Consider the following 140,366-nt stretch of genomic DNA (forward strand, 5'->3'; position numbering starts at 1 on the left):
AGAGTGCTTGCCTTGCAAGCACAAGGCCCTGGGTTAGATCCCCAGCACCGCAAAAAAAAAAAAAAAAAGAAAGAAAGAAAAGGAAAAAAAAAATAGGAAGGCGGAGGATGTGGCTCGGGGCAGAGGGCCCCTGGGACCAATCCCCTGGATGGAAAAAACGAAAAATGTCGTGGAACTGGACAGGGGTGACTTCCGCACAGCGATGTGGTCCCCCTGACCCAGCCCACGGTGCACTTGAGGGCGGTTCATACGGATTTTGCTGTAGGCCTAAAACTGCTCTAGAAAATGAAGTCAAATAAATGGTTAAAATGTGAACACACTACAACTCATAAGAGACTCCCTCTCAAAGGAAAAGTGGACATGTCCTTGGGACCCAGCGAGTCCTCTTTTCCATGTGTGTCTAGAGAGAGTTCCGCCTGTCCTCACCGGGAGACAGGATGGGGAGCTGTCTGTACTAAGGAACAACTTGAAACGTCCATTGGGGAACAGCTACCAAATGAGGGGTGTTCCTTGGATGGAGTGCTAGACAGCCCAGAAAACGCCATAGAGCTCTGTTACCCCTATGGAAAGGTCTGCTAGGAATGTGGTAAGCAACAAAACAAAACAAAATCAAATAAAATGGGTGGCAGACTTGTACCTACAGTGTGGATCGACTCACGCAAAAAAGACGCCGCGTGCCTTCGGTGCGTGTGTCCCTATGTCTGGGCTCGCGGGTGGCACGTCCGCGCATGCGCTGTCAGTTCTGCTACGGCGCTTGTTTTGAAAACATGAATTTCGTGCCACTGGGATTGATCCCTGAGGGACCCACTTGAGCATGATTGAGTTCCGTGTTTGCTTCTGCCGCTGCTGCCCAGGAGCAGGAAGCTGCACCCCGCTGAGTAGCAGCACCAGGTACGCAAAGCAAACACCTGGGCATCTCCCAGCTGCCGCCGCTGGCCACGCCTCCCGGGAGCCACCCTCCTCCACACCTGGTGCGACAGACCACCGTTTGAATGCAGGTGACCACTGTCTGCAAGAACTCACAGGCAGCTCCTCTGGCATCACCTCCGTGAGCCAACCCAGGACTTCCTAAAACAAAGTGCCCTTTGGGTTCTTGTTTGTTTTTGTATTTGTTTTTAGCACCGGGGACTGAAACCAGAGTTGCTTTGCCGCTGAGCCACATCCCCTGCCCTTTTAATTTTATTTTTTTATTTTGAGACAGGATCTTGCTAAGTTGCTTAGGGCCTAAGTTCCTGAGGCTGGCCTCAAACTTTCGATCCTCCTGTCCCAGCCTCCCCAGTGGATCAAACGCATGCCCCATGCTTACTAAAGTATTTGCATAGGTCTTAACCATTTATGGGGTATAAAATTCTATCATTTCCATTACCTTCCGATGTTTTGTGTGTCACCGATGAAGGTTTTAAGTGTGGCTCCTGCCTTATGCTTTCCTTGAGTCCTGGGGCTTTCAAAGCCCCGCCCCACTCATTTTAGTTATTACATCGGGAAGGACTGTCCGCACATTTTCTCTAGGTTCATTCTATGCTCTCATGCACAGCACGCCCAGGAATAGCCCGGTAGCCCAAATTCTAGAGCCAAGCTGTACCCCCAGGAGAACGTGATACCCGCAGACTGACATGCTTCGTGCGCCCTTTGGGTTGGGTGGCTGATTGATTGGCGAGGGCACGTTGCCCCACCCAGAGGCCTAATAGGAGCCCAGAGTCAGGAGGGCGCCATAAATAACACGTTAACGACATGCCTGTTCCCCGGCCCAGGAATGCGGCGGCTCGGCCCTGCTCTGCGCCTTTGAATGCGCCATGAAACCAGATCCCGCCTGTCCTCCACCCAGGAGGTGCCCGGAAAATCCACAAGCAGCCGCAGTGGGAGAACCATGGAGACCGAGGGCTGCAGGACGGCCCCATCCGTTGGCCACCCGCAGATGCCCCCGGTGCCCCTGCCAGCTGCTCCTGGAGAGAGGCCCGGGGATGAAATAGCACCGCTGCGTGCGCGCCGCGGGGCCCCAGGACGGTTCTGGCAGGCCTGTGTGGGAAGCTTGCACAACACCTGCCTCTGGGGTGCGCGGGGGCTGACCCTCCGCAAGGGCCTCGCTTCCCCGGGGCCCTACGTGATCCGCAGACGTGCCCTGGGCCCCGGCCACCGTTTTCAGCAGCAATCAGAGTAATGGCCCGCATCTGCTCTCTGATGAGGGGGTGGGTCCGGGGACCGTGCTTCCAGGGCCTGTGCAAAGCCAGAGGAAGGAAAGGCGGCTCTAGCTGGCTCGTCCCTGCCAAGGGGACTGGGGAGCGCTGTGTCCTCGCCCAGGAACATCCTTCCCTCCCCGGCCCACCGCCTACAGCAGCCTCCGAGATCCAGCCAGCCGGGTAGCTTTCACCCGGAGCCTCGCCTGACCCCGGCTCTCCCACCTCCACCCGGCCCAGCTCACTTCTTGGCCGAAGCCTGGTAGACCAGGCCTTCTCCACGTGGGGCAGCTGAGCCGGGGAAACCGAGGACCCTCAACCCAGGAGAGACCTCAGAGGGCATTTCTTCAGCCCTTCTTGAGCGTCTGATGAAAATCTGGGGACACCTTAACTGCACCCGCATCCCGGCACACACAGGCCTCAAGGAGTTCGACGCACAGTGAGCATGGGGTCTAGTGATTCCAGCCTGGGGACCCACCCAGAGAAATAGGAACACATCCAGGGGCTGGGGAGCTAGCTCAGGGGTGGGGTGCTTGCCTGGCATACCTGGGGAGGCCCTGGGTTCAGTCCCAGCACCCCCCCCACACACACACACATGCCAGGTAACGTGGCCACAAATGTCCATCACAGCACCATGTGCGGTACCCGCAAAGCGGAAACAGCTCAGATGTTCATCAGAAGCCCAAGGAATGAACACAGCGTGCTATGTCCACACAACACTGCGAGTGTCTAAGTGCCACTGAGCCACGTGCTCTAAAAGGCCGAGTTTTATGTTGAATGATTCTCACTGGCAGGAAAGAAAACATTCCACTATTTCAAATCCATCTCTCGATCTTCCTAGACCCCTAAGTGAAGACCTCAAAGTAACAGCTTTCTTTTCTTTCATGGTCAGAAAAATGAAGAGCTGTTTCCTGGACAGGAAACAGAAGTGACCTCCATTTATAGATCTGGAGCTAGAGCTGGGGTCTCCGGGTTCCCTGGACTTCCTGTCCAGGAGTGATCGTTTGTTTGTTTGTTTGTTTGTTTGCAGTGCTGGGGATTAAACTCAGGGCCTCACACGTGCCAGGCAAATGCTCTACCACAGAGCTGAACTGCAGCCCTTTTTACTTTATTTCGAGACAGGTTCTGACTAAGTTGACCAGACAGGCCTCAGACTTGAGATCCTCCTGCCTCAGCCTCCTGAGTAGCTGGAATTACGGGTGTGTATCACTATTTCCAGCTCCTTTGTTCTTTTGACCCCTCTCCATGACACTTCTCAGGTCCTATTCTACTTCCGACCAGATGTGTCCCCTGCACACCTCCCTCCTTCTGAACTCATGTCCCCCCGTAGACAAAATCAGAGGCCTCAGCAAGACTTGATCCCTATTCTGACTTATGATAGTACCTGGGTGAACACTCATTTCTATTCTAGTAGTTATTCTATTTTAAAACGCACTAGAAAAAAATGCAATGAGCAGATCCAGATTTCAGTAATAAAGACCCGAGGGTATGAACATAACTGTCATCCTTTTAAAGTTTTTTCTTTCATTCTTGTTTCTTCCCCCCAAATAATTCTTGCACTGGTCACTCAAAAGCCAAAGGGATCCGTGCTTATCTTTCCTTGGTGAGGGAAAACTCACGCATGCACCCCTTAAAATAGACGTTTATTTAGTCTTACGTGAGTCCATTTACAGGAAAATCCTAAGCGAATGGGCCTCCAGGTGGTGTGATCATGGAAAAAGGAGTTGAGGAACGTGACCAGCTGAAGTTCAGGGCTGGCTGACTGACAGCTGTGACATTCTGTGACCCCAGGACACGCTCTGGGCTTCCCCGGCTCCTGGCATGGCTATTTAGCGCTCTGGCCTAAAACACACCACAGGCAACTGGCCACCAGGCAGGTGGGACTAGCCAAGGCCCTTCCCTGGGAAATTCGGAGGACCTACTCCACACGGCTGTGGATCAGCACCCTTGGGCCCGGTCACCTCGGGCCCGCCCCTGTCCCCGGGAGCCCCCTCCACCCGCCGGGTTCCCCCCTACCTCCCGGGACACCTGTGCTGTGACAACCACCCTCCAGGGCCCAGCCAGGGCCCCGCTGGGCTTTGGGAAGGATGTAGATGTCACCTCAAAGTGTCTACATTTAAACGGGGCCCCCCAAAAGTCCTTCATTGAAACCCAGGGGCATACCTCTCCGATGGTGGAATCTGAGGCCCTGTGACAGGTGGCAGGGGGAGACATTTTTGGGCGGCGGGGACTTGCCAACATCTTGTGAGCGAGCACACCCCCAAGACAGCTGCCGAGTCCCACATTTGGAGAGGCACGTGGTTCCTTTTCTGGGTAGATTCATGACGGGGGTGGACAAGTTCAGCCAGCAGCGCCTGCGACCAGTTCCTGGAGGCGACCAGTTCCTGGAGGCTGCCGAGTTATCCTGACACATCCTCCCCTGAGTTCCCCCAGGAGCCCAGGGTTAGCCGAATAAAGGCGGGTTTTGGAGCCAGACAGAGCTAGGTTGAGGCCAGACTGTTGCTTACCAGCTGTGTGACCATGGGTGAGCTTCATCACCTCTCTGGGCCCCAGGCTACGTCCCTTCAAGCTGGAATGAATAACTCCAACCATACCAACTACCCAGCACGGTTCTGGTTGGGAATGCCCTCAATACATACTAGTGGGTACTAGCAGCGACATTTTTTCTTTTTTTTTTTGTACTGGGATTGACCCCAGGGGCACTTTACCACTGAGCTACCCCTGCCAACCTTTTTATTTTATTTTTAACTTTGAGACAGAGTCTCACTAAATTGCTTATGACCTTGTAAGATAGCGGAGGCTGGCCTCAAACTTGCAATCCTCCTCCCTCAGCCTCCTAAGTTGCTGGGATGATAGGCACGTACCACCATGCCCAGCCAGGGATTTCTTTGAAGGAAAATGTGAATACTCTTTGAAACATAACCCATCAAACTAGAGCTTGGAAACTAAAAGAAATCGCCCAACAAAATATAATTGTGTGTGTGTGTGTGTGTGTGTGTGTGTGGTGGGGCAAGGGATAGAAAAGTGAATGGACTAGAAAAGGGAAGAAAGTTTTCCAAACACATTTGCATCCTTTTGATACTGAACCAGGTAACATTATTGCTTACTCTAAAATTACCTTTAAACCAGGTGCAGCAGCATACACCTATAATCCCAGAGACTCCGGAGGCCGAGGCAGGAGGATCACAAGTTTGAGGCCAGCCTCAGTCATTTAGCAAGACCCTTTCTCAAGATTTAAAAAATAAATAAATAAAAATAGGGCTGGGGATGGAGCTCAGGGGTAAAGTGCCTCTGGGTTCAATCCCCAAAACCAAAAATTAAATAAAAGTTACATTTGGACTATATGTCATGGAGGAGAGTCAACTAATGCTGACCTCGGTTCTCTCCCTGACCACACACATTTTCTTGTACCTTCTTTAATGACTGTTGGTCAAGGACCCAAGTGGAGGGGCAGAAAGGAGGGCAAATTTAGAACAGCCTGTCAGTCTTAGCAACTGTTTCCCAGTCGCTAATTAAGTTAATCCGGGTGGGTTTTTTTTTTCTTTTCCTTCCTGATTTCTTCCTACAGAACCAGCGGGGACACCAAAGGCCACGGAGAAGGCCCCAGAGGAGGGGAACCCCATCCCCCCGCCACCGCACAAGTAACAAAAAGCCTCTTGCCTTCTGCGGACCCCACCGGACCCCACCGGGCTGCACAGGGCAATGGATCTGCTTCCTGTGGTTTCGGGGCCCCTCCCTTCCCCACCCTCTCCACCCCCTCCAGGTTTGGGGACTTGGATATGTCATAACATTGTGTCTGTTTATCTGAACGATTTCCACCCAAAACGCTTGTTTGTTCAACCAGACTGACATGTTGATATAGCTCCTGACAGCTGACTGACTCCGACTGAAATAAAATATAAAGTAAACACATTTGCATACAGTGTATACACCGCCGGCCGAAGAGGCGGGGACATAAGGAGATTGGAATCGGAATTTCTTATCTTCCATCACCCCCACCCCCGAAGTCCCTCCCATTTTTTAATTTTATTTTATTATCATTATTTTTTTTTTACCCAGCTCTCTGCTCCTGGAAGGCCTCAGGCTTTAAAGGATCGGCCCACACTGGGGTTCTAGAAACTTCCTTTCTAGTTTCTACCGATCTTCTCCCCTCCTGGACTGCCACATTTCATAGCCTGAGGAACTTTCTCGGATGAGATCTGAGCTGCAGCCGAGGGAAGCCAAACAGAAGTTATGTACTTGGGCGGATCCCAGCCCTCCGGGAGCCTGTTTCAGAGACAAGAGGGAGTTACCCTAACGCTGCTCTCCTGAGGCTTCTCAAACTCTGGTCTCCCTGAGCTCAGATACACTGAGCCTTCCTTACCTAGTCCCCTCTGTCCTTAGGAACCGGAAGGCCGATTCCTCGTGGCTTCTGTGTGCATAAAGGAACCAGAAAGCAGCACCAGAAAGTCCTAGAGAGCAAATGCCCCCGAGCTCCCCGTGGCAGGCATGGCTAATGGAGGGCAGCTCTGCTTCTCACCCAGGCCCACCCAGCCTCAGGGTCCTACCCAACCCCCACTTCCCCATGGATTAGCCTTGGCTCTCCAGAAGGCTCCATCCATTTCCAAATGCTCCTTGAGTCCGGTGCTTCTCCAAGTGAGGTCCCTGGAAGTGACCTTAGGGAGATCTAGGGGGATCCAAGACTCTGCATTCCCCCGGAGCTCCCTGGGGGTCAATGCCGCTGGTCTGAGGACCACACTTTGAGTATCCAGGTTGTCGAGGACGCAGCCAACCTCTGGGATGCCCGCGTGCAGCCTCGCTTTTGTTCTTGGACAGAAAGACCCGAGACTCCAACAAACGGGGCCCGACTCATCTGCCTACCCCTGGGTCCATTTAAAACACGCATTTCCATAACCCGTAAAGAATCTGAGTACAGATGCACAGCATTTGCCTAGAGAAACCTGAACCATGGAAGGGGCCGCAGATGAACTCAGGCAAATACATTTGCATACAGTTGACAGGCCCTCCCCAGGTCCAACCGGCCTCCAGGTGAGGAGGGCCATGAGCTCCTGCAGCCTCCCTCACCAGCCGGGCTGTGTCCCACTGAGCCATTCCACGCATCACAGGTGGCCAAGAGCCGCTCTCAGTCACCGCCTGGCTGGAAACCTCTCCTCTAGGGCAGGGGTGACCGGGCAGCCCTGGACTCTCTGAGCCCCGCAGGAGAAGGAGGCAGAGAAGGGAGGATAACGGAGGGGTGAGGCTACCTTCAATCACGGGCCAGAAGATGCATCAAAGTGCGCAGCGCCTTGCACAGCCCGGGCCTTCTCCCTTGCTCCTGAGCCCTAAACGCCTTTCCCGCTCTTTGAAACCCTGACACAAAATCAGCATCTCCTCCTCATCGTGTCTCCCAAAGCTGGGTCCTCGTCCTCGGCGCCAATCCAATGACGCAGACAAGGTCTTGAGGAAAAGGTAAATGTTCTACTGTTTTGCTAGCAAAGAGCAACCCAGGGGACTCTGGTCCCAGAGCCTGTGATTCTGCTCATCACGGGAAACAGGGGGCTTTTCAAAAGGTGATTTAGAGAAAATGAGATTAGGGAGGAGAGATCAGGAAGAACAGGGAGGAGAAGGTGAGGGGCAAGATGAGAGCAGATCAGGGGAAAGGTTAGGGGAAAGAAGATCAGGAGAAGAGGCTGGGAAAAGGAAAAACCTGTGAGTTTCAAAGCCACAGGGGATAATGTCACAGCACCGCGGGAACCCCCGCTACAGTCACACGCAGCTCGGATCCGGCGCCTTACACAGGCTGACTCGCCACAGAGCCTTGGCTTCAATAGCCAGCCCTTCCTAACAGATCAGGAAGTGGAGATTCCGCTCATCATGGGGAACAGGGGGCTTTTAAAAAGGCGATTCAGAGAAAATGAGATCAGGCGGACAAAGGTGGCCCGCCCAAGGTCACGCAGCTCCTAAGTGGTAGAGGGAGGATGTGAGCCCAGGTGACTTGGGCGTATGCACAGCCCTTGAAGGCACAATACGAGCACTTTCTCCTCCACAGGTTCTCTATGGTTACCAACCCTCAGATACACAGGGGTCCTATGTTCCCAGAGCGCCCTGAGTGTTACCCTTGCTGCCACACTTTCCTACCCTATCTTACTTTGTGCCTCAGGGCCTTGGCACTTACCATTGCTCCCGCCTGAAATGTTCTTCCCCAATAAGTCTCAGGTTCTCCTCTGCATTCAGGTCTGTATTAGTTTCCAACAGCCGCTATAACAAATTAGCACCAACGCAGTGGCCTAAAACCACACAAATGCATTATCTTACAATGCGGGAAGGCTAAAAGGTCCTCAATGGGTTGGCCAAGCCATTGTTTCTTCTGGAGACTCCTGGGGCCAATTTGGTTTGCAGCCTCTTCCACTATCTGGAGGCTGCCACATTCCTTAGCCATGGCCCCACATCCCTCATTCCTTACTCGAATCTCTCTTGTTAATCCTGAGCTTCCTGCCTGGACTCACGGGGACCCCCATGAAGAGGCCAGGTCCACCTGGATAATCGAAGATCATCTCCCCACCTCAAGATCCTTAACTGAGTCACATCCGAAGGGTCCCTTCTACCATCTAAAGTCACACACGGGTTCTGGGATTAGGAAACCGACGTTGCTGGGGAGCATCCGACACCCTGGAGGCTTCTGAGCAGAAAACTATAAACGGGCAGGGGAATCAGGGGCGTGGGTGACCAGGCTATGGGATCCTCGCCTCTGTTCCTTCTCAACCCAGTGACCCAGCAAGAAAGCTGGTCCCGCAGAGCTTATGCCCAGGTGTGTCGGGGCCGCGTGCCTCCTGGGTGGCCTTTGCCAGCGTGCCAGGGAAATGAAGGTCCCCGAGAGGAGTAACAGGGTTCTTATCTGCCCCCAAATTCCCACCATACTGATTCCACCGTCCCCCACTTCAGAGCTGTGCTTGGAAATGCTACAGAAGAAATGAGGTTGGGGGGCTGGGGTGTGGCTCAGGGGTGGAGCACCTGCCTGGCCCGTGCCAGTCTCTGGGTTCCATGCCTCACACTGCGTACAAATAAATAAACCAAGCAGATAAAGGTATTGTGTCCATCTTCAACTAAAAATGAGGATGAGAAGAAGATACTGGGGTGGAAATTTGCCTCCCGAGCCTCTGGGACAGCAGGTGAGTGCCACCACGCCCGGCTCACCACGTCCTGCCTTGACTTCCCCAATTTTCTCAACTTGAGCAACACTGAGCATCGGGGCTGGAACCTTCTTGCACGGTAGGGTGCTAAGGGCACCCCCAGCCTCTTCCTATTCAATGCCTGCAGTACTTCCGGTGGTGACCGTCAAAAATGTCTCTGCGTATTGCCAAATGTTATCCAGGGGACAATCACTCCCCAGGGCAGAATTCCTGCTCGGTCCCAACACGGCCTCACTGCCGACCTGTTGAGACAGACACAGGAAGGGATCCCGGACACCCAGCTCCTGGCCGTCGGCCGAGCCCCTGTGAGAAGTTCCAGCCCATGAACTTGAGAAGGGATGTGTCAGTTCCGGCTGGAGGGAGGCTAGAACCCTGGCAGATTCTCCCACCTGTCTCTCCTGCAGCCCTGGTGGCCGAGGAGGCCCAGAGCTGCCTTCAGCAAGTGGATCAAACGCAGGCTTCCGTCAGGCTGAGTCCCTGAGTAACCACGTGGAGCAGAGTCCCCGCCAACCTATGACAGAGAAATAAGGGGCTGGGGGCGTAGCTCAGTGGTAAGGGCTTGCTCACATGCATGGAGCCCTGGGTCCATCTCCAGGATGGAAAAAAAAAAAAAATCTTAAAAGCGTACATTTTCTGTTATGTGGATTTTCCCACTTTAAAAAAATACACCTGCGCCCCCCCTGAGTTTCCAATTCCAAATACCCTCACCCAAGTCCCACAGGTCTCCCCACATGCAGAATGGAGGTGCTTAGTCTGTTTGGGAAGTCTCGGGGTTTATGAACAGCAGGAGTCTCTTTCTCCCGGTTCTGCGGCCTGGGATGTCCAAAGTCAGGTTGCTGCAGGGGCCACCTCTCCTACGGGCTCTCCTCCCACGCGCAGGCTTCTCTGTGTCCCCTCGGGGTGACAGGCAAAGAGTCTCCTCTTTTAAAAGGGCACTAATCCCTTTCACGAGGGCTGCACCCTAGTCGTCCGCCATCACCCCACCTGGAAGGACCTTCACGCTGAGGTGGAATTCAACATATGAAGGTCGGGGTGGGGGACACCAATATGTAAACCAGGGCAGAAGAGGCAGGAGCAGAGCGGGCCCCTCCTGGGCTGGCCCAGGACCCGGTCTCCTCCAAGGGCACTCTGGGTTCAGCCAAGACCCAAACACAGTCCCCTGCAGCGCTTCACTCCACCGTAATGCAATTCCACGTGTGTGCTGGCAGGGGCGCGGGCGGGTATGGTTTTGATTTCTTTACACTCCGCTTCTGGGGTGCAGCGGGAAGCTGCGTTTGATGTCGAAGCTATTTTGCAAAGAGGCTGCCTGATCTCGGTTCACTCCGGGAACGAGAAACCAAGGTTGGCTCGGACTCATGGTCTTGGAAACCTCTGCGGAGAAGGAGCTCCCAACCCGGAACTCACCCCAGGAACGCGTTCCCTCCTCCAAGGAGGCGCGGAATTAGGGTCTGGTTCCTGGGATCCGGGGCTTCAGATATGCACTTATTTAAAAAAACAAAAAAATCTCAGTGGCATTGTGGCAGGGAGGAAATGAGGAAGAGCGAATGGAGAGAAAAGACTTCATCAAAGACCTGTGATACTTTAGAGATGTCCCGTCAATCAAGCCCTGTTTTCCCATTGATGAGGAAACTAGGCTGAGGAGCAGGCAGAACCCAGATGTTCAGCGGAGAAGCTGGACTGGAAGGCGGTTAGATTGTTGTTGTTGTTCTGTTTTGTTTTGTGTTTTGAGACAGGACCTCACGAAATTCCCTGGGCTGGCCTCAAACATGCAAACCTTCTGCCTCAGGTCCCAAGGAGCTGGGGTGACAGGCACGTGCCACCATGCTCAGCAAGTCCAATGAGACCTGGTTCCAGCACACACGGGCTTTCAGTTGAAGCACTGCTGCGTAACAAATCGCCCCAAAACTGGTGAGGCAGAACAACTATTTTATTTTTAATTTGCTTGTTATTTTGTCTATTTATTTATTTTGGTGCTAGGAATTGAACCCAGGGTCTTGCACCCACTAAGTATGTGCTCTGTCACCAAGCTACGCCCTGCACCCCACGACCACCATTTATATTCACCAATTCTAAGAGTCGGGAATTTATTTCTTTTTTTTTCTTTCTTTCTTTATTTAGAACCAGGGATTGAACCACCAGGCCACATCCTCAGCCCTAGTCTGTATTTATTTAGAAACAGGGTCTCGCTGAGTTGCTTAGTGCCTTACTTTTGCCAAGGCTGGATTTTTTTTTTAATTTTTTTTTAAGTCATCAGACGATCTTTTTATTTTATTTACTTATTTATTTATTTATTTACTGTCACATGGTGCTACAGATGGAACCCAGGGCCTCACACATGCCAGGCAAGCACTCTACCACTGAGCCACGACCCAGCCATCCCTCCCAGGCTGGCTTTGAACCTGAGACCCTCCTGCCTCAGCCTCCCAAGTCACTGGGATCACCGGCGTGCGCCACAGTGCCTAGCCCCAGCCCTTTTAATTTTTTTTATTTTGAGACAGGGTCTCACTAAATTGCTCAGGGCCTTGCTAAATTGCTAAGGCTGGCTTTGAATTTGCAATCCTCCTGCCTCAGCCTCCCAAACTGCTGGGATTACAGGTACGCACCACCGTGCCTGGCTTGAGTCAGGAATTTAGAAAGAGGCATGGTAGATGTTACATGTTGAATTGTGTTCACTAAATCACAAATATAAATTTAAAAAATACGTATACACACACACACACACACACACACACACACACACACATTTCAGAGATGGATACTCTTGCCCTGTGCAAGAATTCTGGGCCGTGTGTGTGTGTGTGTGTGTGTGTGTGTGTATTATATATTTATTTATTTAAATAATGCCCTAACCCCTATTATCTCAGGATGTGACTCATATGGAAACAGTGTCCTTAAGGTTAAAATGAGGCCTTCAGGGTGGGCCCCCATTCTGTAAGACCAGTGTCCTTAAGAAAAGAGGTCAGGAAGGCCAGAGTTGTAGTCCCAGTCCCCCGAGAGCCCGAAGCAGGAAGATCACAAATTGGAGGCAACTGAGGGAGACCCTGTCTCAAAATAACATCAGAAAGGCTGGGGCCTAGCTCGGTGGCACAGCGCCCTGGATTCAATTCCCAGCACTGAAGGATAAAATAGAAATAAAAAGGAAGAGGAGAAAAGAAACCTAGATACGGAAACAGACGTGCACCATGGGGAGGCGACGTGGGGGATGGGGAGAGACACGGGGGACCCAGGACCCAGGTGAAGGTGGAGGACGCGGGCGCTGCCCCCGCCAGCCCCGAGCTGCCGCAGAGGGACCACCGGGCACTGGCAGGGGCAGAGGAGGACCCTCCTCCCTCCAGGTGTCAGAGAGATCGGTCCGGCGCCTGGTTTCCGCACCCGCTGGGCCCCCCACGGCCCCCCGTTTCACCCCTAGGTTTCCACGTGTGGCTTCCCTTGAGAAGGAACTTCCCTAGTAAGAAAAGCACCTTCATTTTACAAGCTGGGGGACGGAAAGGAAGGTCCAAAGAGAAGTAGGATGTGCCCGAAGCACTCAGTAGCCGTGTAAAGGCAGGAAGGCATGTAATTTTTTTTTTCTTCTATTTTTGGTACTGGGGATTGAACCCACTGAGCCACCGTTCCCGGCCCTTTTTATTTTAAAAATATTATTTTATTATTTTATTTTAAAAGACCCAGACAGGGTCCCGCTGAGTTGCTGAGAATCTTGCTAAATGACTGAGGCTGGCCTCAAACTTGTGATCCTCCTGCCTCAACCTCCCGAAGTAGCTGGGATTACAGGCTGATGCTCCTCCACACTCAACTTCCAGGGTTTTGGGGACTAACCTGGGCAGGCGTGTGTGAGCCCACTGTGTCTAGGACCGTGAGAACCCGGGAGAGGGGCGAGGAGACAGCAGCGAGGCCGGGGTGTCAGAAGGGCGGTGCTCAGCCCTCCTGTGTGGACCTGGGACGGGGACAGGGAAGCTGAGACCCATGGGAAAGGCCTCGGGGAAGAGAAGCACCTTCCTGTGTGAGTGTCATGGCGATGGAAATGGAAAAGCACGCACGGAAGAGCAGGGAAAGCCCACAGAGGCAGGTGGGCCTGCGCGGAGCCGGAGCCAGGAGCTGCGAGCTGACCCGCCCGCGGCGGCTCCCGCCTGCCCTTCCAGAAATAGCTTCCGGGAACCGCGGTGCTTTCCCGCCCCGGCTCCCGGGCCAGCGCCGAGATAAAGCTGCCCGCTCCGCTTGTCTTGGCGGCTTCTCAGCTGACACCGCTGACAGGCGCCTTTGATCTCGGGCTATCAGGACCTGACCCTGCGCCCTGGGGCCTGCTCTGCAGCCCCCGCCCACTGCTCACCTCTGCAGAAAGGGCATTCCAGAAGGTCGCTGCTGGGAGGGGCCCCGCCGGGCCTGGCCTTGGAGCCTGAGCTGAAGCAACAGGGCACCGCTCTTCTCCTCTGGGCGGAGGGGAACCAGGGTCCAGCAGGGGAAATAAGCATTTGAAGCGGAGCCACAAAATGCCACCAAGGAACATCCTTGGATTGCCATGTGTTCCTGTCCTCCTGAGGCCTGGGCCTTCGCCCCAGAGGGTGGGTGGTGAAAGCAAAGGAAACAGAGTCGGCAGGCAGAACACTTGCTTTCCTGGCTCTGGAGGCTGAGGCAGGAGGATCTCGAGTTCAAAGCCAGCCTCAGCACCTTAGGGAGGCTCTGAGCCACTCAGGGAGACCCTGTCTCTAAATAAAATACAAAAAAGGGCTTGGGAGGTGGCTCAGGGGTTAAGCACCCCTGGGTTCAATCCCAGGTACCACAAAAAGAAAAGGACGAAAGGACCCAGAGACAGCTGCCAACTTAAACAATAAAATCTCCTGTAGTCAGGATGAAGTCCGTCAGCTGACCACTGCTCCACTCCGGCTGCCCGCTTTCTCAGCTGGCTCGTCTCAGCTGACCGGTTTCAGACATTCCAGAAACTTCCCTACACCAAAATTTCAAATTTCCCTCTCTACATTTGAATTCACACGTGATCTCTTCACAGGAAGAGAGAGACTCGACACGGAGTATCCAGGGACCCCGAGGATACCGATCGGTGGGCGCTCAGGCCCCTCATATCAAATGGCGTGCTCTGTGTGTGTCCTCCTGCCCAGGACAATGCTATGTAAATAGCTGTAACATTGTATTCTTTGGGGAATAATGGCAAGGAAAACCGGCTGTGTGTGCTCAGTACAGAGACAATAGTTTTTTCCAAATATTTTCCATCTACAGCTGGTGGAAGCTGCAGATGCAGAGCGCACAGATAGGAAGGCCAGCCGACGCCTGCCGCTCTCGGCTCCCGCACCTGTAGGCTCAGGAATGTGGGCCAAGCACCTGGACTAGCCGGGGTGGTCGGTGGGGCAGCAAGGGGAGCCCTGCTTCCACCCAGTGCCTTTATTGTGCCCCTGCTGTATGCTGTGTGTATCCCCCCAAGTGTGTGGTAAGATGTCCTCTGGAGGCGGGTGGGTCATGCATAGTGCCTGGTGCATACTTAACACTCGGGACATGGCAAATACATTTTTTCTTCTTTTCTCCAGTCCTGGAGCACTCTGCAACGGAAATCCACGTTTTGTTAATGAGAAAGATGAAGTTCGGAGAGGTTCACACACCTAAGCGCAGCCCCTACATGACAGAACGTTTCTGCGGCCACCTCTCCTGTCAGTCAGGAAGCTGGTAGCAGTGGGGGAAGCTCGTGTTGCATCCTGTGGCTTCTTCACAGCTAACGCAAGATCCGAGATTCATAAATCGGTGGGTTTCTTTCCCAAACTTCTTTCAGCCGGTGAAATCAACCGGGCGCCATGGCCCGCGCCTGTCATCCCAGCCGCTCAGGAGGCTGAGGCAGGAGGATCGGGAGTTCAAAGCCAGCCTCAGCCACTGAGCGAGGCCCCAAGCAACTCAGTGAGACCCTGTGACTAAATACAATATTAAAAAGCGCTGGGGGTGTGGCTCAGTGGTAAAGCGCCCCTGGGTTTAATCCCCAGTACCATAAAAAAAATATATTAAAAAAAAAACTAACGTGGTTTAATCAAAATTTCTGAGCATGAGAAAGCAAGGGCTGAGAGAGAGATCCACATGGTCCCCCACTCAGGTTACAGATTAAAAGCCAGGTGCAGCATGGGGAAGGGCAGAGGGCTCCGTGGTTTTCGCCTACTCAGCCCCGTTTCCTCCGTGGGCTCACGGCGTCTCAGGGCGCCCTTGGACAAGCGTATTGCTCTCCCTGCTTCTCCAGGTCCTGCTGGTTTGGGAGGGCGCAGCTCGGAGCCCGGCTGGCTGCCTGGGTCTGAGCCCGCCTCCACCACATTCCCGATCTTGGACAATGGGCGTCTCACGAGGCTTGCCTGCATAGTAAATGCAGAAGTCAGCGACAGCTCCCAGGGGATCCACACCTGCACTGCGGGCTTGCTGACCCGGGCCACGCGGCGCGTACCCCAGACGCCCTGAATCTAGCTCCTCCCTTCAGAGAGGCTTGCTTGTCTTTCTCTGTCCTCCCTCTTCCTCGTGGATTTGTGGCTTTGTTCTTGTTTTTCTTGCAGAGCTGAAACACACACACACACACAGAGGCCAGCACAGAGTGCTGCCCCAGCAGGGGCCCTCGTGACACGTCTGTGGTCCCATCTGTATTTAACTGTGAGCAACCAGAAGCCAGGGTCCTGGAAAATAGAGGCCAGGCTTGAAGGGGAAAGAAATGATTGAAATTGTAATTTCCCCGCTCCTGCGGAGACATCTCCTTCCCGCCTGATGCTGAGATGTGTCGCACATCTGTCAAAAACTGCTGCGTCTCCCAGCGAAGACCAAACGAGCTGAGTTTCTGCTGGGTGACAGTGTCAACTCTGTCCTGGTTGCTTTCTCCCAGTTTTTTTCTCTTTCTTCCTCTGAGGCATTTTGTCTCCGGAGCTGTTTGTGCGATGTGCTCCTATTTCCCCCGGTTCTTCTACCTCCTTTTGCAAAGTTATGGCTCCCACCTCAGACTGCATGCGGCAGAAAGTCCAATGCAGATCTTCCAGGCCTGTGCCCCCGCCACCCCCGCCGGCCCCAGGGTGCAGCCTAATGTCTACGGATCAGGGTCCAACCTGGGGTTCCATCCTGGGTGCTGGCTCCCCACTTAGAGCCCACTTCCCGTTTCTACTCCCTTCCCAAGTGGCCAAGTCTGGGCAGGCAGAGGAAGGCCATCCCTGGACGTCCTGAGTGACAGGTGGTCCAACCCACATGGTTGGCAAAGAGCCCAGGAAATTCATGGCCAGGGAGGGAGAGGGTTGGCACGGCTATTCCTGGGCTCTATTCGGGCACTTTCTGGGCCTCAGGACCCTAGCTTGGAAGTCCAGTCGTGACGGCTTTGAGCAGCGAGCTGCTTCCTGGAATTTCCACTGACTTCGGGGAAATCACAGTAATGGCAGACCAGCCTCCTCAGGGGCTCCTCGGCTGGATTTATTGGTGGAACGCCTCCGTGTCCGCGCCTCGCGCGGCTCCCCCACCTGCTTCCAGCTCTGACTCTCCTGGCTACCTCCTGGGCAGGCTAAGGCTCTGGTCTCGAGGAGACAAGAGACGGAAAAGTCCAGGGATGTAATTAGCACCCCTAAATCTCACTCCTTGACAAGACCGAAAACTTGGCAGAGTCCAAAGCAACGTGCATTCAGGAGCAGAATCCCTGGGAGCCAGTCAGAGGAATCCGGATGAATTATTCTCCAAGAAGAGATCGCTGAAGAACACTTGAAATATTCCTAAGGCTCTCGTGAGAGTTGAACCTGGAGAAGGAGATGCAGGCCAGAGCTGGGAAGACTGGGGAGGGTTGACAGCCTACTGTATACAATCGTGGGAGCCACAGAAGGGCTTCCAGCACAGACAGGTGATCCGATTTGCATCTCAGAAGTCCACTTAGGCTGCAGGGTGACTGGGACTAGAGTGGAGACCGCTGACCACTTGGGAAGCTGTAGAAATCCAGGTAAAACAGCCAACCTGTCTCAAAATAAAAATTAAAAAGGGCTGAGGATGCAGCTCAGCGGTATAGTGCCCCTGGGTTCAAGCCCCAGTACCGTAAACAAACAAAAAGAGAAATCTAGGTTCCTGTTTTTGAGACCTGTCTCATGAGGGCCTCACTAAGTTGTTGAGGCTGGCCTCAAACTTGAGATCCTCCTGTCTCAGCCTCCCAAGTCCCTGGGATTACAGGCAGGCGCCAACACGCCCGGCAGCAAGGGATGAACTTCTAAAAAGCCTCCCTACCGCGAGCTTATCTAGCACAAGGGCCTATTGAAATGTTTTGTTTTTTAGTTGTGCATAGTGCTTGATCCGACCAGCTCTGAAATCAGGCTGGAGAGAGGATCAGACCACTGATGGTCAGCCCAGGTCAAGATCAACACTCAAAACTTTAAATGGTTTCTACTGAATGGGTGTAAAGCGTGCACCAGGGTAAAGTTAAAAAAAAAAAAAAAAATCATCGCAAGTTAATCCATCTTAAATCTGGACTGTCCACATTCAAAACCATGGGCTGTTATTATTAGAACTTTCCATGGAGCCCCACCTGACCTCAGTCCTCGGGATCACAAGCTACTTAGCGCTTTTAATCTCCCGGCTGGCATTTCCCACTGGGAGCGGCCTGAGCACCCCTGAGCTGATAGAGTCGGGTTCAAGGTTCCTCCTCGCAAATGCGGAGCCGGGAAGGTTGGTCGAAAATGAGGAACACATTGAATTTGAAAGGAAAGCAAAACAATTGTGTTTTTTTCCTTAAGACAGGCTGGGTTATCTCCAGGGGAAGGGAGTTGTCCAAGTTCTGAAGATGGCTGAGATAACGTGTGTAAAGAGCTTAGGGAGGTGGTCAAAGCAGCCCCCGCGGCCTCGCCCCTACGGCGGGTGCCTGTGACATTCAATCCAAGTCTGCTCTCCACCCCAAGCTCAGGGGGCGTTTAAAAATGTTAGACTACCACCCAACCAACCAGGAACCCATTGAAAGACTACAGAGTGCGAGATTCCATTTCTTAAAAAAGTTTAATTAGAGCCGGGCGCACTGGCGCACATCAGTCATCCCAGCGGCTCGGGAGGCTGAGGCAGGAGGATCGCGAGTTCAAAGCCGGCCTCAGCAACTTAGCAAGGTGCTAAGCAACTCAGTGAGACCCTGTCTCTAAATAAAAAATAAAAAGGGCTGGGGATGTGGCTCAGTGGTTAAGCACCCCTGAGTTCAATCCCCTGGAACAAAAATAATTAATTAATTAATTAATTATATAGGCAAAACAAACAGTAGGAAAAATCCACAGTGGCCCCTGGGGGCAAGAGAAGGGGTGTGGATGACATTTTTTGTTTGTTTTCCTGGTACTGGGTTGGACCCAGGGATGCTCTCTCACTGAGCCACATCCCCAGCCCTTCTTATTTTTATTTTTGAGACAGTCTTACTGAATTGCCTTGAGTGACCTTGAACCTGCTATCATCCTGTCTCAGACTCCCAGCCACTAGGATCATAGGCGTGCGCACCGCACCCCGGCTGTTATCCGTCTTGATAAGCGTGTGGGACGCAGAGGTGTGTGCCCTGGTCGATATTTAGGGAATGACAGGCTTGACATTCGTGCATTTCACTGTGTGTAAATTTTCTCTTAAAAAAGAAATGGACTTATCAGCTCAGCAGCTCAGGAGGCTGAGGCAGGAGGATCAGGAGTTCAAAGCCAGCCTCAGCGATGGGGAGGCGCTAAGCAACTCAGTGAGATTCTGCCTCTAAATAAAATGCAAACTAGGGCTGGGGAGGTGGCTCAGTGGTCGAGTGACCCTGAGTTCAGTCCCTGGTACCAAAAAAAAGAAAGAAAGAAAGAAAGATATGTAGACAAGCCCTCAGCGATATGCAGGCTGCAGTGTTGGGAGGAGATCGCTGATACTCGTAACCTTGAAATGCACCAAAACAATAAGAGGAACCGATGAATAGACAGGCAGACACGTGATAAAGCAAATACAGCAAAGCGTTGCATGTAGAGCCCACGCGTGGACACGTGGGTTCTCACCAGACAGATTTTCAACCTTCATGGGCTTGACTTTTTTTATAAATGAAATCTTTAGGAGGGTGGCAGGTAAGGGAGACTTATCAGTTCTTATTTAACTTCCCCTTTTATTCAGAGGCAAAATCAAAGCTCTTAAAACAGTACACAGATTCCGAGTCATCTGAACCCCTGCCCCAAATCTCTGGCCTCATCTCCCGTCATCTAAATGTGGCCTTTTCAAAAGTAACTGAACTGGCTCCACCACTCTACTTTCAGCCACAGAGCCTACTAGTTCTTCAGACAAAACTGGCACCTTCTGACCTCAGGGCCTTTGCACATGCTGTCTCCTCTGCCTAGAACAATGTCCCCCTGCCCCCAGAGCTTCACAAGCCCCATTCCCTGATATCTTCAGATCTCTGCTCCAAAGTCACTTCCTTGACAACAGACAGTAGATGTCTTTCCTCTGGTCACTCTCTTCCATTCGTCTGATCTATCTGCCATGTTTTGTTTCGCCCACGAACACAACATTCTTTTACTTAGTATCTGCCACATGAGGCAGGAGCTTTGCTTTGTTCCCTGTGGCAGGCCGGCATCGAGGATGGCATCTGAAAGACAATACCGCTCAGCAAATACTCATAAATTCATGAGTAAGCAGGATGAGGCCAGGGTCCACAGGAAGAGCTCATCTCCGCTGAGCCCTTGGTAAGCGCCTGGTACAGGCTCAGCCGCGGACCTCCATTATCTCATGAATCCTCACAACAAACTTACTGCTACTTTTTCCCCCTTTTGTGGTTCTGGGGATTGAACCCAGAGGTCTCTACCACTGAGCTACAACCCCAGTCCTTTGCCTTCTTTTGAGACAGTCTCACTAAATTACCGAGGCTAGCCTTGAACCGACCATCCTCCTGCCTCAGCCTCCCGAGTCACCAAGCTGACAGGGCATGTGCCTGGTTTATGGCTCCTTTTACAACTGAAAAAGATTTAGGAAAATTTTATGATTTAGAAAGATTCAATGATTTATCCAAAAACACATATCAAGGCTGGGCAAGTCCAACCCTATTCTTTTGGCTCCAAATTCCAGAATCTTCCCACCTCGCTGCAGGACAAGGAGGGTCTAGAAGGATATGAATGTGTCTGTGGGTCACAACATGTCCCGACGGGACACAAGGACGCAGGCGCTGTGAGTGCCTCAGATTCTCAGTCATCAGACTTCAAGTTCACTCACCAGGGCCCGCTGGCCCCTGATCGGCATTCCTGGGCTTCCAGACTTGATCAGCGTTCTTTGTTTGTTTGTTTGTTTGTTGTGCTAGGAATTGAACCCCAGGGCGATGTACCAGCCCTTGTGTTTTTGTTTGTTTGTGTTTCTGTTTCTTATGTTTTTGAGACAGGGTCTAACTTGCAGAGGCTGACTTTGAACTTGCGATCCTCCTGCCTCAGCCTCCCGCCCGGGTCACTGGAATGAGAGGTGCGCCCCACCGCACCTGGCCTGAGAGAATTTTTAAAATGATCAGCTCGCCCTTCTCGTCCGGGAAGATGAATGTCCAGCGCGCAGCGTTCACAGGCGCGCCCAAAGGCTCCTTTTCTCGTGATCAACTAGTTCATATCGGACAATCAGGTTCAGTGGCTGAAAGACCACAGCGAGGCTCCGGGCCGTCGGGTACAGATGGTCAGTGAACGGGCGTTTGGGAAGGGAGGGGACTCCGGCTGGAACCCCACGGACACCGAGCCCCTTCCACACACCAGACCTGCTACCAGGGGAAAGCACCCTCTTCCCCGGGCAGAGGGGAAGCCATCTGTAAGGCACCGTGGCTCCCAGTTCAACTCAGAAGACTGAGGCAGGAGGGTGGCAAGTTCAAGACCAGCCGGGGCAACTTAGCTACATCTGGTCTCAAAAGAAAATTTTTTTTAAAAAGCTGGGGATGTAGCTCAGTGGGAGAGCCCCCTGGAGTTCAATCCCCAGTACCAAATAAAATTCAGACAGAAGAAGGAACTTGAACCAGACAGCATGACTTTACACTGAAGGAGTCTCTGGTTCTTGTCTCCTCCGTCTCATGGGAGAGATGCAGAGTCCATCTGGTGAAATCCAGGAAGGCTTCTTGGAGGAGACGGCGATTTTGATGTTGCCCTCAGAGGCTACTTCGTGACTTCTACAACCCAAAGCTTTGCCGTTTTCTTTCCAGCCTTGTCTTTAACCAAAGAGCTCTCTCTTCTGAGCATTCAGATGCACGAGGGTCACCACCCAAAGCCACTCACCCCTGTCCCCTCTGTCCCACATTGAAAGATACTCGAGAAAGCAAGACCCTGCTCAGAGACTTTGAGAACCCTTTTCCACCAGCGGGGTCACGTCACACCTCCTTTCTGTCACTTGAAGGCAACATAAAAAAAAAAAAAGGTGTGTGGGGGGCGGGTAGCCAGAAAAACAGAAGGACATCCTCAGGATGGCTGACCACCAGGCCACCATTTCAAACACACGTGTTCTGGTGGCTCACAAGGACTTATTTGTTAGGAAAGGGCTTCTTCCCTTCCTTCCCCATCTCCTCGCTGTATATACGGCAGAAAGGACGGAGCTGGGCGTAGGAGATTTTTTTTTTTTTCCTGTGCTGTGTTTATCCACCCAAGAAAGTATTTTAAGTACTTTGTTTCCATTATGCTATTCTGAGCCATTACTTGCTAGGGTGATTAAAGATTGCTTTTGGCAAGAGAAGAGAAGACAATGTGTTTGTTACTTCCACGACTCTTAGCCTTTCCCAGGCCGTCTTCAAAGGAAAAAACATAAACACATGGCATACAAAATACATATTGGCTGGGGAGCCGCAGCCTGGAGAGTATCTTCCCTTCACCTTGGCCTGGAATCTGAGCGACTGAGACAGAGGCACAGGGAGGGCGCTTTCTAGGGCACTTGGGAGGCTACCCACGTCTCTGGGCTCTCGGGTCTTCCTCCTTGAGCGTGTGTGTGTGCTTGCACACGTGTTGATCCTTCCCATTGGATGGCCCTTCCGAGGAACTTCCCTATCCCTCCTCAGACACAGCCATGGACCACACAGATGCGCCCTCTGCCTTCATGGAAGGTCAATCTAGTGCTGTGACGGGACCTTAATCAAAGAATTTCAAAAGCTGTGCTTTTAAGAGGTGACACGTTGCACGATGTAGAAGCACAGAGCATGTGGCCAGACCCCGGGGGCACACGCCTGTCATCCCAGCCACTCTGGAGGCTGAGTCAGGAGGATGGCAAAAGTTTGAGGCCAGCCTCAGCCATTTAACAAGACGCTGAATCAAAATCAAAATTGAAAGGGCTGGGGATGTGGCTCAGTGGTAATGCATCTGGGTTCAATCACCAGTAGAAAAAATAATAAGTTCAGGGTGTGGAATGTAGGTGGGAGTAGAGACCGCTTTCTTGGAGGTCGAGTGAGGTTCCTTGGATGAGCAAAGCTGAAAGATTAGCAGAAACTGGGTAGGAAAAGTGTCTCCTGGAATAGACAACATTGCGGAGGCGAGAGGGGTCGGTTTGTTCAAAGGGAAGGAAAACGGGGCAGCTGGATCCAGGGCCAGAGTAGCTGGAGATGCCAACGGGGTCAGAGAGGTCAGGAGCACCCAGTACAAGCACAGAGTAGGCACCAGATATCAGTTCCTTTAAATGCCAGCAGCCAGAGGGAAGTGGTCTAGCAGGAGACGCCAGCCCCTGATTTCTTATCTCAACATGGGGCGGCCCTCTAGCAAGATGTTCGGCTGCTCTAACCCACATTTCCTTATCGGTCAATGGTATCATTAATCCTACCTCCAGGGGCTTGGGGTATATAGTTGGAGCTCAATAAGTGCTGGCTTCCATTTCCCCTCCCACTTCTCTTTGATGACTTCCTCTTCTTGTTTCACTTAGCATCTTGTTGTCTGATGGCTCCTTTGGGTGCTGGAGATGGAAGTCAAGGCCTCACGGTGCCACACAAGAGCTCTTCCCCGAGCCCCGTGACAGTCACCTCTCGTCTTGGGAGACCAGCCTGAAGCCCAAAGAGCCCCGGCAGCACCCATCTGCTGGCTGGCCTGTCTGAATGAACACCAGGACCTGACTGGGCAGGGTGGCTGTGGTCCCTCGCGTCAGATGCGGTTCCTTTGAAGTGAGCAGCTGATGCCTCCTCAGGACATTAGCATCACCCTGGCCTATCTCCCAGCCGCTGTGACAAGCAGCCGAGATTAAAGGAAAAGGGCGTGGGAGGCTCCCGAGCCGAGGATTCCTGCTCCCCTCCCTCCGCCAGCGGAGAGACCCGCCTGGGTCTAGAGTTACACGTTGCACAAACGCGTCTTCTCTGACCCTCCACCGGCAAGCCCGGGCCTGCCAGGGGCGCCCCATGCCCGGGGGCGGCTCCTCCCGAGCCAAGTGGGCGAGCGAGCGCAGAGACCCGGCGTCCATGCGCAGCGGGCCAGTGGCCGCCTGGAGCGCGGCTCCGCTCAGCTCTTCCCTCCTGAACTCCGCAGGCCCCGAGGGAGCCATCTGGATCCCGTTCTCACGGAGATCAGCTGGGACCCAGTACCCGGCACAGCCCTGCTCGGAACGCGCGGTTCTTTGCTCTTCTTGTCTTGGTGGCCCTGAGCTCCCTTCCCTCCTCCCTGCCAAGCACGTTCCCGGCTCCCAGGGAGGCACCTGGGACTCTGCTCAGGTCCGACAGTGGATCCTGTGGAGCTGAGGCTTGATTTGGAGTTCTGGAGACGCCCCGGGTCTCCAGGTAACTGACAGGCCGCTTCCAACCCCAACGCGGCGGCCACCCCTGGGTGCCGCTCGTTTAAGGAACTTAAGAACCCCGTAAAATGGCCTTGAGTACCGTCCTCCCCAGTCACAGCTGAGGAAACTGAGGCCCAGCCCAGGAAAGAGCCTTCACTTCAAGTCCCAAGAAGGTCTGCAGCAGAGTCAAACCTGGAAAATGACTGGTGCAAAGTTCAAGACCAGCCTCCGAATCCACCGAGACCCTATCTGAACTTTTTTTTTTTAATCACAGTTTGTCTTTTTGTTTTGTTTTGTTTTTGTTTGTACCAGGGATTGAACCCAAGGTGTGTTTAACCACTCAGACACACCCCAGCCCTTTTTATTTTTCGTTTTGAGACAGAGCCTCCCTGAGTCACAGGACCTTGCTAAGTTACTGAGGCTGGCTCTGAACTTGTGATCCTCCTGCCTCAGCCTCCCAAGTCATTGTGGTTACAATTGTGTGCCCGGGTCCAGCTCTTGTTTTATCAGTATCAAATCGGATTCTGGGCTGGGCGGGTGCGTCCATGGTCCAGGGCTTGCCTGGCCTGCATAACCCTGGATCTGATTCCCAGCATCACAAACACACACACACACACACACACACACACACACACACACCATATTTCTTACCGAGAAGGCTTCTTTTTTTGCAAAAGAGAAATTACAAATGGGTTCTTAGACCCATATCCACAGGTTATTTCCACAATTTATTTGCTGGCAAAACCTAACCTCATCTTAACTTTCCTTTTAATTGTCTGTTAATATTTATTTTTAATTAATAAAACCTGCACATCTTAGTGTACAACACAGTGTTTCATTCAGAACTTTCTTTAGAGTCAGAGGGAGAACTGGGTTCCAGTCCCAGGTCTGCTACCAACTACTTGCATTTTCCTCATTCTTCTGGAAGACACAGATTCAGCTTTTTTAAAAATTATTTTGAGCCGGGTGCGGTGGCACACACCTATAATCCCAGTGGCTCGGGAGGCTGAGGCAGGAGGATCCAGAGTTGAAAGCCAGCCTCGGCAACTTAGCAAGGTGCTAAGCAACTCAGTGAAACCCTGTCTCTAAATAAAATATAAGAAAGGGCTGGGGATGTGGCTGAGTGGTTAAGCACTCCTGGGTTCAATACCTCAGTATTTCGACACGGGGTATCTCTCACTAAGTTGCTTAGGGTCTCACTAAGTTGCTGAGGCTGGCCTCAAACATGCAATCCTCCTGCCTCAGCCTCCTGGGTCTCTGAGATTACAGTATTTGCTTCATTTATTATTATTATTAATTTTACAAAAGCAAACCACTTTAAGAAACAGCCAACCAAGGCCTGGGGTGCTGCTCAGTAGAAAAGCACTTGCCTAGCATGAGTGAAACCCTGGGTTCAATTCCCAGTACCCCAGTACCTCGGGACCTGGGGCAGGGAGAGGCAGGGCAGGGCAGTAGGGTCAGTGTGCAGGGAAGTAAAACAGTTTTTAAAATCTTCCAGCAGCTTCTCATGACTTTAAAATAAAATCCAGGTTGGACGTGGTAGCATATGCTTGTAATCCCACAGACTTGGGAGGCTGAGGCAGGAGGATTGCAAGTTGGAGGCCAGCCTCAGAACTTAGTGAGACCTTGTCTCAAAATAAAAAAGAACTGGGGATGTGGCTCAGTGGTGGAGCACCCCTGGGTTCAATCCCCAGTGCCAGAGTGAAGACCAGAATAAGAGAATCCGTGTCGCCCTCCTGGGTGGCTGGCCTTTCGCGCGTGAGCCTTCCAGTCGCTCCTCAGCTTGGTCAGCGCTGGGATGGCCTGTCACTGTGCTCCCGGCCCCGCAGTGGCTAGGTAGAGGAAGCCCATCGGGTTTTCCCTTTTATTTTTCCAGTGACGGATGAGCTTGAGTACTTTTTTCTGTGATCTCTGATTATTCACGTATCTTCTGTGAAGCGTCTGTTAAAAACCTCTTCCCCGTTTCTTAATTGGGTGATCTGTCTTCTGATGACTGAATTATGGGAGTCTTTTAATATTCTGAAGACATATCTTTTGTCAGATAAATGATTTATAAATAGTTTCTTCCAGACTATGACCTGCCTTTTCATTTACTTAACAGGGTCCTTCGAAGAAAAAAAGCCAAAAAAAAATCTTTGAACCCAGGGCCTTATGCGTGCCAAGCGAAAAGTATTAAATTTTGATAAAAGTCATTTATTTTTATTTGATGGTTTATGCTTTTTGTATCTAAGACATCTTTCTCTAGATCAAGGTCACAAAGATATTCTTTTTGAGGAGTACTTGTGATGAACCCCAGGGGCTCTTAACCACTGAGCCACATCCCCAGATTTTTTTTATATTTTATTTAGAGACAGGGTCTCAGTGAGTTGCTTAGCACCTTGCTAAGTCGCTGAGACTGGCTTTGAACTTGAGATCCTCCTCAGTCTCCCAGGCTGTTGGGATGACAGGCGTGCACCCTAATGCTCAAAAGCACCAAAATATTCTAGAGTGATTTCTGATAGAAGTTAGACTTCTTAACATTTAGCCGTATCTGAAGTTATTTTCAGTGGGTTAAAATTGAAAATGTGCATTTGCTGTACATTCGAGCAGTCCTACTCTTAGGTGCGGACCCAGGTCCACAGAAAAACCCAACACTTGAATGTTTACAACAGCAAAATCTGGACGCAACCCGCGTGCCCGTGAGCAGGAGAGGGGATGTGCCGTAGCATCTGCTCCCAGGAAGTGGATTCAATAGAAAGGAGCAAGCCAGGGATCCCTGCCAGGGTGGGGAAGGATCTCAAAAGATGATGCGCAGCAAAGGAGGCCAATGGAAGGAGAGCCCAGGGGACGGTCTCGTTTACGAACTCTAGAAACAATCAAGTTCATCTAGAGTGACAGAAAGAAGATCAGTGGTCACCCAGGGCCAGAGCGTATGTGTGGGAGGCAACGTCTGGTTATGGGGAAGAACGTCCTGGTCAGGGACATAGCTCAGTGGTAGAGCCCATGCTCACCACGCCCAGGGCCCTGTGGTCAATATCCAGTACAGGAAGGGAGGAAGGAAGGGAGGGAAGGAGGGAATGAAGGAAGGGAGGGAAGGAGGGACGGAAGGAAGGAAGGAAGGAAGGGAGGAAGGAAGGAAGGAGGGGAGTTCCATGGCTTGATTGTGCTCTATCACGCACATGCATACATTTATCAAAACTTGTTGATCTGAACCAGGCACAGTGCATGTGCCTGTCACCCTGGCATCTCAGGAGGCTGAGGCAGGAGGATCGCAAGTTGGAGGCCAGCCTGGGCAACTTAGTGAGACCTTGTCTCAAAATAATAAATAAAAATGGCCAGGGCTGTGGCTCAGTGGTAGAGCGCCCTGGGCTCGAGCCCCAGCACTAAGAATTAAAACCTTCTTATTGATGTGCGTGCTTGAAACGCGCATGTTTTATTTTTGGGGAAATTACACCTCAATAGAGTAGACTTTATGATAAAGACAGCAACACAGATGCTGGTGAGAAATGGCTGCAGGGTGGGGACAGAGAGGCACGTGAAGTCCCCGGATCACGCCGGCGGGGAGGATGGTGGCTTCCCGGAGGTGGCAGTGGGTCATGTCATTGGCGCTTGGTGGTTCTGGGTCTCTGCGGCGGCTCTCTGGCTGCAGATCGCCTTCAGCCAGGGACGGGCTCTGTGAAGCAGATCCACCAGCCGGCGGCCGCCGCAAAGGCTCTGCTGAGTCATCTCTGAAGGTTATCAGGAGAACAAAGGCTCTGTCTTCCGCCTGGGCATCTCCAAGAGCTGACGCACACACTCAGGAAACCATGTCACCGGCCAGGGCAACTGAGATCTCCTGGGTTGCCACCCCCGCGGCCTCTCTCTGCGTCCCCAGCCCCTCCCCTCCTCTCCAGACCTCCTCCTAGAGCCCGGCTTCAGGGTGGCGCCCACGGCTGATGGTATCTGTGGGCCAGACGCCCTTCTCAGGGGACTGTGTTGGTTCCCCGGGGGCTGCCGGAGCACAGTGCCACCAGCCAGGTGGCCCCGACAGCAGACCTGTATTCTCTCAGGGTTCTGGAGGTCAGAAGTCAGAAATCAGGGCCTGGGCAGGATTGACTGCGTTCTAGAAGCTCCCGGGGAGAATCTGTCCTTCCCGTCTCCCACGGTTCTGGTGGCTGATGGGAATCCTCGGTGTTCTTAGCAGCTGTCTTTACGTGGTCTTCTCGCTTCTTTCTATCTTTCTGTCTATCTATCTACCTACCTATTTATCTATCATACTGAGGATTGAACCCAGGGGTGCTCTATCACTGAACTAGACCCTTTTATTTTTTGACTTTGAGAGATTCTCTCTAAATGACTGAGGCTGGCCTCCAACGTACTGTCCTCCTGCCTCAGCCTCCCGAGTGGCTGGATTGCAGGTGGGCACCAAGACACCTGGCGTTTCTCTCTTAAAAGGAGACTCGTCGCCGGGTGAGGTGGCCACCAGGTCCAGGCCAGCCTTAACCAGACATTGTCTCAAAATGAAAGATAAAAACGGCTGGGGATGTGGCTCAGTGGGAGAGCACCTCTAGAGAGAGAGAGAACACTAGGGGCCCAGGCCAATCTGACAGGACTTCCTCTTGTGATCACATCTACAAAGACCCATTTCCAAATGAGGCCACGTGGCAGGTGCGCACGGTAGAACGCGTTTGTGCTTTCGTGAAGGACACACTCGGCGCGCTGCACGGCCCTGGCTTTCCTCTGACATCAAGTAATTGCGTGTGCAAGGGGACCAGCTGGCTGGAGAAGGGGTGGGGAGGGGAGATCCCGGCCTGGGAGGCGCGAGGCCTGAGCCCCTCCCTTGGTTCTGCCCACTTGCCGTGGGCTGCTCCGCCCACTACCCGCCTCCCGGCCTCAGTCTCACCACTTGTTAAATGGACCTGTGAGTCCCAGCTGGGTCACCCTACTCTAGGGAAGTAATGGGTCTGGTTAGCGTTTAGTGAGCACCTCCAGCTCACTCCAGGGACCTTGTAAGCCTCGCACGCCTCATATCTCATTTAAAGCCCACGATGACAAGGGGGGGGGGGCAAAGGACTTGGCACCAATGAGGAAACCAAGGTTCTGGGAGTTCAGTAGCTGGCATGCCCCGCACCCCATGCATCACCCACACCTCTCTCGGTGCCTCTCTGCTCCATTTTCTAATGCAAGGCATCCTTGTGTCTGTCTTGGATTCTCAAAGTAGCTAACCTCTCATCTTTCCCTCACCTTAAATCTACCTCTGAAGCCCAAATGATTTACATTTTTTGGGAGGTGGGGGCAGTGAAACTCCCTTGCATACATTCTTCAGTAGCTCCCTATTACCCTCAGAAAAAAAGGACCAAATTGCACAAGGACAAGCAGGCCCTTCCTGAGTAGAGCCCGAGCAGACTCCACCCTGGCCTGGCCCCGCACCCTTCCCAGAGTTACTACTGGGGGGCCCTTGGGAGTTCCACTTCGAGGCCGCTGCCTCCAGGCAGCCTTCCTGGACTGCTCCTGGGTAGCAGGGGCTCCTGCTCAAGCACTCCAGGATCATGCGTCCTACCCTGCAGTTCTGCTGCCTGTCACCCTGTCTCCTCCGGCGACACTGACCATACCACTTTGCACCCTGTTTCATATTCGTCAAACGTCGTGGGCCACAGGCGCACAGAGCGAAGGCGGGATTGGAAGCCACTGCCGGGTGAGCCCGGGGCTGTGTGGTCGCCGCCCACACGGTGCTAGAGGAAGCCCAGGAGTCTGGACCCCCAGCCCGCTTGTGCGGGGCCCTCGAAGCACACGGCCGCCGCCCCCTCCCCCCGGCTCCCCAGGCAGACGCCGGGCACGGATCACCAGCCTCGGATCACCAGCCTCGGATCACCAGCCTCCTCCCTGATGGCAGGCTCGGCCAGGCCTCCAGCCGCTATACCAGCCGCTCCTCCCTTGGCACGCACGTTTGGGAGAACAGCGGCAGGTCTCGCGTCTCCGCTCTGTGCGGTCCCTCCTGCACCTGAGCCCAGCCCCTCCTGCTGGGTGGCCCACCACCCTCAGGGCCTCTGAGAAAGCAGCATTCTTGTGAAAGGGCCAGTTGGCTCTTGGAAGGCTCCAGGGACAAAGTCCAGGGTACTTTCTTGTCCTTCCTTATTTTAAGTTGCCCAGAGGCCTCCGGGTCTCCCTCAGGTCCCGGGACCCCAGCGCGTGGGCGCACAGCCGCTCGCCCCCGAGGACGCGCACAACTTCCGGGCCATGGCCTGCTTTTCCCTTCTGCGTAAACCTGCGCTGTATTTTGCAACGATTTTCGGTGAACGAGAAAGAGGCAAAGACAGCAGAGAGCCGGTGCCCCTGGCCTGGCGCTGCCAACGTCACCACCTTGCGTAACTGCGGTGGCTCGCGAGTCAAAACTAAGAAGCCCGCGTTGGGCGTCGCCCTGGGCCGACTCCAGAGCGGGGCAGATGCCCCCGTTTTTCTTCCCAGGGTCCCCGGAAAGCACGTCCCCTTTCCTCCTGGCAGCCAATTCCAGAGTGGAAGCAGAGGGACCTGCTTTGCTGCTCTGGTTCATTTCACAGCCTCCATTTTTTTGGTTTTCAGTTTTGGTGGCTCCAGGTGGTGGGAGTGTGGGGGTTTTGCTCTTTTGTTCTGGGTTTCTTTCCTTTTCTTTTCTTTTTCAAAACAGGGATTGAACTCGGGGGTCTCTATCACCGAGCTACCCACCCTCCCCCAGCCTTTTTTGTGTTTTATTTTAAGACAGGGGCTTTGCTAAGTTCCCCAGGCTGGCCTTGAACTTGGGATCCTCCGGCCCAGCCTCCCGAGCGGCTGGTTTTACGGGCCTGCGCCTCGACGCCCAGCCCCCTCCCCCCGCTTTAAAGATGTGATTTGGGGGAGAGATCCACCTAACTCTTTCTAATATTATAAGCGACCTTTCTTGGCCACATTCATTCTTCCTCTTTCTGTTTTAAGACCTAGTTCACATCACCAAATGGCCACTGGCGCTTCCTGGAGAACTTGGCAATGTCTTTTACTGTATTAAAAAAAATAATAATAATAATAGTCCTGCTTTTTTGCCCTAGCCAACCCCCTCCCCCCACCCGAACTTCGTTTGTTCTTTTATGACTAAGGATATTTATCTCCTGCTGGCTTTAGAAGTTTATGAGCTGCTTTTCCTTTGAATTCCAGGCCAAGGTCAGCACGGGGGTTGTGATGTCACGGGGTGTTGCCTTGGTTACGTCTATGACGTCATCAGACCAACCTTCCATCCTGGGAGGGGGTGGTGGGCAGAAGCGCTTTGAAACCCACTGACTTCTTCACCTACAGTTTTGATCCTGCTTTGGGAAATGGCGGGAGGCGAGGAGGAAGGTTTGCCCCCACCCCCACCAGGCTGCCGCCCACCCCTGAAAGTCAGGCCATAATCAAAGGCTGCCAAACTTCTGAAGCAGGGAAAAGGCTAGAGAAATAAATACCTTCCTGGAGACCAGAACCCTCTATTTGTGAAGAGACCACCGGTGAGCCACGGAGACACACATGCAATCGACTCTATCAGCCAAATTGCCTCCCCATGGCAGTATTTCATGAGGTGTCCCCAAGTCTTTAATCTAATCTAATCTGTCTCTCCTTCGGCATAAAAGCAAAAGTAAAGAAAGGAACCCAGGAACGGGCAGTGCTTGGTTTAAAAGGCTTTTTAATAAAAGGAGCGAAGCAAGAGAACAAAAGAATCCTGAGTAGACAGCGTTCATGTCATTAAACAGCATCTTGAAAAATGTTCATCTTTTTTCCCCCCCGTAGGGTCAGGGGAAGGGGAAAAAATGTGTTTTTATTGTGAACATGTGTCAAGAGGACTTCATCCTATAAACTCGGTACCCACAATAAGTATATTTGTGTAGTAATTAATGTGAGATCAGAGACGTAAGTTTTGCCAGAGGCCCCTGTCAGTATGGGGTGCATTATGCGGGTCAAGAATCCAGTTTTCCAAATGTGGTATACATCGCGTTGGCTGTAATTAAGTGTTTTGTCATCTAACGACAAAGAGGCAAGAGTGCTCCCAGACGGGATTATACCTAAAACACAATTTCCAAATGTCTCTTCTTGGCAAATCTTTTAAGGAAACTCTACGCGGAAGGAATGTCAAGACATCTGTAATTAGATCTCACAGCCACGGGTGGAGGGTTGCTGGGGCCAGTTTTTACTTTTCCTCCCCAAGAGCCGCCATGTCATCCTGCGACCTAGCTGTCCCATCACGTGTCCTTGGGTTAGCCCCCGGGACGCCGGCTTTCAGCTGGGCTCTCTGGGAACAGGCTTCTGTGGCCAGTCCTCCTCCAGGAAGTTTATGGCCACCTCTCTAAAGGCACAACCAGCAACAGCGAGCCATCTGGGGCCAGGCTTGTGCTTGTGGCTGGTACATGACATTTCTGAAGGTTTCTGCTTTGTCATGGGCCCTGAGGCTCATTAGGAAAGCGGAGTGGAGGGCGGGCATCTCGGAAGGCATTCTTAAGGCACGACCGCTGAACTGAGAAGAGTCACCAGGGTCCTCCTGCCTCCCGCCTTTCACTCCTGCAGGGGCGCAGGGAGGCCGGGCGTACTGAGCCTGCATCCCGTCCAGGTCTGACGTCCGAAGCGCATTTCCAGGCGGGGCAGTGGTCTGGGTGGGTCTGCACCACCTGGGTCCCCCGAGCCGCCAGAAGGCCTGTGGACGGAGGGCCGTGCCGGGTGGCTTGCGGGGCTCCCAGGTGCTTGCCGCACGCACAGGGGCACTTAGGGCTTCAGGTACGTGCGCGGCAGAAAGCTGGGAAATACACCGTGTCCATTATACTTTGTATTTTCCCGACCAACAGGCGATCCACAGGGATCCCGGCTCTTCAACACCCAGATGCCATCTCAGGGTGTTCACAAAGTGAAGCACGTCATAAATCTCAGGCAGGCCAGAACCCCGGGAGTCCCCGAGAGGAAGAGGAAAAGGGAAGGGCTGCTTTCTTTCTTTTTCTTCTTTGGTTCTTAGAATGGACCCAGGGAGCTTTACCACCCAGCTGCATCCCTGGTCCGTGTGTCTCTGTGTGTGTCTCTGTGTGTGTGTGTGTGTGTGTGTCTTTGTTTTGGGGGGTTTTGTTTGTTTACTTGGAGACAGAGTCTTGCTCAGTTGCTGAGGCTGGCCTCAAACTTGAGATCCTCCTGTCTCAGCCTCCCAGGTGGCTAGGATGACAGTCGGGGATCCCGGTGCCCCAAGAAGAAGGGCTTTTGGTTGAAGTGTCTCTGGCCCTTGGTGAAGCAACTTCTCCGTGACTTCGGAGCAGTTTTCTCTCGGGGCTCGGTGGGATCCATCCTAGCGTTTGGGGTTCCCCATCTCACTGACCGCCCACTTCTCCCTGCTGACAGTGGAGAACAGATGTGCCCCACTTTAGAAATGCTGACCAGCTGGGGAGGCCACAGCAAACATTAGGAGCGCTTCCCAAATGCTGACGGCTAAGGGGGCCTCCGGGTGAGACTGGATGTCTCTCCCACACATTCTGGAACTCACTTGCTTCCAGAAACTTGCTCAGGTTCCCCACCCCCCCAAAAAAAAGATCTTAAAAATATATGGACTATCTAGGGCCTTTGCCAGGGGGCACCCACGTGGCTGCATAGTGTTCCCAAAGACCCCAAATAGGAGGACAGCGATCTAAACAGAGAGGGACCTGTGAGTCGCAGGGATCCAGGAGAGAGCGAGGTTTTTCCTTTAACGGGCACCAAGAGGCCGCTGGGAGGGTGTAGATTATGCTTTCCCTTTAGGAGATTCAAAGGGCCGCGTGTTGGTAGAAGTCACCACCCAGCAGGTTGGTCCATTTCACGAGTCTGTGTGCAGCTTGGGGAACACAAAGGCAGGAAATTCAGTGCAGCGCAGCCCGTGACATCTCTGTTTGGGGAGTGTGTGTGTGTGTGTGTTTGCACAGAGGCCGACAGTGTGATCTCGTGGATCAGATCCTGCTGGAGTAGACTCCGTGTTCTCGCAGCTTTACAAACAGCAGAAGAGATTCTAGAAAACACCTTGAATAAAGCTGCTCGCAGACTGTCCACTACAGGGTTTGGGAAGGTGAGACCGGTGTGATTTGGATTTTTCCTTTCACTCCGTCCTCTGGGATTCTCTGAATGGATTTGCGTAAGATGAGCGTCCACCCTCAGCAACACACAGCTTTGTGATCAAGAGTGAAGTACGTAGGAAAAGGCTTCCGTGAGCAGACCCAGCACACGATGAAGAAACAGACGTCCCCAGGAGTCCACAGCACCTCCTTCTAGCACTCTTCCCTTCTCCCCCAACCAAGCAGCCTCTGTCCTGAGGGAGAGTGGGACAGATTAACTCTACCTGTTTCCGCACTTTATATTAATGGAAACAAACAGCATCACACTTATTTGGCTTCTTTTGTGCAAAATTAAGTGCATGAGATTCACCCGTATTAGTCTATGTATTTGAAGATCAATGATTTCCTTTCTTTTTTTTTTTTTTTTTGGATACTGCCAGTTGGACCTAGGGGCACTTTGTCACCAAGTTACACCCCAGCCCTTCACACCCTTTTTACTTTTTATTTTGAGATGAGGTCTCACTAAGCTGCCGAGGGCCTTGCTAAGTTGCTGAGGCTGCCTTTGAACTTGCAATCCTCCTGCCTCAGCCTCCTGCGTGGCTGGGGTTGCAGGTGCGTGCTGCCACACCCGCAGATCACTCATTTCCAGCGGGGGGGTGATTGTGTGTCCCCAGGGGACATAGGACAATGTGAAGAGACAGTTGGGTCATCCAGAGGATACTGGATCCCAGCCAGGGAGGCTGTACTGTAGCTCACCACACGCAGGACAGTCCCCAGAGCAAAGAATTGTCCAGCCCCAAAGGTCCACAGCGCAGGCTGAGCGCCCACGCCCAGATCCCTGCCTGTTGGTTCGGGGCTCATTCCTGAAACACAATTCTGGCGCTTCACGGGGACGCAGCCGAGTGAGCCTAAGCTGAGCTTCAAGTTCAAAGCTCCACGGAGGAGGCCGGTCTACTGACCTCGAGTTTTATGGCCGAGGTGGGGGCGGGGAGGTGGCCAGGGGACTCAGCAGAGACCAGGAAGACGGAAGCGAGCGCAGAGGGCCCTCAAGATTTCTTCATCTTGTCTGGCGGTGAAGTCACCCTCAGAAGTCCCCGGCCAGCCACATGTGCTGCTTTGGCAAGCAAAGGAAGGAAATGACAGAAAAGTTCTTACGAACAGAGCCAGGCCAACGTACGCAGACATAAACAGACAACCGCGCAAGTCCAAACAGATGCCCACGGCTCTGAGCACACACAGGCGGGCGCACGCACGCACGCACGCACGCACGCACACTCGCCAGCCAACACGTGCGGGGGGGCAGGCTCCGCAGACACGCCGGATGCACAGAGGGGGACCCACGCCAAACTTAAGGGACCCCTCTCCAAGTCCCTCTACCTACAGAAAGAGTCGAGATGACCCAGCCAGGCCTAGGCCAGGGTGTCTCAGATTTGGCCCTGTCGATTAGGCCACCATGGAATTTTCTCTAGGGGCTGTCCCAAGCGGTGCAAGAGTCAGTAACGGTTTCTGGGGGTCGGGGGTGGGGGGTTGCGGTCCCAGGGATGGAACCAGGAGTGCTTTACCACCAAACCACCTCCCCAGCCCTTTTTACTTTTTATTGTTGAGACAGTTGCTGAGGCTGGCCTTGAACTTATGATCCTCCTGCCTCAGCCTCCCGAGTCACTGGGATTACAGGTGTGTGCCACCATGCCCATCTGAGTTAGCAGCAATTTTGAGCCCCTACTCAATAGATACACCCCAATGTGACTATTAAGATTGTCTCCAGTGTCCCCTGGAGACATCACTCCCTGGTGAGAATCAGTGGCCTAGCTCAGGGCTGGGCTGGTGGAAGCAGGCCCCAACTGAAATGTTTGTTGATTGAATGAGCGACCCACTCTCAGGCTTTCCTGCAATCAACAGCCCTGAGCATGGAAATGGAGTGGTCCCTGGGTTTTTTCTACCAGGGATCCCCGTGCCTGGAGCTCAGGCCTGCGCAGAGGGTGGTGGAAGATCAGTGCCAGTTGTGACAGCCCTGGAAGACGCGGCCCCCAGAGAGGCCTGCACCCTGTGTGCTCGGTCATGGGGTCCATGGGGCCCGGTGCGCCCCATGTATCAGCCGAAGTTGCTGCCGCCTGCAGAACTGCTCTCACCTCCCCCTCCTCTTTCCCCTGGTGTGTCGGTCACGCCGCAGCCAATGCCGGCAGGGGTAGGCGATTCGCTCCAGAAAAAGCACCCACAGACGTTCCCCACGTGAACCAGACAGGCTCTTGAGCTTCCTTTACGTGGCCGGAGAACTCGTGGCTCCGTGGACAGGCTGGCTTAGCGGTGGGCGCGGGTGTCAACAGTCCGCTTGAGGATGCTCTCCATCTCCAGCCCTGGAAGGTCAGATATTCATTCAGCAAACGCCCTTTGGCGGTCAGCGCGTGCGGACGCTGAGGGCGAGACATGAGAGGGCTGTCTCTTAGCAGGAGAAGGACAGACAGCGACAGTTCAGGTCTCCAGCGCATGCTCCGCCACCAAGCCACATCCCACCGCATCTCAAGGGCGGAGTCAGGACTTAAGACCCCACAGTGGTGGGGCGGGGGCGGTCCCTCTACACAGAACTGTTAGCCCCAAATGTCGAGAGAGCCCGGGGGGAGAACCTAGGCCGGAGGTTGGTGTTGTACCCACGGTGCTACAGCCCAGGTTTGTCCCGGGGACAGGCTGAGCCAATCGCAGGATCCTGCCAAGAACGCACTGCTGTGCGCGAGGACCGCTCTTGTAATGCAGAGGGAGCAGCCACGCTGGCTTGAGGCCAGTCTTTGCTTTGCCCCTTGAAGTTAGGACAGTTTCTTAACCTCGGTTTCCTCATCTGTTACCTGTTAAGAGTCTATTATGGTAGAATTGACACACAAAGAACTTTCCATATTCCAGGTGGACAGGCTGAGGCATGAGGACAGACGCATCCGCAGTGACACGTCACCACAGTCAAGGTAATAGACACGGACGTAGCCGATACCTCCCAAAGAGTCCTGTGGCCCTTTGTTTTGGTTTCTTTGGTTTATGATAAGAATACATAGCCAGGCACGGCCGGGAGGCTCGCCTGTCATCCCAGCGGCTCGGGAGGCTGAGGCAGGAGGATCACGAGTTCAAAGCCGGCCTCAGCAAAAGTGAGGCGCTTAGCAATTCAGTGAGACTCGGTCTCTAAATAAAATACAAAACAGGGCTGTGGATGTGGTTCATGGTCAAGTACCCCTGATTTAATCTCCGGTACCCAAAATTAAAAAAAAAATAAAGAATACGTAATTTTTGAAGTGTCAGATGTCATATTAACTCTAAGTACTGTGCTGTCCAGCACATATCGAGAACTTGGACTCAGTGAACAAAAACTCTCCATTTCCTCCACCCCGTGGTCTCTGAAAACCACTATGTCACACTCCACATCTATGAGTTTGACTATGACAGAGCCGGCACACAGGTGGCATCAAGCTAGTTCTTTCTGTGCCTGGACTATTCCACTTAACATAATGACCCTGGCTTCATCCCTGTGTCTCACTCACAAGATCTCCTTCCTTTTCAAGACTGAATAATATTCCATTGTGTGTATAGATCACATTTTATTGATCCATTCATGTTTTATGGGAATATAACCCAGAGGTCCTTTACCACTTGAGATAGGGTCTCACAGGGTGTGGTGGTACAAGCCTGTGATCCCAGCAGCTCAGGAGGCTGAAGCAAGCAGATTGCAGTTCAAAGCCAGTTTCAGAAACTCAGCAAGACCCTAAGCAACCTAAGCAACCTAGCAAGATCCTGTCTCAAAAAATAAATAAAGGGTGAGGGATGTGGTTCAGGGGTTCAGGAGTTAAGGACCTCAGCACCAAAAAAAAAAAAAAAATGGCAGGGAGACTGGGTCTGGGTTTCACTGAATTGCCCAGGCTGGCCTCCAACTTGGGAACCTCCTGCCTCGGCCTCCTAGGCGGCTGGGATTACAGGTGTGCACCACTGCACCCAGCTCATTTCTTTCTTTCTTTCTTTCTTTTTTTTTTTCTTGCTAAATTGTTCACTAATATTGCTGAGGTTGTCCTCAAAATTTTGATCCTTCCTCAGCCTCCCAAGCTGCTGGGTTTGTAGGCATGAGCCACTTTGACCAGCCTAACTGCATTTTTTGCACTGTGTTTTTCCTTTATTTTTTTTTATTAAAATATTTTCTATTTTTACAGACACATTTTAATTCATTGTACACAAATGGGGTGCAACTTTTCATTTCTGTGGTTGTACACAATGTAGATTCACGCCATTCATGTAGTCTTATATAGGGCAATACTGTTTCATTCTACTGTTTTTCCATCTCCACCCCCTCCACCCCTTTTTCCTCTACCCTCCAAAGTTCCTTCATTCTTCTCCCCCCCCATCACTCCTCCTTGTTATATATTGTCATGCACTTATCAGAGAAAACATTCAGCCTTTGGTTTTGGGGGCTTGGCCTATTTCACTTAGCATGATATTTTCCAACTTCATTCATTTACCAGCAAATGCCGTAATTTTATTCTTCTTTATGGCTGAGTAATATTCCATTGTGTATACATACCACAGTTTCTTTATCCATTCATCAATTGAAGGGCATCTAGGTTATTGTGAATTGAGCTGCTATTTACATTGATGTGGCTGCATCACTGTACTATGCTGATTTTAAGTCCTTTGGGTATAAACCAAGGAGTGAGATAGCTGGGTCAAATGGTGGGTCCATTCCAAGTTTTCTGAGGAATCTCCACACTGCTTTCCAGAGTGGCTGTACCAGTTTGCAACTCCACCAGCAATGTATGAGTGTGCCTTTTTCCCTACATCCTCGCCAACACTTACTATTGCTTGTGTTCTTAATAACAGCCATTCTAATTGGAGTTAGATGAAATCTTAGGGTGGTTTTAATTTGCATTTCTCTAATTACTAGGGATGATGAGCACTTTTTCATGTATTAGTTGATCACCTGTGTATCTTCTTCGTGAAGTGTCTGCCCATTTCCTTAGCCCATTTATTGATTGGGTTCTTTGTATTTTGGGTGTAAAGTTTTTTAAGTTCTTTATAAACTTTGGAGATGAGTGCTCTGTCTGAAGTGTGCGTGGAAAAGATTTTCTCCCACTCTGTAGACTCTCTTTTCACATTATTAATTGTTTCCTGTGCCGAGAAAAAACTTTTTAGTTTGAATCTCTCCCATTTATTGATTCTTCCAGCTCATTTCTTAATTCAGTAAGTGTCATACATTCCATTGGTTCTTCATTCCATTGCTCAGGTCCGAGTCCTGGCTCCACATTACACTGTGTGTGATCTCAGATGGATCTTCAAACCTTTCTACCCCACATTTTGCCAATTAAGTGGGTTTTAGTGTATCTCCCTCTGGCAATTTTAAATCCTACCCCAAGATTCTTTGAGATGAAGGTCAAAGAACCCTTGGGGCAGGGTCCACATGTGGATCTGGGTCTCCTTCCCCTGAATGTGGGTGAGTCCGTGTCTCACCCACAGCCCGGTTGTGCAGGGACAGTGAAGAAGTTTGCAGACAGACCAAAGCGAGTGTCCAGAAACAGCCCCAGGGACGTGTGATTTATTGGGCAAAGCTCACAAGAGATCAGAGACGGCTCCGAGAAGAGCCTCAGAGACGTGCTGAGCACCTCTGTCCTCCAGCTGCCCCGCCGGGCGGCGCCTCCTCTCCCTCGTGGTGCTCTGCCCAGCGGTGACCAGCCGGGTGGGGACACATCCCTCCCGGTGCCTCGGTTCCGCCCCCGTCCCCACAGAGGGCTGCAAGCGTCAGGCTGCAGAGGTGGCGGCCTCGTGGGCTGTAGCTCGCTTAGCCTGTTGTCTGACCAGCATGGAAGGAGCGGCTGTCCCTGTGGACGAGACAGGGTGACTTTCCACGGAGAACCCCGACCTGGCCGGTCCTGTGCACGGGGGAGCCAGTGTCCTCCACCATGATGTGGATTAGAGTGTCCAGCCAGTCTCGCTTCCCGGTCCCCTTAACTTGACGAGGTTTGTGGGGACGGGAAAGGGGACATGCAGGGACAGGGCATGACTGTCCCCCTTCGCTTCCGGGATGAGACAGCCTGCAACCGCTTCAACCAAGAGAGGATGGTGGGAATGAGATGGCAAGCTTGCAAAATGGGTGGGGAAGTGCGACGTGGCTCGGAGACCCGGGTGAACCTGACCCTCCTGGAGGGAGCCTTCAGAGGGCCACCAAGCCACCCCCAGCCTTCCCAACCGAACCCTGAGTCCTGCTAAAGCCGAGGCGCGCTAGGCCCACCGGGTCCCGGTCTGGCTCCTGACCCGCAGAACCCAGGAGTCGTTTTCAGCTGCTAAATCTGCCACATCGAGTAACACGGCGGGCGTAACCAGCACGCTACCTCACGGGAGGCGCCCAAGGAGTCGGTTAGCAAACTCGTCGATGCCCCCTTCCGGGTCACCACAAAGAATAAGCTCTCAAGGAGCGTCACTTATTTTTTCTTGGTGTTGGAGGAGATGATCAGGGCACTAGGGATTGAACCCAGGGACACTTAACCACTGAGCCACATCTCCAGCCTTTTTGTACATTTTATTCAGCAAAGGGGTCTTGCTAAGTTGCTTAGAGCCTCACTAAATTCCCGAGGCTGGCTTTGAACTGGCGATCCTCCTGCCTCAGCCTCCCGAGCTGCTGGGATTACAGACGTGCGCTACCACGCCCGGCCAGTTAAATGAAACCTTAAGCTGATCATAATGACCCGAGACCTGGCTCTCGCTGCGGATTCACAACCAATCTGGCCAGGCTCTCTCCACACAGGTTGGACCTCCCCCATCACCTGGTCTCTGAGGCTGCAGGGCAGAGAACATCCTCTCAAGAAAGCAAGGAGCACGGTCCATCTCAAAGTCATCGGAGTCAGCTGGTCACAAAGCAGACATGCAGGGCTCCGATGTTCCCCAGGGTACAGTTTCACAAATCGAGATTTAGCCACAGGCCATTGAGGAAGAATCTGAGTCAGGCTTTTTGGGGGGCGGGGGTTGGCGTGGCTACCTCTGCACAAAGGCCAGGAATAATAAGTTAAAAAGCGGCTCCAGGGGCTGGGGAGATAGCTCAGTCGGTAGAGTGCTTGCCTTGCAAGCAAGAGGCCCTGGGTTCGATCCCCAGTACTGCAAAAAAAAAAAAAAAAAAAAAAAGCGGCTCCACCTCGCTCTCCTTTTTGGGTTTAGTGGACATGGATTGCACTAAGCTCTCTGTGGAATTCTGAGGCGTCCAGGCCCCTGCCCCACGCAGCCAGTGCCGAACGCCTGCCCCAGGAGCAAACCCAGCATGTCACACGCTAGGAGACGTCTTGCCAGCAGAGGCAGGAGTCAAGTCTACCACAAAGAAGTCCGCCCATCTCTCAAGTCATGAGGCCAGACCCCAATGAGACTGGGAATGGGGATTGGAGAGTCAAGAGCCAGGAAAACACAGGAAGTCAGAGCATCCTGGTGTGGGGAGGGTCGGGGAGGCCAAGCTCCAGGGCTGGCCTCGCTGCTGGTGAGGCTGTTTTAGACACCAGCTGATCCAAAAGCGTCCCCAAGCCCTCCTCCTTCCCCACCTCCGACCACATGGTCTGAAAAATGAAAGATTCGCATCTCTAGCCTCTTCCCAGTTACAGCTGGGCATGCAGCACAGTGTGGGTCAATAAAATGTAAGCAGAAGTCTTTTGAAAGCATTTGAGGGAGAATTTTGAATTCTTATAAAGAAGGAGGTTGGTTGGTTGTGGTGGCTGACTCACGCCTGTAATCCCAGTGATTCAGGAGGCTGAGACAGGAGGATCACAAATTTCAAGCCCAGCTTCAGCAATTTAGCAAGACTCTGTCTCAGAATGAAAACTAAAAAGAGCTCAGGAAATAGCTCAGTGATAGAATCCACCAGGGTTCAATCCCCAGTACAAAAAAAAGGGGAGCAGGTGTGTTGGCACACACGTGTAATCCCAGTGAGCCTGGACACTGAGGCAGTAAAATCACAAGTTCAAGGCCAGCCTCAGCGATTGAGTGAGGACCTAAGAAACTTAGCAAGACCCTGTCTCAAAATAAAATAATAAAAAGGCGGGGGATGTGGCTCAGTGGTTAAGCACCCCTGGGTTCAATCTCCAGTAACACACAAAAAAAGGTTTTTTTTTTTTTCATTAAAAAGTTGGGGGGAGGGGAAGAGGGCTTAAAAAGAGAAAGGCTTTTGATGCCACTCATTTTTCTTTCTTATCTTAATGACAGAAGTGACGCCTGGAGACGCGGCAGCCGTCTTTGAACAAGAGGCTAGCTAGACGGGTTGGCACAGGCCACCAGAAGACACACACGGACTGAAAAAGGGGAAGGCCAAGCATGGTGGAGTGAAGAGAGGAGGCCGAGGTCCCAGGGGCCCCACAGGGCAGCCGAGCTACAGCCCACCTGGGACCGCATGGCTCACAGGGAAGGGACCCTCTCGGGTTAAAGGACTGTCATGGGGTCTCTGCTGCCGAAAGCTCTCCTAGGGATTTTGAATCTGTCTTGCTGAACAGAGCCGGGGGCGGGGATGGAGCACCTGTGTTTGACACAATGTCATCTCACAAAGCTTTGGCAGCACAGCAAATAAGCCAGGAAGAGAGGTGATCAGCCCTCTCTTCCTCTTTCTTTTTGAGACAGGGTCTAATAAGTTGCTACGGCCTCACCGAGTTGCTGAGACTGACCTCAAACTCATGATCCTCCTGCCTCAGCCTCCCAAGTCACTGGGATTACAGGCACATACCACCATGCCAGCTCCTCCCATGGTTCATTCTGACAATAAGCTCCTCCCATGGTTCATTCTTACAAAAAGCACAACCCAGGCCCTAAGAAGTGATGGTGTAAACCATTTGACCCAGCTTTCCCACTCCTGGGCCTATACCCAAAGGACTGAAAATGAGCATACTACAGTGACACAGTCACATCAATGTTCATAGCAGCTCAATTCACAATAGCTAGGTTGTGGAACCAACCTAGATGCCCTTTAATAGATGAATGGATTAAGAAACTGTGGTATATGTACACAATGGAATATTACTCAGCCATAAAGAAGAATAAAATTATGGCATTTGCTGGTAAATGGATGGAGTGGAGAATATCATGCTAAGCAAAATAGGCCAAGCCCAAAAAACCAAAGACCAAATGTTTTCTCTGATAAGTGAATGAGGATACATAAGGAGAGGGGGCGTGGCAGGGAGGGGAAGAGGAGAGTGAAGGAACTTTGGATGATGTAGAGGAAAATCAGGGGTGGGGAGAGGAAGTGGGGAAGGAAAGATAGTAGAATGAGACAGACAGTGTTACCCTAAGTATATGTATGATTCCATGAATGGTGTGAATCTACATTGTGTACAACCACAGAAACGAAGTTACACCCCATTTGTGTACAATGAATCAAAATGCAGTCTGTAAAAATAAAAATTTAAATTTAAAAAAATAGAAGTGATGGTGTAGAGACAAATCTATTGGCACGGAGAAGCCCATCCTGTATTTTTAAGATGCTTAAAAAGTCTATTGAGTAATATGTAAAGAGACACCTACATAGGTGTTCACGGGAAGGTAAATGGAACGTCCAGTTGGAAGTTTTGCTGTCAATCTCGACTTTCTTCGTTATTTTAAATGCACAACGGTGTACATTCTTTATATTATAATATAATATTATGATGCATATTATATACACACATATATGTATTTTTTTATTTGTTTGTATTTATTTATTTATTTATTTATTTATTTATTTATTTCAGTCCTGGGTACCAACCCGGGGCCTCACATGCTAAGACAAGCACTCTACCACTGAGCTACACCCCAGCCTACATCATATATTAATGTATGATTTTGCTGAATGAAAACTCTTGTTAGCAGCCTCTGAGTGTAATCTTATTTTTATCACAAACGCCCTGACCAGGCCGGGGTGCGGCTCAGGGGCACCCTGGGCTCACCTCCAGCTCTGCAGAGGAGGGGACTGCGCATGCGCCTCCGCACCGGACCCTGGAAGGACGCGGCTGGCCAGCGACTCTCAGCCCGACCTGCGGGGCTTCCAGGTGCCGCTTCTTTTCTTCCTTCTGCTCCTTTGCCGGGGCTCCTTGTTCGCTAGTGACTATGTACTGCTGGTTGAGTTTCTCAAATGCTGTCGTTTGAGAGCTGCTCCTTTTCCTTACGTGTGCCAAAGCCTCAGAGCCTCCGGTGGGAAATCGCTTAGTCCAATCAAGGTCTTCTCCTCCTGGCCGCAGACCCCGGCCGCTCTTCTGTGAAGTTAAGCGTCCAGGAGGATGTGAAATCGGGAAGGTGGCCAAGTCCCCCTTTCCTGGCCATCCTCAGCTCTACAGAGCTGGCAGCCTAGGGAACTCTCCGAACCACCGGATGCAGCCCAGGGTGCTGCCTTTACACCCCAAAGCAACAGAGAGGGTGGGAAGTGGGCAATCCCACCTTCTGACAGTCACGATAAGGAATTCTCCTCCCTGTCCTTCCAGATAAAGCACCTGACCCATCCTGCACGAAGCCCCTCTAGGAAGAAGAGCCGTAAAACTATGGAGGGCAGAGCATTCGTACAAGGTTGGTGGGATGACACAATGACGGGAAAATATACGAGCGATTGGGGGGACAGAGGTGGCTGTCCTTCTGGGGGCCCTCCAGAGTTCAGGCAGGCCCATAGAAGCCCGGGACAACCCGAAGACTCCCCTGGGAGAAAGAGATCTCCCTCCAAATCCAGCCTGTCACCTGGCATGGGGGTGGGGGCAGAAATTCCCCTGGGGAGCAGGAATTGGTTTATCGCTGTCTGATGGAGTCAAGATGGAAAGAGCAAGGCCAGCAGTTGAACAGAGAGGTCTCCTCCAGTGATTTAGGGCTCCGGATCTTCCAGGGGAAAAAATAAGAGAGAGAGTCCCTCTGGTGCCCTGGGGTCCTGGAAAAGTCAGCCCAGAGAGGGACGACCACAGAAACAAGACCCTAGGGGCGGCGGGAGGGCATGTCCAGGGCCCAGTTGCTGCTGTCGAGTAGAGCTGACACTCAGGTGTCAGGCATGCCTGACCTCTGCTCACTGCAGCTCTGCTGATCAAAAGGAAGCTGCTCGTCCACCCTGCCCGGGCCTCCCCGTCAGCTCCGTGGCTGGTGTGGCTTCCATTAACCCGGAGCTTGGTACTGCGGACTTCGGGAAAAGCTGAGCATCCGACGTCATGAATCACGAGAATCCAATAGCTCGGGCCAACCCGGTGACCTTTCAGGCAAGATAATATTACTTGAAAAGAACAGAGCTGTGGGCATTAAGATAAACAGGACTGCTCGGACAGTCCCCGCACTCCACGGAGGCTGGCCAGCCCGCTCCTCCCACCCTGGTTCCCAGAGCCCCCGCCTCCCTGGGCCAAGTGCACTTCTTTCATTCATTCCGAGATAAACAGCAGTGCTCCTGGGAGCCGGGGTGCACGCCCTTCACCTTGGCGACTTGGGAGGCTGAGGCCGGAGGATCGTGAGAGCCAGCCTCAGCAACTTAGCGAGGCTCACTCAGCAACTCAGAGAGATCTTGTCTCTAAATCAAATGTAGAAAAGGGCTGGGGATATAGCTCAGTGGTTGAGCACCCGTGGGTTCAATCCCTGGTACCAAAAATAGATAGATAGATAGGCTCATGCCACAGTGTGACAGGGGCCCTGCGGTGGCTTGAGAGATCATTTTCTACCATGAGATCCCAAAGGATTTACTGCATCAAAACCAATGAAATGCTCATCTTTGGCTTCCTGCCCGCTGCGGGGGACACGAATACTAGCGATGTGTCCTACCCAGCATTCCCTAGGAGCCTGAATTGTCATAGGTGATCCAAAAGATCGTGCGTACACGTGTGTGTGTGTGCGCGAGCGCAGTTTCTTCACTGCCCAGAGTTGTGCCTGGGAATAGACTCGGGCTGGTTGGAGTCCTAAACAGAAACCTCACTTCAAGAACTCAGATCAGTTTCAGGCAGGGCCTGGGTTCAGTGAGAGGCCAGTCTCCCCAGAAACGTAAACCAGTTCCAGCCAGGACAAGGTGAATACTCACCAGACAGACGAACTGGCCCCACGTAGGTTCAGCTCCGACGCACACACCAGAGCACGCACACACACACACACACACACACACTCACACGCACGCCTGCACACACTAATTTTGTGCTTAGCTCTCATAAAACTTAAGACACTTATACGAGGGTGAAAGGTCAGGAGGGGGAAACATTATTTTCTGTTATTAATTACACCTTATCCATTCTACATGAGCTGCACTCGCCTTAGATAAAGTTACAGTTCTATTTTATTAGGAAGCCTCCAGGATCATGTACAGGGGGATTTTGGATCGAGACAAAGGAAATCGCGGGATGGGGAAGGGGGGTCCGGGGGGCTCATTTGTTCTCCTGCCCAGAGGCCCAGCCTGTCTCCTTCTCGGCCATTTCCAGGACTGAATGTGCACATTCTTGAAATAGCTCACTCTGCACAGGCTGCATGAACCGGGTGCCCGAACCAGCTCAGTCCTGAGTGGGCCTTGGGTTTCCAGAAGGAATGGAGGAGACTGGGAAGCAGAGAACAGACTGAACCCAAGCAGCCCAGCTGCTGCAGGGCTCAAAGACAGAGTGAGGCCAGACAATCGGGGTCCACAGGCAGCTTCCTGCGGGGATTCTCAGCTCCCTGGGGGCTCCCATGGATGGGCACAGGCAGAGGGAGGATCTCAGGTCAGACCGGAGGGATCCTTGAATCCCGTCACCCTTGGCCGAGAAGACAAAACTGGAGTGATCGGTCATGGGAAAGAAAAATCCAAGACTCTGCAGCCTGTGGGTTCCCAAGCTGGCAGGATGGAGACAGGGGTTGTCCCCAGACAAGATGGGGAGCCGCCGGCGAGCCTTGCAGGATGGCAAAACCTGGACAGGAATCCTAGGGCCAACCTCTTCCTTGGGCACATCCCTGGCTCTCTGGGAGCCTCAGTTTCCCTGATTTGGAAACTGAGAGAGAGAGCATCATCATAACGTGGAGAACGAGAACAGCAACCACGACATTCAAATGTCCACGACAAGGATCGGGAGCTGATGGGCCCTTCCTAGGGTACCGTAGATAACGTAATGAGAAGCACATCAGGACCCGTAAATCACGGCGCAGATATAATTTATTGTTATTAATATGATCTGCCCTGTCCTTCCCCAGCCCCTCGGGCTGCCAGGAGAGTCTGTGCTCTGTCATCACGCACTTGAAGACAGGTTGTTTTCTCGTCCCTTCTCTCTCCTTGTCTCTAATCACCATGTTCTAATTCTCCGGCTGAGCTTGAATTCAATTCTCGGCCGGAGCTCGGTGCCATATATTACTCCCTGTCGGGGCTGCAGTCTGGCTTGTGTCTCCTCCGCACTCGCAGCCGCCTTGGGCCACCTCCCGAGGTGCCAGGCGCTGGGCTCTGCTTTCGGCTCCAGCGATCACACTTAAGGCGCCGGCGGGCAGCTCGGCCACTGAGGCATCGGCCAGACCCCCTTTTACAGCCGAGGGACTAAGGCATGGGGCACGAAGGGGACTTGGTTTCATCCCAAGGACATCTCACTCCAGACCACTAACATCACCCCACGGGGCTTCGCAACTCCAATAAGCGGATGTTTATAGAATGTGTTTCTAGAATGTTCCTTTCCCGCACAAGGAACCGGAGACCCCAGAGGAGCGGGCCCTGCCATCTCCAGTTCTGCGCTGCCTTCTCCAGCTCTCAGCTGGGTTTTCAGTGAACGTGGAGGAGGAGGAAGAGGGAAGAGGGAGCTGCTGGCCGCCTGGAGTTGGAGGCTTCCTATCTGCACATCAGAATGTTTCCTGGGGGTTCGGCCAGGAATTCAGGCCTGGGGGCCCCCCTGGGAGTCCTGCCAGCGAATCCTTTGATCCTCTCCACAGTCCATCCCCTCCTTGATGTGATCCTGTCTCGCAGCCCTGATGTCTAATTTGTGATAGCCCCACAGTGTCCCCAAGGGCGCCAGGTCTGGAGATGCTGATAGGGATCCCGCTTGGGGGGGCAGGGGGGCAGGAAGGCGGATGGTGGGAAGGGGCACGTCTCAGGTGTCACCGCCGCTCACCGCTCCTCGCCATTCCTCTCTCTCTCCTCGTGTCTTCTGTTTCTCTTTGCTGGTGTTGGCCCTCCCACCGGCTCTCTCCCTCCTGCTGCCCCTTTTATTCTGTTGCAGACTCTTTACCTTATGTTTGTCCCTCTTCCCTCCCCCCTCCGTGGTCTCTGCCTCCTCTAACTGGCCTCCCTCTCTCTTCACAGCCCCTTGCCCTTCTGCACCATGGGCTCTATCTTTCCTTCCTCTCTCTGTCTCCCAGGGCACCAGGAAAACCCAACCATTCCACAGAATGACCTGGAAACGCAGCCGCAGAAACAGGACACAGGACTGGGAGACTCTCCCTCCAACGCAGAGCCCACCCAGAGCATGCAGGGCTGGGACAAAGCTGGCCAACACCCCGTTCACCAGCTCCATCCCAAGAACCAGGCCGGGCTCACAGAGGACCAAGGTCAATTCCAGAAAGTACTGCTGAAGGGCACTGTCCCAAAGCTTGCTGAATGGGAGGTGGGGGCTCAGCAGCCTCTGTTCCCCCTGAGAACCTTCTGGACCTGCAAATCGATTTCCAGTGCAACCTCCCAACGTCACTGCAGGGTGTCCAACCCACCCTGACAAATCGACTCTCACCTTTCATCTGTCCCATTGGTTATCACAGCCAAAAATATTCCTTTAGCTGAATTCTTCAAGCCAAATGAATCCACGTAGGTGGACGGTCAGGGCCTCTTTGCTGCAGCACAACACACACACACACACACACACACACACACACACACAGTGTCTACCAAGAACCCAGCATTTGCTGAGGTCATTTCCTTAAAATTATTTTAAATTTCTCAATAGATCTGTGAATATTATCAATCCTATTATTATCAGAAACTGGAAGAGTGAGATTCAGATAAAGGACAGTGACTTTTCCAAGGTCACCTAGCCAAGAGGATGGGAGCCGGCTGGTCATCTACCTGCTCATGTTGGAAAGAACAGGAACCTGGTGCTGGACACTGCTGCCCGTGACCAGCCTCCCCCTGGTTTATGTTAGAACTGGGTTTGGTCTCCAAGCCAACCGTACACCGTCAACCAACTTCTAGAACACCACCCCCGTGCAGAGACAGGGTTTCTCTACAGGAAACTGCTTTTCTGGCTTGGGAAGCACTGTTTTCTCTATTTAGGAACATGAGGCATTCCGCATATTTAGTTATTTTTTTTTTTTTTAGAAGGCAAATTTGGTATCCAGGATCGTTTTCTGCCTTATTAAACTTTTCAGAAACTGTATCTCTTTTAAACAGCCCGTGGGGGCTCTTTCCCCACCAAATGCCTCCTCAAGGACATCTCCCCGACGTCAGAGGCCCAAGCCAAAACACGGCGCAGGAAAGCCCGGAGGAAGGGCGAGGCAGGGAGAGAGGTCTAATCATCGCGGAAGCTTTGAAAAGAATCTTGAGCAAATCCAGTTTGTCTAAAACGCATCCAGCATTTAACGTTTAATAGGAGCTGATCCAGTTAATGCGCCACATGCTTGGGGTAAATGGATCCTTCCCCTTTAAGGGCCTGTTGACGTTAGGTGAAGGAGAAAAACAGTTGTTATGATTCGGAAACTCAGGATGAACTCAATTAATCAATGCTGAGATGATTTGAATCATGTGGCAAATGCTTGGTCACCTCTCTGATATCCTATCCTCATCCCTCGGAAGATGTAGACGTGATTAATGTCACCTGTGACCACCACGTCTCCAGGCAAGACCCCCCCAAACCCAGCAGACAGAGAAACAAATTAGATCCAAAGGCAGGGGATCAGTTTCAGAGGGGACAGGCCCCCGGCTGGGGAGGGGGGTGGTCTCTGGGGGTGCCTGGCCGGGCCCAACTGTCACAGGCGGGCAAAAGATAGAGACCAGACCATATGGGGGCTGGGAGGCAGGAGCCCGGGAGTGAGGGCCTTGGACTACTCCCCAAGTCTCTGCCGGGCCCTGAGCACGCCCGCATCCCCAAGGCCTCCTCTGCCTCTTAAGGTTAGAGCCAGGCGTGTCTGCCCCAGTCCTGGGCTGGGAGGAAGTGGGTTTGGGAGAGAGAGGGTGGGAGAGTGTTGATCAGGGTTATTTTGATTGCTTTGAAAGTCTGCCTGTTACACACACACACACACACACACACACACATTTCCAATAGCTTCTGGAATTTGCCAACCACACCGGGGACTCATTCCCTCCCCCTCCTTCCTTCTTTTCTCTCTCCTGCATCTTCTACCATCTTTCTTTCATTCATTCAACAAACATTTCCAGAGGGCTGGAGGCACCTCCCGGGCTCTTCGAGGAAGGAGAGAAAGTCTCTAGGCTGATTTCTGGGAAAGATAAGCAGCAGGAGGGAGCAAGGACGCACAGGTCCCCATTTTTCTCTTCTGCTTCCAACTCAGCCACCAGCCGAGGGAAAGAGCCTTAAACCGGCTCTGAGACTCCTGGATCAGCAGCCCCGACCCCAGGATGTCATCTGGCACCACCCAGCTGTCACCGAGTTCTTCTTCCCCTGGGTCCCTTATCGACCTTTTCCACGCTGCGCCCCCAGCGTCCAGCCCCTGTGAACCTCTGTTGAGTACCTGAATGAAGAGCGGGCCAATCCGCCCTTTGACGTCACCCTGAGGACTGGACGCTGTGCCATTGAAAGGGACAGGGGGTTGCTGGGAGTGTATGCAGTGGTCAGCGCCACCTGAGGCTCCGGGGTCCGTCCCCAGCACCACCCACAAAAAAGAACAACTTGCTTCCTTCCAGAAAAACTTAAAGATAACCTACGATGGGTTTCTCTAGGTTCCAAAGGGTTGAAGTCCATCGCTCAGGGTGGTGGCTCTGGGACCTGCCTTTCATCTGCATCTCCAGCTACTCCCGTGCACACTCCTCAGACAACCCTATTGAACATCTCCTGCAGCCACCGAAGCTCTGAGAGCAAGCGCATGACTTACCAGTAAGTGGCTGAAGAAGGTCATGCTGGCCCCAGCCTAGAAAATGAAGTGGAGAACCCAAAGGTAGAGAGAAGAGATGAGCTAGACCACCTAAGAATAGAAGTTCCAGAACCTTCTTTCTTATGAAAAGAGCTTAGTAGGGCTGGGGAGATAGTTCAGTTGGTAGAGTGCTTGTCTTGCAAGCACAAGGCTCTGGGTTCAATCCCTAGCACCGCAAAAAAAAAAAGTGGGGGGGGGTTAGTGGACTTAGCACATGTTCACTGGGGTGTTTTAGAAGAACACACAGGGATTTCTGGGAGGCTAACCCAGGAGATGTAACTCAACAGTAGAGTGCTTGCCTGGTATGCACAGGACCTGGGTTCCATCCCTCCTACAGCAAAAAAAAAAAAAAAAAAAAACTAAAGCCTTCCTAGGGTTTGCCGCTCCATGGAAGGAAGGCCATTAAAATCAAGAAACAGGCAAGTCACAAAGCTGGAATGTGCGTGGGGAAAGAGTAATGAACAAGAGGAAAGAAAGTCCCCTTTCTGCAGTTCCTTCCTCCCTGTTTCTGCAAGCCCCTGAGTGGCCCCCAAACCTGCCTTCTGAAGGGACCAGGCTTACAGCTCCTCCCCTCCCAGGGCGCTCACTAGCGCATCTGGCCGCGCACCCTGGGCTCTGGCCACGGCATCTGTTTGCAATGTTGGACGCGGTAGTTTTATTTCTGCTCGGCGGCATAATATAAACTATCCTGTTACACGCAGGCAGGCTGGGCGCGGAGCCGGGCTCTGCAGCCCTGTGCAGAGCGAAACGGAGCTAAATGAGCTGGTGGGCTGGGACAAGGCCCCTCGCCGTCAGATGTCTGCTCTCTGGAAAGTTCCGTCCCCGGTTTGGGCCTTTGCTGATTGAATCCTAGCGTAGCTTCTGGCTGACCCCTGGAATCCACGCCACCCACGATACCCATGCGGATGTAGGCTGGCCTGGGCAGGGACAGGCACACCCACCCACCCACACACCCTCCACCACCACACCTTGCCTCATTTCTGAGGGCTACAGAGATAAGACAGAGCTATTTGTCACAAGGGTGTGAGTTAAAAGTTAAAAGCCTGGCTTTTGACTTTTCCACTCAGTCTGCTTGCCTAAATTTTTTTTTTTTTCTTTTTTCCTTTTTGCTAACTAGGGCACTTTACCATTGAGACAGGGTCTTTATTTATTTTGCACCACGATCTTGCTCAGGTACCTGGGCTGGCCTCAAATTTGTGATCGGCCACTGAGCTGGACCTGGCGATGAATTCTTGCCATATGACTTTAAGCAAATATGTTCATCTCTCTGGGCCTCGGTTTTTGGCATCAGTAAAATGGGACTTTTGCTCACATTACAGAACTATTCTGAACCTTCCAGGAGGCAGTATCTGCCAAGAGCTCAGCTGGGCACCGCGAGTGAGCTCTCTGTAAACGTTAGCTGCTACTACCATCCCTAGGACGCTTGAAGTGAAACTCAAGAAAGATTTGCTTGGCACTGGAGTGCCCCAGATGGAAAGAAATTCACCTCCTCCTGGGGTGGAAAGGAAATTGAATAGCTTTCCCCCAAAATTATTGGATCTTCTTGGGGTAAAGAATGGAGTCCCCAGCTTTTGGGTGCGGGACAGGCAGGCTTCCCTGCCTGATGTCCCAAAGAAACACATGAGAACAGTTCTGAGACTCGGTGGAGAGATGGGAACCCACAGCTCTGATTTCCTATCCCGGAAGGAAGCTGGGGGTGAAGGAAGGACAGAGTCCGGATCTGGGTGCCCCCCAATTTGCCCCAAGCTCAGCTACCCTGTAGGGGGAGGCTGGACTCCTGTCCCACCACAGACAGCGACCATGGCGTTGGACTTGTGCGCGTGGGCGCCTGCGGCGAGGAGGTGTGCACGGTGGAGGTTGTGCTGGCTGTGTACACCCAGGTGCACCGACCCCTGTGCCCACAGCTGGACCCGGCTCTCTGGGTCCCGGATGAGCACCCACTTCAGGCCTTACCTTGCCTTGGACAGGGCACCTCAGATACCCACTCCAGATCTGGGAGGATGAGATTCTAAAACAGGGAAGCTAAGGGCTGGAATGAGGTCGCTGAAAAACATTTAGAAAAGCCACTTTGTCTGGAAATAAAATTAATCCCATGACCAATGGTGGCAGAAGACCCGTACGCTGAGGCCTGATGGGCAGATGCCCCTGAGCGCGGGCCTGCGGCACGTGGACGGGCCTCTCCATCCCTGCGCTCAGGCGCAGTCTCACTGCCTCAACTAGAGGCGGCGGGGGCGGGAGGACGTCCCCAGCCTCTATCTGGGTCTCTCCGCGCGACTTCCTCTCGAGGCCTCGCCCCGCCCGCCGGCTGGCCTGCGGATCGTCACTCAGCGGCCCTGCCGGGTCCAGCGCGGCCCCTTTGTTCGCGGCTCCCCGCCGCCACACTCCCCACCCCGCCTGGCCCGCAGGCCGGCTCACCCTTCCTCCTTCCCAGGCCCTGCAGCCAGCCGGCCTCGCCAGCCGGTGAAGCCCAGGAGGGCGCGGCCTCCCCGGGGAGCGCTGGGGCTGGGGGAGGCGGAGGAGCAGGCTCGAGTTGGGCCGACGCCACGTGACTCCTGCTGCCATTCACCGCCACCGCTGGTCTCCTCCACCCCAGGATCCCTCGAGCAGCGGTAGCAGCCGCGCTAAGCAGCAGACTGGGCCAACTTTGTGTTGAGGCCACACCCGTTGAGGCCACACCCCATTCCTCGCTCGGAGTGGCCTTAGCTCAGTCAGTGGTCCGCCTGGGTCTGCGCCTGGGGTCTGCCTTCCAACTGCAGGGGTCGGGTCCTGGACGGCTCGCCGCAGGCGCCAAGGTTTATGACCATCTCAGGGTCTGTAAAGTAATGCCCGAGGCCTCATCTGCTCCTCCCATCCAACTAAACAGGCCCGCCCCCCACCCCAGCTTCTTTGGTGAGTGTGTGTGTTGGGGGGTGTTCCAGGGATTGAACCAGGGGTGCTCCACCACTGAGCCACATCCCGAGCCCTTTTTATTTTTGATTTTGAGACAGGGTCTTGCTACTTGCTGAGGGCCCTCACTAAGTTGCTGAATTGGGTTTTGAACTTGTGGTCCTCCAGCCTCAGCCTCCCAAAGTGGGGTTGTAGGAGTGCAGCCCCGCATCCCACTGGCCTTGCCTGGCTTCCGAGATGGGACTGGTCAGAGGGGATTGTCCCTGGTCTGCTCTGGCTCTCTGACTGCTGACTGCAAGGCTAACTATGGTTTATGACTGGAAGGTGCAGGCCTTGCCTCCCAGCACCCACTAGGTGCCTGGCCCTGCCTGGGGAGGGTTTTCTCCTTTGTATGTGTGTGTGTGGGGTGGGTTACTGGGGACCCAGAGCCTCTCACAGGCTAGACAGGCGCTCTACCACCGAGCCCCACCCCCACGCATGCGTAGTCGCATGGACTGTAACCCACAATAGTGATCCCCTGAGGTCCTCACCGCTGTGCCCCGGGCACTTCCGTAGTGGAAAGGTCGGCTCCCCCGCTGAGACACAAGGAAAGGAAATATCCGGATAAATCAACCCCCAAGCATACACCCGTACATTCTGGAGATATTCCCAGAATAAATGATACCAATCATGATGGGAACAAATCACTTCCTGAGACTCCGGCTGTGGGCATCTGTGATCAGGTCCAGAATGGTCCAGCCTCACACCAGGATCAGGCCCATCTTCTGGCTCACTCCCTTTCTCTCTGCTGTCTCACCCATGCTGGCTAACCTTTAAATAACAGCAGCAGTCGGGAGCTGGCTGAGGAAGCAGCACGGGCCAGGTCGTGGTGGGCCTGTAATCTCTGCCAGCGCCCCCGAGCGCCTCTGGTTGGGTGTACACACAGGCACGAGCAATAAACTTTGGGTCTCAGAGACCCCCAGGCCAAGCCCGACCTTGACCTTTGTCCTTACAAGTCCCGGTGATAGGTTATAACCTACTCTCAGTGCGGAAGTCCTGTTATCTGGAACCCAGAGGCCCGTGGCACCTGCCAAAGCCAGAGTGCTGCTTCAGAGACCCAGCGACCTGCCGCCATCACCACCCTCACAGAACCTTGGGCCAGGGGGCTCTGGTGCTTGGCTGTGACTCTGGATCTTGGCTGTGGCTTCTCAGAGTATTGTGATCACTGAGGGCCTTAGCAACTGAATCATTTCATGCCCTCAGCCACCAGGATTTCACTGCTGGAGAATCTGAGGCCCAGACATTGCGTGATTTGCACAAAGTCACACAGTAAGTTGAGGACAGAAGGAAAACCAAGGTCCCTCTGCGGCTCTCCCAGGCCACTGCCTTGCTTCCTCTCCCATAGCTCTGGGAGGCTCCCTGGCCTGGGAGGGGAGTGACCTCCGAAAACCACCCAGTCTCCACTCCTGGCTCCTGATTTGACATAGGACCTGAGGTCTACTCCGCTCTCACCAGGTCTCAGTCTCCCCATCTGGAAGGTAGCCAGATCTGCCGTTCCAAGATTTTCTCACTCTGTTTTGCAGCCTGTATTAGAAAAGAAGAACCTGCTTCCATGCAAATGTGCCAGATTCACAGGAAGTTTGCTCTTACTATGAACCTCATCCCTCCTAGGGCAGGCCCCTGGCTGGAGAGCTGGACTCTGAACAAATAGCATGTGAGAAAAAGAATTCAGTATATAGTAAGTGCTCAATAAATGTGGGCTGCTGTTATTTTTATTCTTATTAATACCACTTGATTCTATTTATTTATTTATTTATTTATTTATTTATTTATACTAGGGGTTGAACTCAGGGCCACTTAACCACTGAGTCACATCCCCAGCTCCTTTTATTTTTTATTTTGAGACAGGATTTCACTGAGTTGCTGAGGTTAGCCTCCAAATTGTGATCCTCCTGCCTTAGCCTCCCAAGTCTCTGGAGTTACAGGCATGTGCCACCTTGTTCATCTCCTCTTTTAATTTTGAGATCTCCCACTCTAGTCCTGACATCAGTCTCTTTACTGCCCTTGGACAGAGAGGAGATGAGGTACGTAATGGAGCATGGACAGTCCTCGGATTGCCTACTGGTGCCTCTGGCTAGATGCCCAAAGCCAAGGCTATACACCCCAGTGGAGGCCACCTTTGAAGTCACTGCCTTATGTAACCCCCTGTTCCCTCTCATCTTCCAATGTATCCCTAGAGCGACCTTGGGGAGGAAAACCATAGCCCTGGGCCAGCAAGCCTGAGGTTTCTTTTATGTGACTTAGGGGAGAACTGGGACAGCAGAGGCATGGATACTGGTGGTCAAGAGTGTCTCTGCCCGAGTTTTAGTCCTGCCACCAGCTCTTCCTAGCTGTGCGATCGTGGGCAGTTTGCTCAACTTCTGTGTCTCAGTTCCCATCTATCATGTGGAAAGTACCTCATGCATAAAGACGATGTGAGAAATAGGTGTCGGGTTAGGACATAGTAGCACACAGTATTTACAGTTGTTTTGAGTATTTAAAAATGCTACATTGAGCCATAAATAATAATAATTGTCATTAAGAGCATTCACTTGCCAGGCATGTTGGTATGTACCTGTGATCGCAGCAACTGGGGAGGCTGAGGTCAGAGGATGGCAAGTTCAAGGCCAGCCCAGGCAACTTAGTGAGACCCTGTCTCACTATTTATTTAAAAATAAATAAATAAAAAGGGGAGGAGGAATGTAGCTCAGTGTCAGAGCATCCCTGGGTTTGATCCCCAATACCTGCCCCTCACCCCCCCCCCAAAAAAAAAAAGAAAAGAAAAAGCATTTGCTTAAAAATAGATTTGTGGTTTGGGGCTGCAGCTCAATGGTGAGCACTTGCCTCCTAAGTGTGAGGCACTGGGTTCCACCCTTAGCACCACATAAAGATAAACAAATAAAATAAAGGCATTCTGTTCATCTACAACAACAACCAAAAAATATTTTTTAATTTAAATATTTTTAAAAAGCAGATTTGCATTCAAGACTGAGGAACGGACCTCGTGGCTCAGCCTCAGTTTCCCCCATCTGTACAATGGAGGGAACAGCTCTCAGCCAAGAAGCTGGCTGGAAACTGAGCAAGGCTATCCGAGGAGGGAACAGCAGTCAAGGGTCAGGAGTCGCGAAGGTCCACCAGCTGGAATCGCCTCCTGGTGCGTCTCTCCCACCTTGGTTCCCAAGACCTCTCATGTGAGTGAGGGGCTGTGCACACGTGTTTTCAGGCAGGCACCCCCAGAACCCTCGAGAAGACGGGCATGGGGCAGCTATTCGGGAGTTCCACTCCCCTCTCCCATCTCGCCCACCGCCTGAAAGCGCCGGATGCCCGGGAACTCTCAGGGTAACCGGCTCCGCCTGTCCTCGCGGGTGTAGACGGAGACTGGCGGGGACTAGCAGGAGGGAGGATGTGTGCGCAGCCTTCAGGCGACTTGGCAGGCGGCTCCGGGGGGAGTTCAGATTGAAATTACACGGAGAAGGACGTGCCGATCAGCTCTGATGCTCGTAGAAAACAAGCGAGGTGACCAAGAGGAGCGACCACGCTCCCAGAAGGCAAGTGGGAAAGTTCGCGAACGGCGCGCTTCACAGCCTGGCCCGGAGCGCAGAGGCGGCGGCCCGCGTCGGGGTCGCGGGACTGGGCCCTGCAACTCGGAGCTCCTCCTGCCACGAACCTGGGCTGGGGCTGGGGTCGCGAGGAGGTCCCGCTGGCCCCAGGCAGAGCGGGGGTTAGTTCCGAAAGGCAGGCCGGGCCGGAGCATCCCTTCTTTGGAGGTCGGCATTTGTTTGGGTTTTATTCGAAGAACACTTGGGAAACCTCGGCTTTTCAGGGAGCGGAATTACAGGGTCCGATGGAACCTTCCAGAGCGAGATCCAGGCCTCCCTCTCCGGGGCCCTCCCCGCAGGGCGCCTTTCATGGCCTCCGACTTCCACGTGGGAGCAGGTGAGGTCGACTCTTGGCCCCAGGCAGGGCGCCTCACCAGGAAAACCAGACCCCGGTTGCTGGGCGCACGGGGAAGCGTCCACGCCGGCTCCTCTGGTCCGGGTCCCCACCCGCAGCCTCCTTTGTACAATTCATTAGCTTCACAGGATAATTCCCGGACACTTTAGAGAAAAGCCTGGACATTAACCTCACGGCCCGGGCGCTGCCCGATGTCACCACAAGTGGAGTGTTCTCGGAAAAGCAACCGCGCCAGCTCCCGAATCCCGGCAGCCCCTCGGCGGGCTGTGCCAGCGTCGACGGTCTCACCCCGCCGGGGTCCACGTAGGAGAGAGACATTTTCTATAAACCACCGACTGGCGCTCAGCCGGAAATTGGTCCTGATGAGTGCCCGCGATGCGGGGCGTGGAGGCTTTGGAGGTCAGGCTGCCCCACAGGCAGGCTACCTGGAAGAGATGGAGCTGGCGTAAACCTGGGGTTTGCAGGGTGAGAAATGGGGCGAGGTTTGAGAAGCTTTGCTGACCTCTCTGTTCAATCCACCTCTGATCCAGGATGGCCTGGTGGATGGAGCGCTTGGCATGAGCCCTCCTGTCCTCACTGAGTTAAAGATAGCTCCTCGCCCCCATCCTCTCCCGGTCCTCACTGGGTCAAAGCCAACCCCTCCCCCCGACCTGCCTTCTCTCCCCACCCCCTTCCTCGGAGGAAGCCAAAAGCTTCACCATATAGTTGCCAGGGGATCCAAACCCATACCTTCTCATAGAGCGGCCATATCAGTGGCTCTTGAACATGAGGAAGCTTGGCAATCGTGGGAGACCTCCTGGGGCGCTGGCCCAGCCTGCCAGAGGCCCGAGTTCCATTCCAGCACCAACCAACCAACCTAGATTTCTGGGCCCCACCCCCCAGGGCGCCTCGCTCATTTTTTAACAAGCTCCCCGTAGAGGCTAATGCTGCTGGTCTTGAACACGCGTTGGAAACGAAGGCTCTGTGGGGTGGATGGGCCCTGGGCTCCTCCTTCATCGGCCATCTACTTATTGTACCCAGGAGCAGATGCGCAAGTCCCTTAAAGGTGAACACACAAGCCTTCCCGTAGGCCCCAGCGCATAGTACAAGGCTTGCACACAGCAAGTGCTTAATGAATGTTGGGTGTAATCGTGAATGCTAAAGCAACGTCACTGCGGTCTACAGAGGTTTCCTGCGTGCCTGGCGCTTTTCTGGGCCCATCAGGAACAGCAGTTGGCTTAATGCTAATGACGACGTAGGAAGTTAAGATCCCCATCGCTCAGGGGATGCCAGGGACCCAGAGAGGGGCAAAGGAGCATGGGACTGTCGCCCAAGCCCTTTACGGCAGGTAAAGGAGGAAAAGGGGGCGGGATTGCAGCTAGCCGGTGACCTGCGCCCCCAGGGTCCGCAGGGTGGAATGCGCCCGGTACGCACACACCGGTTTACAAACCGCAGCGCTTTGGTGCGCTGGTGTGCGCATGTGCGTGCACCCCGCTGGGAGAGACCCAGCGCTCCCCGGGCTGAGCTTTCTGCCCTTGAATCACCCCAGTCTTTCCAGAGTCCCCAGAACCCGCACCAGTGCCTCAGGGCGTCTCAGATTCTGGAGGATTCCACAATTTAGGGTCAAGAGGAACAGCCTATCTGAATAATGGGGGTGGCATGGACGATTTTGGCCTTCCAGGTGGCCAGAGCCTCCCGTGAGAGAAAACTCACCCCCTTGAGGGCCCTGGGCTGATGCCCCCGGCCGAGCGGGGAGCGCGCCCTGGAGAGCCCAGGCGCCCGGCCCACAGCCTCCAGGCAGTGGTGGGGCCAGAGCGTCCCGCGTTCGGACTACACGGAGCCCCTGAGTTCAGCTCGAGCGCGGAGTGCGTGTTCCCGGGCCATCGTAAAAAGATTTACAAGACTATGTTAAACTGGCAGTAAAAACAATTAACTTTAATGGCACCTGGGTGGGTGACTGGGTGGGTCGGAGGGAGGCCAGTCCTTCCTCCCCTCCAGACCAGGAAGTCAGGTGAGGGAGGGGACCCCCACTCTCAGCCCTTCCAGTTTCTTCCCTTTGTGGCTCCTGATAGCCTCCCACCGTCCTGGAGGTCAAAGGTTCAAGGTTAAAGCCAAGAGGGCTGGACGTGGGGGCTACTGGAGAGTCCAAGCCCCCCTGGATGGGCCCAGCTAATTAACCCCTCCACGACTCAGCCTTCTCGTCTAGTAAATGGGAATTGAGGGGTTTTAAGCCCCCTTACTCCGGGTTGCGAGGACTTCAGTAACCGTGATTTCAGGTGCCTCTGGTCATTCCTGGTCGTTATGTATTTGTTTACTTTGGGCCGCGTGAGTTTAATCAGGTTTGTTTCTTGAGCTCCAGGCTCCCCAGGTGTAATAGAAGGAAAATCCAGGTCTGTGCACAGGTCACAGCTGCCTTCCAGAGCCCTCGCTCGGCCACGACCGCTTCAACGTCGGTTTCCTGCTAAAATTGACCTGCTTGTCCAGCCAGTGACCCCGGAAGCGACCCCATGCTCAGCAGACGGCAGCCCCGGGCTTTGAAAGCGACCTGGATTTCTGGAGAGCTGGTAAGGAAATGAGAGTGGCCGGGGGGTGGGGCAGGGTCTCTGCCCCCCATGTCCCCAGGTCCAGCCCGGAAAGGCCTAATTCTGCAGGTCTCCTTGGCCTGGAGACAATTAACATCCATTTCAGAAAGACCCTGTTTGTGACTGTGTGTGGCCGGCTGGGCCAACAGGGGCTGGGGAGGGAGTCCCCAGTCGGGGACTGGCCGTGCGAGGACACTGCCCATTGGCCAGCTGCTCTGCTTTAAGCAATTAGTGCGGGTGGAAGATGGGGAGATGTCCTCATCCCTCCGACTCCGCCTCCATCCAGGGGCCAGCTGGACTTGCTGCGGGAGAAGCTCAGACCTACCACCCTTGCTTGGACCTCTCGGTCCCCATCCGTGGGCCAGACAGCTGCAAGCAGGTGGCCGGGTGCAGCCATGGGGCTCCCAGACTCCATTCAGCACCAGGGCGTGCACGCTGCCCTCCATCCGGGTCTTCCCGGCAGCCATTCAGTCCGCAGTTCCGTTTATGCTGCGCCCTCCCCCCACTCCGGGGAGACTCTCCCTTGTTCCTTGCAGGGAAGCAAATTTTACAAGTGGACATCACGGGGTGGCTAGGGGTAAGGTAGGCAGGGTAAGCGCACCCAGACACGACCAGTGCACAACCATGGGTGTAAATGCTGGTCCTCGCTTGACCCTCGGGACCTGGGCTTACCCCTGAACCTCTCTGAGCTCAGTCACTAAAAGGTGACTGCTGGGACTAACTCTGCCTTGGCCACACCACATTCCCTTCCTTCTGCTCAAAAGGACTTGCCTCTTTTTCCCCCTATTTCTTGTGACCTCCTGCCCCAGTGAGAGATGTGTAGCATGGCGCTTTCAGAGAAGGGGTGCTAGACAGACTACCTGGTCCCCCCCTGTCACTCACTAATCAAGCTATCTTCACTACTCCCACTCTATTTCCTAAGGTGCAAAGTGGGGGTGATAGACCAGGGGTAGTGGCCCACGCCTGTGATCTCAGCTACCCGGGAGGCTGAGGCAGGAGGATTGCAAGTTCCCGGCCAGCCTCCACAACTTAGAAAGACCCAGCCTCCAAATAAAAAAACAGTTAAACCAGAAGTGGTGGAACATGTCTGTAATGCCAGCAACTCGGGAGGCTGAGGAAGGAGGATCACGAATTCAAGGCCAGCCTCATCCACTGAGCAGAGCCCTAAGCAACTCAGTGAGACCCTGTCTCAAAATAAAAAAATAAAAAGGATGGGCTGGGGATGTGGCTCAGTCATTAAGCAGCCCTGGGTTCAATCCCCGGTACCAAAATAAATAAAAAATAAAAGGGACTGAAGATGTGGCCCAGTGGTAAAGTGCCCCGGGTTCAATCCACAGTACCAATCAATTGATCAATAATAAAATAAATAGATAAAAAGTAAAATAAAAGATGAAAAAGACTGGGAATAGAGTTCAATGACAAATACCTGGATTTAATCTGTACTACCAAAAAAGAAAAAAAGAAGAAAGGGGGATATTAATGAATGGTTCCTATCTGTAGGCTGTAGCCACGGAATGAGTTAATAGACGCCAAGTGTTTGCAGCCGTGCCTGCACAGAGTGAGCCTTGAATGCACGTCCTTTGCTGTTGTTTCGTAGCAAGGGAGAGGAACTGGGGCCCACCCTATGGCATCCTGACTCGAAAGGCCAGAAGCTTTCCAAAATTTTAGGATTCTCCATTCATAGATCTTTTCCAGCAAGTACTGTGGAGCCTTCCCTCCATGTCCTGCTCTTCATCTTGCTTGCCCTTTGAGGGTCTACTTTGTCCTCACGTGACCTGGGGATGAATCATCATCAGATTAAATCCATTAGGGTGACACCATTTTTCTTCTCATTGATATCTTTAGGAATCAGCCCATCATGGGAAGAATTCTGGACAGGAGAGAGATTCCAAGGAGGTGTCCTTACTTTTAAAAAGTCAAAAGAAAAGAAAATATCTGCTAAATGTCATATCTGGATGTGATGCCTGGAACGGCAGCAGCCATTTTGTGACTATGAGAAGAGATAACATCATATCCTATGGATGGCAGAGGGAAAAGATAGAAGGAAACTATGTACCTGATGACTTTTTAAGCCATTCAATTAACAAGGCTTCTTTACTTGAGAAGTTCTAATTATGCGAGGAAAAAGATCTATATTATAGGAAGTCACTAAGTTGGAGTTTATTCCTTGCAGAAAAAAAAATACAACTGGTACACATTTTCTACACCTCCGAGTGATCTTTATTGATTGGGATATGCAGGTGGGTGGCCTCTTGAACAAGCATCTTTTGGCAGGGTTGGGGAGCAGGTGTCTTTCTCCAAAAGTACCCTAATTCTATTTCCCCACCGGGTGCCCAGGTCAGATTTTTGGCCTGGATTCTGCTCAACCATGGAATGCACTGACTGTAAGTCTAGGTCAGAAACTACCACTCAGCTTCCACTTGGTCCTCTTGGAATGCTGGCTCTTTGCTCCTCGATGTCAAGAACTTCTAGCTTGGGATCCAGCCGCCATGATATGAGGAATCCCGAGCTACCAGAAGAGGCGGTAGTGAGTTTCTCCACTTGCTGATCCAGCTGAGTCCCGACGTGCATTGAAGACCCTCCAGATGTCTCGGGCTTCCCAGTCACCCGCAGCTTTTCAGGTCTCTCCAGCCGAGGACCAAATGCTGGGGAGCAGAAACAAACATACCTACTGTTCTGAGCCCAAATCTCTGACCTGCAGAATTTGAGGGCATAATAAAGTGGGATGCTTTGGGGACACTAAGTCAGGGCTGTATAAAGCTATAGTTGGTGAGTAAAGCAACCCTCAACAGTCTGAGCCTTAATTTGTCCATCTGCAAAATGTGCATATTGAGCACCTTCCAGAGTCGATCATGGAAGTGGATATGCTTATAAAAAAGCAGGTGACTGGGGACTTGGACCCCCTGAATTCAGAGGTTGGAATACGTGAAGCAGCTCAGACAAAGGACAGGCGTGCATCCTGGACACCTGAGATTCCCAACAGCCAGGTCACCTCGCCCTTCCTGCCCCTCCCAAAGAAATTCCCATCTGCCCTTCACCCAGATCTCACGTTCAAAAGGAAGCCCCTCACCCCTCCACCACCAGCTTCCCGGTCCATTCCAACGAGATAATCAATTTCCAGAAAGCAAAAGAGAAATAAATCAACGGAGCAGGAGATGAACATTATCCAAAGTGATACAATTTAGCAAAAATCTCCTCCCCCTTCTTCGCCTTCTCCAAACCAATGACAATTCAATTATTCAGCAGCCACTGTGCAGGATGAGGCAGCCACGCAGCATCCCTGGGGTGGGAAGGAGAAGCTGCCAGAAGCGGAAACCAGCCAGGAGCCATCGCACGCCACCAACAAGGCAAAGGGGCTGGTGCCCATCCCTGGGACCAGGGAAGGAGTCACATCAGCAAGGACCCTCCTGGTCACCCGCAGAACACTTTGTTACACGATGCACTGACATCCTTTATCTCCTTGGTCCCTCCAAGAGAAAGTGCAAGAGTTGATTGACAGCTTGTAAATGACCTCATTCAACAGTGGCGCTCAGAAAAACGCAGCAGCGTGAAGGAAAGCACGTCCAACCTAAAGAAAGAAGTCGATTCGTTCGTCTGTTTCATGACTACTTTGAAATCCTACAAAACTGCTCACAGAATGGGCCCGATGATATTGCTATGTCACGTGCCTGTACAAAACCTAACAAGGAACCCCATCTTCGTGTGCGGTCACGACGCACCAATAAAAAATATGGAAAAAAGAAAATGAAGGACCAAAAAATGCTCACAGAGCTTGAATTTTAATCAGAAGGGATGTATGATAAAACAGGCATCGTAAAAAGGCAAAGAGTGGCCGGGATTGTCCAGTCCAGGTTAAACCTTCAGAGACTGCAGTTCAGCCAACATTAAGACTGCAACTCCAGGAGCTGGGTGCAGCTCAGGGGTAGAGCACATGCTTAGCATGCAGGAAAAACAGGACTGTAACCCCCAGAGACCAGCAGCCATACCTGTCTAGCTCTGCTACTCCCGGATCCCTGGCCTAATGAACTGTGTGAGATAATAAAAGTGCATTGTTGCTTTAAGCCCTGAATTTGGGATTATTTGTTATGCAGCTGTAGCTAACTAATACAATGTGCGAATACCCAAGGAGGAAAAAAGAAAAAGATTCATTGCATAAAAATCTTAAGTTTGTAGGGAAGAGAAGCATGGAATACCTTGCAGGCCACCTGATTCAGCTGAGAAGTAGACCCAACCTGTCCAGAACACTGGATTTAAAAAATCACTCTTGCAGGGTACGATGACCACACCTGTATCCCAGTGACTCTGGAGGCCAAGGCGGAAGGATTGCAAGTTCAAGGTCAGCCTCAGCAACTTAGTGAGACCCTGTCTCAAAATCAAACAAACAAAGAACAAGAAGGGCTGGGGTGTAGTTTGGTGGGGAAGTGCCCTGGGTTCAATCCCCAATGCCAATTTTTTTTTTAATTAAAAAATCACCCTCAAGAAAAGCTAACAAAATGAGTACTTGTTAGAAGGAAATGTGTGGAAAAGTGCAACCATTCTTTTTTTTATATATAGATATATACTGGGGATTGAACCCAGGGGCCCTTAACCACTGAGCCACCTCCCCAGCTCTTTTTAATATTTTATTTAGAGACAGGGTCTTGCTAAGTTGCTTTAGGGCCTCCCTAAGTTGCTAAGGCTGGCTTGGAACTCATGATCCTCCTGCCTCAGCCTCCTGAGTCACTGGGATTACAAGTATATAATTTTATAGTGATTTTTTTTTTTTTTGCTTTCAGACTAAATATTCAAATTCATCATGCTGCATGGAAGAAAACACACTTAAAAAGCTGTAAGCTGTTTTATTTATTTTAGGACATTCTGGGGGAAAAAAAAAAAAAAAAACACAAAACTGAAGGGACAGAAAACAGATCAGGAGCTGTCTGGTGCCGGGGGTCGGGTGGGGAAGGTACAGAGGGGCTGATTCCAGAGGGTCTCAAGGGAAGTTTTTAGGCTGCTGGAAGCTTCTAGATCTTGGCCATAGCAGTGGGGACCCACTTGCATGCATTTATCAAAACCTGTAGAACTATATGCTTGAAAGGTTGAATTTCACTGTACATATATGAGACCCGATTAAAGACGGAAGGTTCTGGAGCTACCAGAATATGTCTGCAGACCCAGAGAATGATGTGGTCGAGAGGGAAGATTAGTCAGGCAGCAAAGAAGAGATGAGGCAGGAGAGATGCCAAAGACAGCCACGATGGCAAGTTCAGCTCCACGGCTCCCTAGCTAAGCGACCTTGAGCAAGTTCGTCTCTGACCCTCAGTCTCCTTGTCTGTAAAATGGGTGTCCCGGTCCCCAGAGCCGTCAGCAAAAGAGGGTGCAAGATGTCAAGAGCCTCCCAGGGCACCTGGCTCCAGTTGACGCTCTGCATACCATAATTACTACCTCCCCAAACCTCCCTCCTACCCCTCCTGCAAAAGCAAGTTCTATCAGGTACCCCAAAACCATACAATTAGTGCTCAAGTCCTAGGAATTAGCAGGCTTGAGGGGAACCCACAAGGGCAACCACAAGAGCCACACCAGGTGCCGTCTAAGTGCCTGGCACTGTGCCAGCCGCCTTCCGTTCGTTCACCCTCCCTACTGCGCCACCGAGCCAGTAATTACCATCACCTCGCCAACCTCAAGTGCTCTGGAATTCCCGTGATGTCACGTCACTGAGCAGGTCTCAGCTGTCACCTCAGACTGAGACATGCAGGTGGCCCACGAGACTGCAAGAAGCCAGCCCAAGACACAGAACCTGTCCCTTGGGTGCGCACTGGGAGGAGAGGACCCTGCCACTGTCCCCAGTGACCTATTGGACCTAAAACTCCTCATGTCCTCTGATGGCTGCAGCTGGACTCTTCAGTCCTGCGGAAGGTCATGCAGCAGAGTCATTAAAGGCACAGCCTCCCGGCTGGGCATGGTGGCCCATGTCCTGATGGAGAACTACAGTGGGTGCTGTGGCCCACGCCTGTGATCCTGGGAGGCTGAGGCAGGAGGATCGCAAGTTTGAGGCCAGCCTCAGCAACTTAGCAAGATCCTGAATCAAAATAAAATATAGGAAGGGCTGAGGATGTGGCTCAGTGGTAAAGCGCCCCTGAGTTCAATTCCCAATACTGAAAAAAAATATATATATATAGCTCAGCCTGCCTTCAAAGCCCAGCCCTGTGCGGACCATCATGCGTGACTCTAGGGAAAGTGTGTGAGTTCTCCACACCTCCTCTCTCCTCTGTGAGGTGGGGCAACTATGCCACCTCTCTGGGGCCACCTGAGGATGATGTCACTGGTCCACACGAGGGGCTGAGGCCGTTGTGGCCATGGCTCTGCCGACAAGCCTCCCTGTCCTTCTCATGATCAGAACACTCCGGAAAGCAGGAAATGCTTCTTTAGAAAAGGATGATCTAGGACGAGCAGCCAGAATAAGTCAGCACACAATGAATTTTTTTTTTTTTTTCTCTTTTTGGTACCCGGTGTTGAACCCAAGAGCTTGCCACCACTGAGTCACATCCCTGGCCCTTATTATTTTTTAATTTTTTTAAAAAAATTTTTAGTTGTCAATGGACCTTTATTTTATTTATTTACATGTGGTGCTGAGACTCCAACCCAGTGCCTCACACGTGCCAGGAGGCAGGGGTACTACCACTGAGCCACAACCCCGGCCCCCATTATTATTTTTTTTATTTTGAGACAGAGCTTCGCTAAGTTGCGGAGGCCAGCCTTGAACTTGCAATCCTCCTGCCTCAGCCTCCTGAGTTGCTGGGATTACAGGCGTGGCCACTGTGTCGGGCTTAGGAAATGAACTCCTGTGTGGCCAGAAGCTCAGGCGGATGCCCTCCACACAACACCCGTGGGAGAGGGAAAACTGGAGGGCCGATCCCAGCCTGCAAAACAACTGCAGGACAGGGACCCCTGCGGCCCAGCCCGGGTAGAGGCCACCCGCCGTCTTCTGTCCTGCCTGCCACTCTCCTGCAGATGCCTCCCCGGAGTTCACACAGGGGGAACAGCACATCGGCCACTGAGATACTGTAACAAACAGGACGGAGGATGTCACACGGGTCCTCAGGGAACCCAGGACAGGCTTCGAGTGAAATCACCGTGTGCGTAGGCTAAAAACGGTTGACTGTGAGCAACGTCCTGAGGTCTGACTGCACGGAATCGTGAAGGTTTACATATATATTTATGTGTGTGTGTGTGTAAAAGCAATTCCAAAGACACCTGTTGCGGGGTGGATTTTGCCCTGCCAGTGTCCCTAACTGGAAGTCCTGGCCCCTGGTGCCTCAGAATGTGGTGGCATTTGGAGACAGGACTTACCCGTGTCGTTAAGGTAGATGAGCCCTTTAGGGTAGACCCCATTCCAAACCAACAGGTGTCCCTATAAGAGACCCAGACACATGGAGAGACCACAGGGCCTGGGTGCAGAGGAACAGCCAGGTGAAGAGGCAGCCAGACGCAATGAGAGAAATGCGTGTTAAAACCACACTGAGGTTCCCTCTCACCCCGGTCAGAATGGCCATGATCAAGAACACAAGCAACAGTGAGTGTTGGCGAGGATGTGGGGAAAAGGCACACTCATACATTGCTGGGACTGCAGGTTGGTGCAGCCACTCTGGAAAGCAGTGTGGAGATTCCTCAGAAAACTGGAAATGGACCCACCATTTGACCCAGCTATCCCACTCCTGGGTTTATACCCAAAGGACTTAAAATTAGCACACTGCAGTGATGCAGCCACATCAATGTTCATAGCAGCTCAATTCACAATAGCTAAACTGTGGAACCAACCTAGGTGCCCTTCAACAGATGAATGGATGAAGAAACTGTGGTATATATACATAATGGAATATTACTCAGCCTTAAAGAAGAATGAAATTATAGCAAATGTCAGTAAATGGTTGGAACTGGAGAATATCATGCTGAGTGAAATAAGCCTGTCCCAAAAAACAAAGGTCAACTGTTCTAATATGTGGATGCTGATCCATAGCAAGGGAGGGTGGGAGGGGAAGAACAGAAGCTCACTGGATTAGACAAAGGAGACTGAAGGGAAGAGAGGGGGATGGGGAGGGCAAAGACAGCAAGATGAATGAGACAGAGTTTTCTCTGCTCATATATGAATACACCACCAGCCTAACTCCACATCACGTTCAACCACAAGAATGGGATCAAAATTGTAATGGGTCACACACCCCATGTATGTATAATATGTCAAAATACACCCTACTGCCGTGTATATATAAAAACAACAAATTAAAAAAATAAAAGAGGCAACCAGAGGACAGAGGTCTCCCCAGAAACCAGCCTCACCAGACCTCCATCTAGGACTTCCAGCCTCCAGAACCTGAGAAAATAGCCTCTGTTGTTTTACACGCCAAGTCCGTGTATTTTGTTATGGAACTCTCGTAAACTAGTTCAGTGTTTCGGATTGGGGCAAGTACCAGTGATGGAACCCAGGAGCACCTTACCATGGAACCACATCCCCAGCCCTTTCTTTCTTTTTTTTTTTTTTTTTAATTTGGAGACAGGGTCTTCCTAAATTGCTGAGGCTGGCCTCTGACTTGTGATCCTCCTGCCTCAGCCTACTGAGTAGCTGGGATTACATGCATGGGTCACCAGGCCTGGCCAGTGTTTCCTTTTTAAAGTAAGTTCTTCTAAAAAGAAAGCTACAGGTCCAAAGAGCAACCCAAACCCCCATCTCCTCTCCCCAGGACTCCAGGCAAGACTCAGTCCAGAACCCACTGGGGGCTGCTTCTGGTTTCTGTGGTCCCTCTTACCCTCTGGTTCCTCCTCCACTCAAAGTGGGGGCGTGAATCATTGGCCCACCTCAAACAGCAGAGAGGACATCAGAGACTCTGTGAACTGGGAGGGCGACGACTCAGCCGAGGCAACTGCCTGGTGACAGGCAGGCTCAGATCAAAGGTCCGGATGCCCGTCCCCTCGGCTTCTCCCAGCACACCGTGCACTAGCCAGCCGAGGCTCTGCCGCAGCCATAAGAAGACCGCCCCCCTCCCGCTCCGGCCTGCTGACCCTGGGCTTCTGCTCCCCAGGCAGGTCGAGGGCTGGAACCTGCCCCAGAGTGGGCCACTTGGAAGTCATGCCATGAATTGCAAATCCCACTGTTTTTTATTTGTCCATGTCGAGGTCTTTCTTTTGCTTTCCCTGACACAGAGGGTCCATCCTCTCTGACAGAAGAAAAGAAAGAAAGAAAGAAAGAAAGAAAGAAAGAAAGAAAGAAAGAAAGAAAGAAGAAAGAAAGAAAGAAAGAAAGAAAGAAGAAAGAAAGAAAGAAAGAAAGAAAGAAAGAAAGGAAGGAAGGATAGAAAGGAAGGAAGGAAGGAAGGATAGAAAGGAAGGAAGGAAGGAAGGAAGGATAGAAAGGAAGGAAGGAAGGAAGGAAGGAAGGATAGAAAGGAAGGAAGGAAGGAAGGAAGGAAGGAAGAAAGAAAGAAAGAAAGAAAGAAAGAAAGAAAGAAAGAAGAAAGAAAGAGAAGATAGATGAAGGAGGAAAATAAAGGCCAAATACTATGTGTTTAAATACCGTCTGTTTAATAGTGTCCAGCACTGTCCTAAGAGCTGCCTGCATGGACACTCTTTTTTGTTCTGTTTTGTTTTTTGACACTCTTCATTGTCATTAGAATTTTCTATTTTACTGATAAGAAAATTGAGATCCAGGGCTGGAGTTGTGGCTCAGGGGTGGAGCACTTGCCTGGCATGTGTGAAACCCTGGGTTCGAGTCTCAGCCCCGCATACAAATAAATAAAAGAAAAAAGATCCATTGACAACTAAAAACAAAATATTTTTTTTAAATATAAAAAAAAAAGAAAGAAAATTGAGATGCAGAGCGGTCACATTGCATCCCTGAGATCACGCAGCAGTAAATAATACGATCAATTAATTGAGCTACTGAACACTTCCTTTTAAAATACGACTCAAGAAAACAACATAAGAAAGAAAAAATAAAATAAATAAGCTGGAGCGCAGCCGGGGACACACGCTCCAAATTCTTCCCCAAGCGTGTCAGCCACTCACTTGAGCCTCTATCTGGGCGCTGACAGAGCAGAGAGTGTCTGGCACAGGCGCGGGAGCGTGCCTTGGTTCCAGGAAATTCCCGCGGCACCTACGCGACGCACCCGAGAGCCCGCTTTCTGTGAGGGAAACAATCCCAAGGTCACTGGCTATGTTCCTAATGGGAGGCCGAGGAGGCCCGGGCAGGAGGCCAGCTCCCAGGCCACGTCTGAGCTGCTGGGTCTCCACCCCGACCCACGCAGGTCCCTCCGGGCTCTTCCTCCTCTGCCTCGTCCCCTCCAGGACAGCCACCCTTGCAGACGCATGGCCAGCCCTTGGCCAGCCAGGCTGGGGGAGGCAGGAGGGCGGTGGATGGAGAGAGGCCGTGCCCTCGGTCTGCTTCCCGCCCTCTTCCTGGAGGGGCTAGGGGCCTGCGTGACCGTGGTGTCCAGGGTCCGCCCTCACGCGTCTCTGTGCCCCGAATCTCAACCCCTGCTGGCTCAGCCTCCCTGCCTCATTCTCTCCCCCGCCCGCCGGCCGCCCCTGGCCTCAGATTAAACATGTCCTGGCTCAACTGTCTGCCGCCCGTGAAGTCAGCTGCCAACTGGAAGGACAGATCCCGGGTTTTGTTTGTTTGTTGTTTGTTTGTTTCCGTCCTGAAGATGCAACCCTAGGGCCTGGCCTGGCCAGCTCTCTACTAGTGAGCTACCTTCTCAGGCTCAGCTCCTGGCTTCTAATTGTCTCTCCAAAAACTAGTAGGTAAAGATGAAGATCTACGGGTGGTAGGTGACACGGAACACCGACCGGCTCCATAGGTACCGGAACCAGTGTGAAGAATTGCTTTTTTTTTTTTTTTGGTACCAGAGATTGAACGTAGGGTCACTTCACCATTCAGTTACCTCCCCAGCCCTTTTTATTCTTTATTTTGATTCAGGGTCTCACTAAAGTTGCTGAGGCTGGCCTCCCACTTGTGATCCTCCTGCCTCAGCCTCCCCTTACAGGCGTGCACCACCACATTCAGCTGAAGAACCGACTTCTGATGATTGTGCCAAGAGGCTCACCGGGTCAAGTCCCGACTCTGTCACCTCCTGGCAGCCAGGCGTGAGTCTGCTTACCTCTCCTGAGCCTTAATTTGCACAGTTGCACAGCCAGAAGGATGTGTGTCATGGGGTGGTGGAGGGACAGAGGCTGGAGCGTGGACCTTTCAGCTCCTGGGACTCCTTCCTCCTCTCCCCTCTCTCTTCCCTGCCCTTCCCTCGCTTCCTTCTTCCTTTACCTCAATTTCTGTCCTTCGCCCAATCAAAGAGGTGAGGAAAACCATCGGGATCAGCGCCCTGCCTGGCTCGGTGGCCTCATGGCCGACAGAGGACATTCAGGGCTGCCGTTGGTCCTTCGCAGCAAGCTGAAGCCCTTGAGGTGAAGAGCTGACGCACGTCTCCAGCCACCCCATCGGGAACCAGCCTCTAGGACAAAAACCGAGCAAGATCGGGGTCCAGGCTGGGGCTGCAGCTCAGAGACGCGCTGTATGGAATGTGCGCGACCCTGGGTTTGGTCCCCAGCACCGCGAAGAACTGCTAATACAGGTTCCTAGAAGCCAGGAGACCTCTGTCACTGCTCTGCCAATTATTGATTACTCCGCAACCAGCCGCCCCGAATGCCCTGGCTTCGAGCTGCCATGATGTCGCTTCCTGGAGGGAGGGCTGATGGGGCACTTGTCACTCCACAGCCATCCTCCTCCTTCAGGAGCCCAGCTGGAGCTTCTTCCCATGGCCCTGGGCCCCGGGAGCGTGAAGACCCCGCTCCACTTCAGATTTCACTTCCACCATGTCCTATGGGTCCCAGTGGGTCACAGGACCCACCCAGGTTCCAGGACAAGGGAAACAGACTACCCTCCCGGAGAGGCGGGTGAAGTCTCAGCGCAAAGGAGCGCAGTGGGGATTTCTGCAGCCATCCCGGAAATCCACCAAGTCACCGGGCAGGGCGGCCCGCGCCTGTAATCCCAGAACCTTGGGAGGCTGAGGCAGGAGGATCCCCAGTTCAAGGCCAGTCTGGGCGACTGACTCAGCGAGACCCTGTCTCAGCATAAAACCTAAAGAGGACTAGTTCAAAGGTCGAGCACCCCTGGGGCCCCTCCCCAATCTTGTGCCAAAAAAGGAAAATGAATGAAAACTAACCTGCACGTGGCCTCTACTCTGCCACCCTCACCGTTAGCTGGGTGGAAAGTTCCAATGGAGACGTGGCCCCTCTGAAGGTCACAAGATATTCCTCACCATGTAGTAAACCTCCACTGACCGACCTACGGTCTACCCTGAATCCACCCGAGGCATCACACATGAACTTGGAGGAGGGAGTTTCTAGTTCCAAAGGAACAGGTCCCTGAGCCAGGAACCAGGCCCGGGGTGGTGCCCAGCTCCCTCCAGGTGCCCGGGTCCCCGTGCCCAGTCTGCCCCTTCTCTTTGGGACCCCACGGTTCCGACTGCTCCCCGCATCCCTCTCCCCCAGTTGGCTGGTGAGGCCTGGCTCCCCGCCGCCCCAGCTCCGTCCCAGGTGTTAACGAGTTAACCTGCCCCTGCGTCTGCAGATCCTCGGGTGAGACATAATTACAGAGAATTACCATCCACAGCCTTCTGGGAAGGATTTTGTCAGAGAGGAGGTAAATAAATGATATCGTGCGGTTCTCCTTTCCCCGGGGGCCGATTAACTCTTCCCGAGAACGTTCCCCAGCGACTGAGGTGATACCACTCTGTCGCCAGTCCGACCCACGATTTGGGGCTCCCTTTTATCTCCAGGGGCTCCCTGGGCCTGCTCCCAGCCTAGGAACCCGTTCTTTCTAGGGGTCGATTCTTCTCGGAATGGGTGCAAAACCCCCCGGGGCACCCAGTCCAGCTCCAGCCCCAGCCCTGGCCCCAGGTGAGCAGGACCTTAAGAGTTAACCTTCCTCTGCAGAATTCCTGGGTAAATACCAGCCAAGCTGCCAGATTTATTGCCTTTTAATGTCTCCCTTGTCGTTCCATTAGCCTTTTCTTCGGATGCCTCTATCTCTTCCATCTGACTTCTCCCACTTATACACCATAACCCCGGGTGAGGTATTTTCCCATTAGCTCCTGCGCTGAGGTCCGGGCCTCAGAATCGCCGGGCGCCCCCACCCAGGGAAATATTTACTTAGATCCCTCTTATCTTTTCCTGAGCATCTCGCTGCTTCTCTCATTTCCCCCGCAAGCCACCCATCTCTCCTGCTTCTGAGAACTTCCAGTAGAGTCCCGGGCGCCTGGCAGAAGTCACCTCATGCTCTGTGGACTCATCACCCCCGGGTCCCCTTGCTTTGGTTCTGATTTAGCCAGTGCACACCAACCCAGCTCGCTCGGCTGCCACCACCAGCCACCCCCCCCCCTCCCCCTCTCTCTCTCTCTCTCTCTCTCTCTCTCTCTCTCTCTCTCGGGCAAACGTCTTCCCAACATGCCCTCATGCCATCGCTGAAGACGGGCATCCCGGTGACGAGACACAGCAATCCACAGATACCTGGCCGGGCCCCTGTCATGGCTGGGACACACCATCCCCACCCAGGCTGGCTGGGTTCCAGGGCTGACCCTGCCACGCCTTTGATCTGCCATCTTGGGAAAGGGATTCGATATCCTGAGGCCTTAGTTTTCTGATCTGTAAAATGGGGTGGGACGGTGTCCACTTCCCTGGTGGTGGAAGGGGACAAGGCCAGGCCAAGAGTCCTACCTGGGTGAGAAGCAGTAAGCTCTGTTATGAGCCAACCGTGGCTTTGCCGCCATCCCGGAACACTGTTGGCCCCTGGTCTCCTGCGGGCTAGTTCTTCTGCCCTCAATGGTTCCCCCTCCTCCAGGCCCACCTGCTAACCCGTCTGGCCCGTCTCCAGAGTCCCCTGGTCTAGGAAGCACCCCTGACCGCACAGCACTTAGCAGTGTCTCTACAGCTATAGCCGGTGACAGCCCCTTTCCCGGCTTCATGTCAGAATCACCAAGCTCAGCCAGAGGGCCATCCGCTCTGGAAGTTTCCCTGGCGTAGGGGGAGATTCTCAGGACCTGGATGCACCCGAGGCCTGATGAACACGGTCATCTCTTCTATGTTCTCCTCAACCTGGGTCCACTCACCTTAGTTGAGATGTTACTATGTACAAATTTGTCTTTGCTTCAAGTCTTTATTCTCTCTGTGATGGTATTTCAGGTCACATACCCTGTTTGTCTTAGGTTTATTTCTAACCCGGAGAAACTCCATTCCTTTCATTGATTCTTGTTTTTTTTTTTTTTTGGGGGGGGGGGAGTGCCAGGCATTGAACTCGGACACTTAACCATTGAGCCACCTCCCCAGCCCTTTTTTACGTTTTATTTAGGGACAGGGTCTCACTGAGTTGCTTAGGGCCTCGCTAAGTTGCTGAGGCTGGCTTTGAACTCGCGGTCCTCCTGCCTCAGCCTCCATGGCTGAGCTGCTGGGGTGACAGGCATGTCCCCACCCCCCGGCTCATGGATTCACCTTAGCAAAGTGTCCGCAGCAGTGCTGTGCCGGGTGGGGCCCTCTGCTGGGCGCCAGGCTTGGGTGGGAGTCTGACAGAGTTCCCGCCTCCTGGGGAGGACTTAGACAAAGACTGAATGACTGTGTGAAAGTACCTCTGGCGAGCGCCGTGAAGGACAGCCAGAGAGCCAGGGTGCTGCACAGCCAAACCGTCAGGAGCTTGCCCCTCACCGGAGGGGACAGGAGGGCTTCTCCAGGGGAGTGAATCATGAGCTGAGATCTGTAGGGTGATCCAGAGCCACTAGGGTGATAGGAGGGGATCGCTAGAGCAGCATCCTGGGTCCCATGGCAGAGAAAACAGGGCGAGAAGGAGAAAAGGAAGTCAGGGTGTCATGTATCTGTCAGCTACTGCCGTGAAACAAACATCCACAAAACCTCCATGCTTAAAAAGCAAGTAGCGTCCCCTCCTCACGCGTCTCCAGGCTCGGCTGGTCTTGGCTGGACTCAGCAAGGCTACTCAGTCACCAGCTGCTCATCCAGCAGGGATGAGCATCCGGACACAGACTGGGCTGTTCGTTGTGGTGGGACCCCAGGCCAAGGGGCCGTGGCTACTCAGAGAAAGCTCAGTAGCAGAGGTGCTGAAGGACAAGTGGAAACACGCAAAGCCTCTGGAGCCCGGCGTCAGCACTGGCTGGCTGTCCTTTCTGCCTAGTTCTGATTGGTCAAAGCAGGTCACGTGACCAAGCTTTAAGTCAAAAGTCAGGGGAGTCACCCTAAAAGTCAGGTGAGTAGAACTGCCAAGGATTGCAAAGTCACAGGCACGTCAGAGGGGCATGAACTCTTAGAGTCAATAGTTCTTCGATTTGTCACCAGGTAAAAGCAGAAAAAATGACTCAGAACCTGAGACAAATTGAGTTGGAGAACAGGGACGGAGCTAAATCCTGCAGGGACGCCCAGGCCATTAAAACCTTTTTGATCTTTCTATTAATAACAATGGGTGGGGTTGGGGATATAGCTCAGTGGGTAGAGTGCTTGCCTTGCAAGCCCAAGGCCCTGGGTTTAAATCCCCAGCACTGCAAAATAATAATAATAATAACCATGGAAAGCTATCAAAGAGATACAACATGGTAGCATGGTGACAGATAGGGATATGATTTTGGAGGGCTTTTGTTTTTGTTTTTTGATTTGTTTGCCTTTGTTCTAAGGTTCTGGGGAGAGAACCCAGGGTGCTTTCCTGCTGAGCTATATCGCCAGCCCCTTTTATTAAGAGCCTTATTAAGTGGCTGAGGCTGACCTCGAACTTGCGATCCTCCCACCTCAGCCTCCCTTGTAGCTGGAATTACCGGCGAGATGTTGGATTTTTAAATGAACCTCTGGCTGCAATAGGGGAGCAGATGGAAGAGGGCAAGAAAAGACACAGTCTCCACACACCCGCCAGCTCTCCCCTCCGTATGTGCTGGAGTGTGCGTGAGTGTGCGCATGTTGCGGCCCCAGGTTCACATGCCCGGCTCCTCCCTGGAGACTGTGGCACCTAGGATTCATCTTTCAACACATCTGAAGAGCAGCTTATCTGTCCATCAGCTGGAACAATAACAGTTCTGTTTCATCATCTCACAAACTCCGAAGGATTCGAATTGTGGGCGGCATGGAGAGGCCGAGAATTTCCATATGTTTTACAAATGTCAATTAATTTCACTCCCAAGAGGTGTTTCCCTTATTATCATAATTACCATACTAACAACAGCTTCCAAACATTCTGCGCCTTAGAGTTTGCCAAGGACTTGATCCACCGGCCCCAGGAGGGCGCCCAGGGAGCCGAGGCCCCGTTGGTGGGTACTGAGGATGACAGAGGCCCTCTGGCTGACTTTGTTCCCAGTATTTTTATTTATTTATAATATATATATTCTTTTTTTTTAATTTTTTTTTTTTTTTTTTGGCGGTGCTGGGGATTGAACCCAGGGCCTTGTGCATGCGAGGCAAGCACTCTACCAACTGAGCTACATCCCCAGTCCCTCGCCCATTTATTTTTGTTGCTGTTTTGGCTTTGCCCGCTTGCCTGTCTGTTTGGATCACGAAATCGCAGAGGAGATGCCCAGGCGTGCCCTGTCCCTAGAACTGACCAGGTACGGGAGTGACGAAGGCAAGAGGTTCAGAAAGACCGAATCCCTTGTCTCTGTCCCCAACTCCCAGAACACCCCCTTGCCTGCAAACATTCCTGACTGTCCCTGGTCTCCTTCAGTCGAGGGAAACATTCATCTCAAAGCTAATCAGCCAGAAAAACCTGTTTTCCAGTAGAATCTAGTCATTTTTCACCATAGACCCAGCAAGAGAGGAGCTGGGTGGCTTGAACAGCCATCAGCCTCAGGAGCCAGGCCTGCTGGCCACCTGCAGGACAGCCCGGTGGGAAACAGGGACGGGGGACTTGAGAACAGCACGGGCACAGCAGGCTGCAAGTTTGCAGAAGCCGGGTGAAAAACTCCAGCCGCTTCTCTTTTGTCAGCCTTTTTGAATGAAAGGGAAGATTTGGCGCTGGCCTCAGCTGACAGCCTTTTACAGCCGTGGCCAATGGATTCGAGGCCGGAGGGTGGAAGGCGGCAACTGCCCGGGGATCTCAGGAGGTTCCTGTTTAAGACCCAGCCCGAATCCTGGGCGCAATCAAGTGGCCCGAGAGGAGAGGAGGGAGGAGGATTTGGTGGCGACCTTCAGAAGCCGACACTGTTCATCGTGGGGCCAAGTTGCTGAGGGTTTCAAGATGGAGATGGTTTTGGCAGGACATGCTCAGCCCGACCCTTTCTGTCCATCCAGCAAGATCTGCCGGCTTGCAGTGTAGGCAGAAGTCTCGAGGTCCCGTTGATGGGGCACTGCGTTCATTATTGATAATGGCAGAGAGAAACCTGCTTGAGTCTGGAGAAGACCAGGCCCCAGGCGTTGACTGCTTACGTGGCAATACTTGAAATTTAGCCGTGGTGGCCGTGAGCTGCCCTTGCCCGCGGAGTACTGCACCCCCCCCACTTTTTTTTTTTTTTTTTTTGATACCCGGGGTTGAACTCAGGGTCACTCGACCACTGAGCCACCCCCCCAGCCCTATTTTGTATTTTATTTAGAGACAGGGTCTCACTGGGTTGCTTAGGGCCTCACCATTGCTGAGGCTGGCTTTGAACTCTCGATCCTCCTGCCTCAGCCTCCCGAGCTGCTGGGATGACAGGCATGTGCCACCACACCTGGCCTGGGCTTCCCATTCTTGCCCTAGTTTCTCTTTTTAAAATAAAGATGATTCCTTACCACAGGATTCAATATGTACCGTGAAAAGACATCTCCTGGAAACAGATTCATAACAAACAAATCCTGGGGAGTGCAAGTCACGCTCTTGTCACTTGGGAGGCCGGAAGCAGGAGGATCACAAGTTGGAGGCCAGCCTCGGCAACTTAGGGAGATCCCGTTTCAAAATAAACAATAGAAATGGCGGAAGATGTTGCTCAGTGGTACAGTGCCCCTGGGTTCTGTCCCTGGCACACCATACCACACACACAAAGATAAAAAGGAAAGAAAGAAATCCTTTAAAAAGACAGTCTTTGACTTAAAAATATATTTCAAATCATGAAAGAAGGGGACGGGGAAGGGGTAGATAGAGCACCTGCCTCACATACACAGGGCCCTGGGTACAATCCCAGTCCTGGAAAAACATATTTTTTTAGGTAAATTGAAAAGAAAGTGATGCCTGTCTTCTGGCTGTCCCCTGCTCCTGAGGCTCTGCCCCCACCCCACAGGGCTCTGGGACCCTCACAAGGCAAGCTGCGCTGATCCCAGTGGATGGGGAGGTGGGGGCTTCATCTTGGGGGGACCCAGGCAGGCGGGGACAGCCCCTGCTGTCCTCTTTCTGTTGTGTGACTCTGTGTTTTCTTTCTCCTCTATGAACAAGCGCTTCAGGCTTCATGAAGAGGCTCAGACAAGCCTCCTGCAGCAAGTGAGGCCCCGCCAAGTCCCCAGCATCTCCTGCCTGGCAGGGCTGAGCCGCGGACCCTCCCGCAGGCCGCAGAGCTGTGGTTAGTTCAGTCTCCGGCTGGGCCTCCCTTCCAGTGAGCGCTTCAGCTCTAAACATGAGAGAGACAAACGTGTCCCTTCCCCAAGGCAGTTTCCGGTGTGTAAAGGTCAGCACACAGGACCCCTCAAGAGGATCAGGCTCCAGCAGAGTCTCCTCCGATCCTGATCCTCCCGAGTCGGGGGAGGTGGGGGAATCAGACAGACAAACATCCATCATATGGAGTTTCAAGACTCTTTTGCATTTGCTTTGCAAAGGGGTCCCAACCAGGCTCCTGATAAGGTTGAGCTCACCCCTGAATATGGCAATCCCAGCAGGACACTGGTAACCAGAGGGACTTATGGGCCCTTCTTTTTTCCAGAACTGAAAACGTGTGTTTATTTTTAAGTGTTTTCCTTTTTTAGTTTCCATCTTAATGCAGTTTAACACACACACACACACACACACACACACACACACACACGATGTTAACTCAGCAGAAAAGGCTGATGATTCAGAAGTGCACAGGATATTGGAAAGTGTCTCCTCAAACCTTAACTCTGAATGGTGTCTCATCCTCTTAGTCCATGTGGGGGGACCCCACCTAACGCATGAAGACGTTAGAGCAGGGAGTGAAATACCCCATTTTCAAACACTTACAGAAATGCTGGGTCCACCCCAAAAATGATCATCGTGGCTGCCGACAAACCAAGAAGAAAGAGAAGTGAGAGTGAATTTCCTGTTGGAAATATCCCCACCATCTGACACAGGTTTGTGCAAAGAATCAATGCAGAACTCACCAGGCATCTCTCTCCCTCCCTCTCTCTCTCTCTCTCTCTCTCTCTCTCTCTCTCTCTCTCTCTCTCTCTCTCTCTCTCTGTTCTGGTACCAGAGATTAAACCCAGGATCAGTTGACCATTAAACCACATCCCCAACACTAAGTTGCCCAAGGCCTCCGTAAATTGCAGAGGCTGGCCTCAGACCTGCGATCCTCCCGCCTCAGCCTCCCCAGTTGCTGGGATCACAGGCGTGCACCTGCTGCCAGGCCTGGCTCACCAGGCACCTTTCTGACACTAGTTTAATGGCAAATACCGGGGACAGAGAAACAGAGCAAATAACGATGCAGGGACATAAATGTCAGGAGCCAGTATGAATTTGGCTGTTGGAATGATTATTTATTATTCCATTATTTTATTCAATTTTAAACTTGTTTTCAAGGGGGAAAAAATGGAGGTGGCTATAAGAGATTTATAATCAAACAGGATGTAGACACCTTGTCTGCCTCTTGACTGGAACCAATCTGATAATGGTAATAATGGAGACCGTCAGGGAACATTGCGTCTTACCTGTGTGTTTGATAAAATTATGCAGGTATTATCTTCTGGGACGTATGTGATCACAGTATGTGGATATGTTGCTTTAAAGAGTCATTCTCATCCTTTGAAGATACACACTGAAATATCTAGAGATGAATATCTGAAATATTCGGAGATGAAATGATGTGGTATCTAGATTTACATTAAACCAGTCCTCTGGGGGTAGAAATGAAATAAGAGTGGCCAGGAGTTAATAATTACTGAAGTTGGACTGTGGGGAGAAAGTAGTTTCTCCTACCAGGCTCTGTATTTTTTAATGTCACATTTAAAAAAATAAAGTTTATGCCAGTCACCGCGGTGCACTCCTGTGATCCCAGCGGCTCAGGAGGCTGAGGCTGGAGGATCACAAGTTCTAGGCCAGCCTCCAGGACATAGTGAGGCCCTGTCTCAAAATAAAACAGGCTGGGTGCAGTGGCCACACCTGTAACCTGGGCAGCTCAGGAGGCTGAGGCAGGAGGATCATGAGTTCAAAGCCAGCCTCAGCAATGGTGAGGCTCTAAGCCACTCAGTGAGACCCTGTCTCTAAATAAAATACAAAATAGGGCTGGGGATGTGACTTAGAGATCAAGCGCCTCAAGTTTAATCCCTGGTGCCCCCCCCCCAAATAAAAATTAAAAATTAAAAAGGCCTGGTGGTGTAGCTCAGGGGCAGAGCACTTCCCAGCTTAATCCCTATAGAACCCCCCAAAGCTGAGAGACCACTAGGATAAACCCCCCAAATCCACGGACACTCAAACTCTGCTCTGCACAGATGCCACCAAGGCGCACGTCACCGCGGAGGAGTGAAGACGCCTCGCGTCTCCGAGGCGCTGACTCAGTACAGCTTCTCGCTCGTGGACGAAGTGGCCCTTCCTGTTCAGCAACTGTGGAACAGATGGCTCAGCCCTGTTCTAGGGATCAGCAAGTGGAGGTCCTGAGCCAGCGACTTGCCACGGGGAGAGGCCTTCAGGGCAGAGGGGCCGCCTGATCGAAGATCCCAGCCAGGGGGCTTCTTTCTCCCCGACCTTCGGGAACTACTTTCCCTCTGGGAGCCTCCGTTTCCCTGGCTGCAAGGCCACCACGAGGGGCAGATCTCCCTCCTAGCTCTGCTTCTCCTTTTCTTTCTTTCTTCTCTCTTCCCAGAAATGCCCCCAAGGACATTCTCAAGGGGAAGAGAAAGAGGATCAGCAAATTAAAGGTCAAAGATCTCTCTGATGACACAGAAAGGGGGTTTGGGAGTCGGCCAGGGTGGGCTTTCTTGTAAGGGATGACCAGAGAAGGTCTTGCTGAGCAGCCTGATCTTAAAGACTGCCTGGCTTGGAACACAAGGAAGTTGTGCCCCGGCTTCCAATTCTTGTTCTGTTTTCGCTGAGTGACCTTGTGCAAGTCACTTGGCCTCTCTGAGCCTCACCTTCCCCAATGAGAAAACAGGGGAGGTAACGATTTCCTGTTAGTTTCGCTGGAGTGATTAAGCGGATAACCGGAGCTGCTCACTCAAGGTGCAGTGAAGGTGGGTTTCTTGCACCTGCCCTCTCAGGCACCGTCCCCTGGGCTCACCTGCCACCCTCTCAGCACGATCCACCACACCCACCACCCAACTTCCTTTTCCTAATTTTTTTCATCTCATCCACTTCCAGCAAACAAACTTTGTACCTGTTTGCTCTTCTTTATTTTGCCTTTCTCTGTCTCCACTAGACTGTCCTTGGAGGCAATCTCTTTCTTCCCTGGATTCCTGGCTACACCCTCAGCCCCAGACACACAGTCATCTTCTGATAGATTTTGCTGGATGAACGAATATCGGACCTGAATCAGTGCCTGCGAGAAAGCCAGCCCCGGGGGCGGCTGGTGGCAGCACGCTGTTCCCCCGGTGCTGGGACCCCCACGCCCACAGAGCTTATCCCATTGAATTTGAGATTAAACTCCACTTGCCTGTGGGTGTTCTGACAGCTTCCAGCCTCCTTATGTCTGGCGATCCCTTAAATCAGCCTCCCATCCGCCCTTCCCCGGGGGTTCCGAGTTCTGGAAAGTGAGGCTGCTGTCCTGGGGCCTGTTTCTCCTTCTGCGAGAAGAGGTGGTTGAGCAAGTGCTTTGCTTGCAGGTGGAGAAGGCTGTAGCTCAGGCCTCCATCTTTGTGGGGGGTTACCCGGCGCTAAGGCAGGGCTTCTCTGCAGATCCTTGGGGCCAAAGCCCTGCTGAGGTGCTGAGGTTGGGGGAGGGGGCCAGGGGGCTGAGGTTCCAGAGGAGCAGGGCTGCCCAGAGCTCACTGCAGAGGTGGGGCGTGAGGGGTGAGCTCAGATGGGCCTCAGCCAGGCCTCGCTCCCTCCTGGGCCCATTGGGAAGTATTCCTTGAAATGTCACTTAGAGAACGGCCTTCCTAGTTCAAACCCCACCTCTCTGCCCTGGCTGACCCCATCAGAAGGCTGTACCAGCTTCCAGGAGGGCTGTGCCTACTTCTCATGAGAATCTCCTCCATCCCTACAGAAACGCTGGGGTTCCGCCCCTGGTATCTTCCAACAGATGTGACCGCAGGGAAGTGGGAGTCTGTGACCGGCATTCATGTATCCTTGAACTTGATGAGGGAAAAAAAAAGTCACACTTTCATTTTACTAAATCTCAGTCAAATGAGCAATTCCTTCCATTAGGAAAAAAGGTGATAAATGGCAGGGAATTCTTACCCATGGGTGTGACTTTAGTCACCAAGAAATCCCAAGTGTTTTCAGATCGCATGACAGGAATAACTGAGACCCCAAAATGTGGCTTTGCTCATCCCAACTTCAAAAGTACAACTTAGAACCACTGCTAGAATTTGTTATTTCACACGTTCATAAAGAGCACTTAGGATACTATACCTCAAGTCTGGTTTTCTTGCACGTGTGTGCGCACGCACACACACAGACACACACATATTGCTGTTCTGGGGATTCTTATATATTTTGATATTGCTCCTATTTAAAATCATAATCCTGTCTTTTAAAAGAATTTTTCAGCCGGGCTCAGTGACACACGTCTGTAATCTCAGCAACTTGGGAGGCTGAGGTAGGAGGATCCTAAGATTGAGGCCAGCCTCTGCAACTTGGCGAAACCTTAAGCAACTTAGGGAGAATCTGTCTCAAAATGGAAAACAAAAGGACAAGATGGAGCTCAGTGGTAAAGTACCTCCGGGTTCAACGTCCAGTGCCAAAAAATAAAAAAATTATTTGGAGGAGGTATCCATAGGCATCTGGAGTCTGTGCCACTTTTATTGGCACAAAAAGGTGGGAGATGCTTTCTGGATGGTGGAGAAAAGGCAGCCAAAGGCCCAAGCCAGAACTCTGAGGCCCACAGAACAGCAGGACCTAGGAAACAGAAATCTCCACCCAGGATCCACAATGTCACCAGAGCATTCAAGGCTCCAGGTGACGTCACGGACCAGCGTGCCCACGTGTCAGGGCCGTGTGAGTGCAGAACCCAGCACAGCGTCTGTGGCACGGGAGAAAACAGTCCCCTCTCTGGTTCAGTCTTCCTCAGGAGTCCTGCATCCCTTGCGTACTAACCTGTCCCACGCCCTTCTCCCCGTGGCCGACCTCCCTCCGGGTCAGAGAGGGCGCTCAGGCCCAGAGCCCCACAGCGCTGCTTGTTCACGTCACTCGCTGTCTTGTGGCTTCCTTCTACTTCTGGGAAGCCAGAGACAGGCAGTGGCCTTGTGGCGCCCATGCCCGGGCCCTGGGGATCCTTGGGTCTGGCATCTGTAGGAGCAACCGACCTGGGATCCAGGTTATTTGCATAGAGAGTGCATCTGGGCTGAGCAGGTAGGGACCTTTTCCTACGTTGTTCCTCAACAATACAGTCTAACATCTCTTTCCACTGCATTTGCATATGCCAGGCAGCAGAGGTCACCTGGATGTGATTTCAGGTCTACAGGAAGGGGCTGGGGTGGAGCCCGGTGGTGGAGGGCAGCAGGAGGCTGTGGGTTCAGTCCCAGCACCAAACAGTAACCATAGCAATCATAATAACAAAGGATGGGGGATGGGCACAGGCTCGGTGCACGTGCTCGGCCACTTGATGTAAGGGATTCGCGCGTCCACGGGCTTAGGTGTCCTTGGGGCTCTTGAAACCAGCTCCCCAGGGATCCCAGGGATAACTCTGCAGTTCTCATTTTTAACCAGTTATTTTTTAAAAGTGAGATGAGGAGTAAAATGGAGAGTCACCTCCACCCTCTCCTGCGTTTACCAGCAAGGCAGCCTGGACCCGGTTGATTCCCAGGCCGAGCGGTGGCCTCCCCTCGGTCCTTTCTGGCAGCTGGCGGCCTGTAATCTGCCCCCTCTCAGCCCTCCTAGACCTCGGCGGGGCCTGGGGTGGAGAGGCAGGGACTCTGCGTTCTTGGCCTGGGTGTCAAACACCCCTTCTGAGTGCCCTGGCTCCAGGGTCCCCGTCCTGAAGGGTTCGGCTGAGTGGGCCTTTCATCGGCTCTGAGAGGTGGCGACAAGTTTCAGAGCGGGGTGGTGCTGCCCACAGGCCCCACTTCTGCAGACCTGCCGGAGAGCTGGGAGTCCTGGAAGCAGGATTCCAGAGGCATCTGGATGTTATCAGTCACTCCAGTCTGGCCAGTGGGGTGGGTGGGGCCGGTGGCAGGGGCAGAAGCTGGCTGGAGGGCAGAGCGAGGAATCCCACAGAGAAGACTGGGGCGAGACCCAGTCCTGGGGGAGGGCGGATGGCCCCGGAGCTGGCTGCAAACCCTGCGCCCTGCCCAGCCCTACAGGATGGAGGACGTCAGCGATGGTGTTTGCGTGACAGCAGAAACGGGGACGGACTGAAGGGCACAGCCACCAGGCAGCCCTTGAGGACAAGGGCCACAGCCACCGGGAAGGCGGAGCCGGGCAGAGCTCACCCTCTGGTCCACTTGAGGATCCTGCTTCAAAACTACCCCTGATGGCTTCCAGACTAGCCGGCACCAAGGGTCATTTCTGGTGGCTCTAAGTGTTGTCAATAGCAGCTGCGGGGACAGGTGTACATCTGTCCCTGCATTCCTCTCGCCCTCCCCCAGCTTTCTGCACCTGAAGCAGGGCCCATTTATTACTGGGAGCACACTCAGGAGGCCAGCGCACGTGCGCGTGCACACACACGCACGTGCATGTTCACAGTCAACACCGGGCCTGCCCTGTGGGTAGGACTTTTTTTTTCTTTTAGTGCTCCTTTAAAACAAACCCTATCAGCTGTTTGTTAAAGCAAAGCAAACATAAGCCTTTGCAACAAAGAGCCAGGGAAGGGAAAAGGAAAAGAAACCCTTTTATTTGCTACCATTAAAATGTCCCTTTTAAAATACCACTCTTGGCCGTGGGGGAGGTGAGCTCAGGAGGCGGAGCAGCAGGAGGGCGGGTGGGCTGTGGTTTATCTGCACGGAGATGAGTTGGGGGCTCCAATCTCCTGCTAAACCCCCTTCATCTTTCACAAGGCGCTGCTTCCCACCCATCGCTCTCCAGGGAACCCTTGGGGGATTGGAGAGCTGCTCTCCACCTGACCAAGTGCACTCTGGGAGTGACAGGACCCTGGGAAGATCCCACATCCCCTCCTGGGCCACCTGGAGGGCACCAGTTGACCTCCCTGGTGGGTTTGCACGGAGGTGTGGGGGGCTTCATTGTGAATTCCATGACAGAAAGAACTGCAGAGTCCTTCCCTGCAAGCCCTCGGCCACAGGCTCCCCACCCCGCTACCCCAGAGGCCTTGTAGGGGCCCCTGGAAACCCTAGTGAATGCTAACTCATCTCCCAAGTTCCTAGGATCCGATGCTTCCTGTGGTTTTGGAAACCATGCTCCGGCGGGCTGGAGGCTGCTGGGGAATCGGTGGAGCGGGTCTTGATTTAATGGAAGCGTTTTCACAGGCCTGCTAATCGCCCTGGATGCTCGGTGCTCCATCAGCAGGACGGGTCTCCCTTACGCTTCCTTTCACCACTCTTCCCAGGCTCCTTCCTTATTTTCAGCTTCCTCTCCCTGTAGGTTAGGTCCCTTGGTCCCTTTTTTGGTCAGGCTGTGACAAGGCCTGGCTGTCTCTGTCTCCTCCTCCTTCTCCTCTGGTGCCTCTCGGGTTCTCTGGGTGTCTTTCAGGCTGCCTTCCTCCCTGTTTTCTCCTTCTTCTCCCCAGGTGCCTGCTCTCTTTTTCCTGCTCCCTGTCACTGTCCTTTGTCACCTTCCATCTGTCTGACTCAGTCCTCACCACCCTGCAGGTCCCCCACTCCAGCTCCCAGGAGGAGGAATGGTCAAGGGTCTTGCCCCCGTGGATCTGCAGTGGCCAGAGGACTGGGGAGGGGACGGAGGGCTTCTGCAGCTGACTAGGAGTCAGCTGGGGACACTCTGGCCCTGGGGAGGGAAATTGACCACGCACAGAGATGGGGAGCCAGAGGCCCACGGGGCCCAGCCTGGGAGTCAGAAATCCCCCTGGTCCTGGTCATGGCAGAGCTTCTTGCAGCTGGGGTCCCACCTGAGGACCCTCCAAGCACCCACCAATGTTCCCTCGTTTTCCAGAGCTCTTTTCCTGGCTAGATGGTTGTTTTTCTCAGAGATGGGGAAGACCTGGACAGATGAGGGTGACAAAGAAGATATCATCTTGTATTTGGGGTCAGGACACCTGGTCTCCAAGCCCAGCAAGGACACTCACCATGGTGCAAGGGAGGGAGGGAGCATTTATCTCTGGGGTGCCTCATAGTTTGGGAGATCACAGGATCAGGAAAGTCACCCACAGAGGGTTTAGTATATGCCAGGGAGTCTTCAGCAAGAGAGACCGAAAAACAATATTCTCTCTCTCTCTCTCTCTCTCTCTCTCTCTCTCTCTCTCTCTCTGTCTCTCTCTCTGTCTCTCTCTCTCTTTCTCTCTCTCTCTCTCTCCCTCTCTCTCTCTCTCTCTCTCCACACACATACACTGAGCCGTCCTGATCCAAACTTTCAAAATCCAAATTGACAAGCCTGCACCTGACCTCATGTGATGAATCCCAGTCAAAACAGAGCATGGACACATTACAAATATTGTATAAAATCACCTTCAGTCTGTGTATAAGGTGTACATAAAACATAAATTTTAATTTCACATTTAGACGTGGGTCTCCTGCCCATGATATCTCATTACAGAGGTGTGAATATTCCAAAATATGAAAAAAAAAAATCCAAAATCCTAAACACTTCCGGTTACTTAACATGATGAATGAGCACTTACTACAAGGTGGGGGTCAGACTGAGCAATACCACTCACATGCTCTAACTGAATCCTTGCAACGGGCACCTGTGGCTGGGCCTGTGGTCCCGCTTCCCAGAGAGGACAACTGGGGTTTAGAGAGGTTGGTGGACTCATCCCCAGGTCCAGGGCTCTCACGTGCCCTCTCTTGTGCTCACTTTGCTGGACCCAGATGCACTAACACCAACAGCGATCCCAGTGGAACAGACAGGCACACAGGAAGCAGCCTGGCCCGCACCTGCTGGCTAGTACCTGGCTCGCCCTCACCTAGGCTAGCCCAGTACACAGGTGCTTCCTGCTGAGCTGTCCAGGCTGTGGGCCCCCCTGAGGAAGACTAGGGTCATGGAAGCTGGTGAGCTCCGTTACTCCAGTGCAAAGTGCAAAGAGACCTTCCTAATCTGGTCTGCAGAGCGTGGAGGTGGATAAAAGCCTCCGGAGCCGGGGGCAGGAAGCGTGTGGCTTTGTTTATTTATTTTAGGGTTTTGCTCTCCTTTTTCTGCACTGGAGAAGGAATCCAGGGCCTCGTGCATGCAAGACAGGCACTGTGCCGTTGAGCTCCAACCCAGCAGGCGTGTGTCTGGAGGCACACAGCGCTGGTTCCATTGTTGATGCCTCTCCACCCCCGCGCGGGAGTCCGGTCCCTTTCCCATTCATTCTACCTGCTCCCCGGCCTTGTCGTCTGATGGGAAAGGAAAAGGGGAACCTGAGGCCTAAAGCAGCTGGCTGTCGTGGCGCAGGGTACTCGCCCTGCCCTCGCTGAAGGCCAGGCAGGGCTGTGGCCAGCGGAAACCACGGTCCGGGCCCCCTGAGAGCCGCGCGCGACGGGACGCACAGCGTGGCGCAGCCACCTCGGGGCCAAAGTCGGGCAAGTGGGCGAAGGAAGAAGGGAGAACTCAGTTCGGGCTGCTGCTGGAGCGCATGCGTTCCCAGCTTCACGGCGGGAGCCTGCGAGGACCGAGGGAAGCAGCTTGCGGGGAGGATGCGGGTCCGCGGGGGAGAAGACCCGGAGCCAGATCGGGGCTGCTTCTGCAGCTCAGAGCCTGGTGACCACACACGGATGATGACTCAGTTCCAAGTCGGGGGACGTGGGCAGCTACCGAATCACTGGAAGAAAGAGAAGGAGATTCTGACCTTGACCTCCGAATCCAGATTCTGTGTGCCTTGGGGAAAGGCAACTGGAAAGAGGAGGGGGACGGAGGAAGAGAAGAGGAAGAAGAGGAGGAGGAGAAAAAGGAAGAGGAAGAGAAGAAGAAGGAGGAGAAGGAAGAGGAGGAGGAGGAGGAGAGAAGGAGGAGGAAGAGAAGAGGAGGAGGAGAAAAAGGATGAGGAAGAGAAAAAGGAGGAGGAGGAGAAGGTAGAGGAGGAGGAGGAGAGAAACTCAGCTGGAGGATGGACCCTGGGCCTTGTCTCCCTTCGCTGCGTGACTTTAGGAACACGGCCCCACTTCTCTAAGCACCAAGTTCTGTTCCTGTAGTTCAGGGAAGCGCATCCAGCACATGGAGCAAAACGGGGAAACGGTTTGTGCCTTCCCTCCCTTCTTTCAACAGAGACAAAAGCAACTGGCAGGGAATGTAAGGTGGGAACACCGCAGGCGCTCGATAATGACTCAAGTATTGCAGGACTGCGTTAATTCTACATCCTTGTCATGAGGACACAGTGGTCACCAAGTCTTGCCGTATCTCAGAGGGTTCTTTCAAACTGCCATCAACATCCGGGATCCAAGGCGACACCAGAAGGAAGCGTCCTGTTAAGGAACACGCCAGACTCCTAAGCGGGTGTCCATTCCCACCCTGCCTTCCCGAGTCAGGGATTCCCGGCAGCCCCCGCGCGGCTCTAACCCCCACGTGCTGTCAGGCAGAGGCTGGGGCTTTACCCGGACCGACGACCGCGACGGCGGCGGCCGGGTAGAAAATCCGACGAGGTCCGGCGAGCAGGAGAGAAGCAGAAAAGGGGAGGGAAGGCGAGGGCCAAGATCGAAGAGGGAAGGAGGCAGCGAGGAGAGAGGCAGACAAAAACAGCCAGGGAGAGCGCACCGCGCCGGGCGCGGGCGCAGGGGCACCGAGGCGTCCACGCTGGGTTTCCCGCCGCGCCCCACCCCGCCCAAGGAGAGCGCCCCACCGACCAATTTGGCCTGCACAAAACCCGCGCCCCAGGAGCCCTTGCCAGGCCGCTGGGGCTTGATTCATTTCTTGACTAATTAACTGGAAGCTCCATCGTCCCTTCTTTCAGGGCCCAATTAATTCGCCGCGGGCGGTGGGGCGGAGGCTTGCCTCAGAGGCGCCCGCCTGGAGCCCCTTTGTGAAGGGCAGTCTGGGCCATATTGATTATACACACACACACACACACACACACACACACACACACACACTTTCCCATCTTTTCCTTGTGCCATTTTTAAAAAGTCTCGACATATCTAGATTTCCAGAGTTTAAGAAGGTCGTGTGAGAATGGCAACCCCCGCCCCCACCCACCAATTGCCTTTGCTTCCCGAAGGGACCAGAGGAGGAAGGCGGTTTCCAGATCTGCCTGGGAAAGGGTTAAATGGAATCCCCTCCTCTAAAGGACAAAGAGATCAAGAGAACAGATCGCTGCTGCGGACCTACTGTGTAAGTGATTTCACTGCCCGCTAAAAGCCAGACCAGGAGTTGGGCCCCAGGGGGAATCCCAGTTCCCCAAAACACCAGCAGTGTGACCTCACGCAAGTCTTTGTATCTCTGTGCTTGTCTGTCTGGGCTTCCTCACCTGCAAAATGGCCCTTCACTGGGAAAGGGCTTGCCTCCTAGGATTATTGTCCTCGATGAGCTGTTGTATGGGAAACTCTTAGGGTTTCTTCTTTGGAGATTTTCGTCTCCAACAGACCGCATTTTATAACAAACCCATTTCTCTAGTGGGGAACCCGGAGCCAAGGCGAGTGGGCCATCTGCGCGACTGATCCCAAGGCCGAGAGGTTCAAGAACGAATTCTGCAAGGGAGCTTCGAAGACCCGATGACTGGGTGATAAATTCGCCCCTACACTCTGCGTGGAATTGGGGGACGCTCTCCTGGCCAGGTGCTCAGAGGCTCGCCTGGGTGGGGCGGAAGCTTCTTCCCGCCCTCATCCTCCCTCCAGTTCAGGAACAACTTCAAGAAACCCGAAATTCCAGAACCTATGGGCGGAGCTCAGCGCGCAGACGCGGGAGAGAACTGATTTTGAGCGACCGTCGAGGTCCGCATCGATTGCATTGACCTCACGGTGGGCTGGCTTGTCTCCTTCATCGATCAAATGAACGAAGTCTAGGGCAAAATATAGACGAAAGGAAATCGCAGGCGTCTTTGCAAAGCTGGTGGGAAGTGACCCAGTCACGCCAGGAGCACCCGCGGGTGATTGGAGCGGGTTTCATGCGCGTGGGAGAAACGAGTTTTTCTTCCCATTCTCCCTTATTCTATAGCTGATTTTTTTTTTTTTAGTTCTGTCCTATTTAAAAGGAAATTAAACAAGAATTAGTTTATTCAACCTGGAAACATGCGATGATCACAAATCATGTGCCAGAGACTGCTGAAAATTGTGAATATCGGGGTCCTCCTGGAGGAGGGGTCTGTACAGATGCATAAACCTGTGGGGGATGGGCAAATCCTTTTGCTATCATTTCTTAATGATGCGACTTTGGGTGACACTCCTTAGCTATTTAGCCCACAGTTTCTGGTGAATGAAGAGCGAAGTACAGCCCACCTGTAGGCCGTGGAAGACTAGACCGGAAAGTCTAGAGGTTAGATCCTTCGGACTCAGAAGCGGGGCAGGCAGATCCAGGACAATCCTTTGGACAACCACGGTGGGGTATAGACTCTGGTCACTTGTTCATTCCTGGTGCCCTTCAGGAGGCCATCACAGTTTTCAGATGCTGTCTCCTCTGGGGACCGGGAACCACCCAGCATAACCTCTGCAACACAGCCGTGAGAGCTGCGACCAATTCAGATGGGCCTTTCTGCCCTGAGACCTTGAAACAGCCTCCTTCCTACCTTGCTACCCTTCCTGGACCTCGTTCTAACCCATCTTCATAATGGGAATAGTATTTTTTGGCTGTAGTAAACAAAACTCAGAACAACAAGCATCAAGTCAGAAAGGAACTTTTGTTCACTGAGTCTCCAGCCCTCCCAAAGATACTTGGCTCTCACAATCTTCTTAGTAAATATTTGTGGAATGATGGAGTGGACTTTTCTCTCTCTTAGACCAAACATCACTTTCTGCGACCAGTTTAGACCAGGTCTGCTTTTCCCTGTCTTGTGTGGATCGGAATCCATTTGAGCAACAGCTAATAAGTTTGATACTGGTTTTCTTTAAATGCATTTTGAAAGCAGTCACGTTTTTCCCAATACAGGGAGAGTGTCCTCAGTGTTCTGTCTTCCTTTCTTCCTTGACTCTCATTCCCTTAGCTAACAACTATATTGAGCCAAGTACTGTGGTCAGCATTTGGAGAAATGAGTCCCATCCCTCCTGAAGTCCTAATATTAGACTCTCCTAGCAGACCATGTAGTTCCATGACTTTCTTTTTTAGATTATGGTTGTTTCCTTTTTTCCCCCAGCTTAAGTAACTTTTGACAGGCCCATAAAGTCTAAAGGCAAAACCTGGTGGTGGTATGCAGCACACACTCAATTCATGTTGAATGAATTTATTTTTCCCCATGACAGAGCCCACAGCGCCCTAGAAACACCAGTGTTTGGAATCACCTTGATGGAGAATCTTCCCTGACACCTGGCCATGGGTAGTGCCCACTCCCCCAGGGGCCCTAGAGCTTTATCACTGAGGAGTCATGAAGGTGGAGTGCAGCCCAGCCCTGTGGTTCCCAATTCCAGGTGCAATTCAGACTGATCCTGGGTCAGGACAGCCACTCCAATTTGCACCCTAGCCGTGGGGATCCAGCAAAGGTGCACAGTGCAGTGAGTTTCAGAATTTTGTGCTCTCGCATCTCCGAGCAGCGTTCTTCACCACTACACACACACACACACACACACACACACACACACACTCTGCCGGGTAGAGCGGAGCTAGTGCAGGTGGAGCCTTAGCCATGAGGAGCTCTTTTGCCCAAGGGTACTCTCCCCACATCCCGGTTCTCACCAGCCCACCTCGTTCCCCCCTCCAGATTTGGAAGACTCTGGGTGACCCTCTCCAGTCCCAGCCTCCAAGAAAAACTTTGACCTCCGGATGTATCTGGAACTGCCGTCGCGGAGGCTCAAAGCGGGGGCCCCTCCCCGCACCCCATGGGCCCTGGGAGATTCGCTCAGGCACTGGAGGGCGCGGACTGTAGCCAGTCGCACCTCGCCGGAGCGCCATCCAGCGGCCGGACGGCAAGGTCATCTTCCGCAGAAGTCCAGGCGAGCCTTTGCAAGAGCGAAGCGTGTTGATTTCCAAGGGGCCATGGGTCCTTCCTCCATCCCTCCCCCGAGCCGGGCACCTCCAACTCTGCACTTCCTAGTGTGCTTCTCGCTCTGGTGAAGACTGATTGGGGGTCATCAAGCCCCCTCCCCTTTATTTAAGTACATCATGTGCCCTGGCAAAGGACTGTTTAAAGGGTGGAGGAAGAAAAGTGCGTCACCCCTGCCTGGAAACTTCGCTGGGGCGGCTCGGGGTGGGGGGCGGGTGTTCCATCCCGGCTGGCTGACGCTTGCAATCTCCCTCCGCCGCGGACAAGTTAAGTCCTGCCTTCCTAATTCTACACCTATGACCTTATCCTGGCTGGAGTCGGGCGCCGTGACGCCCTGCCCTTACATGCACCACGGGCTAGAAAACTTCCTCCCCGAGGCCCCGGTGCGTGTCAGTCCCCCTCGTGCTGCGTCTCCAGAGTGGCAACTGAGCCGTGCACCGGAGCCTACATGCAAAGCAAGGAGAAACGCCACTCTTCATACACCCGGAATGTTATCGCTAATTTTTTGGAAAAGTGCCTGTGTACACACATATTACATATATTATTGAGCGGGTTAGTGGGAGACTAAAAACATCGAACAACAGTGGGGGGGCATATTCTCCAATTCCCTGGTAATTTGTAACAGACTGACTTTATTGCTTCGAGAGAAAAGGAGTAGCTGCGGAGCTGCAAAGCAAATTTAACTCTGTCTGTATTGATCAAATAGGAGTCTGCCCGTGGGGTGTGACTGCAACGCATTTTTTAATCTGAGATTTAATTTCACATTCTGGGCTACTTGGAATGTCCCTATGTACACACTTGTACCCACAAAGAACATTTTAGAAACACATTCATATTCTCTTACATTTAAATAATGCAATGGAATAAAAGCTTAAAGTTGGACCCATGCACGGCTCAGCGAACTCTCCAAACATTAGGAAGATCTAAAGAGACACTTTAGAACGAATTGTAGCTCTACTCTCCCCAGGAAGCCAGGCCCACCTCTCCTCCAGATTTGGTCTGGGGGCAATATTCAGATATCCCGATCAAAGGGGAGTTCCTGGGTTCCTTACCCCTCTCTACCCAATCTCCACAGCTAAAAAAAACTTCACCATTCAACTAGAGTGTCTCTAGAAAACCCAAACCTAGGGTCAAAAGGCGTCTCATTGACTCTCCAATTCTAGATGGAGAAATGAAATGGACAAGCCCATCCGGGTTACTCACGGCATCGATACACGCACATAAAAGTGGATGCCACGTCACATTTTAACTTGTCTAATAGGAAAATCCTAACTCTGCCGCACGATCCCTTTTCCTCTCCTCTTTTCTCAAAAGGTCTATAGTTGTAGGAAGGGTGGGGTGGGGGTGGGAGATGAAGTCGCTTGGAACGGAAAAAAAAAAAAAAAAACCCTAGGCATTATTTACACCTGCAAACTTTGGATGACTGTTTTGGGCCCCAGTTGGCTTAATTGTAAATCTTTTCCGCATGGCCCCAACCCCTGGACCGAGCGTCTGGGTTTAATAATGCGCCCCGGCACCCCAGTAGGGCTGGGCTGAAAAGAGAGAATCCCCCCGCCCCACCCCCACCCAGCTCAGCGGTAATTAGAGCAGCCACCCCCACCCTCCCCAAACCGTGCTCAGAGGTACCAGAAGACCAGACTCTGACATGTGGGGAACTCATATTTTACCGTCTGAAGACATGAGGAGCCATTTCAAAAGCAAACCCTGCAAGTCAGAAGTGGGAGGCCGTGTCCCCTCCTCCCCGCCCCCCTGCGCGCTTAGCTGGCAGGGCCGAGTGGTGGGAAAGACCGGCGTCTGTTCTAGAAGCTGGAGACCGACTGAAGCTCCCTGGGCTTGCAGCGCAGGGCTGACCTGTTTATGGATCTGGCTGCTAAGAAAACGTAAAAACACACCCCAGCGGTGGAGAGAAGAACGCTCCCTCCACCCGCCCCGCGCCTGTCTCCAGGGTTCTCTCCCCGCCACTTGGTCCTCCGGAGCTCCTGTTTTTCTCCCGGGAGGCCCTTTCCGTGCGATCGATTGCTGTCCCAACACTTTGGGGAGTCAGAGACCTAGTCTGGCATCCTCTATATTTCTCTTTCATTTTTGGTACAGCCCCCACCCCGGGTCTTTCCCATCCACCCCCGATTTGTTCTTTGCAAGAAGAGGGAGGGGGCGATAGGACTCGTGCTGAAAAACACATCTCGGGACGTCAGGGGCCGGTGAGCGGCTTCTCCTTGAATGCCTGCAATCTGGGGTTTCGGTCTCAAAAAGCGAAGACGTGCGCTTCGCGGACTGGGCCGCGCTTCCCGCGATCGCGCCCGGGGATCCCGCCTCGCCCCGCCCCGGTAGCTGGAGAGCGAAGGCAGGTAACCAGCGCCGGGTTACCTGCCGCCGTTCGCCGGCTCCCAGGCGCGTCGGGACCTCGTCGGGACCCAGGGCCGGCGAAGGCCAGTGGGTCCCAGACCCCCTTGTTCCCCCGCGGGTCAGTGTGGTCAAGATCCGGGCCCTGTCCCCTTGCGTGCTGCCACGGGAGCGCAGTCCGCGGCGGGGAGCGTCTTTTCGGGTTCCTTGCTCGGCCAGGCCTGGATCCGCACCGAGGCGCGTCCACGTCTGTATCTGGAACCGGGGTAAGGGGGGGACGGTAGGCGATCTCCCCAGCCCGGGGCGGCAACCATCCCCGAAAGAATCTCACCGGGCGCCCGGGCTGTGCCTCACTCCCAACTCCTTCCTGGTGCCCAGATTCTGCCATTCGCAGGGGAAAAGAGGAAGGCTCCATGGAGGGAAGGCGAGGGTAGGGTCCTGGTCCTGGAGACTCCTCTCCGCCTGCCGGAGGGTTTTGACTTGGGGAGGAAATGAGTGGAGACTTGGGGACCAGCAGCAGAAGCACCCTCGCTTGTCTCCTATGTTATCTGCCTCCTTTTCTTTCCTTTCTCTAAAAGACAAACGACATTTTTTTAAAAGGAAAGAAAAGAAACTTCTCCAGCCGCATTGTACCCAACCCCAAGGAAGAGAACTTCAAGGGCTTCCGGGATCTCTCAGGTCACTACCTTCACCTCAGCCTGGGACTTGAGGAGAGAACCAACTCTCCAGTGACCACTGGCTACACTCTAGATCTCCCACCGGGCTTAGGACACTTAAAACATGCAGAATTTATTATGTCTTATTGGGAGGCAGGGATGGTTGGGTTGGGAGGGACAAACCACAACTGGAAATAAAGTCACGTTGTTGAGGCCTCCAGCTCCTTTTGGTGACATGGGGAGGAGGCTGTTCATGTGGTTAGGTAACTAACACTGGCACAAAGGTGCAGCTGCACGTCGGCTTGTTACCTGGGTGTATGGATCTGTGATCACAGGCGGCTGAGGGAGTGGAAGGGCTAAGGCTTAGTTCCAAGTTTATGAGAAGCAGCTATGGCCAGAGTTCTCCTGGCTCTAGGACAGCTGATCGGTGGCAGGCCTGGCCTGGACTCCAGATCCTGAATCCAAGACCCATATCCTAGTCTCTGCAGCAGGTTTTCCACCCCGACACCCCATCTGCCACACATCAGAGAAACAGGACCACCATCCTGGGTCCCAGGAATGCAAGAAGATAATTGCATGAAAGTTTAGATTTTTTTAAGGGGGGGGAAGGATTTTTATCAGTGTTTAATGAGACAGGGAAATCTGGAACCCTTCATAGGAGCACCTCCCCAATTCCTGTGCCACTCAGAATAGGCAAAGCCCTCTCTGAAGCTGTGGCACTCAAGGTGAGCTACATCTCTGCCTGGGCTATCACCTCTCCTCTTTCCTTTAACCTAGCTGCAAACAGTCCACGAAGGGACGCAGGTGAGCCGTGTGCAAGAGCAGAGGTGAAGCTCTAGAAGAAAGCAGAAAGAACTGAGAGGGAAAACACAAGTACAACTTCTGTGTCCTGCTTGGAAACAGATGAAGAAGCCTCCACACCAGCAAACCTTGGGCTCTCGCCCTGTTTAACTGAAACTCAGTACGGGAAATAGTAATGGATATTGTGCTCAAATTGAGAAAACGTGTCTGAGGCTAGAAGGGGACAGTTAGTTCAGCAGATTTGGAAGAGACATCTTTCTTTGACCTGTCAACCTTCCTGACAGTAGCGGTCATTGAATTTGCCATGCCCTCTTCCTGACAGACCTCCCTGTCCCCTCTGCCCGTGGGAGTGAGACCCCAATGTCCCTACAACCCTGGCATCAATAACACCAATAACAATGGAAAGAATCTAACGACAGCAAACCGCAGAAGTATGTTCGCCTGTCCAAGCGTCACCCTCTCTCTGTAAGGCTGGGAGGGTGTTGTCATTTTTTTGTTTTCCTTTTACCCTCTCAAAATACTTTGTCCCCAGCCCCCAAACCCATCAGATAAAATCCTGGCACCAATCACTGCTGGGCCACTTACATCCTTATCTGTCTTAGCTGAAAATCTGAGAAGATGGTGAAGAAAGCAAGATGTGGGATGGTCAAAGGGCCTGGGGCAGAAGTCAGCTCTAGCCAGCATCTTGCTGATGCTGGGTCAGAAAAAAAAGGAAAGGGAAAATTTCCAGCCCCTTCCTTGTGCATTCATTTCTGCTAGACTAAGTATTTTCATTTTCTTTCTTTCTTCTTTTTTGTTATAATTGGATAAAGCACACACTGAAGACAGCATTGAAGATAGATTGGTTTGAAATTAGGAAACCACAATTAGTTACTTTTCCTGGGAGAGAGGAAAAACCCTTCACAGATGTGTAAAAGTGCCCTCCCTAACACACACCTTCATTCCTACCTTCTCCACTTCCCTTCTAACTCGTCTAAGTCACCGTGGACAAATTTGCCATTTTGCAGGGCGGTGATCTCTGGTGACAGGTAGGTGCTAATGAGACTAACACAGAGGGTGTTCTCTTTTCACTTCACCTCTACCAAAAACATACTTATTTACAGGAGGTGAGAGAGCACGGATGAAGGGTATAACGATTGATGCTCTAGAAACAGCATAAACCAACTGGCGCCAAAGTGAGTCTCTGTACTAAAAATACTGCTTCCCCGAGCGAGACAACTTTGACAATCCTCTCTCTCACACACTTCAGACTCTTGCACTGAATCGCCCTGATCAATAATTTAGAAGGATGTCAGAGGACAGAGAAATATGTGTTACAGGAAAGCTCTGTCCTGCTGGAGGAAGGCAGAAGCTTGGAATGCAGCGCCTCACCCTGGGCTCCAGACCTGGGAAGCAGCTGGAGCAGGCAAGATGCAGAGGGAGCGGGGACGGGGCCAACTCCAGGAAGAGGTGACTTTGGAGAAGCCAAGAGGAGACGGTGCAGCTTCCAACCCAGAGACGGATGAACCAAACCACTTTCTATCTCTTAAGACACACTGTGTTTCTTAGCCAAGGAAGTGAGGGGACGATGTTTGCTTGGGCCCCAGGAAGAGTATTTCCAGTCTGTTCCAGTTACTGGAAAAGATGAGAGAGAGAGAGAGAGAGAAGGGGGGACACTGAGTTAGAAAGACAGGAGTAAAGTCAGAAAGAACCAAGACAGGCAGAGAAAAGTAGAGAGGAAGAAAGAATAGAGAAGTTAGGAGAGGGGGCGATTAAGGCTGGGAGATGGAGACAGACAAGGAGAAATAGAAACCAAGCAAAAGTTAGATGCAAAGATGGGAAGAAAAAGGAAAGTAAAAGAAAAGAGTAAGGACGAGCCCATACCTACATTCAAAGAAGACCAAAGAAGGGCTGGGGAGATAGCTCAGTTGGTAGAGTGCTTGCCTCGCAAGCACAAGACCCTGGGTTCAAACCCCAGCACCGCAAAAAAAAAAAAAAAAAAAAGAAGACCAAAGAAAAAGAGGGAGAGAGAAAGAGAGTAACATAAGCAAAAGGTGAGAGATTCTGCCCTGTCTGGTCCAGCCAGGAGGCTTGTGCTTAGGCTGAACCCAGGAAAGGTGGGGAAGTTGATCCTTTCTCAAAGGAACCAAACGCCAGACCTTGAGGAAGGAAGCTCTCAGAGCAAACTTCGGGGAGCAGGAGGTGAGGGGGAGTGATTCCAAGACTCCAGGATGAAAAGGAAGTCTTCCAGGTCTGCCCAGGAATCCCCCCACCCCAAGTTGGGTTCAGAACTGCAAGGTAGAGTTGGGATAGCCTAGGGGTGCTAAGGCTTGGGGTGGAGGGCAGTGGCCTGGGGGTACTAGCAGCACAGAGAGGAGGAACCCTGGACTGTGAACTAGGTGCTCTGGAGGGAGTTTTCACTGGGATCCAGGATAAGAATATCACATCCCCATTTGGGAATGGAACCTGAAAGAGGATGGCACCTAGTCAGTTTCAAAGCTTGTCACTATCAAAAGGATGGGAGGAGCAAACGCACCTGGGTATGGGGCACAAATGGAGCCACTTCCGTGTTGCCAGGCTACCAGAAGGTTCCCCCCCAGTACACGTTTACATATGCACCATCCCCCCTCACCCATTAGGAAACTTCTTAATTAGGCCTCAGACCCCAAGAGCGACACCAAGGCCCTTCTATCTGCAGAACTCCCGACGGGCGACACCTTGGACTGCAAAGAGCTCCCACCGCCAAGCGGGGTGAAAGGTTTAAGAGGGAATAGGCAGGAGTGTCACCGTCCCTCGCCAGACCTCACACAAGCTGGAGAGAGTACTTAGGACACACTCGCCAAAGTAAACGACCCCGCCCACCCGCCATGCAGGCCCCCACCTCTGGTCTTTTTTTCTTTTTTTGTAAACCTCAGATAAACACTATCACAAAAGGATTCATGTGTCCCCATTATAGTTCCATTATAGTCAGAGGTGGGCCATACCATGGGCCAAACGTGGGACCTAGCAGAGGAATCCGGGCATCGCAAGGGCAGGGCTACTCCTTTGCTGGCACCCCTGACCTGGGCACAGTTGGTTCGGTTTGGTTCCCCTTCCCCTCCCCATAGGAACTTCCAGTCCCCATCCCGAGCCCTCGCCTATGTGCACACACGACTCTTTTGCTTGCAACTCTGCAGGCATGACAGATACAGAAGGAGTTTTAAAAACTTATTGTTCTAAAATTCCAGGCCTACAATTAAGCAAAAACTTTTTTTTCCCCCAAAGGTGGAGGAGTATTTGGGGGACACCAAGAAGATTCGTAGGTGGGTCCTTTTTTGAGCCAGATTTTGGGTCTCTTTCTCCCTTCTCCAGCTCTTAAGACACCCTCTTCTTGGGCTCTGGTGAGGAACCGGCTCCTTCAACATTTCCCATGTGCCTTTCATGAACCATGAGGCGGAGGGAGAGAAGATCCAGGGTCTAAAGCAGGAAGGGAAAAAAATAAAATAAAATAAAAGACCGCGCACAGCCAGCGGCTGGATTCTGCAGCCAGGGCTGGGGACGCGCGGGCCTGTGGGTCCTCCCGGAGGCCAGGCCTGGCACAAGGCTTCGCAACGCGCTAGCCAATGTTTAACCCGAATGCAGTGGCCACCAGGCCGCTTTTGTTTGTTCGCAAATTAATCACCCAGCGCACGGCCGGCGCCAGAGTGGGTTTATCACCCACCAGGAGGGGGGCGCGGCGGGCACGCAGAGACAAAGAGGAGTTCGCACCTTCGCGCTTTTGATCCCAGAATTACAGCGGCCTCCCTGCCTAATACGAGCCCCTGGGGCCGAGTCTGGGAGGTCAGTCATAATTGGCGGAAGTTTGCAGACCATTAGCAAGATGTCGACATTTTCAATTCAGAACCCCGCAAACTTTCCTCTCACCCCGCCTGGCTTGCGCGCTGGGGTGGGGGCGGGGATCAGCAGTGGCGAACTGGGGTGACCCCAGGGTTAAATGAGAGCTCCAGACAAAAACAGGCCACCGGGGAGCGGGGGGCAGGGTGAGGGTCAGAAATCGCTCCAGGTCCACCGCGGAGCCCAAAGCAGGTCGAGATGTTTACAAGTAAAACCCGCAAGCTGCCCTCCCGTGTTCAAAGCAGACGGGAGGCCAGGTGCTGGGCATCCGTACCCACGTCTCCCTGCCCGGTGCGTGGGCCCTCGGGGCACCGGGTGAGTGAGGAGGGGTCGGCCACACCGAGGCTGCTGCCCGACTCCTTCCACTCGACGCGACAGGGCAGAGATTGGCCGGCGAGTGCAGACAAAACCAGATCTCCGGGATTTGGGGCCGCTCTTGATAGCGCGGCCAGCGGCCCCAGGCCCGGGCGGAGAGCACTATGGGGGAGGGGGTGGCTTTTGCCTCCAGAGAATCCCGAAACCCTGCAGTGACCTCGGCGGTGGGTGTAAGGAGGGGGAAGGCCTGGCCTCTTGCACCCTCCAGGATTCCAGAGGGCGTTCAGAGCCACCTCTCTGGGCCGCCTTCTTTCTTTGCTTGCCCTTTTTTCTCTCTTCTTAACCGCCGGCAGAGAGACAGATAGAACAGACCAAAAGGGATAGACTGGGGCGAGATGGCGAGCCAGACCAAGTTCACAGAACGCCTCTATTCTCTCTGGTGACTTCAGGGAATTCTCAACGCTGGCGCCAAGCGCTCTTAACCATGTGCGTCAAAAATGCGAGGCTGTAAAAGCTTGTCTCCTCAAAAGTTCCTCCCCTATCTCCAGGCGGTTGGCCCACAATGGCACAGCATTTTTATCCGCCAGTAGCTGCCACTTGGGACCCGGAAGCTGGGGTGTTGGGGAAAGGGGTGGACAAAGCAAAATGTAGGAGAGGACTTTGCAGGTCTACACAGACAGCACGCCTTAACCCGTAGGCCCGGAAATCAGCCCTTTCTCCGTTCCCTGTCTACACGGGGAGGCACTTATCTCAGTAGGAGTCGAAGAGCATCGTCAAGATTTCCATTCATCTAATCAGGGGCGGCCTGGTTGCCCACCCCACACCCCGAAGGGAGAACTCTGGGTTTGGGAGAATGAATGCTCTGACCCGGACAGGAGTCACGATGCGGTAACCAATGCGGGGACAGGCCAGATCAGTAAGGTCTGCTGGCCTCCCTCCCTGTCGCCCTCAATGAGGCCCCCACCCTACCTGAACTGGAACCAGTCCCCTCGCCTCTGGGGTGGGGGCGTTTCACGGTTTGTTTTACAAATTCGCCCCCGACTTCTGGCGAGATAAGTCCTGGGGTGGAGAAAGAACTGAGACACCGAGAGATAAGTGCGATGCCTGGAGATGATAGGAGGCTGGCGCCCCTCCCCCAACCAGCGGCTCCACCAGGAGCTAACCCCCGAGGTGAAGGCAGCGTCTTGAAAGGGACAGGCCCAGACCCTAGTTGGTCGCAGCACTCACTTTATCCAGAGTCTCCATTCTCCCCTCTACGCCTCCCCGCCCCCCAACACACACATCCAGACAGAATAACCGGGAGCCCGCATCTAAATGGAAGCCGAAATTTAAAAGGGTTGGTCAATGCATTTTTCTAAAATCCAGAGACCACCGCTCAGAGTGAGCGCAGACAGGCCGGGGGCGCAGGCTGTGTACATGTTTGCGTGTACGTGTTTTGCGGCGCGTGTTACAGTACAGAGGCACCGAGGGGAACTGGGTCCCCGCACATGGCCGCGGGTGGGGCAGTGTGGAGAGGGGCCCACGCACTCAGGTGCTGAGATCTGGCCGCATCCATGTGCTCCCGTTCCCGCGAGCCCAGATGTAGGGGAGACCCGCACCAAGATGCACTAGCTCGGGGACCCTTACTTAGCGGCGGCCAGGCGGAGCTCCGCTCCACGTGGGGCTGAAGAGCGCCGCAGCCTGGAGTCTCTGCGCGCACCTCTCGGCTGCCGCCGGCTTTTGTCGCACCCAGAGGCCGAACGCCAGCTCGCGGGAGGTTCAGCTGCCCGCTCCGCTCGCCCGGAGTCGGAGGAACAGGGAGAGCTGGAGAGAGAACCGGCAGCGGCTGGCGGAGAGGCGAGGCGAGGCGAGCGCGCGAGAGGCGAGCGCCCCTGCCCGGCGCCCAGGCGCGCTCTCCGCCTGGCTCGGCAGGCCGGCCGGCTTGCGCCCTCCCTCTCTCCCTCCCCTTCCTCCCTGGCCCTGCCTCCTCCCTCGATCCCGGGCTGGATGACTGAGGCATTTCAGACGTGGGCTGAGCGAGAGCGAGCGAGCTCAGGGGCTGCGGCGATCTCTCGATAAGCCACCTAGAGGCGACTCTGTGCGCGCACTCCCCAGTGGCTCCCGCCCGCCCTCTGATCATGTTGACATATTCACAGGACAGGCAGTAGTACCGATGCGGCGCTGCGACGTTACAGTTTCCGACACCTTCTTTTTATAACTCGGCTCTATCCCCCAGCACTCGACCTGTGAAAACCACGCCTATGCAGCAACACAATTGGTCCGAAAGCGTCAAAGAGCCAATCAAGAGGCCTCCGGCTCCCCGCAGCCCACAGCGCAGCCCGACCTTCTAGAGCGGCCGAGCAGACGCCCGGGGAATTCTAGAGGCGGAGGAGGGTGGCGAGCAGCTCGCACTCGCTTCCCCTCGCTCCCTCCCTCGCTCCCTCCCTCGCCTCGCCTCGCCTCGCCTACTCCGTCTCCCTCTCTCTCTCTCCCTGCTTTCCATTTTCCACCTCCAAAGCTTCCCTGCCCTGCGCGCCGGGACGCAGATTTAGGAAGCGATTTCGCTCACGTTTTAGGACAAGGAAGAGGCGCTGCAGAAGAGCACGGCCAGAGTCGGACTGAAGCCGAGACACCCTCCGGAGCTCGCTCGGAGCAGAGGAAGGAGGAGGAGGGCGAACGGAAGCCAGTGTGCAGTTCAAGTTTTGATAGCGCTGCTGGAAGAGGCTTAAATCAGTGTGTGTGTGTGTGTGTGTGCGCGCGCGCGCGCGTTTGTGTGTGTGTGTGTGTGTGTGTGCGCGTGGGTTTTTTTTTTCCTTTTCTTTCTTTTTTTTTTTTTTAAAGAGACTTTTTCCGCGCCCTCGCTCCCTGTTAAAGCCGAGTCTAGCGCAACTGCAGAAAGAGAGAGGAAGATAGGAAGCGGGGGCAGAAGAGGAAAAGGGGGAAAGTCTTCCAGGAGAAGCGTTCGCATTTGCAACAAAGGACCTGGGGGCTGGGGAGCGAATCCGGGGACCCAGGGCTGGAGCGTCTATTTCGAGCTCAGCGGCCAGGCTCCGGCGCCAGTCGAGACCCTGCTCGCTCTCCTTGCTTCCGAAACCGACTTCCAGGAGCGGCTTTTTAAAATCACAAGGGACAGGACTGTCACCCCAGCGACTATGTCTTCTGATTTGTCGCCTCGTCCTCTTTAAGAGCGGCATCCCCCTCCCCAAAAGACACTTTCCCCTCTCTTTGAAGTGATCGAGTTGTGATTTCTTCCTCTTTTTTTTTTTTTTTTTTGCGTTTTTTAAAAACTATGTGGTGTTGTTGAACCCAAAGCATCAAAACAACAACAACCAAAAGCCAGGCAGCCGCTGCGGACTTGTCCCCGCCTGGAGTGGATGAGCCTATCCATGAGAGATCCGGTCATTCCTGGGACAAGCATGGCCTACCATCCGTTCCTACCTCACCGGGCGCCGGACTTCGCCATGAGCGCGGTGCTGGGTCACCAGCCGCCCTTCTTCCCCGCGCTGACGCTGCCTCCCAACGGCGCCGCGGCGCTCTCGCTGCCCGGCGCCCTGGCCAAGCCGATCATGGATCAATTGGTGGGGGCGGCCGAGACCGGCATCCCTTTCTCGTCCCTGGGGCCCCAAGCGCATCTGAGGCCTCTGAAGACCATCGAGCCCGAAGAAGAGGTGGAGGACGATCCGAAGGTGCACCTGGAGGCTAAAGAACTTTGGGATCAGTTCCACAAGCGGGGCACCGAGATGGTCATTACCAAGTCCGGAAGGTAAGCAGGCGGTGGCAACCCCCTCCTCCAGCGATCCGGGGTTCCCCCCTCCCTTTATCTCTCTCTTCCCAGAGCAGTCTCTTTGCCCGTAGTTACGGCTTGGACGAAAACTTAGTTCTCCTAAAAATGTGTGCAGAGATTCCACGGCCCTGCCCCAGTGACAGCAAATTTCAGCTTACCTGGGCGTCTGCATGGGTCTAAGACACATTCTGCATCCTCGGTTAACTGCAGAATAGATAGAATATTCCAGGGAAGTTCAGACATCCCTGAAGGAAGCAAGAAAACCACCCCATTGCAGGAAGTTCACTCTTAAAGCCTTTTCTGTAGCACCCGATTTCATTACCGATGTGTTTTTATCTGTTTTATTTTGTTCCCAGGAGAAAAACTTAAAGCCCCTTTCTTTTGAGTGGTAGGGGGAGGCTGACACTCTGCCCCTGGCCTCCTGCCGCTCCACCTAGCCTCTGGGTCCGAAGGGCCTGAGCCTGCCAGGGTCAGAGAGAAATGGAAAGGGAAAGGGTTTGTGTGGCCACACGGCTTCAAGAGTCTGTAACCCGGGGAAGAGTTCAGCAGGCAATTTTGGATAATTAAGATTATGTTTGCAGACCCAAGGAGCCCATGACGATATGCACGTTGCTTTTGTATATGTGAATATTATAAACCATATTTTACATAATATTTAGAGGTCTTTGCCTGAATGAAACGTGTTTGGAAAAGGGGACCCCGGGATCATCATTAACAATCATTCATTTTTTAAAAAATATCGAATTGGATTAAACTAAAGTCCCCCTCTGGATGTCTGTAGCTTTCTGTCTCCTTCCAAGCTAAATGAGGCCAAAGTTTGGCATAAACTACTCCTCAAACCCACAAGACATTTAGTCAGTTTTCCCAGCAAAGTGCTTCCTTTTAAGTCAGAAGTACAGAATGCCAACACTTCTGTGAAATTAAACAGCAGTTTTGTGGCCCGATATTGGAGTTTGGGGCAGGCGAGAGGAATGGGGGACCGTAGTTAATAACTGAATGAGCAGCTGGCTTATCAGGCCTGGAAGTTCACCCTAATCTGCAAAATTTGTTCGGAGAACTTACTGAAGCCCGGTTACATTTCGCCAGCAGCGGGATTGCTCTCACCGGAGGGACTCGGGCAACTTGACCTTTATTTCCTTGATAAGTTTAGCATTTTCTCATCAATGGGCGTTGGAAAATTCTAGCCTTGCTTAGCACTTCACTGGAATTCTACCCTGAGCTGTTTAGAACTAAAGGCACAAAGAAAAAAGATAGAGGCAAGAATTTCTCTGTACAGAGGGCAATCTGTACCGTCACGTAGGAACAAAATCAAGAAATCCTTAGACTGTAGAGAAATGTGGTGCCACCATTTGTTTTGAATCTTGGGATATTTAAATACAGAGAAATGGGGCATATTTCATACTTGCATGTGGAAGGGAATAATTTTGCACCCTGTTGCTCTACTCTGAAATGCAGAAGCTCATCGTCACAATAGAAAAATTTCAGCTTCCTTTAAATATTTTAGAATAAACAGGAAACCAACCCCCAAGATGCTGAGTGATTTATCTTTTTCTTTCCTTTCCTTTTCTTTTCTTTCTTTATTTATTTTTTTCTTTTTCATTCTTTCCTATTGTAGGCGAATGTTTCCTCCATTTAAAGTGAGATGTTCTGGGCTGGATAAAAAGGCCAAATATATTTTGTTGATGGACATTATAGCTGCTGATGACTGTCGATATAAATTTCACAATTCTCGGTGGATGGTGGCGGGTAAGGCTGACCCTGAAATGCCAAAGAGAATGTACATTCACCCCGACAGCCCGGCTACCGGGGAACAGTGGATGTCCAAAGTTGTCACTTTCCACAAACTGAAACTCACCAACAACATTTCGGACAAACACGGATTTGTAAGTTTCAATGCTGCTTCCTGCAGAATGTTCTTTCTTCTCTTCTCTCCGAGGCGGTGGGCGTTCATGTTGCTTCTAAACTTCTGAGTGTCGGCTCAGACTTCTCCTTTGCTTGCTCTTGGGAAAGTCTGGCACATGTGTGCGATTCTTCAGCAGAACTGGGAGAGGATTCCGGGTGTTTCTCTCTGGATAGTGCAGGCCTTGGTGTTCTAAAGAAATAGGAGCGAGGAAGACACCCCGGTTCCTGTTCTGTTAAGCAAGCCCAGGTCCTGGGTAGAGGGTCTCACCTGCCAGGGAAGCTTAAGCCCATAACTGAGAGTTGCAAAGCAATCAGTTGCAAAGCAGTGTGTTCATTCAGGGTTGGTTTTGTTTCCAAATGCTACTTCTCTTTGGAGGCCCGCCGTGTCCTTTCTGGGGAGAGCTGAAGTTTCCGAGGTTTTGGCTAGGCTGCTTGAAGGCTGTGAATGCGATTTTGATAATGGGTTTTCTTTTTCTCGAAGAGAACTGGGCCAAGGTGACAGGTTTACTAGAAATGAGGGTGAGGTCCTCTGGTTGAAAATAGGGCGTAGATGTGGATTCAGGGACCGAGTGCTTAGGAACTTTCAGAGGACCTGGCTTGCTTGGAAAAGTCAGGCCAGGGACCTTATGCCCTTTCCTGCCCCCCTCCCCAACATTTCAATAAAATAAACAAAGTGATAAGCGAGGAATAAGGAGAAAGATTAGGCCCAGGAAGACGTGAATGGCACGGAAATATCTTCCTCGGGCAGGAATTGCATTTAAAGCCCTTGATTTGATTAGGGCATAAATATTCCTCTCTGAGTTCAGCCTTTCAGAGCTTTAAGTGGATTGGGCTTGTCAATTAGTGGGCGCTTAAGGTACTGAATCATTTTGTAAATTAAAATGCATGTTTTTCTCTATCTTTTAAGACTTTGGCCTTCCCAAGTGATCACGCAACGTGGCAGGGGAATTATAGTTTTGGGACTCAGGTAGGCTAGGGTTCAAGGTACCTGTGAACCTTAGATGGCGAGGGTGGGGGGGACCCTTTGGAAATTGAGGAGCAATTTGGATTCTCCAGAAGATACCATCTGTGGAGTGAACTGTACCCCAGAGGTACTCCCAGGCGGTGGGACCCCGCCGGTGGGGAACATGTCAGCCCAGCAGGGGTCCTAAGATCCCGTTTGTCCTGCTAATCTTTTTGTAAAAATGTGTATCTCCTCTCGCCTGCCCCTGCAGACCATTCTGAACTCCATGCACAAATACCAGCCCCGGTTCCACATTGTAAGAGCCAATGACATCTTGAAACTCCCTTATAGTACATTTCGGACATACTTGTTCCCCGAAACTGAATTCATCGCTGTGACCGCATACCAGAATGATAAGGTAACCGAAGGGGTTTTTCTTTTTAATGCTGATATTTCCCCTCCCCTTTAAAAAGCCACCTTGGATCCGGGTGGGAACATTTAAAGGGAATTGGGGACGAGAGTCTTGGATTTTCTTCTGTTGATTTGACCTTCGGTGGAGCCGTTGGGGGAAGAGGCTCTGTCACCTCAGAGGGGCAGAAACCAAAGTCCCCACTAGCCAGGGACCCAAAGCTGAGTAAGAAAAGGCTCGACCGATTTTGCCAGCAAGAAGCTCCTATAGCCACTGTCCCTGATCACGCTAAACCCCAAGCCCCGGGGCTGTTTTGTGTTGCTTTCAATGTTCATTCTCTTCTCCTTTAGGAAGAAGGATCAAGAAATCAGGTTGGGGGGGGTAGCTAAAAATTTTAAGCAAAAATCCTTTGGGATTCAGGGAGGAGAATCCTAGGAGAGACCAGCTTTTCTCCTCTAGCCAGAAATCCTGAGGAGCTGGTCTGGTTTTTATTACCTTTTATGTTGCTGTGTTTTTTATGGTGTGTGTGTGTGTGTGTGTGCGCGTGTGCCCGTGCGCATGCTCTCGTATATGCGTGCATGAGCACACACGTGTGTGTGTGTGTGTGTGTGTGTGTGTGTGTGTGTGTATGTGCGTGTGCGTGGTTGGAAAAACCTGTCCTGACAGCAGGGTCATGTTAATGGAGTTGTATGTGGCTTTCCACTTGAGGTAGCCAAAGTCACCACTTCGTTTGAGAGTTTTTCTCCCTTGGGCCTGATGCTGGGGGTCAGAAGGGCCCCCAAATGGGAAGCACCTGAAATGCACAGTTCCAATGGCCTGAAGGTCATGGGCACAGAGGGGCAGAGAATGCATGACTACTTGAGGGCAGTAATGGTGGCAAGAGAGAGGGGGCTGGGGTTCCTGATCTTCAGCTTCTGAGGCTGAGGGCCGGATTCAGCTCACCTGACAGAATCCATCCATCCTGCATCTCGATCTCACTGTCACTGTCATGGGTCCCTGTGGGGTGACCTGGGTGTTCCAGGTAGATGTCCTTAGTCTGGGGACTAAGAGCATATCATCCCCTGGTCTCCCTGTCCAGTGCAAAACCTGAAGTCAGACATCCAGCTGCTTCTTTCAAGAGCCAGAATCCAACCAGGGCTCTTTGTCCACCTCTGGTAACTTGGTATATGTGACCCCCGCCCCCGCCCCAGGGAAGGGATTTGAAAGATTGCAAACGATGGCATTTCCTCAGCATGCATAATGCAGGCCCCCTCTAGGTCCAGAATCCTATGAAACTAAGTTGTTAATGTAATAATAAAATGTAGCATTTTTGATCAGACAAAGAGGCCACCTAATTATGGTGGCAAAGTATATAAACGAAAACAAATGTCTCCAGGGGTCATTCAGTCCTTTTAGATCTGTAATTGTCAACAGTGCGATTCCTCAAACCACCCCCCACCCTAGGAGGAAAAAAAAAATCAAACTTGCTTCAGCCCAAGGGGTAGCAAAACCCCATAAATCATTTTATGAGATTCATGGAAAAGGTTGGAGTGTATGATGTGTGTGTGTGTGTGTGTGTGTGTGTGTGTGTGTTTAAGAGCAGAGAAATCTGCCTTAACATATATTAAGATTAATTACATTGTATAAATATTGAAAATGAAGATATAATTTTAAGATCAACAGGTTGCCCCTCTTGACAACTTCAAGGAAGTTTGCATTTCTAACTGCAGGCTATCAGCTGCCCAGAGAAAATGTCTTTGGGTTCTTTCAACCCAGGATCCTTGGTTTGGCCCCCTGTGGGTCATACTCTTCTTTAGCCTCATCCACATGACCTCCCTTGGCACCCAGACTCCTAGGAGACTGCTGACCTGGGGGAAGCATCTCAGAACATTCTAGAACGTGAAGCCAATTCCTCTGTCTTGCTTATGTCTCCTCCTCTAGATAACTCAGTTAAAAATAGACAACAACCCCTTTGCAAAAGGTTTTCGGGACACTGGAAATGGCAGGAGAGAAAAAAGGTGGGTTGAGACAATTATTTATTTCTCATATAATTTAGGGGAAAAATTACATTTCTAGGACTAAACATTCAAGTGTTAGTTAGAAGTGGGATTCAGGAATTTATTCTCTAAGAAGAGCGGGTAGAAACTAATTTACTTCCTCCTCACTACACTTGGCGGATGTACATTACAATTTTTCTAGGTACTACTTGTAGCCTTTAAGGAAACAAATGAGTCTACACCATCGTTGTCTCTGGAAGACAAGCTTTAAGGATAACGGATTATAGAGGGATGCCTATTAATTGTGATTAATTTAAATTCATCTTGGGCAAGGACCAGGCCATTCACAAAATGCTTTGGAATTTTTGCAATCTTGTCTTCCAAAAACCATCAGACAGAGCTGGGCCCCCTTGAGAAATCTAGTCCCCCGCCCCTTTCAAAGGTACATGGATCATTTTGCATTAAGCAGACAGCTGGAGAATATATGAGAGCAGCTCTCCCTCCCCCCACCCATTTTCAAAGATTTTGTTCTAAAATCCAGAAAATCACCACAAATTTCCATCCTGTCCCTTAAGGGTGAGCATTACATTTTTTTTCTAATGTGTAAGTGAATTTTAACTCCAATTAACGTGTTGGTGAAACAGTTACAGTGGAGTGCACCATGAAATGACCTCTTCCTCCTGCCCTTAGCAACGATCCAGGAGTTGGGTAGGCTGTGGACACACAGCTTTGCGTTCACAGGGTTGGACACTGGCTTCCCTCCCTCTGCAAGGCTGGCATTCAGCTGTCTCTGGTCACCTCCTGTCCTCTCTCCTCCTGGTTTTAAATAAGGTTTCATAGTTCAAGCAAATATCCTTCCCAATGAAACCCTGATCTTGAATAAAAAGGCAACTGAAGCTCCCCACCCACCCTGTGCCACACTCTGCATCCCAGTTAAAGGCTCAGAGACCCCCAGTTAAAGGCTCAGGGACCCCCAGTTAAAGGCTCAGGGACCCCAGTTAAAGGCTCAGGGACCCCCAGTTAAAGGCTCAGGGACCCCCAGTTAAAGGCTCAGCTGCCGCCGGGGCTGTGTAGCTGCTCTGGGGCAAGCAGATTTCAAAGAATGAGTGTCATCCGTGGGCGGCAGGCAGAGTGAGGTGTGTGTGCCACTTTGGCAGGAGTGAGGGAAACAAAGGGGAAATGTGGGTTCTGCTCTGTAACTCGGTGTGGGCCTCTGCCACAGAAAGCAGCTCACCCTGCAGTCCATGCGGGTGTTCGATGAGAGACACAAGAAGGAGAACGGGACCTCAGATGAGTCCTCGAGCGAGCAGGCGGCCTTCAACTGCTTCACACAGGCCTCCTCGCCGGCAGTGTCCACTGTAGGGACATCGAACCTCAAAGGTAAGCCCGGCTGCCTCTGCAGGACCCAGACTCCACATCGCTGGGCCTGGAGGAGTTGGGGGTGGGGAGGCATGGAGGTCTAGACTGGAGACTCACCCAGTGGAGGCTGCAGACCCTTCCAGACCTCTGTAAACAGGAGCCAGAGGTCAAAAAACTAACAGTGTCAGATGCGTCCCCTCTCCAGAAGGTCATGCAGGGAAAGCGCAGAACCCTTCTCCTAAATCCTTATTTGGCTCAGGTGGGGTGGTGTGTGTTGGCAGAGGCAGTTCTGAAAGGGACCTGAAGCACTTGCTCGCCCTCCCTCTCTGTCCACCCTCCCAAGCACCCCCTCCCCCACCAAGGCAGTCTTCAACTACTGACAAACCCACTGGCCTGAATTCTACCTTAAAATGTGTTGGGTTGGGAGGAGGTGAGGAATTCTCTGTCCCTGAGACGGCAGAGAAGGGGGCTGAGAAGACATTTGGCTAGAGAACCACAGTTAACCCGGGAGGGGGGCGTGGAGCACTGGAGATGTGGGGCTGGGGATGAGGAGATGGTTCAAATCCCCAGTTGGTTTCTTGTGTTTAAAGAGCAAGCACTATTTATTTGGAAAGACACACACAGTCTCTCGACTGGAGGAAACCTGTTTCTAAGTGAAATACTTAATGTCTTCAATCCATTTAAGCTTTAAACATAAAATAGGATCCCCCGCCACCCCTTTTTTTTCGGTAGAACACCCACAGAGGGTGTGGAGAGAGGAAAAGGAAGAAGTCTCTGATTGTCCTGGGGCACAGGGAGCTGCAGGTCACCCATTTTGTTGCAGGCTCTGGGGGCAAACGCGGAGAAGGCTCACTCGAGTGTGTGCGGGGGGAGGGGTGTTTGCTTCTGCCAGGACCAATTCAGATGTCAGGATTCTTTCCAAACAAATCCTTCCAAAGTAATCTACAAATTTGTGGAAGGTGCTGATCTGCATCTCACTCACGGAACAAAGACGGATGGTAATTGGAATGTGCTTCAGCTGTGACTTTTAAAGTAACTTAGTTTTTAGTTTAAAAAGTTCATTTGCAATCGAATGGAGAAATGCCTGTAAACGTTCTGACACTGTAAGAGCTCCATCCAGACTTGTTGGGGGCGGGGACGGACAGTTCATTATCATAAGAAGAGCTACTGGTGTGGGGAATTTCTACATAAGGAGGGTTAAGCTCCTTTCAAATACTTTAAATTCATTGTTAGCTTATTGAATCCGAAAGCTAAGGTGTTAGGTATCCTCCCTCCCCATTTTGCAGATGAGAAAACTGAGGTGCCAAGGCTAAGGGGCCTGCCCGGGGTTCCACAGCCAAGTGGGATTCACACTGGGAACTGGATCCCCGCTGGTGCACTTGACGCTAACGCCCTTCCGCTTCGCTTTTTTTTTTTTTTTTTTTTTTTTTTTCCTCTTCCCTTCTGGGCTAGATCTGTGTCCCAGCGAGGCTGAGAGTGACGCGGAGGCCGAGAGCAAGGAAGAGCACGGCCCGGAGGCCTGCGACGCGGCCAAGATCACCACCACCACGTCGGAGGAGCCGTGCCGCGACAAGGGCAGCCCGGCGATCAAGGCTCACCTCTTTGCGGCCGAGCCAGGCGGCCGATCCCGGGACAGCGGGCGGCTGGACAAGGCGTCGCCGGACTCGCGCCATAGCCCGGCCACCATCTCGTCCAGCACCCGCGGTCTGGGCGCCGAGGAGCGCCGGAGCCCGGGGCGCGAGGGCGCGGCCACGGCCAAGGTCGAGGAGGCGCGCGCGCTGCCGGGCAAGGAGGCGTTCACGCCGCTCACGGTGCAGACAGACGCGGCCGCGCACCTGGCCCAGGGCCCCCTGCCCGGCCTCGGCTTCGCGCCGGGCCTGGCTGGCCAGCAGTTCTTCAACGGGCACCCACTGTTCCTGCACCCCGGCCAGTTCGCCATGGGGGGCGCCTTCTCCAGCATGGCCGCGGGCATGGGGCCCCTGCTGGCCACGGTGTCCGGGGCCTCCACCGGCGTCTCGGGCCTGGATTCCACCGCCATGGCCTCTGCCGCCGCAGCGCAGGGACTGTCTGGGGCGTCCGCGGCCACCCTGCCCTTCCACCTCCAACAGCACGTCCTGGCCTCTCAGGTATGCGTCCCCTCTCCCTGCATCAGCTGCTCTGCTTTTCTGGCCGGTGGATTCCAGACTCTCACTCAGTCCCCTTGCCTTCAAAAAATAATAATAATATATAATAACAGTAATTACATACTATTATTTTTAATCTACCCATTACTAGGTGCAAGATTTAGCTCATTGAGTCATCATGATCTCAAATCCCCCAAAGAAAAAGGCTTCCCAAGGGCTGCTTCCCGCAGAGTCGATGGAGCCAGAGATAACAGCTGCCTAGTGCTTACTTAGAACCGGCTCTCTTCTAGGCACTTCAGCTATTCTGACTCATGACCTAAACCTTCAGTGGGACTTTTATCACCTCCAACTTTTCCGCTGGAGAGGAAGAGGCCCATAGACGTTGAGTAACTTGTCTAAGGTCACACAGCTAATCGTTGGTGGAGTTGAGGCTCTGTCCCAGGCGTCCGACTCCAGGGCCTCTCTCAGGGTTTTTTGATTCTAGCTTTGGAGCTAAATGTCTCTTTAGTGTCAAACAGCCAGCCCCCCCCCCCCCCACTTCTCCCCCTTGGAATTGGACAAGAGGGTGACCGAGACCTGGAGATGGGAAGTGACTTCCTGGATAAGGATTCAGTCTTGAGTCTTCCAGTCTTTCCTCCCAATTCAGAGCTCTCCTCCCTACCCCCACCCCAGGCAAGCCAGCCTGTCCCCCAAAGGGTTAACAGTTGGAACACACGTGGGAAATGTCAGAGCAGAGCGACCAGCAGGGCCTGCCTACGGTTCAGACAGCTGCACTGGGGCACGGGAGTGCTGGGGAGCAGGCCCAGGCCGCTGAGAACGCTTGCTCTGAACCGGGGGAAGAGGTTCTCTGGGGTTTTCTGCAAGCTCTCGCCTTTTGTTTTGTCTGAGCACATTCGTCTCCCTTGCCAGAGCCAAAAGGCAGGGAGGAGGGGGCTGAGAAAGGGCTGGCTTGGGGCCTCTCTCAGCTCCTCCCTTGACCTCTGCAGGATTCTGGAGACCTTGTCCCAGGTGGCAGGGATGGGGCGCCTGTGGGGCTGCCTGGGCATTAGAACACTTAGTGGCACCTGTAGGCCTGGGGCACCCCATGCAGACTGTAGAGTCTGCTGCTGCCGCTTAGGAGCTGAGGACATCCCTGGGCCACCTCAGTTTCCCACCTGTGACACTGGCCTCTTAGGCCAGGTGATTTCTTTGTCTCTGTTGGTAGCAAATGCCCTCTGATCCACCCTCTCCAGTTGCTTTGCTTCACATCTTCCATACTTATTTGGGGGTCTCATTTGGGAACCTTTTACAGTTGGATAAGAATGACCCCCCCAGAAAACACAAGTCTGATAGCATGTCTTTGGTTTTCCTTCCGTCACCTCTGCGGGCTAGACTAAATGTGAAGCCCCACGTGACAGGTGCAGCCAACCTTTGGGGGTGGGGTGGTTCTAGGTCCTGTGGACCAGCTGCTTTGGGTGACAGTTGTGGGCATTAGCTAATTTCCAAACACCAGTCCTCAATCAGTATATGAATGATTTGCTGTTCCCTGATTTTTCATATAAGGAGGGCCAGGCGCAGTGATTGGGGTGACAGCTGAGACTTGAGCCTGGAGACAGGGATCATTCCCTGCTCCCCAAAAATGAAAGTGCTCTGTGGCTGGCCCAGGTGGTGGGGAGGACTTGGAGGAGGCTGGCTCCTCCCGCCCGCAGCCCCTGACTCGCTGTGTGGTTTCTCTTCCTTCCCCAGGGCCTGGCCATGTCGCCTTTCGGAAGCCTGTTCCCCTACCCCTACACGTACATGGCCGCGGCGGCGGCTGCCTCCTCGGCGGCGGCCTCCAGCTCGGTGCACCGCCACCCGTTCCTCAGTCTGAACAGCATGCGCCCGCGGCTGCGCTACAGCCCCTACTCCATCCCGGTGCCGGTCCCCGACAGCAGCAGCCTGCTGGCCACCGCGCTGCCGTCCATGGCGCCGGCCGCGGGGCCCCTGGACGGCAAGGCCTCCGCCCTGGCCTCCAGCCCCGCCTCGGTGGCCGTGGACTCCGGCTCGGAACTGAACAGCCGCTCCTCCACGCTCTCTTCCAGCTCTGTGTCCTTGTCGCCCAAACTCTGCTCCGAGAAGGAGGCGGCCACCAGCGAACTGCAGAGTATCCAGCGATTGGTCAGCGGCTTGGAAGCCAAGCCCGACAGGTCCCGCAGCGCGTCCCCCTAGACCCCTCCCAGGAAAGTCTCTTCATTCCAGTTCAGTCAAATCTGCAGTGCACTTTGTTGGATGTAAACGAAACCACGGGGCCGTGGGGTTACCCGCTTCCTTTTGCAGTCCTGTCTGGGAAGGGGCGCTGGACTCCCTGGAGAGAATGTTCTAGAGACAGGCCCTGTCTTCTTGGCATGGTTTATATATCCCGGATCTGGCTCAGATTCTGGGGGCTCAGAAACCACTGTTGCATTGAGCGATCCGGGTGGGAGTGAAGCATTTGTGTCCAGAGCGACTTCCATCCAGAGTGGTCTGGAAGCTGTGGCCGAAGAAAGAGGTAGCTGAGCCCTCCAGGGGGGAGAGGTGTTGAAAGGCATTTCCCTCCATGTGGATTTATATATATATATATTTTTTCCTTCACCGTGTCAAGTGGAAACAAATAAAATTTTTTAAAAAAACCGGGGGCAAATGAATACATTAACATGATTGTTTGTGAAGATCGGAAACTTTATAGGGACTTGCATATCCGTTCTCAAGAAATTACTGAACAGCATTGTGTGGGGAGGGAAGTCCCTGCCATTCTTGTTTAACCTATATTAAGGAAATCTGTGTCTTTTTAATATTCTTGTGATGTTTTAAGAGCCGCTGTAGGTCTCTTCTTGCATGTTCCACAGTAATATATTTGTGGTTTTTATTTTGGACGCTTGCTTTTAGAGAAAACAACAGAACCCCATCCTCCTCAACCTGTGCTCTCCTGTCAGCAACCCCAAGGAAGTGGGATGGGGGTACAAAAACTGAATTTATTTCATCTGAGCTCTGTAGCCGGATTCACGTCCCCTTTGGCAGTTCTCTTTCCTGTATATGCAATAACAAGGTTTTAAAAAAAATAATAAAGAAGAAGCGAGACTATTAGACAAAGTATTTATGTAATTATTTGATAACTCATGTAAATAGGTGGAATATGAATGCTTGGAAAATTAAACTTTAATTTATTGACATTGTACATAGCTCTGTGTAAATACGATGGCAATTGTGAGGTTTTGTTCTTGTTTTCTTTTAGTCGGTTTTATTTCCAGGTTACAGGATGACTGTTCACGCTAGAAAACAGACTTTCTGCACCACATCTACACACTTTCAAAAGAGTTGTCTGCGAAATTTATTTTTCTTTTTTAATGTCCAAGAGTGGGGGGGTAGTGCTGTTTCCTATTTTAGCCAAAATCGGGGAGGAGTTAGCACTTCCCAGCTCCACTTGAAGTTCCTGAAAATATAACACCCTAAGAGTGGTCCTGAGATTGCTGGGGGAAGCGGTGGGGCGTGCAGAGACTGGGGTTTGACTTCCTAATTTTTTCTTCATATTTGTATCTGCTAGTCTCTGATTTCCTCCAAACGAAGTGGGATTTACTACTGTTGTCAATCTTGATGGCATTTTGAATTGGTGTCTATAGAGTGTCAGTTCAAAAGTCAGGTGCTGAGGGATGGTTTAAAGACAAAAATCCATAAAGGTATATTTTGTGTTATAGTTGACGAGTTCTTTGGTTTTCTGTATTTTTTTTTTCCTCTTTAAGACTTCACTGAAATTTCAATAAATTTTTATTGAAATGTTTTTGGGCCTTGTGTTAAATGCTTTTCTCCAAACTTTCCCTGAAGGTAGAGAACAGGAAAAGATTCTGCCTCTTCTCTTGCCTCCCCCCTTTCCTTGCCTTTAAATAATTTGAAGACCGCCCCAGTCAACCAAAATGAGATGTCACTCAAGTTACAAAGCTAAGAACAAAAGTCCCTTACTACATACAGCCCAGGGAGCCCCTTCAATCTGAAAATACTCTTAAATTGGGAGCAAAACGGCAGAGAAAAAGAGGCCTGATTAGAATTCGGAAAGAATAGTAATTTCAGAGTCTTAAGTTTTAATAGAAAAGGACCCGCCCTGTCCCTAAGTCAGCTTTTCCCACAGGAATCCGACCAAAAATAAGCAGGAGCTCCAGGAACGTTTTTTCGGTTTAAGTTCGCTCTCCCTTTTGACAACGATCTGGGGACTCCAAGTCAAAAATATCTCCCTGCACAGCGTGTTGGGCGCGGGAAAAAGACTAGCAGAGTCCCCAGGCGACCAGACCCGCTGGCCAGGCAATGACTCTCCTCCAGGTTGGAGCAGAAACGCACGAAGCGGAAGGCGTCTCACCCCCACCCCACCGGCAGTCCGGGTGTCTCATATCCCACCAGGCTGGCCCGGGGCGCCTCTGCGAGGCCCCTTCCGTCCTCTGGATGGGCGAGCAAAGCGCCCATAGCTCTGCGCAAATTTAGCAGTGTCACGGGAGGGAGGAGGGAAGTCTTCCTTGCATAGGGAAGGTAATTCCAGGGCGCATAGTTCACCTCCTCCAAGGTAAAAGTCGCCCCCAGGCTAACATCTTTACTTAGTTCTCCCCTCCGACCAGAATCCATGCGTCTGAGGAGCTGCCTTTTGAAGTTCAATTTATCTTTAAAATATTCAATTTAAAAAATGGTGGGGACATGTCACTCTTAATCTCCCCACCCCCAGGCTCACCTCGGAGGTGTCTATATGTCTTGGGGTGGGGCGGGGGGAGTACGGGAAGTTTCTCCAGGGTTAGTCCTTAGGCCTTTTCTTGCCCTGGGGCCCAGGACGCAAAGACCCAACTGGAGCCCGCCTGGCGGCTGACTCCCCGCCCCGCCCCCCCTCCGGAGCCCGCCTGCCCGGCCCCACGTCCCTGTCACCTTCAGGCCTCTTGAACGGCCGGCGAGGAGGACCCCCTCCTCTCCCTCCCTGGTCCTGTACTTGGAAGAGGATCGAGGTCGAGACCTTTTGGAGAGGGGGGCAAAACCCCTTCGATCCCCGGCCAGGCACGTGGGGACCCCCACGGCCTCTCCAGAGCTGTCTCCCGTTGTGAGAGGGAAGACAACCAGAGTGGAGGGGGAGGGCTTGGAGGGCCCGAAGACCTTTAGGGTCAGAGCAACCCCTTAGCGCCAGGAATTCCCAGGGCGCGCAGCCTCGGCGCGGCGACTGGTGCCGAGTGGGGCTGGTTCTCTGCCCAACGACAACGCTCGGTGCCCGCGCGCCTGACAAGGTGGTAGTGGGCTCAGCTGTGCGCCCCCCAATTGGGGAGGAAATAACTCGGCCTCGAAGAGGGAAAACGCGTTCCTTTTTAGGCCCAGATTGCTTACCTCCTCCCTACTCCCCCCCCCCCCCCAATTTAGGGACAGTGCTTAGACATGTGTCCAGCCGGTCCCGCGGGCTGTCCTTCCTCCTTACTGTTTTTTAATCTCCTGGATATCTTATTTGTATATACCGATGTTAATAAGTAACTCTCCCGGCGCTGATGGACTGGAGGTGAACGGCTTGCAATCTCTCTGGATTTCGTTGTCTATTACTCACCTGGCGCCGGTCGCAATCTCGCCGCGGGCTTTATGGTGGCGGCGGCGGCGGCCGCCGAGGCCACTCGGGACAGGCGCCTTCGCCTTTTTTTCCGGGCTTCGAGTGCCACCTATCTGTCTGGCCCACAAATGCGCCCTGGTCGCTGCCGCTTGCTAGGCGCCCCAGCGCCTCCCGGGTCCCGGAACTTGGGCGCTTCACCTTTGCCCCTTCTCATCCCCGCCACCTCCAGCCCGCAACCCGCCCCCGCCAGCCCCACTCCCATCGGAAGAAGCGGCCGTCCTCTCTTTCCTGGATATCACTTTCATTCCTGTTTGGGCCTCAGATGAGAAAAACAGCCCTCTCCTTTGGGTTTCCAAAGAATGTTCGGAAACTCAGTGTTGGAGGGGGGACCATGCTCCTGATCCTCTGGCCAAGGTCTTTGCGGCTCCTTGTAGAAATCGACCCTGGCAGGGACTAACCGGAGCTCGGGAGCAGGAGACCGAGGAAGGACACCCTGGCCCCAACAGTCACACCCCAGCTCTGCCCGGGGACAACTTCCCTAGGCCTTCTTACTCTATCACAGCCACTTTTCGTTCCTTAACCTGGCAGCGTCTACGGGGACAAAGGCCAGGACGGGCGGGCGCAGCAGCTCCTACAGCCCCCGGCGGTGGTCAGCCATCGAAGCCTGCAGGGCCCGGCGACTTGGTGATTTGTAGATGTGAGGTGACAAATGCGGGTGCCTGCCAGAGCCCTCCGGCCCCCGCCCGTTGGGAAGGTCGGCTCCAAGCCGGGCAGCGCCCTGGCGTCTGAGACCCGCCGAAGGAGGGGGTAGGGTCGCCTTTTGCTGAGCTTTGAGCCGCGGGCGAAGGCGTCCGGGTTCCTGCTGACCTCCCGGCGCTAATTGCTGGGGCCGAAGGGCGCGCTCGGGCAGAGGCAGGGGTCACGACCCTGCGCTCCCTCCTCCCGGTCCCCGCAGCCCCCGAGGAGCGAGGGGTGTGTGCAAGGCGGCGAGTGTGTGTGCGCGCCTGGGCCTCTCTCCGGATCAGCGCTGTCCTGGGACCCGCCCTTTTGGTGTGTGGGGAAAGTTCCCGACGAGTAGGCCCTAAAAAAAATTCCATCCAAGAAGGAAAACCCGGGTCTGACCTTTTCCCTAAGCTAGCAGACAGGCAGCCGCTGCAAGACGCTGGAAACGCTTCGCGTCCGCGCACTTTCTGCCTCGCTGGTTCCCAAATTTGACCTCCCGGCACCCAGCCAAGAGAGACTGGTGGAGTGTGTAGCTCTGAGCCCGAGCGGCGACCCGGGCTCCATATGCGTGCCCTTAGCTGTGGGTACCTTTGGGCCGCTCCTGGGTATTTTCGATCCGAGGCCAGGAGCTGCAGGTGTGGGAAGGATGCGTGTGTTTGCGTGTACTTGCAAGCGCCCCATCTGTAGCCGTCTCTTCCAATTTGGATTTAGAAGTTCATGCGCAAGACAGTTCCGGATGTAGATGCATTTGGTTGTTTTATAATCAAGATGCGTATAATCAAGAAGTATATGTTGCAGATGTCGGTGTTCAAAGTACACATAACAACGATAATAAAAATAGTTGGCATACAGGGGCCACGTGCACGCGCCAGGCACTCGGTTAAGCACCCCGCAAAAGTGACCTCCTGTTGTCCTCCTCACAGTTAACCCTATGGGGTGTGATCAGCTTTCATCCCCATTTTATAAGGGAGGAAACTGAGTCACAGAACTGCTAAATCATTTTACCCAAGTTCACCAGAGGAAATTAGGGAACCAGAATCCTCTCGAATCACCATTACTACTGCAGATGAAGTACTTACCTGCGGTGATTATGTCCCGGATGTAGAGAAGTATATGGGTGTGTTCTGGATCTCTCTCTCTCTCTCTCTCTCTCTCTCTCTCTCTCTCTCTCTGAACATTTTCATTTCTTCGTGAATCTGTCGTGCAATGTGGAAGTACAGCTTTTATTTTGGAGTTCCACTCTCCTCTGTGTCCCGAAACACCCATGGGGGTGAAGTCCCTGGGGTTTGGGGCCTTCTTTCCCAGGTAGATTAAGACCCAGGTGAGTCGTGCACGGAAAAACCCATTTTACAATGCCTGCAGCCGGGCACCAAAGCAGTACTGTGTCTCCTCCAGATCTGAGCCAGAGGGAAGCCGAAAGGGAGAGGGAATGAATGACAATAGAGCCCGCGCCCGCCGGGGACAGCAGGGCCACCATGTTAACTACCCGGTTTCTCTCCTGCCGGGTCAGGGAGCAAGACTCGGCTTTCCTCCATCAGCCTCAGATCCTGCCTCACGTCCGCAGCTTTTGCTGTGCTCTCTAACCAGGCATGGGTGCTGGGTGGCCTGCAGGTGGGGACTCAGCGGGCACAAGGATTGTTTGCTGTTTTTCTGGTTCGACCCTAACCTGCTTCTAGGAACCTAAGCAAAAGGAGTTTTCCCTGCCTATTGATTCCAACTCTTTACCTCCAACGCGAAGACAAGGACTCCACTAGTGGAGAGATGGCTTCTACCCAGGAAGTGGAGAAGGGGTGCCCAGCCCGCAGCCCCCAGTCCGGGCAACAGTGGCCCCACGCACTTAGAGAGCCAGGCCTCTGTCTGGTGCCCACTGGGCAGGGGAAAACGAATTGCCTGGGTAGGAAATAGCAGCCGAGCCCAGAGGCTGGCCTTTGCATCCTGGATCTCAGCACTTGGGTGCAGACCTGGAAAGGGGGCAGAAGTGGGCTTTGAGCGGCACCGGAACTGGACCGGCACTCCCCCTACCCTCAGCCACCCCAACCTAGGACCGGGCCAGCCGTCCGCTTGAGCGTTTGAAATGCGATCCCGGCCACTGGGGTTTCCCACTAATGACCTGGACTCTGGTTTCGGGTTGCGGAGTTGCACCCGGGGCCGCCTCGCCTCCCGGGCTCACCACCAACCCTGCCGCTGCGCTCTCCCCGCCGGCGCGGCGGGCCAGGAACCTGCGGCCCGGCCTCACTAGGGTCCCCGAGCGTCGAGGACGCTGCAGGCACCAAAGGCGAATTTCCTGCCGCCTCTGATGCTCCATGTCTTCCACCCGGGTCCCCAGAGCCGGCGTTCGGGACGTGGCTTTTAATCTGAGTGTATGCCGGGGACCCGGGGCGCCCTCCTTCCGTCTCCCAGTGCCCTGGGCCGCCTCCCCAGCTCCAGCCGTCCTTCCCGGGCAGAGAGCCGAGGTGCGAGCTGGTTGGGAGGCCGGCGCTGAGAGTGTCGCGGCCAAGCAGCACCCACCTCCCCCAGAACCCCTCCCAAGGCCCGCAGCCATGAGCTGCCATTTCCGGGGTGGTGATGCCCGACTTCAGTCGAACCCCGGAAAACACAAACAAAACGCTGTTATTGTGCGTATGTGCATTTTCGAGGGGACCTTATCATTTCTCTCAGACTCTCAGAGACGTGACAGCCTAACTAAATTAAGAGCCACTCAGCTCCTTGGGGGACAATAAGAAATGGGAGAAGGGGACATTTGGAATGATCTTGGCTAGGTAGAATTTAACTTTAGACTCTCCCCCCCCACACACACACGTTTGGAAGCTAAGTTTACGGACCCCAGGGGCCTCAGGCACTATATAATTGCTTGATTAATTAATGATATTAACTTATCAGCCAAATGATTATGCACAGTCATTATCGCCCGCGGTACGTCCTGTGTTAATTTCCTGTTGCTGGGGTCACCCTCCCTCCACTATCACAGGTAATAAAAGGCAACCACTTTTCATAAAAGAAAATTACTTTTTACTAGATGCCTCCTACTTCAAGATCAAGGGTAAAAGGAGCTGCCAGGGAGGCCCCCCTTGTGGGGGAGGTCCATAGGGGCGGGGTTGGGGGTTCCCTGGCCTGGATATATATCATAGCAATATGGTTTTGATGTGGGCAGTTTTCCTCTGTGGGATCATTTTTGGATCTTAGTTCTTTCAGTAAAGCCCCCCTGGTGAAATTGGGTGTTTGAATTTGGGAAGAGAGTTGAGTGTGTGTGTTTGTGTGTGCGTGTGCACGCAAGCATGCATGCGCGTGCAAGCCAGAAGGGGAGAGTTTGGGGCCTGAGGGTCACTTGAGTCTTTTCCCCAAGGCAGAAAATAATAAGGTAAAGGATGGTACCTCTTTTCAGTGCAGATGATTTCTTTTATCTCTATCACCCAGCAAAGCCTATACCACCTCGGGGTTGAGTCCTAACATGTCTGGGGACCCCTCTAGTTGGAAGGCGGAGGTTACAGTGGGTGAATTTCTCCCTTTGAACGCTCTTTCACTTTTTATTCAGCTAAACATATGAACAGCACATGAGCATTCACAAACACACAAAGAGACATCCTAGACATTGCAGAATGTTCCAGGGCTGGGGGCTCGTTCCTCTTTTCTCCCCTTTGATAAAAAAGGAACCCTAAGGCCTGTCCTAATACACCCCTCTAGGTCCTGCTTGGCCTCTTAGCAATGGATTGTTTGTTCCTGGTGTCAAGGCAAAAGATTGATTTGGAACAAGCTTAGCTACCTATTTATCCCTATGCCAACCCCCCACAAATCTTAGCTCCCCAAAACAAATTCCCCACCAACCTCTATCCCACCCTTAACTTGGCCCCCAAGACTGTCTCCAAAGGGAATCACAAGGAAAGTATGACTGTCCAGCCTGTGGGAGCAGGGGACACTTCTGTGGTTTTGGTTGACATTAAAGTTCTCCTGGTGTTATTTCCCTGGTTTCTTGAAACATCCTCCTCTGCGAGTTGGGGTAGAGAAGTCAAAACTGGAAGGGGGAACTACAGTCAATCAGCACTGCCTCTTGGTTCCTCCCCAGGGAAAAACAATCAGGGCTACCTGTTTGCCTGAGCTGAGGGTAGGGAGGGTACAGAATGAGTGGACTTACAGACCGACCGGCGTACCCTTGTGAGTCCGTTCCTTTGGCGCCATCTGCTGATGCTTTGGGGGAAGTGCATAGGGCCTTTCCAACAGGGAATCTGTCACATTGATTTATCATTTTTTTCCTTCAACAATTATTAAGAAATGATTTCTCTTCTCATGGAATTTGCATCCCAGTGAAGCAAAAATTAAGGCCATTCTCAAAAATGAAGATAGGTTGGTATGTAGCTCAGGAGTGGAAGAGTATTTGCCTAGCATGCATGAGGTCTTGGATTTAATTCTCAGCACCTCAAAATAATCATAATCATGATCATCATCATCATCATCATCATGCAAAGATACAGGGGCTGTGGATGTATCCATGGTAGAGTACTTGCCTTACTTGAACAGGCATCTGCTTCATGTCTTTTGACGAGGCGACTTAACTTTTCCGGGTCTCAATTCCTCATAAAATAAAAGTAGAATAGTGAAATCTACAACCCTGCAGGCAGATATGCTGTGAAGAGCAACAATACCTCTTGTTCCTTCCCCTTTTGGACTGTTGGGACTAAATTCCAATAAGGGCAGAGGTAGGTAGCTTTCCCTTCCTCCTGAGAGTCCTGGAGAGTCGTTTCCTCACCCACCCCAACTGTACCAATGCCCGCCAATTTTATTTCTTATGTTTAATTTTTTTTCTACCAGGGACTGAACCCAGGGTCGCTTAACCACTGAGCTACATCCCCAGTCCTTTTTCTATTTTTATCTAGAGACCAGGTCTCGCTAAGTTGCTTGGGGCCTCACTAAGTTGCTGAGGCTGGCTTTGAACTCATGATCAGCCTGCCCCAGCAATTTAATTCAACCAACTGAGCAGGTACTTTGATCTGGATTAGTGCTCCAAGATGCAGAAGGGTAGGTTGGCATTCCGGCTGCTTGTCCTCTGGGGAGCCCTTCTCCTGTCACATGCTTCCCGAGGGGTCTCAAGTGGTCTGGCCAGTTTCTCCCATGCAGTTCTGGTCTATGGGACTTCTGCCGGCCTCCCCTCAAATCCACTGGGCGCCCACAGCAAGACCCATCTTGGGACCTCGCCAGCCTCTTACTTCAGACTCCCTCTCCAGGGCCCTAAGGCGTGATTGGTCTGGCCCCTGTCATTCTCTCCAATGACATCTTGCACGGTTCTTTGGAATCACACCACACATTTATTATTTTTAATAAATAATAAAAAATTATTTATTTATCTATTTTTTTTATTGGCACCAGAAATTGAACCCAGGTGTACTTAACTACAGAGCCACATCCTCCAACCCTTTATATTTCATTTTATTTTTTTAAATTTTGAGACCGGGTCTCACTAGGTTGCTTTCAGCCGCACTAAGTTGCCAAGGCTACCCTCAAACTTGCAATCCTCCTGCCTCAGCCTCCTGAGCTGCCGGGATCACAGACATGAGCCACCCCTCCTGGGTACTTGTTGACATTTTGAACCGGATAATTCTCTGCAGGGCGCTGTCTTTGGTTTGAAGGTCGCTTAGCAGCGTTTATCCCTGGTTTCTACCCATCAGATGTCAGTATCACCCTCTTGGCCAACTGCAACAATAAAAAATGTCTCCAGGGACCAGAGTCCTGGCTCAGTGGCAGAGGGCTCGATCCTCAGCACCACATAAAAATAAATAGATAAAATAAAGGTGTTGTGTCCACCTTCAACTAAATATATATATATATATTTAACAAAAGATGCCTCCAGGCCTTGTCAGGGGTCCAGCTGGGGGGAGGAGAGGAGGGGGTCAAATAAATCGCCCCCGTGGAGAACCCGTGCCTTAGCCTGAATCCCTAAACCGTCTTTTTCATTTTTATTTTATTTTTTCCAGGGCTGGGGATGGAACCCAGGGCTTCACGGTGCAGGGCGAGCGCTCAGCCCCTGAGCCACCCCGCAGCTGCCGCCATCTCAACATGAATGTCGGTGTCACCCCATAAAGGCTTCCCTAACCGGGTGACGTCTCCGTCGCAGGCTCTCAGGTTCTCTATGCCTCTTTTCTGGAGCAGAGACCCCCCGGGGGTCCTGGGTCTCCCCGCGGGAGGTGAGCAGAGGCGCTTGCCCTGCGCGCACTCAAGGGCTGGAAAACGAGAGTTGCTTTACGGGGTGAGGCGCTAGTGACCCCGCTGCCCTCTGAGTCTGCTTCAGCTCACAGGTCACTTTGGGCTCCTCCCACCTGTCCCCGCGGCCAGGCATGGGGGCCTGGCTGAGCCACAGCCGCAGGCCCAGCCCACCCGCCGGTTTTCAAGCAGCCTGTGAGTCAAGAAAGGTTTTTACTCTTTATTTTTATTTGGGGGTCCGGGAGTCAAAACCAGGGCCACACACACGCCAGGCAAGTGTTGTATCACTGAGCCACAACCCAGCAGTTTTCGTTATTTAAAAAAAGCTGGAGAATCCAAAGAAGAATACTCAAGGACATTGAAAATGGCATGATTTGCAAATTTTAGGATTCGTAAATAAAGTGTCTTTGGAGCCGGGCGGGGTGGCGAACGCCTGTCATCTCAGAGGCTTGGGAGGCTGAGGCAGGAGGATCGTGAGTTCAGAGCCAGCCTCAGCAAAAGTGAGGCCATAAGCAACTCAGTGAGACCCTGTCTGTAAATCAAATATAAAAAGGGCTGGGGATGTGGCTCAGTGGTCGAGTGCCCCTGAGCTCAATCCCTGGTATCAAAACTGAATAAATGAATAAATAAACAAATAATGTATTTGGAACCCAGCCACGCCCATTCATTTACATAGTGTCTTGAACAGATGCAGTATACACCGAAAAACAGAAAGTATTTATTTTTCATCCTTTTGCAGAAAAATGTTTGCCCACCGTTGGGCTGAAGGAAGGGATAGCCACGGCAGTCCTTATTCAAAATGGAGCAGCGTGCTACAAGTTCAAGTTTACGAAAAAGTCCGGGGCCCTGTGGCTGTTACGTGGACTGAGAACGGAAGGGCGCAGGCCAGGAACCCCCATCCCTGGAGGCTGGGCTCTGATGGTGTCCAATGAGGTTCCTAATAACAGGTAAAAGCTGGTTTGGAACAGAAATGACAAAGGCTCCCGGCACTTAGTCGGTCCTCAATAAAGCCTGTTCATTTTCCAAGTCATTCTCAAGGGTAGGGGACACTGGGGTCCTGGAGAAAAGCTCTGGGGGACACAGCGGGGAGGTGGTTCTCAACAGCTCAGCCCAGTTAAGGACAGAGTGTGGGAAGGGAGGGGAGGGAAGAGACTCCAGGTGAAGCCAGCTTTGTTTCAGACCCCAGTCCCCAGCGGGAGCAAAACCAGGAAGTCTGAAGCTGGGTGACAAAGGCCAACGTGAATGGCTTTTTCTGTGACTTGCTTTTCTTTAGGCTGAATAGAGGAGACATAAGGCCACGTTCACTCCTCTCTAATGCTTCCAGCCTCATTTGACACACAAAAGAGGCAGCAATCATTTTCTTCTCTCCTCCTCTCTCTCTTTCCTCCCTCCCTCCTTTCCTTCCTTCCTTCCTTCCCAGCTTCCCTCCCTCCCCGTTCCAGACAACAGCCCTCACCCTGAGGGCCAGGCAGGGAAATGGAGGCTTGGAGCATGTAAAGGAGTTACCCAGGGTTCCCTGAGGCTTCCCCACAAAACCCAGGGACCTGCCCCTCTCTTAGGATGCCCCGCTTCCCTCCCGACTTTGGCCTAAATGAGAATCTCGTTATTTTTCATTTTGAAGCCCCAGGATTTTCAGAACTCAAATCCAAGCTGAAAATGGAGGCAATTACCCAGATAATTTAGGTAAACCTCGGGGCTGAGCGCTGAGTGTTTTAACATCCACGTCTGAAGGATCGGAGTTATTGTTTCCACGGCTACTTGTCATTGTGCGGCTGAAGAGGCCTTGTTCTGTCCCTGTGGAACAAGGCCCCGTAGCTAAGGAGAAAGCACAAGGACAAAACCCCAGGGAGGGAGGGGCAGACTCCAGAGGGCCAGGCCAATTTGCCTCTGAGGTCAATAACCTCTGGGACTCCACAAAACCCTACTGGGGAGGCGCCCTCAGCCCCTGGCAATTCTGCATCAGGAAAACACTCCCAAATCTCAAATTCACAATGAGACGTGTGTGTGTGTGCGCGCGCGCATGCACATGTGCGTGCCCACACGTGAACAAAAATTAAACCCAGTCTAGGAGGCAGGATATTTTGCATCACATACTGGGGATGGAACCCAGGGGCAAGCACTTACCGCTGAGCCACACCCCCAGCCCTTTTTACTTTTTATTTTTACCAGACAGGGCCTTGCTCAGTTGCCCCGGCTGACCTTGAACTTGCTATCCTCCTGCCTCAGCCTCCCAGATTACAGGCATGCATCAACATGCCTGGCAAAGATGCACAATTTTAAGAAACCGAAGAAAATTCTGCTATTTCTTAGAGAAAGAGAGCAAACTTTGGAGTCAGAGAGGTATGCCCCTCCCCCGCACCCGCCGTCGCTCACCAGCTGTAGGACCCTGGACCCTTCCGAAACTTTTACTCTCCTCTTAAAACAGGACCAAAGGGCTGGGTTATAGCTTCATGGTAGCACATGCAAGGTCCTGGGTTCCATCCCTGGCACCCCTTCCCTCCCCCAAGCAGGACTGATAATGACCCTTGTTTTATAGGGTTGTTGGGAGATGATGCAGATCAAGCGCAGAGCCCAGGTCCAGGCGCACAGTAAGTGTGACGCAGGCCTGTCATGGCCATTATTTATGGGCTCTGAGATTCTGTCTGCATATCCAGAAACAGGGCGGCCGCCCCCGGACCTCCCAGCCAGCTCCTTTCCTGGCCAGCACAGACATGCCACGGGCAAACAGGAAGCCTGGTACCCCGGACACTCCAACAATGGAAATCCACGCATTAAAATTTTATAGACGGCGGCAGCCAGTTCAAAAGGAACAGGCTCTAACGAGAAGCGAACTGGTGTCCCATGACATCAAGTAGAAGTGGGACCCCCAAAGGGCATACGCTTCTTGTCCCTGTTCTTGTTTATTTATGACCTGTGCCCGCCAGTCAGGGCAGCAGGAGATAAGGACGTGGTGGTGCAGAGGGTGAACCAAGCCATTTTGAGGATTCCATCTTCAGTTCCCATGTTCTCCTTGTCCCCAGGGCTCCTGAAACATCACCCTGCTGGTCATTTCTAAAGGTCCACACCTAGGCAGATCTTTCTCCTGACCCCCAGAACCATGTTCCAAGTTGGTGTGTCTACACCTGGTGTTACTTCAATCGCCCTCCAGGCCCGTAGAGTCCTCCCTTGATGGCCATCAGGGATCAGTGCAGGGACCCCCCCAGAGACCTAAATCCACTGACACGCAAGTACATAACATGGCATAGTGTCAGGTGGGGTGGCACACGCCGGTCATCCAAGCGGCTCCGGAGGCTGAGGCAGGAGGATCATGAGTTCAAAGCCAGCCTCAGCACCTTAGGGAGCAACTCAGCGAGACCCTGTCTCTCAATAAAATATAAAAAAGAGGGCTGGGGAGATAGCTCAGTTGGTAGAGTGCCTGCCTCGCAAGCACAAGACCCTGGGTTCGATCCCCAGCACCGCAAAAAAAAAAAAAAAAAAAAGAAAAGAAAAGAAAGAAAATATAAAAAAGGGCTGGGTATGTGACTGCAGATACGCACCCCTGGGTTCAATCCCTGGGCCTCCCCTGTCCCCCCAAATGGCATAGTATTTGCATACAATCTACACCTCCTCCTGCACACCTTGAATCAGCTCTTCGCTGCTCTACTACCGACTACCTGCAAACACTCTGCAAATATTCCTTTTCCTGTGTTGTTTGATTGTTATCCTCTTGTTTAGGGAATGATAAAAGGAAAAATGCCCGTATTTATTCAGTATAGATGCGATTTCTTTTTCAAATATTTTTGATTCAAGCTTGGTCAGATCCACACACACGGAACCTGTGGACACAGAGGACTGACTGTCTAACCAGTTCCAATCTCTGCCTCCTTCCCCCACTGCCCCAAACTCCACCCTTCCCCTTCTGCCTTTCTGTCATTGACTGACATGCATCCATCCAACCAGTATCTGCCGAACCTCTCCTTCATGCCAAGCCTTGTGCCAAGTGCTAAGGATACCAGGGACCGAGGCGGGGCGGGAGCTTGGTGGCAGAGCGCTTGCCAACATGCAAGAGGCCCTGGGTTCCATTCCCAGTAAAGAAAAAAAAAACCTAGGGATCCCCAAACAGATACACCCTGCTCTCAAGGAGTTGCCTGTCTGCAGGGAGAGAATCTTCCAGCAGGGATGCACACAATCCAAGGAGCACACCCACGGGCTTGCGGGTTGGTCTCAAAGCAGACCAGGGGGTTCCACGTAAAACTATAACCCAGACTGATTCCCAAGGCCCCTGGACTCAGACGAATCCATGAGGCCCTTGAGAATAAACTGGACATTTTCAGGCTGCCTGGGAAGTTTTCCTTGATGCGTCTGTCCTTAGAGCTGAGACAGAATGACAAATTGGCGCTCAGCTGGCGGTATTGAAGATGTGGAGCAGGGCCGGGGAGATAGCTCAGTGGGTAGAGTGCTTGCCTCGCACGCACAAGGCCCTGGGTTCAATCCCCAGCACCGGCAGAAAGGAAAAAAAACCCCCCAAAACTAAAAAAGTCTGAAGAGATGAAGATAGGACAGGCCACAGAGCCCAGGAAAACCAGAGCAGCCTTCTGACTCAGCCCGGGAGGAAACCTAAGAAAGCTGAGACCCCAGATGCCTCTCGAGGCAGCAGGAGGGAATTTGGCTGTCGCCACAGAGCAATGAGATGGAGCCCACTAAGTAGAAGCCCACTGAGCACCTACTATGTGCCTTGCGCTGTGGCCGATGGGCACAGGGATGATCAGACTCTCCTCCCAGGGCTCGCTGCCTGTTGGCTTCCTGCTGAGCCACCGACCTGTCTGACAGACATAAGAAACCATCTGCCCTTTGCAGATGGGTTGTTTCTTTCTCACGGTGTCGGGGAGCCGAACCCAGAGCCTCGTGCACACGAGGCCTGGACGCTCCGGCTCAGCTATGACCTCAGCCCCCAAATGAACGTTTTTAAGTGAATAAAATAAAACACATTTTTCAAAGAAAACAGGCTATTTTGGCCTTTACCTGGACTTAGAGCATGGCTGTGCCTCCAAGGTGCAGAGGGTGACCTGAGTCAGTGCTTTAGGCCACGGTAGGTGACCATGTCCACTCACTCCCTGCTCTAGGAGTGTGGCTATGGGACCATGGCAACGTCAGTCCTTCAATATGCAGAACCCAGCGCCCCTCCCCCGGGCTCTTCTCTTTCTTTCCTTCTTCCTTCCTTCCTTTGTCTGTTTGGTTTGTACTGGAGACTGAACCCAGGAGGGCTCTAGCACTGAGCCACATCCCAGCCCTTTCATTTTTTATTTTGGAAAAGACTCCGGCTGAATTGCCCAGGCTGGCCTCAAACCTACAATCCTCCTGCCTCAGCCTCCCCAGGAGCTGGGATTACAGGCATGAACCCCTGCACCCAGTTCCCACAGGGTTTTTCTAAAGAAATGGATGTCTGGTGCTTTTCTGAAATTTCTTCTCCTCCTCTGGCTTCTTTTTCTTTTTAGAAGAGGATGTCTTGGTCCGGGAACTCTCAAGGAATTCATTTCCTTGGCTGTTGTAGGGTTCCTTGTGATTTCATATTTGGATTTCTGGTGGATATATCTGACTCCCATGGGATTATATAGATATGATTCGTTTGTTAGAGACAGGGCCTCTGAGTTGCTCGGGTAGGCCTCCAAGTTGCGATCCTCCTGCCTCAGCCTCCGAGGTGTCCGGGGTTACAGCGTGTACTGCCACTCCCAGCTTGAGGATATGAATCTTGAATTCAAGTGCCGTTGGTGCTTTTTGGAAGCAAAAGTCTACAGACATTTTCTACAAAGGGCCCCGGTAGTGGATACTGCAGGTTTCATTAGCCACTGCTTGGCTCAAATAAGGCATGTGACCACTTAAAGACACTAAGTGTCATTTTAGAATTTAAGTTTCATGTATATTTTATGATATGAAGTATTTTTCTTTTGATTTTTTTTCCCCCAACCATTACAAGATGTAAAAACCATTCTCAGCTTGAAGACCATAAAAATAAAGTCAACAGGCTGTGGGGGGCAACAGGCCAGGATCTGCCTGCCAGTCATGCCCCACCCAATTTGCATGTTGAAGTCTTAACCCCTGTTAGCTCAGAATGTTCTATTTGGAGGCGCGGTCTTTAAAAAGGGAATCTAGCTGGGCGTGGTGGTGCAGGTCTGTAATCCCAGCAGCTGGGGAGGCTGAGGCAGGAGGATCGTGAGTTCGAGGCCAGCCTCAGCAACTTAGCGGGGCCCTAAGCAACTCAGTGAGACCCTGTCTCTAAATAAAATACGAAAAAGGGCTGGGGAGGTGGCTCAGGGTTCAACCTCTGGGTTGAAACCCTGGTACCAAACAAACAAACGAAAAAGGTGATTAAGTTAAAATGAGGTAATTGTGGTCGACTCTCGTCCAGTATGTCTGGTGCCATTGTAAGAGGAAATTAGAACAGAGACGCATAGGGGGTGATCGTGTGAGCCCAGAGAGACTGACTGCAAGCAGGAGAGATGATACTAGCCGACCCTGATGACACCTGATCTCAGGCCTCCAGCCTCCAGAGCTGGAGGAAGTAAATGTCTACCGTTTAAGCCCCCCCAGTCTGGGGGGTTGTTACGGCAACCCCCAAATTCACATGCTATGGGCTGGCTGCGTTGTTGCACAATGTCATTCTTTTTCTTTTCCTGTGGTACTGGGAATGAAACCTACTGAGCTACATCCCCAGCCCTTTTTATTTTTTATTTTGAGACAAGGTCTCTTTAGGGCCCGGAGGCTGGCCTTGAACCTGCGATCCTCCTGCCTCAACCTCCCAAGCCACTGGAAACAGATCTTGTCCATGAGGAGCCCAGAATGACTGTGTTAGGTTGTGGGAGCCTCTGGGAAGCTCCTTCCTCGCCACAGATTCTCTATTTTCATTACTGCGAAATGGGCACATTGAACCCGTGGAATTCCCAAGACTGTGGTCTTGACTCAGTCAAGGTCAGAGTCAAGGCCAAGTGGACTGCGGCTTCCGTCACTCCTTTTTCTAAAAGATTCTTCGCTGGTGAGCACCCAGCTCTTGAATGACGTTTGACTGTCTGAAACCTGTGGGACTTCAGAGAAAAAAACAAATAAAAAGGAAGAGGCATGTTTATAGCCGGAGAACCCCAACATCATCCTCTGTTCTTTCCTCTGGGCTTCAAAACATGCGCCAGCTCTGTTTCCTTCCCGCGCAGGATTCGTTTTACGAGCTCCCTGGTCAGGAACGCCAGCCTCGGCTTTGTTGTTGAGCCCCCACCCGGAGGCCGTCTTTGGCAGGAGGTTTAAGGAGCCTCCAGGGTGCTGGGTGCTTCCGCTCTTCCACACCCACCTTCCCCCAGGCCTGGACCGCGCACCGCGCTGGAGCACGATCCATTCTTTCTGGTACTGACATCAGTGGCTGGAGCGGGAGGAAGTGCCTCCGAGTGGGGGCGCTGGGGGGCAGGTCCTGCTGACCCCGGGAGACAGGAGAGGGGGCTGCGGGACAAGGCAGCGCCCTCCAAACAGACTCTCTTCTGAGGGCGGAAGTGCAGGAAGAAGCTGTGTGGCTCTGCAGGCCCGGGAGGCTGGAGTGGCCCCGTCAGGCCCCAGAGGAGCCTCTTGACCCCCACTTCAGACAGGTCCAAGTCCCGCACGTTAATTAAAGCAAGTGGAAGCCGGCGCCTGCGCACTCCTCCACCCAGCTCTGGAGGGTCAGGGCTGAGGCCGTGACGGGGACTCACGAGGAGGCCACATATGTACTTTAAAAAAATAAAATAAAATAAAAGCTCTGTTTTTGAAGATGTCCCCAACCTCAACACAGAGACACCCAAACCAAGAAACAGACCCGGAAACTGCTCAGAGGACTGATAGGTGGTATTAGGGACAAATCCAATTTTCTGAAAAAACAAAAACAAAACCAAAAAACAAAACAAAACCCCACACCACTCTGTACACCATGCTGGCTGGTACTTTTAGGCAGCCCCGGCCTGGATAATCTAGGGGACATAGCGGCCCCCCACCCCTTTGCCAGTCTCACTACAGGATGGGGAGGCAGTGAGCACGCGAGGAGGGGCGGGGCTAGCGCGAGGAGGGCGGGGCCAGACCAAGAAGGGCGGGGCTAGAACGAGAGGTGGGGCTAGCGCCAGGAGGGCGGGGCTAGATCGAGGAGGGCGGGGCTAGAGCATAGGTTAGGCATGCGGGTGAAACTTCATTCTTGGGGGTGCTGAAAATCAGACTCTGTATAAAGCAAGAGACGCAGGGTTCGTCCACATGCGCAGTGCACTCAGGATAACAAAATTGCACCCACCCGCGTGTCACCTCCTCTCCCCTGTCCCCTTCTCTCCACGACCGCCGCCCCTGGAAACCATTGCTCTGCTTCTGGAGATGGACACTTCTGGGTCTCCCACAGAGCAAGGCGGGCAGTACCCATCTCTGTGCCCGACATCTTTCACTTGACCCTCCTTGTCGCACAGAACGAGTCCGGGGTTACTTCTAACAGCATGTGGGACAACTCCAGCTGACAACAGTTAATTATATTTCCAGCACAGAGGATGTGGAACCTTCCCAACACTCAAGCATGCTCCGCGTCAACGGGGATGGCTCTTCCAATGGCTCCGATGGGTGATCACACATTGCACGACTTTGTATACAGGTATTAAAATGTCACACTGTACACCACAAAATGTATGCTCAGTACACATTCAGTTAAAAATTCTAAGAAAAAATATTCATGAGGTTGATCTATTAGGGGAAAAAAATGTCTAAAGAGGTCTCTTATGGTGTACAGTAATGAGCAGGATGAGAAACTCTGACCTGGAGAGTATAGATTCTGGTCCATTCAAAACCTACCCTTGCAACTTTCTAGCTGTGTGTCCTTGGGCCAGTTACTTAATCCTTCTGAGCTATGTGTTTTCAGGTGTAACACAGAAACTATAATACAATGCTATCTATCGATTTCAACTCTTAACACATCTATGTGGCTAGACCAACATGTGACATCTAGCAAGCATTTTGTCACCATGAGTCACTTTTATCATCAGGAACTCATAGGATCAACTTTTTCACTCTTTAAGGCCAAGACAGAACTCCTCCAGGATTTGAGTTTAATCGGCCTAAAATCTCTGAACTTGAGTCCGCAGCTATTGCCCCCGCAGCTTGATTCTTAGATCTTCACTAAGAGATGATTGCTAGAAAACTGGTTAACTCAGGTTTTATTATCTGGCTTGCTGAATCGCAGAGCCTCAGAGCCACAGGCCACCAAATGTCCTGTCCAATGTCCTACATGCTGGCCTATCAAACCCCCTCCAAGCCTATTAAACACGAGGTGCCGGAAAGGCCTCTGAGAACATGTCGTTTGACTATCAGTTCAGCTCCGGCCTCCTCCTCCTCCTGTGGATCTGGCTGCATTTCCAGCCCACCTTCTGGTGAAGTTCCCGAGGTGCTTCTGGTTGCAAAGAGGACCTGACAGGACCTCCCACGTCACTTTGGGCCAACTCTGTGCCTGGTCCTTTGGAAGTGTTCTCTGGAACACCACTTCCTCTGGGGTGGAATCCCATTGTGCAGGTGAGGGAACAGGTGGGGGAGGTCACCTGACCTCTCTGCGACCACAAACTAGTCCTGGCAAGCACCGCTTGAGTCCGGCTGGCCCTGTTTCCAAAGCTGTCCTCAGAGTTGTGTCTTCAAGAGACAGTAGTCTGCAACTTAAGGCGGATGACGAAAATAACCGGCCTGGGGACTGCAGAGTGGCTGTCAGTCAGCTGGTGCTGCTTAGGGTGTGCGGTCAGCCCGGCACCTTTGTATCCCCATTCTCCAGATGGGGAAACTGAGGCTCAGGCAAGATAACGTCATGTCCCTATGATCACCAGCCAGGAAAGTGGGGAAGACAGAACTTAATCCAGGTCTGACCCTGACCGCATGCTTCTGACCACTCGTTCATTCTATCCTGTTTCTTCTTTTGGGGTGTCAGGGATTGAACCCAGAGCACCCCACCACTCAGCCACATCCCAGCCCTTTTTGTTTTTTTATCTTGAGATGGGGTCTCACTGAGTTGCCCAGGCTGGCCTCAAACCTTCGATCCTCCTGCCTCAGACTCCAGAGTCCCTGGGATTACAGGTGTGGGCCCTGCCCACTTCATTTTCTTCCAAGGACATCTGCAGTGAGAATTGAAGGCACCGAGATTGGCAGCTGGCTCTCTGTGGCCTGCCTTCTCTTCTGGGGTTTTCTTTCTTAGTTTCCTCATGACCTCTCTCTTCCCTGCAGTTCCTAAATATGGTTGGGAAGTAAAAGCCCTAAGGTGAGAATCAGGTGCCGGTGCCTTCCCGTGCTCCCTGGAGAGCCTCCAAGAGGTCGAAACACGTCCTCTCTCTGGGCCTCCGTCCCTCCACCAGGTAAGACAGGGATAATCATGTCAGGCAGAAGGAAAAGCAGGTGCTCAAAAACGCTCATGGGGACATGAGCGCAGGGGAGGAAGAACCCCTGCTGTGGATGCAGCGGGGTGGGCTGCGCTGGGCCCGCCTGCAGTCTCCTGGGAGGCCCACTTGTCTGGTGGCTGTGCCTGTAGCTGGGCCATAGAGAGAGGCCCTCTCTCCTAAGTCAGGTCCACTCACTCCTCAGGTTCTGACCTCCCCAGCCATCGCCTGCCCCACTGGCCCGCCTGCTGCTTCACATCCATTCCCTCCTCGCTCACCCCTGCCTCCTGCCTCCTGCCTCCTGCCTCCAGCCGCCCGCCTGGTCCCCTCATTGGCTAACTTGGCTCCTGGCCTGTTCACTCACTTTTTCCTTCATTTAACACGCTGCTCCTCAGCACGGCACCCATTTCGCCTGGTTGCTTGGGACCCCCAGCTAGGGACACCACAGTCAAGGTCCCTGCGTGTTCTCGGGGGCAGAGACAAGGAGAGTGGAAACCAAGTCTGATTAAGAAAAAGAAAATGCAGGTGGTGAACATCAGGAAAAGAGCCCCAAGAAACTCCCGAGAGGAGACAGTGCCAGAGCGGGCCGCTTAGGCAGGGGGACCCAGGAAGGGGCTCCGGGAGGTGACCCTGGAGAAGAAAGCCGAAGAGGTCGGAGTCAGGAGCGTCCCAATCAGAACTGACCCCTTCCCGAACTGACCCCTTCCCGCGGCTGTCACCTGAAATGGCCCAGGGGCAGGGATGGGGACTCAGAGGGGACATCTGCCTAACCGTGGGAAGCCCTGGGCTCCATCCTAGCCCAGCCGCAAAATAAAAATAAAAAATAAAACAAAGTAGAAAAGGAATTAGGACTCATTGTTGATTTATTAAAATCGAGAGACATTTTCAAGAAATAAATACATGACCAGGGGCTCAGGACGGGCCTGAGGTGTTTGATTTTTAATAAAAACAGTATTGGGGCTGGGGTGTGGCCCGGTGTAGAGGCTTCCCTGGCACGTGTGAGCCACCACGTTCACATAAGTAAAGTCCATTGACAACTAAAGAAAATTAAAAAAAAATAATCAGGGCTGGGGAGATAGCTCAGCTGGTAGAGCGCTTGCCTCGCAAGGCCCTGAGTTCCATCCCCAGTACCGCAAAAAAAAAAAAAAATCATAAAAACAGTATTGTGATGTCATCCATTTATTTTTATTTTTTTCTTACAATATTGAGAACTTTTCTTCCTCCCCGTCCCCGCCCTCAGCAGGTTTGGAGTTCTGCCTGGAACCCAGGGCCTTGCGCATGCGCCCCCGGGGCCCTCTTCCCCACCCTTTCCATTCAGGCCAAGTTTGGCAAAATGCGTCCCGGATACCTAATTTGCACTTTAATTGGTCATTTTTAGCTCTTACAACCCTGGTCCCTCTTAGGGACCCCCCCCCCCCCAAGGATAAACGCCAAGAAGAAGGAGGCAGGAGGCTGATGAACCCCATTTTGAAGGTTTTTGATCCAGGTCACCAAACTGACCTCCCCTGATTCACACGGCGACCCCCAAGGAGAAAGTCCAGGGAGCCCGGCCCTCATGCGTCCCTTCTTCCCACCGGGGAGGGAGGGAGGTCGAGGAGCCTCCGCAGAGGCCCAGGCCAGCCTGCTAGGTTGGACTTAATTAGGGCTAATGATTTCTCGTCTTTGTGAGGACAGCCAGACGCCACTGGGTCGGGGAATCCCAGTCTGGGGACGGAGACTTTGAGTCGACATTGAAATGCAACCACCTCTCTTTGAAAACAGGGGAGGGGATGGCTTTTCAGCGGATCCGGGGCCACTGCGCAGAGTCTTAGGAAAACAAAGGGGGCGACCCTGGGGCCGCCAGCGGCCGGGGCCTGCTGGGCCCGAGGTGGCTCCTTTATGCGAGGTGGCTCCTTTATTCGCTTCCCGCCTCGTGCCTGCAGGAATTTTAAAAGAGGGGAAAACAAACATTTGCTTATTCATTCTTTGGGCTGTCTCCTGAGATCTCGCGCCACCTCAAGATCTAGTGATCTGGGAACAGACTCCAGGGAATGTCAATCCAGGAATTCAAGGCCCCGCGACCGAAAGCTTGAGGGCAGGAACTGGGGTCGAGATGGAATCAGGGGGAATGAGGACCTTTGGAAATAGCTTTTGGAAAATTCTGAACGAGCCCAAATCTAAGGACCCTCCCCCACCCCACCCCTTCCTAACATCCGCTTGGACCATGATCATGATTTCGGGGACAAGGACTTTGGAAAGAAGCAGGTCCCAAGCTTCCTGACTTTGGAGATCCCTTTACCCCACGTCTCAAGATGCACCCATGATACAATTTTATATGGCTAAGAGCACCGAGTTCCTGGCCCCTTGACATTTTTACATTTTGTTGACCTTTAAGCGTTCATTCTTTTTAATCTGGCAAACTCCCTACCCGTCTTGGGTCATGGGGGAGGAAGTTGTTCTGTGCCCCAAGATTGGATTTGGCCCCATTTTAGATATGCAAAACGACACCTACATCAATAAAAAAGCGATCCCACCCAAGACAATGGGCTGGAGGCCCAGGGTGCCGGAGGAGAAGCTGCTGGAGATTCAGGCAAACTTTCCCTACTAATGAAAACAAAAAAAATTAAAAGGACATTCCCCGCCTGCCCCTTGAATTAATTATGCTATCCTCTTCTTGATCACTTCCTCTGTCCCCGTCCACGACATCACTTTATATAAAAGGGGCTGATAAGAGCAGCAGCACCTCAGCGTCCGGTGTTGGCACTGAAACTCTCCAGGATATTCATCTTTATTGCTTTCGGAAGGGAACGGGCTCAGAGAGTTGAAGACACTGCTCTGAGGCCACACAGCACTGTTGGAGTCTGAGAGCTTAAACCCTAGCCTTACCCACCTGTCCATCAGTTCTCCTGATCTCTGCAGTCAAAGACCCCTAGGGGCAGAATTTGGCCTCCATCACTTGCAGACAAACCTGTCATTCATTCCCGCATCTCTGAGTTTTAGTGTCCCTCATGTTACACCAAGATAATAATAATATTTACCCATACGACAAGCGGGCTCAGGCTTACACCAGAGGCTGTGTGAGGTCACCCTGTAATCAGCAACCTCTCCCTGGTTATTTTTCTACCTTGATTGCTATTTTCACAAAGGAAGGCCAGAAGCAGATTAAAAAGGGACAGTAAACCAGGGGTCTGGAATGTGTGACTGCTTGGCAGGTGACGTCTTAACATTTCACTCTCCTGTCTCACCTCTGCCCCCCCATTGGCACACAGTAGTTTCTTTATAAATATTTACAGGAAGGACGGCAGGAGGGAGGGAAGGGGAATTCGTGAATGGGATCGCTGGGTTCCTAGCCCCAGGGCCCCGGGCGGGCGAGCGCTATATGCATGGGTTTTGGGGGTTGGTCTAGGAATTCCTGTGATGGGAGGCCACCTACCTTTTGGGTGTGTGCTATTTCCTGGGAGAAGAATAGCAGGCCTTGGGGGGGCCTCAAAGGGTCTTTGCCTCATTCAAATGTGGAGGAGCCCCACCAGCAGGATTTGCCCACAGAATTTGCTCATTGGCAGTGTCCTCAAATTGCTCAGTGACAAGGTAACATATGAACATATGCTGCTATTCAATTACAGACAGTTAGATAGACGTGATGAGAGCAAAAGGTGAAGCCCTCTGGCTACTTATATTTAGACATGAAATTGTGTACCTTGGTTTTTTGGACCCTATTCAATATACATATATATTATGTTGTATGTGTACCTATATAAAGAAAAGACATATGTATATGAAATACACGTTTCTATATATCTTTTTTTTCTTTTTTGAGTCAGGGTCTTGCTTGGGAATAGAGATAAGCATGCTCCACCACCCTTGGCTAACCCTAGATATTTATCTAGAATATTAAACATTCCAGATGCTACACATATCTTACTTTTTGCAAAAGCAATTTCCTAACAACAGTTTATAACACATTGGACCAATCATTCAGGGTTTACTTTTCCAAATATTCTGTCTTTACGTTCAGGAATTCATTATTCAAGAGTAACTGCCATTTTGAAATTCATTTTTTTTTTGTTATTACTCCCATACTGGCAGATAGATTTCACATCCATCATTTTAATTGTTATTAAATTGTGCACTCCTTCATATAATATTTCTCTTTCTTTTTTTTTTTTTTTGACACCAGGGATTAACCCAGGGGCACTTAGTCATTGAGCCACATCTCCAGACCTTTTTAAAAATATTTTATTTAGAGACAGGGTCT

The 140,366-nt window shown here is 52.5% G+C and overlaps 3 protein-coding genes, 2 long non-coding RNA genes and 2 other non-coding genes across 8 annotated transcripts; 3 read left to right on the plus strand and 4 right to left on the minus strand.

The window, feature by feature from the left end:
* Positions 1-41,035: 41,035 nt before the first annotated feature.
* On the plus strand, positions 41,036-41,111 carry Trnaa-ugc (transfer RNA alanine (anticodon UGC)). Its single transcript has one exon. It is a non-coding gene; the product is annotated as a tRNA-Ala (tRNA).
* A 21,494-nt stretch (positions 41,112-62,605) lies between these two features.
* On the minus strand, positions 62,606-102,820 carry LOC124991528 (uncharacterized). The gene is made up of 2 exons (XM_047562193.1): positions 102,448-102,820; positions 62,606-63,037 (listed from the first exon to the last, which is right to left on the minus strand). Exons 1-2 carry the CDS (start codon positions 102,818-102,820, stop codon positions 62,802-62,804), a joined length of 609 nt encoding a protein of 202 aa, XP_047418149.1. The 3' UTR covers positions 62,606-62,801.
* Positions 70,875-73,014, plus strand: LOC124990709 (uncharacterized). Its single transcript, XR_007109794.1, has 3 exons — positions 70,875-71,221; positions 71,341-71,507; positions 71,712-73,014. It is a non-coding gene; the product is annotated as an uncharacterized LOC124990709 (long non-coding RNA).
* Positions 76,817-76,889, minus strand: Trnaa-cgc (transfer RNA alanine (anticodon CGC)). The gene has a single exon. It is a non-coding gene; the product is annotated as a tRNA-Ala (tRNA).
* LOC124990707 (uncharacterized) lies at positions 78,522-80,578 on the minus strand. The gene is made up of 2 exons (XM_047560970.1): positions 80,247-80,578; positions 78,522-79,597 (listed from the first exon to the last, which is right to left on the minus strand). Exon 2 carries the CDS (start codon positions 79,474-79,476, stop codon positions 78,574-78,576), a length of 903 nt encoding a protein of 300 aa, XP_047416926.1. The 5' UTR covers positions 79,477-79,597; positions 80,247-80,578; the 3' UTR covers positions 78,522-78,573.
* LOC124990708 (uncharacterized) lies at positions 94,527-98,510 on the minus strand. Its single transcript, XR_007109793.1, has 3 exons — positions 95,884-98,510; positions 95,529-95,768; positions 94,527-95,452 (listed from the first exon to the last, which is right to left on the minus strand). It is a non-coding gene; the product is annotated as an uncharacterized LOC124990708 (long non-coding RNA).
* A 1,257-nt stretch (positions 102,821-104,077) lies between the features above and the next one.
* Tbx3 (T-box transcription factor 3) lies at positions 104,078-116,468 on the plus strand. 2 transcript variants are annotated; one of them, XM_047561573.1, is made up of 8 exons: positions 104,078-104,563; positions 106,200-106,467; positions 107,394-107,453; positions 107,701-107,847; positions 109,759-109,835; positions 111,037-111,194; positions 112,626-113,299; positions 115,022-116,468. In XM_047561573.1, exons 1-8 carry the CDS (start codon positions 104,175-104,177, stop codon positions 115,481-115,483), a joined length of 2,235 nt encoding a protein of 744 aa, XP_047417529.1. In that variant the 5' UTR covers positions 104,078-104,174; the 3' UTR covers positions 115,484-116,468. The 2 variants fall into 2 exon arrangements, with proteins under 2 accessions (XP_047417529.1, XP_047417531.1); XM_047561575.1 differs by lacking the exon at positions 107,394-107,453 and having other exon boundaries at positions 104,079-104,563.
* Positions 116,469-140,366: the final 23,898 nt, after the last annotated feature.

Source organism: Sciurus carolinensis, chromosome 8 (genome assembly GCF_902686445.1).
Source record: "Sciurus carolinensis chromosome 8, mSciCar1.2, whole genome shotgun sequence".
NCBI lineage: Eukaryota > Metazoa > Chordata > Mammalia > Rodentia > Sciuridae > Sciurus > Sciurus carolinensis.

What these genes read in the sequence shown, in the direction of transcription:
- LOC124990707 (XM_047560970.1), bottom strand. Translation starts at nt 79,476, where the DNA reads ATGAGACACCATTCAGAGTTAAGGTTTGAGGAGACACTTTCCAATATC.
- Tbx3 (XM_047561573.1), top strand. Translation starts at nt 104,175, where the DNA reads ATGAGCCTATCCATGAGAGATCCGGTCATTCCTGGGACAAGCATGGCC. An exon ending in ATTATAGTTTTGGGACTCAG is followed by an intron (nt 107,454 to 107,700) that starts GTAGGCTAGGGT and finishes CTGCCCCTGCAG; the next exon opens with ACCATTCTGAACTCCATGCA. An exon ending in AATGGCAGGAGAGAAAAAAG is followed by an intron (nt 109,836 to 111,036) that starts GTGGGTTGAGAC and finishes CCTCTGCCACAG; the next exon opens with AAAGCAGCTCACCCTGCAGT.
- LOC124991528 (XM_047562193.1), bottom strand. Translation starts at nt 102,820, where the DNA reads ATGCCTCAGTCATCCAGCCCGGGATCGAGGGAGGAGGCAGGGCCAGGG. An exon ending in CTCCGCCTGGCCGCCGCTAA is followed by an intron (nt 63,038 to 102,447) that starts GTAAGGGTCCCC and finishes TCTGCTCCCCAG; the next exon opens with CATTTGGTCCTCGGCTGGAG.